The sequence below is a fragment of the Cynocephalus volans genome, chromosome 8 (genome assembly GCF_027409185.1).
Source record: "Cynocephalus volans isolate mCynVol1 chromosome 8, mCynVol1.pri, whole genome shotgun sequence".
Classification (NCBI taxonomy): domain Eukaryota; kingdom Metazoa; phylum Chordata; class Mammalia; order Dermoptera; family Cynocephalidae; genus Cynocephalus; species Cynocephalus volans.
The window spans coordinates 21229435-21332433 of record NC_084467.1 but is presented as its reverse complement, the minus strand read 5'-3'; the positions used below and the strand labels follow the sequence as shown (position 1 = coordinate 21332433).

The window sequence follows — 102999 nt, the reverse complement described above, 5'->3', positions numbered from 1 at the left end:
AGAGGGAGGGGAAGGAGTGGACTTTCTGAGGATGTCACTTGATATCCTGGGAAAGGACTAAAGAATGGGCTCAGGAAACAAGGTGGAGAAGGTCTCAGAGGTCTCAAATATTCTAATCGGGAGCTGCACATGCAAACACCCTGGGATCTGAGAAAAGGCAGGTGTGGCTGGGTCAGAGAGTGACAGCATGGGAGGCAAGGATAGGACCTTGCACTCCACAGTTAAGGTTTTGGTCTTTATACTAAGGGCAGTGGAAGGTCATTGAAGCCCCTGTGTTCTGACCTGTAAAATGGGGGCAGTGACCCCTGGATGAAATATGCCCGGGTGTGTAAATGCTCAGCAGAGGGTGGACTTCTGGGTGCATTTCCTGGGCCTGGCAACCAGAGGACAGTGGGGCCTTGGCACACACCCCAGACGCCTTCCCCACCTGTCCAGGAATCATCTCCTTGGCCCAGCCTGGAATCTGAGTATGGAGCTGGTTTGACTTGTGAAACCTGAAGTGGTCAGTGCCAAAAGGACCACAGTGTGGGAGCACACAGTCCATTCCTATATCTGTCCGTGTCCCAGCAGGAAACGGATGGTACTCTCAAAGGGATACTGAAGAGCCTTCAACAAAGGGATTATCTACAGAAGCGTGGCAGGGTTAAGGGAGCTTACCAGGGATGGGACCCAGCGGAGCTTATACTACAGGAGGCCATTACAACCCCTAGACCCGAAAGGGCAAGACGAGGGAGCTGTAGCTATGGGAGGGGGCTGCCCTGCTAGAGCTGTGGCCACAGGTAGCAGAACAGAGCCAGAGAGGGAGTGGGGAGTATTCTGACTTTGATCCTGATGGTGCCTCCCATTGGCCAAACCCAACTGGAAGGCAGAAGGGAAGGCAGCCTGAGTGACATGACTGAGCTCAGTCCAGCCTCCAGTGAGTGGAGGAGAGTGGATCACAGGGAAACAGGATGCCAAGCAGAGCCGCTCCTTTGCCCCTCAGCATCCTCTCTTATCCTTTAGATAAAAACCTTGTGTCCCTGTTGATTAATGGTTGCAGAATTGCTGTTTGGGGTGATGAGAAAATTTTGAAAATAGATTGGGGGATGGTTGCACAACAGTGTGATTGTACCAAATGCCACCGAAGTGTTTGCTTTTTTTTTTGAAACCCATGAAGTGTTCAGTTTTAAATGGTTAATTTTATGGGAATTTCACCTCAATTTTTATTTAATGGAAGAAAAAAAAAAAAAAAACCTTTGTCCCCAACAGGGGAAACAGCCTCATCAACACCATATCCTTGTCATGCTTTAGTGACCCTCACCTGGAGCCTAATTTAAAACATCAGTCATCGCCAGGGCTCTTTAGGTAAGTCAGTAGGGGCACAAACAACAACAATAGAAAACTACTACAGCCCCCACTTTTGCAGGTCACGGGGCCTAAGGTAGCAGTCCTGGCATCCCCCCCACACCCCACTTCCCTGATTTCCTCTTACCATCTGCCAGCACTTTGGCTGATTGGGGCTTTTGTCTGGTGGAGTGTCCTAAACCTTTATTTCTATACAGCTCAGCTTTTCACTGGTCTTGTTTGCTGGCTTGCCAGGTTTCCCCTTGACTGTCATTATTGGACATGGGAGAACTGAGAGCCACCCAGTGAATTTCCTGGATCCCAGTCGTAGTTTTCTTGCCCACCCTCATTGTGTAGCAGGAACTTATTTTCCTTCTGGTAACCCAAATTACTCACCCTGTCTGGTACAGTTGACCCCCTCTCTGGCTTCCGGTGAAGCCACATACAGAGCTCAAAATGACCGGGGAGAACACTATTTCAATGTAAAGGAACCATATCTGTGTTCCTGGAGAAAGTCCTCCTTTGGGCATTAAGGATTCCAGATCCACTGAACACAAAATTGAGGGGAGAGAAAGCAAAATTTTCTACAGTAGGTAATTTGGAATAATAAAGAAGCCACTCCCACGTCCACCCCTTGGTCACTGGACCTATGCATTTTATCTTTTTTTTTTTTTTTCCCAAAGATGACTGGTAAGGGGATCTTAACCCTTGACTTGGTGTTGTGAGCACCACGCTCAGCCAGTGAGCAAACCGGCCATCCGTATATGGGATCCGAACCCGGGGCCTTGGTGTTATCAGCACCGTACTCTCCCGAGTGAGCCACGGGCAGGCCCTGGACCTATGCATTTTAGCTATGAAGAGGTGGAGCCATATATTGGCCATTGATTTAAAGCATATGCTTCCCCCTACCTGTCACTAACCTAATTGCAGGTTGTTGTCTCCCAGCGGGGGCTCTGTAACGCTGTTCTATCCAGTCAGGTGCTTCTGGTGGCAGGGTGATTGTAATACCAGTGCAGTCCATGGGTGAGACCATGGTGTGTATCCTTCGCCATAGAGTGAGGGGACGTAGGCAAGGTGGGATAGCAGAGTGATGAATAAGACATTCCCTAAAGTCCATAAATGACGGTGCTGGCAGAAGCGTTGCAGGCAGGGAAGGAAAATCCATATCAGGAATACGTATTTATTACCATGAGGTAATAGGTAATTGCTCCCTTCATGAAGGAAGGGGTCCGTGTAATCAACCTGCCAATAGCAAGCTAGCTGGTCTCCAGAGGGCAGTGGTTCTCAAGTTTTTTTGTTTCAGGAGGCCTTTACACTCTTAGAAAAGATCAAGGATCCCAAAGGATTTTTGTTTATGTGGGTTATACCCATTGATTTTACTAGCTTATAAATTAAGACAGAGCTTTAAAATATTAATTTATTTAAAACATACTCATTACATGTTAAAATAAGTATAATATTTTTAATGAAAAGTTTTTCAAAACAAACATGAGTGGTATTATTTGACATTTTTGCAAGTCTCTTTAGAGTCTGGCTTGGAAAACAGCTAGATTCCCCTGTCTTCAGCGTTTGATCTGTTATACACTCCTGTAGACTCTGGAAAATTCCACCATACACTCGTGAAAGAATTGACAGTGAAAAGGCAAATAATGTCTTAGTACTGATAAGAAAATAGATTTGACCCCTTGGGGACCCCCAGGAAATGGTGCCATACAGGAAACAGCATGGTCTTTGTTGTTGGCAGCTTGGGCACTCAAAGCCAGTTGCCAGATCAGATTTAGGGAAGGAAATGTGTTGAGCCTCTGTGTATTAGTTTTTTGTAGCTGCTGTAACAAATTGCCACAAACTTAGTGCTTGAAACAACACAAATTTATTATCTTACAGTTCTGGAAGTCAGAAGTCTGAAATGGGTCTTACTGGGCTAAAATCAAGGTGTCAGCAAGTCTGCATGTCTTTCTGGAGGCTCCAAAGAAAATACGTTTTCTTGCCCTTTCCAGCTTCTAGGGGCCCCCTGCCATCTGCAAAACCAGCCTTGGCTGAGTCTTTTTCACTTCCCATCAGTCTGACACTGACTCTTCTGCCTCCCTCTTCTACATTTAAAGATCTCTATGATTACATTGGGCCCACCCAGATAATTTGGGATAATCTCCCTATTTTTAAGTTCAGGTGATTAGCAACCTTGATTCCATCTGCTATGTTAATTCACCGTTTTCATACAGCATGTGACATATTCACAGGTCCCAAGGATTAGAACATGGACATTTTGGGGGTGCTGTTCTTCTGCCTGCCACATCATACATAGCCATCCTGCCACCATGGCCACTATGTATGTGGGCCCATTGAGCAAGAACCAGGGTGACCAGGGAAAGAAGCTGACATCTACAGGATGCGTCATCTTGTCCACATGATTATCGACAGCCTCCTCCACAATGAATGTCCTTCCAGGGCATTTGCGTGGGTTAAAAATAGCTTCACCACCTAGGTCCATTTCAAGCAGTCCATCCATACATCTCTCCCTCAGACCTCATCACCTGCCTCTCAGTTTTGTGATTGCTAAGTCCCTGAACAGCCAGCTATCTTAACCACTGCTCCTGAATCAGTGTTGATCTGGACCTCAGGTCATCTCTCCTTCCATGCAAAGTGGATAATCCATATAGCCAGAGGTTCTGCCTGCTGAGAGCCTCTCCATCACTGTCCTTTAGGGACACTCAGTTACGGCCGTAATGCAGCAGTTGTCGTTTATGGTTGTGCTAACATACCATGCAGACTCATTTGGAAATTACGTCTGCTTTTTTCTGTGTTAACTGGTCATAGCAACTTGCCAGGTGTGGGATGGAGGAGAAGCAGTGAAGCAGTAAGGGTAGGCACCGTGGAACTTGGAACCACCTGCTTGTGCCACTTCCTTGTGCCTTCTGGACTTGTTCAGACCTGATCTCATATATGCTACTTAAAAATAGAATGCTACCATACATGTCCAAGTTTATGATTAGGTGGATCAGATAATATCCAGTTCTGTCTGCATGGGTCACTTGGTGTCCCACAGTCGGGTATTCTATCTCTACCATGCCCATTTGTGAGCCAGGGACTGTTTTTTAAATGCAGAATAGTTATTGGCAGAAGAGGGTGTGACTTATTCCAAAACCCTATGGCTCTGTAACTGTCCCGTGACTCTCCAATTGGAGTTTGTCCATACAGCATCTTCTTCTGCCACAGTCATTTCCAAGCTCATGTGACAGGGAAGCTTGCTGTGCAGCCTAGACCTGCTTCAGAGCCTTATCTTGCTGCAGGCCTCACTCAGAACTTAGTCTTAGGGGCAGGGGCCGGGCTGGGAAAAAACAAACTTATGGATTTTCCAGTACATGGGTAAAGTAACACAGCCAACTGAATGTGGTGTATGTTGCCTCAAAAATCCAGAGTCTCATCAAAGATTTTGCCTCTTGCTTTGTAGCTAGCAGTATGAGGAGCAGCAACTTGTCTCTCATTTTCGAGGTGATATCCTGACATGCCCCAGACCTCTGGATCCCCTACAAACTTCATTGACATGGCATGCCCCTGAATTTTTTTTTTTTTTTTCTTTTGGCAGCTGGCCAGTACAGGGATCAAACCCTTGACCTTGGAGTTATCAGCACCACATTGTAACCAACTGAGCTAACCAGCCAGCCTCTTGAATTTTTGTAGGATTTATCCCCCTTCCTTTGGCATACGTATGTTTTACTAAGAATCTGGATTGTTTCTAGTTTCCTGCTCACTGGGCCCAATTGCCATCATGTCATCAATGTAATGGAGAAGCATAATGTTCTGAACTGTGTCAAAATGATCAGTGACCCTTTGGACTATATTATAATAGACATTGGGAGAGTAGACAAAGCCCTGAGGTCCACTATTGTCCCTGCTACACGATGGTAAACTGTGTCTAATTATCTTTGTGTAGTGGGATAGAAGAGAAAGCATTTGGGGATCAAAGATGAACACCAGGCCAGGGGTTGTGCTGGTTGGTTCCAGTAAAAATTCCATGTCTGGGACCATGGCAGCAACTGGCATCGCACCTAAACAATGGCGTCAACCAGTTTGGCCCAATCTAAGCTTATGTTTTGTCTTCCTTAATCTACCACCCTAAGATGCTACCCAGACTCCTGCCAATACAAATTGGCAAGATTCTGCAACTCCTTTAGTGTTTAAACTGTCTCTGTCTGGAGTAGGCCTTGGACTTCCCCAACTGGGCTAAACTGGGAAATAATGAGAAGTGACGAGTGCATCCTGGGGAAAAGCGGGGTCTCCTTGTGAGACAACTGCCCAGAGTGAAGTCACTGAGAGGTTTTTATGCTAGGAAAGGCGAGTTTCCCCAGACTGAAGGCAGGAAGTGCTGCCTTCACCAACAGGAAGATTTGGATGGTTTGTTAAAGTTCTTTCCAAATGTCCCCATCCCATGTCTTGGGGTCCCATTCCTTCTTGACCAGTGCCCTTCCCTTTGCATAAGAGACCTGGTGGGGTTGTGCATTTCATCAGTTCTGCAACTCTGATCCTTACAGTCAGAGCCTGAGCTTGGTCTTCTGCCATATCTGCCCCGTGGCTGGCAGAGATCAAAAATTCCTTCAGAGTCGCCAGAGTCTTTCTGAATTTCCACCCTTGCATTGAGTGGGGAATTCAAGGCTTTCAACCTGTCCTTTTCCTTGTGTGTGTTTCTAGGGCACTCAGATGTAGAGTCAGAAGCCCCACACCACAGTCTTTGTCACTATTTCTTAGTGACTGTCGCTATTGTCACCAGAGTGACTAAGTGCCCTAGCCACTTGATCTCCCAACATCTTACCAGTCATCTCATGCCACCACTGGTCATAAAGTGAGCAATTGTGATGTCACCATGTCATAGATTAACACTGCCCATTACCCCTGTCAAGGAAGTTATTCATGCACCAATCAAGATGCGTGAGCAACCGAATCCCAGAATCCCCCCTCAGGATCTGTTTCCCAGTGCTATTACAGTAATTGTACCAATTATCGTAGCAGTCGGGGCCCGGGAGGAAACAGATGGCACACTCAAAGGGGTAACTGGGAAGGGTTTCATGAAGGTCTTACAGAGTGGTGGGCAGAGCCAAAGGCACCAAGAAAGGCTGGCAAAGCACTGGGGGGCCAGCAGCAGCAGGAAGCTCTTACTACCTGGGGAACAGGGAAAGGTCCTGGAACCTCGTGAGAGCTGTGACCTTGGGAAAGGTCAGCCTCCAGGGCCCAGCACAGAATGGAGAAAGGTGAAGAGGGACCTGGGCCAGCAATGAGAACATCTGGCATGACACCCACTTTACAGATACAGAAACTAAGGCTAAGCTGCTCCCATGCAATTCAGCAAATAGGCCACGAGCGCTTGCCATGTATGCGTGTGCATGTGTGCGTGCGTGTGTGTGTATGTTGTGGGGAGCGGAGGGGGCGGCACATGGCCCTGCCCCAGAAGAACCGGCAGGCTGCAGAGGCAGAAGGTCACACTCAGCCTCATTTCCTCAGGCCGTTCCTAATTTCTGCCGCCATCACAGGCCCAGTGAAAGGATCATGTGAGAGCCAGGAAAGCAATTTTCAGCCAAGGAATACTTTTTGAGGGCTCATTGTGTGTACACTCTGTGCTCAGGGAAGTAGCGGGGTGGAAGGCAGCACTTGTGGAGACTTGAAACCCACCCCCTTAGCCCCCAGGGTGTCCCAGGGAGGGACTTCAGGAAAGAAGACCAAGAGAATTGAGCTCAGGAGTTGGAGTTCAAGTCCAAGGGGGAAAGTCTGGGGCTGCAGAGAGAGCAAGGTGGCCTTGGTCATGCATCTCGGCTGTTTCTCCTTTCCTGCCCTAAGAGAAAGCACCTGACACCATGCTGCATCATGAGGGTCAGGGGTGGGGCAGAGGTGGCTCTGAAACCAGGTGGCAGGTAGAGAAGAATGTGTTCTCAGGTAGGCCGATGTGGGCTATGTCTGATGGGCTGGGCGTGTGCCCCAGAGGACACAATATCAGAGTCCCATTGACCAAACTCCCTGATTCAACAGCTCACCTGCCCTGGGTCCACTGGTGGCTTCCCAGACCCACCAGCCAGCCCCCCAAGGTCCCTTTTGCCTAGCCTGTTCCACTGGTTCTACTTGCTTTAGTGTCTGAATTTTAGCAGGAACAGTGTGATGCTACATGTGCATTGTTAGGTAACTTCTGTTCCGGGGCAGAGAGTGTCTTCTATCAGGGAACTCACACTGAGAGAGGTGAGGTGGTGGTCATCATCCCTCAGCCAGAAGTGCCACTACAAGAGCTTCAGCTTATTGTCCCATCACCCACAGAGGCTGTGATAGTTAACACAGTGAATATTAGAAAATGGTAAAAATGGTGTCCAGATATGTGGATTGGCTGGAATATCATGCAAACACTCCACTGCTCTTGCCTGAACAGGGTATAAAAATCCAGCTAAACCCACCACAGGGATTCAATCAGCCAAATCCAGAATGTGGGAATTCTACAGAAGCAATGATCTCATTTCTTCAAAAACTAAGTGTCAAGACCAAAATAAATAAATAGAGATTAAATGAAATTCAAGAAACATATCAACCAAATACAACCAATGCCTCTCGTTTGGATTTTGATTCAAACTAACCCACTATAAAAGACATTTATGGGGCAATCAGAAATTTAAAGACTGATATTAGGTAATATTAAGCAAGCACTGTTAATTTTTTTTCATGACAGTGCTACTGTGGTCATATTTTAAAGAGTCATTATCGTATAGAAATTCATACTGAAGTAGTGATTTATTTCCTAATGATATAAATAACTGGGATTTGCTTTAAAATAGCCCAGAATAATAGAGGGGAGAGAAGTTGTGGGGTACAGATGAAACACTGGCCATATGTTGACGTTTGTTGAAGCTGGGTGTTTGAGTTCATGGATGTTCCTCATATTGTTCTATTTTATTTATGATTGCAAATTTCTGTAATGAAACATTTTTAAAGAAAGAAAAAATTCAAAAGAAAAGTGCTTATTGGATTTGGCAAGAAGGGTATTGGTAACTTGACAAGAGAAATCTCAGTGGCTGGAAGCCAGACTGGAAGGGCTGAGGCGTGAGTGGGAGATGGAGATGGCAGGTCTAGACCCCCCTCGTCAGGTCGCTGTGTCACAGATGAGGGACTCGAGGCAGTAACAGGAGGAGGTGAGAGTCAAGGAGTGCTGTGGTAGGCAGAATCCTACCACGGTGCCCCAAATTCCTGCCTCTTGGTGCACACAGCTTGTATAACCTCAAGTTCAGGCAGAACCTGTGAGTGTGATGGGGTATTTCTGTGATGAGGTTACATTGTATGGCAAAGTGAATTCTGCAGATATAAGATCCCTAATTAGTTAACTTTGAGTAAATCAAAAGAGAGATTATCTTGGTGGGCCTGACCTAATCAGATGAGAAAGTAAAAGAGAGAGATTCTACTGCTGGCCTTGAAGGAGCAAACTGCCCTATTGTGAAGAGGGTCACATGGCAGGGAACAGCTGGTGGCCTGCAGGAGCTAAGAATGGTCTCCTATTGGCAGCCAGCAAGAAAGTGGGGACCTCAGCCCTACAGTTGCAGGGAACTGAATTCTGCCAACAACCAGTAAGCCTGGAAGATGATCCCAAGCCCCAGATGAGGTCACAGCCTTGACTACCTTGATTTCAACCTAGTGAGATACTGAGCAGAGGACACAGTGAAGACCTGCTAGACTCCTGACACACAGAAATGGTGACACGATAAATTTGGGTTGTTTTGAGGCACTAAATTTGTGGAACTGTATGACACAGCAATAGAAAACTAATACAGAAGTTAGTTTAGTTTTGTTCGTGGGGGGTAGATATCAGAGATGTTTGTAAGCTGTTGGGAAATGACCCAGTAAAGAAGGGAACACTTTGAGAAAGTAGGGCTGGCCGGTTAAGCTCACTTGGGAGAACATGGTGCTGGTAACACCAAAGTCAAGGGTTCGGATCCCTGTAATGGCCAAGTGCCAAAAGAAAAAAAAAAGTAAAAGGAATAGAGATTCCAAGTCAAGACACTCTTGACAGAAGAAAGGACAGCTTCTCCAAGGCAAGCAAAAGCAGATGGGTTTGCAGATTTAGTGGAGGAAAGATGAGGAAGTGTCTGTGTGATTGAAGGCTTTAATTTTTTCAATAAAGAATGAAGCAAGGTCACCAAATGAGAATGAATCTAGAAAGGGAGGTAGGAAATTTAAGGAAAGAGGAAAAAGAATTAATAGTCATTTTGAGAGGGAGAGGAGGAGAAGGTAATTGTGCTTACTAGAAAAACAGTAGGATTTTCCATATTGAGTCCATTTGATGTCTGAGAACAGTGAAACCAGTCAGCCCAGTTGCATGATTTTGTGAGTGATTTTCAGATACTTGAGTACAGACACCAAGAAAGATGGGTTTTGCCAGGCAAATAAGATGAAAGGTAAAAAAGATGAAAGAGGGCTAAGGAATTAGGGGTATTTGCAAGAATGTGATTATAAGGATGAAACTGTAGAATCCAGAAGAGACCCAAAGAGAAGTGAAGACTGGAGGAAGTCGATGAGAATGAGGGTCAGTGGACTGGACATCTTTATGAGATGAGAGCGTTATTAAATGTGTGTTAGTTAGGGAAGCGGCTAAGGTGCTGTAACAAAGACGTCCCAAAATATAGCAGCTTCACAGAGGTTGATTTTTTTCTCACGTAACAATGCTGAGAATAAGTGGCACAGATTGTTGAGGCCACCATGCATCCTGAAGTCAGTCAGTGACCAGGTCCCTTCCATCTTGTTGGTCCAACATCCCCTAAGGTGTTGTCCTCAACTTCATGGTCAAAGCATGGTCCATGTTTAGCCCAATGAAAGGAAGTGGGTATAAGGGAGAATGCACCTAAACTTTAAGACCGGTGCTTGCAGGTAACACAAATCACTTCTGCTCATATACATTGGCAATAAATTATCACATAGCCTCATCCAGCTGCAAGGGAAGCTGGGAAATGTAGTCTCCTAAGTAACTCAATAACTCTACTGGCAGCTAAATAATTCTACCATTAATACAGAAGGGGAGAGTAGATTTTGGTGGACATCCAGCAGCCTTTGCCACAGGAGGTATTTTAGCAGATGAGCATGATAATTGTCATATGTGATCCCATAATTTATTTAACAATTCCTTTTTTTTTAACATGTAAGTTGTTTTTATCTATTATAACTAGTTTGCCTATTAACATCATCGTACATGAGTCTTTGGGATTGCAGTTTCTGGTAAGCATCTTCCTGAAAAGAACTCATAAGCTAATAATGAGTAACCAGACAAAACCTAAGTGAAATGAGAGAGGTAATCCAAAGTCTAGAGCTGGTTTTCCATTATAGGGATCTGAACCCTTGACCTTGGTGTTACCAGCACCAGGTTCTCCCAAGTGAGCTAACTGGCCAGCCCTACTTTCTCAAAGTGTTCCTTTCTTTACTGGGTCATTTGCCAACCAAGTATGCAAGGGCTTCAGGTTGGATGGTCTCTCAAAGTTCAGGACTTAACCAAGAAGGTAAATCTGATGAAACCCCAAAGGGCCACTCCCTCAGTATAAGGGTGAACCAGAAGGAACCAATCTCCCACCCCCAGGTGACTACAAGGATATGCCATGGTGTCACAAAGAGCAGGAAGAAAAAAGTTATATCCCTGAGAAGTTGCACCCTGAGCTGTCCCTTATGCAGAACTGCATACCAAATTTGTATCACCTACCATGGCCTACAAATCTCCAAACTGTAAATTTAGTTTAAAATGATCCCTGGGCCAGCCCGTGGCTCACTCGGGAGACTGTAGTGCTGATAACACCAGGTCAGGGGTTAAGATCCCCTTACTGGTCATCTTTTTTTAAAAAAAAGAAAAAATAAAATAAATAAAATAAAACGATCTTGGTTTTGTAACGCCCCTAGCACCTGACAGAAACAAATGCAAATGCTCTCCAAAAGAGTGCACTGTCATCCTAAGCCTCAAAATTTCAACAAATCGTGTTTTTTTAAATGTGAACTGTTAACCACAAAACAAGTACCATGAGTGAAAAGGCAAAGATAGATAACTTGAAGTATATTAAAATTCAGAGATTCCATAAAGAGAAGGAAAGACCAGCCACACAATGGAATAATACTTGAACACTTAAAACTGATAAAGGAATCTTATCCTGAATATATGAGGGTACTTCAAAAAGTTCATAGAGGGCCGGCCTGTGGCTCACTCGGGAGAGTGTGGTGCTGATAGCGCCAAGGCCACGGGTTCGGATCCCATATAGGGATGGCCGGTTCGCTCACTGGGTGAGCGTGGTGCTGACAACACCAAGTCAAGGGTTAAGATCCCCTTACCGGTCATCTTTAAAAAAAAAAAAAAAAGTTCATAGAAAGATTCGTATTATCTTTAACTTTATTTTTCCATGCATTTTTTGAAGTTCCCTTGAACAAAGAACGCCTACAAATCAATAAGAAAAAGACAAACCCACCAATAGAAAAATGGACAAATAAATTTAGTACACACTTCACAAAAAAAAGGAAACCCAAATGGCCGGTAAACATATGGAAAGTGCTTAACTCCATAAATAATCAGGGACATGCAAAAACTATGATGAAACATCACTATACATACTCCAGTTAGGTAAAATTCAAAAGTCTGAGAAGACCAAGCAGAGACAAGGTTGTGGTGCAATGGGAGCTTTCATATACTGCTGCTGTGTATTAGTGCAACTACTTTGTGGAAAAGTTTGGCATTTTCTAGTAAAGTGGTATAAATACTCATGCCCTATGACCCAGCGACACCACTACTGGAAAAATACCCTGAGAAGGGTATGCAGTATGTACCAGGAGACAGGTACAAAAACATTCCCAGTAGAATTATTTATGTAGCCCCAAACTGGAAATAATCCAAATGCCTATCAATAGTAAAGTGGATAAATAAAAATTTTTTATAATCATTCTATGGAATATTAAATAGCAGTGAAAATAAACAACGTAGATTGATGTTATAAATCCAACACTGAGCAAAAGAAGCAAAATACAAGAGATATTCAGGAAACGATTCTATTTACATAAAACTCAAAAACAGAAAAATCTAAGTTATATTGTATAGGGATGGATAAACTGTAAAGAATCATAAAACTATAATGATAGGCAGAGTTTGTCATAAAAATACAAGAATGATTACTGTTAAGAGAAAAGGAGGGATGTGATTGAGCAGGAGGACATGGGGTTCCCTGTGCTGCTGGCAGTCTTCTGTTTCTTGAGTTGGGTGGTGAATACACAGATGTTTGTTTTTAAATTACACATTATACTATGCATTTATATTTAATGGACTTTTCTGTATAAATTATATTTTGCAATCAAGTTTTTAAATAGAAAGAAGATATCATGAATAGCTTCATGCCAATATATTTGAAAATTTAGGCAAAATGGACACGTTTCTAGAAAATTATTACTTCTTTCTTTTCTTTTTTTTTTTAAAGATGACCAGTAAGGGGATCTTAACCCTTGACTTGGTGTTGTCAGCACCACGCTCACCCAGTGAGCGAACCGGCCATCCCTATATAGGGATCCAAACCCGTGGCCTTGGTATTATCAGCACCACACTCTCCCGAGTGAGCTACAGGCTGGCCCCGAAAATTATTACTCTCTAAAAGAAAATTTTAAAAAATAAAATATCTGAATAGTTCTATAACTAGTCATGTTAGTTATCTAGTCTACATAACAAATTACCACAAACTTAGCAACTCAATAACATACATTTAATACCTCATGGTTTCTGTGGGTTAGGAGTCTGGACATGGCTTAGCTGGGTGCTGTGTCAAAGTCTCTCTCAAGACTGTGATTGCTGGCCAGGGCTCGGGTCTCATCTGAAGGTTTGACTGGGGAAGGATCCACTTCTGAGTTCACATAGTTGTTGGCAGAATCCAGTTCCTCAAGAGTGTGGGACTGTGGGCCTCAGTTCCTGGCTGGCTGTTGGCCAGAGGGTAGCCTCTTTTTCTTGCCACATGGACCAACACAGCCACTTGCTTCATCAAAGTGTGCAAGCCAAGAAGGCAATAGGCAGAGTCTGCTAGCAAGACAGAAGTTACAAGCTTAGGTAACCTAATCATGGAAGTGGCATTCTATCACATTTGCCATATTCTATTGGTTAGAAGCCAATCACTTGTCTCATGTCCCACCCACACTCAAGGGGAGGGGGTTATACAAAGAGTTGATATCAGCAAGTGGGGGTCACTGGAGACTGTCATAGAGTCTGCCCACCACGTGACTAAAGGAATTGAATCAGTTGTCAAGTATCTTCCCATAAAGCAAACTCTAGTCATGCCTGCTAAGTTCTACCAAGTATGAAAGTAACAATTCTCATTTTACAGAAATCTTTGTCCTTATTTCCAAGTATTACTTTAGAATAGGGAAATTAATAGGGCAAAGCTCTTGATAAATGCTGCTGAATTTTTTTCCAGGAGTGTTGTACTTATTTACACTCCTACTATTTTTCTATACCTAATTTTCCCAACATTTTGTTATGAGAAATTTCAAACATAACAGAGAAATTGAAATAACTGTGCAATGAGTGCACATATACTCACCACCTAGATTCTACAGTTGTTAATATTTTGTTATATTTGCTTTATCATAGATCTATCTATCTGTTAACGCATTTAGAATAAAAATTTTTTTTTAAGTTTACTAACTTTCTTTTTTTTTTAAAGATGACCGGTAAGGGGATCTCAACCCTTGACTTGGTGTTGTCAGCACCACACTCAGCCAGTGAACTAACCGGCCATCCCTATATGGGATCCGAACCTGTGGCCTTGGTGTTATCAGCACCACACTCTCCTGAGAGAGCCACAGGCCGGCCCTACTAACTTTTAAAATGTAGTATGTAGTAAAATATACATAACATAAAACTTACCATTTTAACCACTTTTAAGTTACAGTTCTGTGGCATTAAGTACATTTACATTACTGTACAACCATCACCACCTCCAGATCTTTTTCATCTTGCAAAACTGAGTCTCTGTACCCACTCAACAGTGTCAGTCTAGTCTCCCTACCCTCTGCCCTTGGCAGGGCTACTTTCAGTTTCTATGAAATTTGACTACTCTACGTACCCCATATCAATGAAATCATTTGTCCTTTCGTGACTGGCTTATTTCACTTAGCACCACGGTTTCAAGGTTCATCCATGTTGTGGCATGTGTCAGAATTTCCTTCCTTTTTAAGGTATTTCATTGTATGTGTAGATCACATTTTGTTTATCTATTCATCTGTCAATGGACGCTTAGGTTGCTTCTACCTTTTGGCTTTTGTGAATAATAATGCATTTTATTTTTAATGTAATTTGCAGATGTCAGTACATTTCATTCCTAAACACTTCAGCATGAATAGCATTGATTAGGGCTCAATATTTGTTTAGTTTTTTTTCTCTTTTGAGATAAAATTTAGACACAGTGAAACACATAGATCTTAAGTATTTCATTGGTTGAGTTTTACCCAGACCCTCATCAATACATAGAACATTTCCATCAGCCCAGAAATTCCCTCATGCTCCTTCCTAGCCAGTTCCCAGCCACCCTTGCCCCCAATCCTGAGGCTGCCACTGTTATGTTTTGTTTTGTTTTTACCACAGATTGGTCTTGCCTGTTCTAGAATTTCATTCAATAAGTGCTCTTTTGTGTCTGTCTTCTTTCACTCAGCCTAATGTTTTTGAGATTCATCCGTGTCTCTGCATGTATCGGTAGTCACCCCTATTTTATTGATGAGCAGTAATCTATTGTTTGAATACAATAGAATCCATTGTCCTGTTGGTGAACTCCTGGGCTGTTTCTTCTTTGCGGCTGTTGTGAATGAAGCTGCTAGGAACCTTATCCAAATCTTTTTGTGGAAATATGTTTTCATTTCTCTTTGGTAAATACCTGTAAGTAGAATTACCGGTCATGGAATACATGAATATTTAGTTTTATAAGAAACTGCCTGACCTTTTTCCAAAGTGGCTGAGCCATTTTATCTTTCCCACCAACACTGTATGTGAGTTCCACTTGCTCCACATGTAGCAGCCTGAACAGAAGTGACTCCATTTTGTTAAACCTTTAAAGAACTTGTTCTCTCCTGTAACCCAAACCACAGAGCCTGCGGCTAATTGCCAGAACACAATGACTCTTGCTGTCACATCATACGCAAATAATTAGAGAAAAATTATTAACCCAGATGGCCATTCTTTCTAGGTTACTAACCTGATCTTAATTGAGAATAACAGGAACAGAACCCATGGAGAACGAAGTATGACGCTGGTTAACTCCCACCTGCGAAGTTTCATTGATGCTTATCTGAAGCACTCAAGCATGTCTGCACGTCCTGGTTTGGTCACCATGAGTCAGCTTTCTACCACAGACCCCTATAAAACCCTTTAGCAAACCTGGAAGAGACAGAGATGGTCTTTGAGACATAAGTCTACCATGTCCCCAGGCTGCCGGCTTCCTGATTAAAGGCTACCTTTCCTTACACCAACACTTGTCTCTTGATTATTGGCTATAGAGCAGCGAGCAAATGGACCTTTGGGGTGTCAGCAACAACACCCTTGACAACACTTGGTGTTGGCAGTCTTCTCACTTTTAGCCATTTTGGTGGGACATCTCATTCAGTGACATCTCACTGTGGTTTTAATTTGCATTTCTTTGATGCTTAATGATGTTATGCTTATTGGCCATACACACGTCTTTCTTGGTGAAGTGTCTATTGAAATGTTTTGCTCATTTTAAGATTGGGTGCTTGTCTTTTTATTACTGAGTTTTAGAAGTTCTTTATAGAGTCTGTAAACAAGTCATTTGTCAAGATGTATGCTTTGTGGATATTTTCTTCCACTCTGTGGCTTGTCTATTCGTTTTCTTTTCTTTTTTTTTTTTTTGGTGGCTGGCCTGTACAGGGATCCAAATCCTTGACCTTGGTGTTATAACATTGTCTGTTTGTTTTCTTAATGATGACTTTTTTTTTTTTTGTCGTTTTTTCGTGACCGGCACTCAGCCAGTGAGTGCACCGGTCAGTCCTATATAGGATCCGAACCTGCGGCGGGAGCGTCGCCGCGCTGCCAGCGCAGCACTCTACCAAGTGCGCCACGGGCTCGGCCCTTAATGATGACTTTTGATGAGCAGAAGTTGTTTTCATTTTTGGTTCGTGGGGGGCATCTGGCCTGTATGGGGATCTGAACCCTGGACCTTGGTGTCATACACCACCCTCTAACCAACTGAGCTAATGGGCTGCCCTAACAGAAGTTTTAAATAACGATGAAGTCTAATTTACCATTTTTTAATAGTTATTGCTTCCTGTGTCCAGTCTAAGAAACCTTTCCCTACCTCTACATTGCCAAGCTTTTCTCCTGTTTTCTTCTAGAAGCTTTATGGTTTTAGTTCTACATTTAATTTTAATGACAACTCATAGAGTTAGATAATGTTTTTCCCCATGTATAGGGAAGAAAACTAAGGCCAAGTAACTTGCACACGGGCACACACACACTCCTGGTAAGTGACTGTGCTGGGACCGCAATCCAAGAAGTCAGACTCTCTACTTCCAACCAGGGAGTAGTGGTTTCTGGAGGAAAGGAGCCACACCAAACTATTCTCTAGGGCCAGTAGCCCTGTCCTTTCCTGAAGGAAGAGAGAGCTGGGTCCCAGGGACTGAAGAAGGAGGAAGGAGAGGCTGGAAGGACTCAGGGTCCCAGTTGACCCCAGGAGGAGCCTGGCTCCCACCTCCTCCCCAGGCTCCACCAAGGGGGCCCATCCTGTTGGTCCCCTAAGGGCCGTATTTCCCTCTGGTGCTACCTATTTTATGTTCCATTTGCTTTTAGCCAGCACCGCAGCTGGAGGACTTTGTTGTCATTGTTTTATTGAAACACAATTGACTGTACACATCTGTGGGGTACAGCGTTGAATATCAATATCTGTGTGCAATATGTGATGCTCAAATCACGCTAATCAGTATATTCAACCTTGCATATTGGAATCATTTTTTGTGACCCTTTACTATGTCTTGCTAACCCCCCTTTCCTCTCCCCCTTGGAGGAATTATTCACAAATCTTTGTTTTTGAAGAACCTAATCCCTTGGGTATAGTTTTGCCCATGGAGGGCGAACATCCTCCACTGACTTTTCCCACGGGGCATGGAGGACCAAGGAAGGTCTGAGACGGTCCCACTCACCCCGGGCTCTCTCCACATTCCTCCCTGTCTCTGCTTTACAGCAGCCTCCGTTTCCCTTTGATACTCAGGGGCAGCACCCTGGCCAACACCAGAATGCACCTTATTGTCTGTTGTCGCAGCGGAGGTGACTGTCTCAGCTTCCTCTTTTGATGGACCCAGTCCTCCACAGGGCACCGAGTATGTGGCGCTCCTACCTCCCCGCACTGGCGCAGAGACCCCTGGATTCCGACTCCAGGAGAAGTAGCATCGCATGTTGCTACTGGTTCAGAGCACATGCCACATCCTGCAGATCAGCAGGCCTCATAAGGTCAGATCAGCAGCACGCACCATAACCCAGCCCGCGCTGAGGTGTCCCACCATGCAGTAAGGCCACCTGGTCCTGGGTCATGGGTACAAAGAAAGACCAGTGAATCCTGTGGGCACTGGCCCGTTGTTGCAGGTCTTCACCGTCTTCACAGAAACACATGCTTCTGCGTGGGAGGCAAGGCTATGCAGGACACCCTACCAGTGGCATTCAGTAAGGTCCCCAGTGGAGGTGCAGAGGGAGGACGGGAAAGCAAACCCTACTCTACAATAAGGATCTACTGCAGGCGGACAAGTTGCTGCCCCTCTAAGAAGGAAGGGGTCAAGCTGTCACCAGGTGGCTGGCTAAGCCCCAAGAGCACAGGTTTGGCCACTCAGAGGTGGTGGTAGCCAGGCTGGCTTTGGTGAGGGGACATCCATACTATAGAGGCCACGCAGATCCCCATGCCTGCCTCCAAGGCCACTTTGCTCGTGGGTCCATTGATTAGGTTCTGGACTAGCTGTGGCTTATGGGAGACTCCCAGAACCCAGGATATCACAATGTAACAATTTGTCCTCCTCTTGGGAGGCAGATGGAATTAACAAACTGTGACTATTAAGCAAGTTACACCAGGAGATAAATTACACATATTGCAACAAGGGGAGAGAGAACATGTGATGTTTGCAAAATTCTTAAGGGAATTTGTCCTTGTCCTGGGGAAAAAAATGCTGGCTTCCTGTTTAACATTTCTATTAGAAAATTAAGGCTCTTCGTCCCTCAAATAAGGTAAAGTCATGCTGGGATGTCATCCCTGATGCTGCCTCAAATGAGGTAAAGTCACAACCTAGTTATGACCAGCTCTATCCCCAGGAATAATAGTCCAGTGTTGCTTAGCATTATTCAACCAGGATAATGCGACAGGAAAAAAAACCGTAAATGGTCTGTATCTCTTGTTTAAAATTTAAGTCTCATTGCAATTAGAAGTATCAAAGGTTGGGCCGGCCCGTGGCTCACTCGGTAGAGTGCGGTGCTGATAACACCAAGGCCCCGGGTTCGGATCCCATATATGGATGGCCGGTTCGCTCATTGGCTGAGCGTGGTGCTGACACCAAGTCAAGGGTTAAGATCCCCTTACCGGTCATCTTTAAAAAAAAAAAAAAAAAAAAAGTATCAAAGGTATGGCCTCGCTGTAGTTGGGATATCTTCTCAAATTTCGTCCAGGTCCTAAAAATGAGAAAGAGAAGATGGTGACACCTGTCAGAGCCTCCCTTCAAGGAGTGTCCTTTGGTGAACAGTCACTTGGGACAAGCGTTCTCTCTCAATCTGGGCCCATTCTGAAAGTCTGACCACATAGCACCTACCCAGCACCTTGTCACCCATCCTCAGTCTCCCTCCTTCCAAGGTCCTGACCTCAGGCCGCCTCTCCTTCCACACAAAATGGACCCCACACTGTTCTGCTGCAGGCCGGCCCTGGAAGGGGTTCTGCTCACCCTCGCCCATGGCGACAGGCAGCAGGGCCGCAGCTATCGATTTCTGGCTGGGGCTGGCTGCTTGGGGAACCATCTGTTCACAGGCTGCAGAGAGAGCTCAGAATTGTCTGAGAAATGACCTCCAAGGCTCATCCTGGGTTGCCTGGCAACTAGCAAGCTGGGACCAGTGGCTCCCTGTCCCTGAAGGAGGGGCGGCGCCTGAGCCATGGGCCCAGGTGAGGTGGGCAGAGAGGCTCCAGGGCTCCAGGCTGGCACTCCCCAACACAGCTGATGTTCATGAAGTTCAGACTGCTTGGCATCGGAAAACAAAAGTTCATCCCCACTCCATCAGCCCAAGGTCATTCCCATACCTGCCTATGAAAAGGGCGAACATGGAGGGGGACTGCGTCCCTCTGCTCCACGACGCCTCCAGCCTCAGATGGGGTCCCAGGCGCCTGTTAGCACTTCTGCCCATGAGTCCCAGCCTCAAGCATTCACCGAGCTCTTTGCATGACACAGGCTCAAGTCTCAAATCCTTGTCCAGCTGGTCCTAGGGACCTGTGTCTAAGGTGTGGGTGGAGGGAGGTCCAGCTGGGAAGCCTGAGAAGGGACGCTGGGGAATGAGCCACCGGCTCGGCAGCTTACCCGGGCTTCAGGACGCACCTGCGCTCAGTCCTCGCCCATGTGCACCCTCTTCCCTTGATGACAGATGCTGCTGGGCACACCTGACTTTGTGGCAAGGTCAGACAGCAGTCAGCTCTTGTCGTATGGTCCCCAAGTGCTTCGTGTCAGGTTTTAAGTCTCCCTCAGGGCTCACCAGCTTACCAAAGGCATGACCTGTTTCTCAAAAGAACAATAGTGGATTGCAGAAGAGGGCACAGCTTTGTGCCAAAATTCCAGCTTCTGAGCTGAGATTTGCCTCCTGTGGCTCATCCTGGGCTCCAGAGGAGCATCGCAGTGCGCCATGGACACTCGGGGGCCTCAGATGATTCCAGATTGCCGTGTGCGGCGGCAGTGCTGTGGAGGCTGCTGGTCATCCACATTATCCAGGACCCCCAGGGACAGAGCTGCCTCCTCAGGGAGGGCTGCTCAGCACCTGCCTTAGTGGATAGATGCAGATTACCTGAGGCCCTGGGCTCTTGACCCCTGCCCACAAGCCCTCCCTGCCTCCCCAAATCCCCTGAGGTCCACCTGCATTTAGTCCCACCCAGGAGATCAGAATGGACTCCTAATTGTTTTAAGACTTGCAAGAGGAAATAGAATGAAGCACAACCTTGAGTGTGCACCGGGATCCTCTGGGTGGGGAACTTGTTTAAAAAGAGAACTGCCCAGGTCCCACTCTGAAGAGTCAAACTCAGCAGAGCTGAGGTGGAAGCCTGGAATCTGCATTGTAAAGAAGCTCTTCTCTCGTGACTCTGATTCAGGTAGTCTGCCATCTACACTTTGAGAAAAACTGTAGAAATGCTGCAGAGTCTGGCAAGCTTGGGCACAAATCTAAGTTTTACTCCTGTAGCAGCTGGAACTTATTTCAGCTGTGAGTGATGGATACCTGAAATAACAGGAACCTAAATAAAATAGAAATTTATTTCTCTAATTTAAATGTCTAGGAATACAGGAGCACACCTGGGGTCCTACAGCAGGAGCCGAGGGGCAGCCCCCTCCACCCGGAAACAGGCAAGAAACGGACAATGCCTGGGGTTCTTAGGCAGGAGCCGAGGGCAGCATCCCCCATCGGGAAACAGGCCAGGAGCATGCCAAAAACACCATTTCCTCGCCATTGGCCCACCACAGCCACTGCTGATTCAAAAGTGGCTCGGCACCAGAGCAGTAGCCCCAGGACAGCGCAGGGGGCCCGCCAGACCCCAGACTGCAGTGAGGCAGGAAGAGTCACGGTGGAGACCAGAGGAGGAGGAGGACATCTCTCCTGAGCCCACTCCAGCACAGAGGAAGGAGCAACTGTTCTACCATGCCCCTGCTTTCTTTCTTTCTTTCTTTTTTGAAAGATGACCGGTAAGGGGATCTTAACCCTTGTCTTGGTGTTGTCAGCACCATGCTTTCCCGTGTGAGCCATGGGCCAGCCCTTTTATTTCTGATTTTAGTAATTTCTGTCTTCTGTCTTTTTTCTTGGTCAGTCTAGATAAAAGTTTGCAAATTTTGTTGATCTTTTTAAAGAATAAAAAAAAAAATCTATTAAGCAGTCTACAAAGCAGCATTGATGTAAATATTTTAATTAACATTAACATTACATAATTCATCTATGGTATAATAATCTTTATATATATTGTGTAACTTGTTAAATATGTAACGAGCATTCATTTCCTTTGACGGACTTTGTATGGGGGATTGAAATCAAGCTGAAAACATTTCTCAAAAAAAAAATCAGTGTAGTAAATAAATACATAAATAAATGTCTAGGAGGATGATCCAGGCTGGTGTGGTGATACCATAGTGATTTGGAACCTAGACTTTTTCTGTCTTGTTGTTCCTAAATCTTCCACATTCCGCCTTTGCCTCATGGTCCAAAATAGCTGCTTCAGCTCCAGCCATCATACCTACATCTTATCCAGCAGGAAAGAAGAAAGGGAAGGAGAAAGACACGATCCTTTCCTTTAAGGGAAATTCCTGGAAGTTGAACATACCACTTCTACTTATATGCCAGTTACTGTTCTAAGTACTTTATGTGTAACAGTGAATTTAATTCTTTCAACAGCCCCATGAGATAGGACCTACTATTCCTTGTTTGTCAGAATAGGGACACACATACACACCCCTAAACCACACAGATTGAAAGATAAGCTTTGACTGCTTACTCCCAAGTGATTCTGAGCTAGTTCTTTGCTGACCACAGGGAACGAGAAAATCATACTTAGTTCAGACCAGACATAATTTATCCCTCTGCCCCCCAGACCTGGGTATGTTGCCTCCAACACCTTGATAGAGTCAGGCCTCTGCCAGACAGGAGGAAGGGATACATGCTGGCCTGATGTCTATAAACCAGGTATCAGTAGGGGTATCCCATGAAAGAAGTCAGTTTCACTCAAACCCCATCCCATGCCCTGTGGTCATGTGAAGCCCTCTACACTCTTTGTACACTTTAGGCAGGGTTGTTCTCAGGGCACTTCTAGCTCTGGCTTCTTGCTCCTGCTAAATTCTCATGGCTGTGGGTGGAGTCTGGAGCTATAATTGTTGGGCTCCAGCACCTCCAGTGGGTCTACTGTGGGCACAGTGCCGGGCACATAGTATATGCTCAATAAACGCATGTCAAATAATTATAACCATCATTTAATAAGCACTTAGCATGAGCCAGGCACTGTGCTAAGAGCTTTATGTAGATTATACCATTTGACCCTGACAGCTGCCAAGATCTTTATTTTACTGATAAAAAAATTGAGACTCACTAAGGTTAGGTACCTGCCAAAATGTCTCACAGCTGGTAAGTGGCAGAGCTGGGATCTCAAGCCACAAATTTTTAACCACAATGCTCAGATGTCTACAGCCTTCAAATAGCCACCCCTCTCTACCCACAGGTGCTATGAGCCTGGCGTCCTGAGAAATGCAGAGCCTGTCTAGGCCAAGAAATGCAAAGCCTATCCAGGTTGAGGGTTCTGCAGTCTGACACCAACAGAAAAATAAGTTTTGGCGGGCTTCCAAGGATTCAAACAACTGCTGGGTACTCTCATACAGTCTCCTATTTCCTGCCCTCAGCTCTCCAGCACGCCTCCTTCTCCACCAGCAGTTCTGCCCAGCACATAATGAAGGCCACTTACACTGTGGAAGGAGTGGCGATGACAGGCCTTTCTTCCACAGGGGCATCAGGAGCAATTTCCAGAAAGGCTGCGTAGTACAGAGTTGAGAGGCTGGACCCCAGCCTGCCACTCTTCAGTTTCGTGGCCTTGGCCAGGCTAGTGGGGAGAAATGAGGTCATATGGGTCACATAAAGCACTTGGAAAGCAGTGACACACTGGCAGCACTCCAAGCGTTGTTATCGTGATGACGATTTCAGCTAAAGCTGGTTCCTGCAGGAGCCAACCACGCTGGGGAGGGCTGAGTTCTGTCTCCTCTTCTTTCTTCTGATAAATAGTAAAATTGCTTTCTAAAGAGCAAGCGATGCAAGGTCAATTACAGAAAATGTAAACATTCAGATTGTTTAAAAAATCACCTACAACCCACTTTCCAAAGATCATCTTTCTAGTCTTCTGTTGAATTAATACCAGAGTGATTTGGTGCGGTTTGTTTTTTCCCCAGGGATTTGTGGCTCTCCCACCTCATCAGCATCTGCCATTGAGTCACCCTGGTCCCAGTCACCAGACTCTGGGTTTGCCAAGGGAGTGATGTCTCGGAGACAAGGAGAAGAGGCTGAAGAACAGGCCGTGCAAGTGTGCCTGGCTTGTCCCCAACCACCTGGAGATTTTTTGAGTAGAGCATTTCAGTGACTTTTACAAGGTAAGTCAGAACTGCCACCCCCTTGCGTGACACCTTTTGACAGCTTCCCGTCGTGCTTAGGAAAAGGCCAAGATCTCTAGAGTGGCCTGCGATGCCCACACCCCATGGCCTGAATCCTGGCCTCCATCTATTAGCTGTATGACTTTGCACAAGTTCTTTAAATCTGACCGTGCCTCAGTTTCCTCATCTATAAAATGGCAACAACAGAATCTACCTCATAGGACTGTTACGAGGGTGAAATATGCTAAGCGAGGTGCTTGGAACAGCGCCTGGCATATGGACAGTCCTCAATAACTGTGAGCTGCTGCTCCTGTTATTCCTTTGTGCTGTCTTCCCGCTTGCTTTCTACCTAGGATGCAACCCCCACCGCAGCCCGGCTGCAGAGCCCCCACTTACAACCCGCTGCCGGCGTCCAAAGGCCAAAGGACAGAGCAAAGCTTCTCCTCAGATGTCTTTCTTGTTTTATGAGGGGAAACTTTCCAGGACCCCTTTCTGTTTCATTGACCAGAATGGGGTCCTACACCTGCCCCTAAATGAATAATTGGCAGGGAGGAATGGGAACGCCATAGCTGCACCGCCTGAGCAGTATTGGCATCTGTTCCCATAGGCTAGTGGTTCTCAAGCGCCAGCTGCAGGAGACTCACCTGAGGGTGTGTTACAAACACCGATTTCCAGGCCCCACCCCCAGAGGCTTGATTGAGTAGGTCTGAGGCGTGGTCAAGAATTTGCACAGCTCACAAGTTTCCAGAGGATGCTGAGGCTGCTGGTTCAAGAACCGCATTTTGAGAATCCCAGCATGGAAGTGGATTGAAGACGTAACCCAGCCTCCAACTGCGAGCTCCGCCCCTGGAGACCGGGACAAGGTGACCATACGAAGGCCTCCCAGATTTCTGCCAGCTCTCAGGGCTCCTGTTTTCATGGCCACTGTCCTGATTCTGCTGGTTTCTTGCAGCTGTTGCCTTTATTTCCGCCCTGGCATTGACCCAAATGAGGGACAAGGGCTGGAGAACATTTCTTCCTGCTTCCAGGGCAACCACCAGTAAAAGCCTGTTGTGTAAGGCAGACTTACTAAAGACACGGCACACATGGGAAGGTAGCAAGAGACATTGTCCTGCTCTTAAAAGCCCTGAGGTCATCCCACACCAGGTTCTCATGGCCCGTCACTCCCTCCCTTTCTCCTCTCCTCCCACACACCACTCCTTCCTCTCTCCCCTGGGCAACCAGAACAGCTCAGCTCGAGCCCTGACGCTGGCCAAACCCTCAATCAGAGGGACCAGAGCAGGAGACTTGTGGAAATCCCCCTGTGGGGAGCCTGTGCCTGAGGTCCTGAAGCTGAGCCCCCAGCCTGGGGCAAGGGGGTCCTCCTTGTCTGAGCAAACCCTCGTGCTTCCAAACACCCATATTCCTGGAAGTTGAGGCGGGGGTTGGGGCCAGGGCTGAACTCTGCCTCCTGGAGGGCTGAGGGCCTGGATGGGGGCTGGGTTTCCAGCTGGGGCTTCTGCAAAAGTAGAGTGGGGGGACCCCTCCCACTTCTCCTTCAGCTCTCAGAATTGCTCACAACAGGTTCCTAAGAGGGATCACTGAGGCTTTGAGCCTTAGAGGCAGAGAGCCTGCTGGGCAGGCAGGGTAATTCCTCAAGGTATCCAGGGGTAGGGACAGGGGTTTAGAAAACTCAAGAACAGTATCTTTCTAATGCAGTTTAATTTTACCTTTTCAGGTTCTGAGAAAGTGACCATGTCCTTCTCCATGAACTTCCCAAGGACTCAGGGGCTTTGACAGGGTGAGGACCCTCTCGGATGTCAGCTTATTCTGAAATTTGAATTTCCAATGCACCTAGAGAAGTCGGGGGGGGGGGGGGGGGTCCAATCATTGTTATTTATAACCACAGATTCCTTGTAAGGAGAGTAGATCCTACTTTGTTAAATAAAAGGCCCTTTTGTTCTGAGGCACCTTATTGGGTCTGGCCTGGCAAAGGCAGGCTGGTAGCAGTCTGGGAGGAGGAGGGGCTGGGGAGAGCCCCAATTGCTCAGTGTCACACCTGAGAACTGGGAGCCCCTGGGGCATCAAGGTGGCAGGCAAGGGCTGCAAGGAAGGAGGGAGGAGCCAGCAGATGGGGGTGGGGGGACAGGACAAGTGAGGAACTCCTGGTGTGAGTGAGGAACCAGCTTTTAAGACCAGGGATGTCCCCGTGCCACTTGCAGTCGTGAACTGAGCAGCTCTATAACTCTTCTAGACACCCACAAATTTTTGGTGGAATTCTACTTACAGAGCAGTCTGGTATTCGTGGTTTCATGGGAGAAGAAACAGGCTGCATCCTACGTTTGAGTCAATTCCAGGGCAGAAATAAAGGGAACAGCTGCTAGAACTCAGCAGAGGCAGGAAACCAGAGCCACACAATTGCAAGCCTGAGAAATTGCAGAAGTCTTGTGGAGAGTGAGGGATGGGGTCTGAGCAACCTTATTTTAATCCCAATGGGCTGGAGGACCCCAGCTTACCGTGGGTCCCACCATCACGGCAGACATTTGCCCCTGCTTCCTTGCTGAAAAAAAGCCTGCTTTGTTCAGGGGAGAGGGCAACGTACCCACCTCTCCCTGGTGGATGATGACTGGTCAAAGATAATTGTGTTTATTCCTGCTCCCCCTCTGCTGGTGGTTGGTTGGGGGGTGACCATGCTGTGGCCAATGAGACAGAAGGGGGAATCTGCTGGGGGCTTCTGGGAAGGATAAAAAGTAAATAAAAAGAGAGAGCTGTTTTAGGACAAGCCCTGCCCAGCCTTCCTTTCCTGGGGTGCTGCCTATGGCAACACAGCTGGGGTTAAAAGCTCTTCTCCGCCCCTGATTAGCTGGGTCTTGGTAAGCAGGTTACTTGACCTTTCTGCACCTCGTGTTCCTATCTGCAAAATAAATATAATAATTGTACCTTCCTCATAGGGTTGCTGCGGAGATCAAGGGAGTGAATCCACCCAAAATGTTTGGGTCTAACATGTGGCATATGGTAAGCACTCAATACATAATAGCTGTTACTATTTTTTGTTGTTATCTGTAGATATGATGGTTGGAGCCACTGTGGCCATCTTTCAGCCACAAAGAAAGGCTTGACACAGAAGATGGGAGGGCAGAAAGAAGAAAGGAATATTGATTCAAAAATGGTCTACCTCAAGACCTCTTAAGATAATAAAACTCCTAACTCTTTAGGCAGCTTTTCGTTGAGTATTCTGTTCCTTGCAGCCTAAAGCACCCTAATCAATTCATACATAAAAGCCTGATGCCTGTTATTGTTTAATACCTAATCTGTGGGACACTCATATTTACTGATAGGAATACTCACCCTGGAGACAGACCATGGCATTGACTGCCAGTTATTCTCAAATATGTAGTTTCTCCTCCTTTCATTAATAAAAAGATCTGCCATATTTCAGCTGGGCACATGCTGCCTGGCTAGAAGCTACATTTCTCAGTCTCCCTGGCAACTAGGTGAAGCCGTGTGCCCCCGTTTTGGGTGCCACTCTTGGATTCTGCCCTTAAAAGGATGGGGCACTCCTACCTCACTCTTCTCTTTTCTTTCTAGTAGGAAGAAAACAAGAGCTGGAGTACTCACCTTGGATCCAGAGATAGAAGAACCATTTTGAGTGTGGTCAGAGTTGCCCCACCAGCCCCAAACCACCTACCTCTTACCTCTTGCATACAAGAAAAATAAATGATCTTGTTTAAGCCACCGTATTTTGGGGTTGCTTCACTGCAGCGGATTTACATGACGCTCCAGACTATCAGATGGAAATAGAGGCCCCAAAATATTGTTCTGTGATCATCACTGTGACCCCATGTATCAATTAGGTGTTGCTGTGTAACAAGCCACCCAGCATTTAGGGCTTAAGACAGTAACGATTTGCTTTTTCTAATGACTCTATGAGTTAGCTGCCTTCTTCTGCTGATTTTTCCAGGGCTTACTTATGCTGCTAGATGAAGTAATGGCTACAGGCTGGGTTCAGCTGGGACGGGGGGGATGGTGAGGTCTTGCTCTCCGTGTGACGACAGCCCAGGCTAGGTTTCCTCACATGGTGATTTCTTGAGACTTCCAAGAGAGTAAGCTCCAAAGCACAAGCATTTATCAGGCCTCTGTGCCATGGCTGCTAATACCCAACTGGCCAAAGCAAGTCACATGGCCAAGCCCAGAGTCAACATGGGAGGGGCCTACACAAGGGCGTAGATACCAGGAGGCTTGATTCACTGGGTCATTTGAGTAACAATCAGCCTCATTCTATTATGCCCCATGAATTTTGGAAGCTCATTAAGGATAATTAGAAATCCTAGTGCCAGTGCTCATCAGGCCCATTTGCATAGGAGCTAATAACCCCCTACGATTAGAGACAATTGAAATTCATTCCCTTATTTGGTTATTCATCACCTAGCTTCAGAAAAACAGTTTCAGGTTGTTTACATAAATACAAAAGATTTTTAAATGATACAGTAAAATAAAAAATATGTGTTGAAGAGAATCAGAACAGAAGGCAAATGAAGGTAGGAAAAGAAGAAAAGATGGTACCAGGAGGAGGGTCAGAACAAAAGATGTGGGGCCGGCCCGTGGCTCACTCGGGAGAGTGCGGTGCTGATAACACCAAGGCCCCGGGTTCGGATCCCATATACGGATGGCCGGTTCGCTCACTGGCTGAGTGTGGTGCTGACAACACCAAGTCAAGGGTTAAGATCCCCTTACCGGTCATCTTTTAAAAAAAAATAAAAATAAAAATAAAAATAAAAATAAAATAAAAAATAAAAAATAAAATAAAAAAAAAAAAGAACAAAAGATGTGTTTTCCAGGGGCCAATGCTTCTTCTAGGAGAGGGACATGAGGTCAGTGAGGGCTGGGACAAGATCAAAGAGATGGTCAGGGGATGGTGGAGGGAAAGAAGGGTGAGGGTGTGGCTCCCCAGGGAGCTGTAGCACTTTGTGGGTCTTTGGGGAGCTGGGATGAGGCCACATCTGAGATACTCTAAGGTGGTGGTTCTCAACCTTTGCTGTGCATTAGGATCACCTGTGGAGCAGGTTTAAACACAGATTCTGAGGCCTAATACCTAGAACCTGTATTTGTAAAACATGTCCCAGGTAATTCGGAAGCAGGTGGAACTGAACTACAGCTCAAGTGCCTGTGACGTCCGTAAGTGGATGCCAGATTCTGGGAAGGGTATTCATGGGGAAAGAATAGGTGAGAGGAAACCTTCTTGAGTCCCAGGAAGATTCTAGAAAGGGGTGGGGGATGCAATGTGCTCTTGGAACTCCCTAATATCTCAGATACTTTATTTCTACACAGAATAAACCTCTTCCCTGAACAGCTCTTTCTTAGTAAATCTCTCAGCCCTCAGAAATATTAATCTGCTCCGAGACCTGCCCTCAGCCATACACTGCCAGGGCTAGGACTCCACCTTATCCCCAGCCAGTTGCTGACTGGACCAGGGGCAGGCACCTGACTCAAGCTGGGCCACTGAGATTCTCTCTGCCAGGAAATTGGAGCAGAGATAGGAGTCTTTTGTAGCAGGTTGGCTGTACTCCACAGAGGAGCCCATGAGTCCCCAGTTTTAAGGTCTACAGGACTGCTCTGGTCCCTGCACTCCCTGGATCTTCCCTTCAGCTTGCCTCCGTCCTGTGACACACTCTGGCAACCTTCCACTAAATTCCACTTTTGGCTGAGTTAGCTCTCATCACTAGCCTCCAAAAGAACCTTCGCTGCAGCAGGCTGGTGGAGGGAGATGGGAAGAGTCAGTGGGTCTGAGGTTGTCCCTGTTGTCTCACACCAAGCTGTCCCTTAGAAATGGGCCTGTCTCATTAGTTTTCTGAGGAAACTATGGAATGCCAAAGCCTGAGGCTGTTGTTGGAAGAGCCATGGCAGCTGTGGCACAAAGAAGTCTTTGTGCCACAGCTGGAACTCACTGCCAAGATGCAGGAAGTGCAGATCAGTGAGGGGGAAAGGAGGAAGGGAGCCATCGGGAAGGTTCTGGGCCTGCACAACACCATCCTCACCCCTCTTCACACAGAGTCCATCATGGAGTAAAAGAGATGCTTAAGGTTACTGAGACAGTTTTGGGAGGCAAGAAAACTACAGGGTATGAAGTTCATATCTCTGAAGATCCTGAAGGCTGGTGTGGTAGCCAGCCTCCAAGATGGCCCAGCAATGCCTGCCACCTACAGTTATGCCCTTGTGTGGTCTCTTCCCATGTCCAATAGGGCCAACCTGGGTGACCAATAGCATATGGCATGAGTGATGGTGTGTGATTTTCAAGACTAGGTCATAACGGACATTGGTGGCTTCAACCCACTTTCTTGAATCACTTCCTCTGGGGGAAGCCACCCGCCATGTTGTAAGGACGCACAAGCAGCCCTGCGGAGAAGCCAGTGAGGTGAGCAACTGAAGCTGCCTGCCATTGGCGGCACCAACTTGCCAACCACGTGAATGAACTGCCTGAGAGCAGATCCTCCAGCCCCAGGCAAGCCTTCAGGAGACGGTCATCCCAACTGACATTTTTATCACAACTTCCTGAGAGACCCTCAGTCAGAACCACCCAGCCAAGCTGCTCCTGGATTCCTGACCACAGAAGCTGGGTGAGAAAGCACATGTGCATTGTTTCAAGCTGCTAAGTGCTGGGGTAGTTTGTGCCCTAGCAATAGATAACTAAGACATCTGAGGACAAGGATGTGCTGCTGCACCTGGAATAACTCTGGAAAGCAGGCACAGATGGCATGGCAGGATAAGGCTGTGTGGCCCCAGTGTTCTCAATGGGACATCAGGCACCAAAGGCAACCATGCAGACTCTCCCACCTTCTCCTATATCGGGGAGAAGAGGAAGGGAAGCCCCTTTGGAAATTGAAAGAAGGAGCCCAAATCAACGGAAACAGCTGCAAACTGCCATATCCTTTTTGGGTATGACTGCTTCATCATGATGAGAGCCAAAAGAAGTTCACAATTCCTCAATATTCAAAATGCCAGGATTTCTGAGTGACCATCCTGTTGGTGGTAAGAGTCCTCCCTTTCTTCTCCTGAGGTAGTCCAAGGTCCCAGAGTATCTAACAGTCCAAAGGAAGACATCCTGGTTAGTGTTTCCCGGCAAAAGAAGAAATCAGAAAAATCTCATCTAGACCACTGAGGGTTCCAGCCTTCCCCAAACCAGAAGTTCCAGCAGTTTCTCAGAGCACATCTGAAGAAATGAAATATTGCCTTTGCAAAACACCCAGAGACCCGTCCTGACGGAATGACTGAGGGATGTTCCAATCTGTTAGTGCAAAGAAGTCGGTGCTACAAGCTGTCCTCCTGGGAGGCTCAGTCAGGCTGCATGATTCCCAGGAAAGAAAGGGAGACTCAAGGTTGTGCCAACACCGTGGAGACTTCTGGCCTGCCCAGGCTCACCATTTACCTGAGTCAGGGCCTCCGAGGGTCTCATGATTCTTCTCCCCCTGCCTGCCTTCTAATTCACCCCACCACCCACTTCGTTCCCACCAGATCTCTCTGACTGCAGGACCAAGGTGCTCAGAGACCAGGGCCTTCCCCCCAGGATCCACTTCCCAAGTCGTCACACTCTTCTCTCTCAGAGATTCTCCTTTGGGGAAATTCCTGAGAGGCTTGCCATCAGTACTATGGTGACCTCCATCCTGTTGCTGTCGTGGTCATGGGGTGGGCGTCAGGGACCCTCACCCTAATTCACTCCCCACCTCCCATGATGGGAGGAAAAGTTTTCTCCTCCCACGTTCCACAGTCCTGCACCCAGCATATAGACAAGGGCCAAGGAGCAGGGAAGCCGGCCTGATGCCCAGAGGGACAGATGCTTCCTCCGGTGGCCCCAGGCCACAGCCCCCACTGCCACTCTTGGAGTGCCCCAGCGTAGACCTCACTCCCATGATGGCCTCAGGACCCCACCTGCCCACCTCCATCCCCTGGGCTGGCTGCCCCTACCCCAGGGCAGGGTCTCAGCTGAGGAGGGAAGAGTGGTGACCCCAGAGCTCCTGGCCTGATGAGTTGGGGTGGGACTGAGTGTGCAGTTAGTCCCACTATGTTCTGGAGAGCTTTTCAGACCCTTGGGAAGGGCTGGGGAGGTGCTTTTTGTGCTGCAGGACTCTGTGAGTGTGAGCTTAGAGGAAGGCCAGGGAAATGCCAGGGCCCGCAGGGAGCATCCCAGCCATCCTCTGGCCACAGCAATGTCAGTGAAGCAAAGAGGGGTGGAGATGTGGCCTTCCCCACAGTCAGGACAGCCCCAGAAGAGGAAGAGGAGCAGCCTGCTTTCTCCCCTGTAAAATGGCAATAATAAGAACATGAAAGGAGATGATAGAAGTCAAGCCCTTCATTGAACCTCTGATGAGGTGAATTTTCCAGGAGCGGACACACTGGAGACAAGGCAGCGTGGGGGTGGGGCGGGGCGAGAGCACGAGGTAGCAGAATTCAGCCTCAGTGGAGCGAGTCTGGGACGTCCTCCCTCTGGGAGCAGCAAACCAGGCAGGCAAAGGCAAGGACTGCTTCTTGGACACACCGAAATCTCCGGCTGGAGAACCTCAGGCAGGTGATTTCTGGGCCTGAACACAAGTTTGTCAAATGGAAGAAGGACTGAATTAGTGAAGGACTGAATTCAGGGCTCCAGATGAGCTCACTCAAGAACTGGCTTTGTGATATCCTGAAATCATGAAATGTGACTCCTGGAGGCCAGCAAGTGTCAAAAATCAAGGCCCGCTCCCGAATTCCCCGTAGTGCAGCTGAGAATTTGCCTCAGCGCCACCTGCTGGCGGGCACTGACTGACCAGCTCCTGCTAGAGTTGCAAGTTTGACACCTGGATGCGGAACGGGATGACAGAAGGAGGGAGACCGGCCCCTCTCCACGTGACCTGCTCCCTCAGAAACAGCTGCTACCGATTTATCCTGCTCCTCCGAGAGCTGGTCAAGAAGATATAGCAAAGCCTTGGAAAAGGCAAAAGAGAGTCCTGGGTGTCTGTGAGTTTGGAGGAAAGCTGGGTGTCAGCTAGGTGACCTCCAATGATGATCTGATTCTTTAGGGGTGTGTACTTCTGGTTGTCTTTGATTTACTTTGTAACTGTAGGGATAGAGAGAACTTGCAGATAACAGATCACAATGCAGATGATTCTTGCCTATAGCAATGCAATTGATTCCTGTTCATAACCATGCAAAGGAATTTTGTCCAATACAGAAAATAAATACCTGTGAGCCAAATTCTCATTTGAACTAGTTTTAACATCTTGCTGATTCCTTGTCAATTAATGAGTCAAAGAAATCTCAGACATGTGCCCATTTTTTTATTTGTATGAGGGTCTTAATTTTGCCTTTTTGAAAATTATACTTGAGCAGGTCCTTGTTCCCTAAGGAATCCACAAAGTCTTTCACACGTTCCTACCCTTCCTGCCCCCAACCTGTTCAGGTGGGACCAGCAGCTGCGTCCTCTGGGTCCCCACTGTGCTCAGACCCAGCCTCCCCCTCCAGACTGCCAGCTCCTGAGGGCAGGGGCCAGGTCTGATCCTCGCTGGAACTGCAGAGCTTGGTAGATGCTATTGAATGAATTTATGAATATACTTCATCTGGACCACACCTCACTAGTGGTGATGGAGCCTGGTATATGGGAAGGGCGATTCATACCCGTGATCTAACACTTCTGACCCTCAGTTTCTGCATCTGTGAAATGAGGATAACATTTCCTATGTGCTCACATACAGATGGGAAGGAAGTCTTAAGTAACACGTGCATGTTTTCCATTTCCCTCTTTTAGTTTCTATTCCCACCTCCCACCCACCCCCAGAATACTAAGAACAGGAACTGGGTCATTTCCTCCGGCTCCCCACCCTGCAAAGCCCACTGAAAACGTTCAGTTAGGTCCCACTGCCTGGCTCATGGATGAGAAGAGGCGGGGGAGACGGCTTGAGGGGCAAGGAAGGGCCTGCTCAGGAGAAGACTTGGGCTCTGACACTGGGACGCTGAGAGGAAAGTGCGGGGGTTGGGTGCCTGAACACAGACAGGGAAACCCCAAGAGACAATCCAAAGGGAGAGAGAGGCTGGAAATGGCTGGATTTCAAGCAGATCCATGTCCCAGCCCCAGCTCCAACCATCCTAAGTCCCTACTCCCCTAAAGGGCTCTCGCTGCTGAGAATCCCATAAGTGGGATTCAGGTGCCACCTCGTGGCCATTCCTGGAACTACCTGTCCAGGCTGAGCAGAGACTCAAGGTTCACAGGCAGAGGGAGCCAGGCCAATCCTTCTCCAACTTTCCTGGCCTTCGCCCTCTTCAACTTCATCTTCTCCTTTCCGTTTATTGAGCTCTGACTGTATGCCAGGCTCTATGCTCAGCCCTTTACAGGCCTTTAGCACATTTGTTTCTTGGAACTGCTGTAAAAGGCAGGTAATAATACCATTACACAGATGGGGAAACTGAGGCAGAGAGAGACGAAGGAATTTTCCCAAGGCCACACAGCTAGGAAGTGGACCAGAATCGCTTTTCTGTACAGGAGAAGACAGTAAGGCAGCTGGTCTTAGCCATTTGGCCTTGAGGCCTTTTGGCTCTGATTCAAATATGGTTTTGGTGCTGACCGTGTGGGAGACGCTGCACTGAGCACTATCTCAGTCCTCGTTAATCCCCATCACAGCACTTATCACTGTTTGTATGGCCTGGTTTACTTAAGTGTCTATCTCCCACCCAAGACTGTGAGCTTCCTGACAGCAGGACCTTTTCTGTTTTCTTCACTGCTATGTCCCCAGAGCTCAAATGGATCTTAGAACACAGAATGGAGGGCTGGCCCGTGGCTCACTTGGGAGAATGCAGTGCTGATAACACCAAGGCCACGGGTTCGGATCCTACATAGGGATGGCCGGTTAGCTCACTTGGGAGAGCCTGGTGCTGATAACACCAAGGCCACGGGTTGAGATCCCCTTACCGGTCATCTTAAAAAAAAAAAAAAGACACAGAGAATGGGTGTTCAATACTGTATTAGTCTGTTTACGTTGCTTATAACAAAATAACTGAAACTAGGTGATTTATAAAGAAAAATGACATTTGTTGCCTACAGTTTCTGAGGCTGAAATGTCCAAAGTCCATCTGGTGGTGGCAACAGTGACCCAGGGGTCTCACATTGCAAGATGACAGAAGCAGAGAGAGCAAGAGAGAAAGAGGCAGACTCTCCTCTTCTTTTAAAGCCCTCAGAACCACGCCCCTGACCACCATTTTTAATCCATTCACTACTGCACAGTCCTACAATCCAATCACCTCTTTAAGACTCCATTTTTCAATTACCATAATAGGATTTCCCATCCTCTTAACAGTCAGAGTGGGGGCTAAGTTTCTAATACATAAAACTTATGGGACACAATTCAAGCTTCAGAGAGTTTTGGGGGGACATAATTCAATCCACTACAAATACACATTTGTGAATGAACTAATAAATCACCCAATGAATACAAGATTAAGAAGAGACTTGTCCCTGCTTTCAAGGTGCTCACAGTCTAGTGAGGAGGACAGATTGGTAAAGGACAGATGTGGTTCCTACCACAGCCCTACACCCCCATCTTCCCTCAGTGTTTTGCAAGAGAGAAGCACAGGAGCTTTGGGAGCCTGGAGGAGACACCTAACATGGCCCAGGGCCTTCCGGGCAGGCGTGCTGGAGAAGGACAACACAGCAGAGCTGAGATCTATAAAGAAAAGCAGGGGGAAGGCACTCCAGATAGAGGCCACAGCATGAGCAAGTGCCTGGAGAGGAGGACCTGCGTGACGGGCACTGGGAACTCCAGGCCTCGAGGAGGAACATAAAGGCGGTGAGATAGGTCTGCCGGGCATTTATCAAATGAGCCATAAGAAACAAATCTCTCCTTGACGATGCCTCAGACTCTTCATCCATGAGACGCGGACAGCATGAGGATGAGATGAGACGGGAAACATAAAGCTTGACCCAGGGCCCGGCACACTGGAACCTGTAAGGTCTCCCTGGTGGGTTACCCCTGCACTCCAGATGCACTTCAAGGGCATGGCCACCAGGGGCCAGTAGCAGGGTCCCATAGGCCACCGGGGAATGGCCTGAGGCTTGGAGCTGGAGGGGACCAGCTGGTTTAAATCACCTCTCAGATGGCAGCACCAGGAGACTCCTTGGAGTCCAGGCATTCAACCCCCAAGAGACAGTGGAGCTGCCTTGGCTGCCTCACAGCAGTTCAGCAAAGGATGCAGAGCACCTGTGATGCCTGGAGAACCGCGGGCCTCACACCGAGGGCGCCGACAGAGACCTTTGACATAAGCAGTAACTCATTCTTTCCTCCAGCAAATGTTTACTAAGCACCTACTATGCTCCAACTGGTAGAAGCACTGGGGACGCAGCAGACGATAAACCACTGTTGTGTGTGTGTGTGTATTGGCGTGTGTAGTGTATGAGATATTGAAAAGTTCCTCTAGGGAGAAAAATAAAACTGAAAAGGAGGAGAGAGAACGTGGGGATGGACTGCAATTTCAGAAAGGACGGTGTGGGAAGGCCTCCCTGAGAAGGGGCCTCTGAATAGAGACCAGAAGATGTGGTGGAGCAAGCCACAAGGATGTCTGAAGGAGGAGTATCCCAGGCAGCGGGGACAGGACGTGCAAAGGCCCTGAGGCAAGACTGTGCCTGCTTGTGGCTCCAGGGACAACGAAGGAGCCAGAGCGAGGGGGCTGAGTGGGGGGCGGCAGGGGAGGGAGGGGGCCAGATGGAGTAAGGTCCTGTAGGCCACTGGAGGATGTAATATGTAGTGACAGAGGGACACCATGGAGCACAGAACCGCTCATCAGGCAACTCTAAACTCGTGTCTCATTACCCGACCACACCTCCCGCAGTGCACTATGAATTAATATTTTCTATAAATCCTGTAATTATCTTGTGAATAGCACAATTATATTGTGTTGCATTTTGTCTGTGTTAAAAGCATTCATTTGTTAAATGTAAACATTAAAATGTACCATGTTTTCTGCAACTGTTTTTACTTTTTTATTTAATATACTGGAAGCCTTAAAATTGGAAGCAGCAGGGGATTTTCTTGACCTCCAAGAGGCCTGGGGGCAGGTCTACACTCACACTCCCTCACATACACACACTCCCACACTCACCCACAGTGCCCGGGGCTGGGAGGCAGAGGCCTGTTCCCCTGCCACCTCGGGGTGACCTCGGGTAGGTCACCACAGTGTCTTCCACTACCTTGGTCTCACCTCACCCAGCCCTTGACAGTTTACACTCATGGACCTTCACTATAAAATGGGCAAGTGTTAGCGTGTCCATTTCACAGACAGCTAAACTGTGGCTCTGAGAGGTGCCTGCTCAAAGCTGCTGAAGAAGAGCAGGGAGTCTGGAGGAGACAAGATAGGGATGGGGAAGATTCAAGAGGTGAAGAGAGGGGCAGGCGAGGGGCAGTGCCAACTCTCTGGTGGACTGTGACCTTGGACAGACCTGAGTTTGAATCCCAACCCCACCATTTATCTATCCTGGGCAAATCACTTAAGCTCTGTGAGCCTTCCCTACCTCCAAATTTTTACAATGGGAATAATGATAGCATTCACCTCGTGATTGTGTTGTGCAGATTAAACGAGGTAGTATGGGTGAAATGGCTATCCTTGTTATTATTAAATTGTTGCTTTTGGTCTTGCCAAGTCTCATGACCCTGGAGTCAGGGGTGGGGTGGGGTAGAGACCAGGCTGCTCAGATTCCACCGCGCCAGCCACACTCCTGACTTCCTCTGCCTGTGTAGATGGTAGTTATTCTACAATTATCATTGTTCAACCTTTCCGATGACTCCTGATTTATAGTTTACAAAGCGCTTTCATTCATTCATCCCTCCATTCATTCATTCAACACGTACTGAGTGCTTCCTGTATAAACCAGGCACAGTACTGGGCTCTGGGCCATACCCTGGTGAATAAGGCCCATGTTGTCCCTGCACCCAGAAAGCTTACAGACATCTAGTAGCTAATCACACACACAAATATATAGTTAGAAACCAGGTTAAGGGCTAGGAGACAAAAATATAGGGGGCCCAGGGCAGAGAATCACAAGGGGCCCCAATTTAATCTCCATAAACTTTCATAGCAGCAGCCAAGGGTAACTCTTGCCCCACTGCCTCGGGTGGAGATCCTGAATCTCAGGGCAGGTCAGGCACTTGTCCAACAGCACCAGTGAGGTGGGATGAAGGGACCAGAAGGCCAGCACGTAGGCTGACTCCTCCTTCTCCCAAGTGGGCCAAGGGGAAGGAGAGCTCTGCAAAAGCTTTCCCCTGCCCTGGAGTGAGACTTGTGGGAGCAGCCAGGGAAGAGCTCTCCTGAAGTCCCATGTCCCCCTCACGTCTCCTGTGTGTCTCCTGGGGGGTAAGGAAGCTGGCTCAGGCCCTAGGGGCCTGGAGGGCAGAATGTACTGTTCCTTCCCCGTGGGCACCAGGCTGGGCACCTGTGACTACCCTTTAGGTGTAGCTGTTCCAAGGTGGGGCTCCCTCTGGACTCCAGGGGGGTGGGCTGTGATGGGGGGAGGATCGCTCCCCTGGGGACCTGTGCCAGGTTGGCTCGGCAGTATGTCCACCTTGTGAGGAGAGTGGGCTGGAGGCTATGCTGGCTCTGAGTTGAGTCTGATGAGCTACTGTTCAGTCATTACCCAAGAGCCACCAGCCTGTGGGCTCTGTCTTGCCACTTGCACAACCCCTATCTCCCTTTTTTGTTTTGTTTTGTTTTCTTTTCTTGTTGGTGGCTGGCCAGTAAGGGGATCTGACCCCTTGACCTTGGTGTTATAACACCACGCTCTAACCAACTGAGCTACCCAGCCAGCCACCCTATCTCCTTTGATCCACACCCAAACCCTGGCAGGACAGGAAAGGCACTGGCATGGAGCTGGAAGACTAGGGTTGGAGTCCCCACGTGTGCCATATCTTTCATTCAGTCATTCAACAAACATTCACGAAGCGTCTACAGTGTACAGGGTAGTAGGCTAAATTCAGTGGGTAAAAACAGACCAGACAAAGTCCCTGCTCTCCTGAACAGAAAAGAAGACAGAAGGCGATCAAGCCATCACAGAAAACCCAGGGCTGCCATTCACAGGCGTCGTCCAGGCAGTGTCTCTCCCTCACGTCCCAACCAGCCCATGGACACACCTGTTGGCTCCGGCTTCTATATACCAAGTCCAGCCCCTTCTCGCCATTGACACTGCCTCTTACCCCACGCCATGGCCGTGGCCATCTCTTCCAGGACCATTGCACAGTCCTGTGAACTACAGTTCTCCACACCAGCCAGAGGGAGCTTCCTAAACACTCTCCCTCTGCACCCCCCATGGGCTTCCCTCTCAGACAAAATCCACACTCCTTCTGCTGACTCACGTGGCCCTGCCTGACCCGGCATCCTGTTACCTCCCCCACCTCATCTCCTGCTGCTCTGACGCTTGCTCGGTCCACCCTGTACATACCGGCCTCCTTGTATGTCAAGTTCTCGGGCACATTCCTGCCTCCGGGCCCTTTGCACTTGCTGTTCCCTCCCTCCATCCTAGATGTCCCTGTGGCTTCCCCTCACTTCACCCAGGCCTCAAATGCTACCATCGTAAAACAGCACCTTCCTTCCTGCTGTCCATCCACCTGCTTCATTTTCTTCCAGAACACCGAATATGACCTCCCATTCTATTATATATTTAATGGTTATTGTCTGTCTCCTCGTCCAGAGCAGGGATTCTTGTCTCTCTTGTTCACTGTTGTATCAGTGCCTAGAACACGCCTAGAACACACCCTGCCATGAGTTAAATGTGTCCCCCCATAGTTCATGTATTGAACTCCATTGTAACAGTGTTAAGAGGGAGGGAAATCCAATTATAGTATTTGAAAGGTGGGGCCTTCAAGAGGTGATTAGATTGTGAGGACTATGTCCTCATGAGGAAATCGATCCATTCATGGAGTAACGGGCATGGTTCTGACGGCTTTGTAAGGACAGCAAGTGATAAGGTTAGCTCTCTCTTGCTCAGCCCATTCTTGCCATTTGACACCCTGGTCACCCCAGGACCCTGTAGAGAGTCCCCACCCAGAAGAAGGCCCTCACCAGATGTGTCCCCTGGACCTCGGACTTCCCAGCCTCCAAAACTGTAAGAAATAAACCTCTTTTCTTTATACACAGCCCAATTTCAGATGTCCCCTTATAAGCAGCAGAAACAGACTAAGGCACAGCTAGTACGTAGGAGGTGCCCTACAAGTATGTGTTGGAGAAACGCATGGAGACAAGGACAGTGCACAGGGGCTACGAATGAGAAACACAGGAGGTCTACACGTGGCGTAACAGGAGGCTTCGCCTAATTGGTGGTGGGCAGAGGGTGGTTCAGAAATGTGTCCTTTGGGGGGACACATTTAACTCATGGCAAGATGTGCTCTGAGAAGCTGGGACGGCCCTTTAGCGTTGACCCAAACTGGGGCAAGGTGGCTGGGCCTTTGCACCTCCCCACTGACCAGTCATAAGCTGTCCCCTTGTCCCTGAGCTGAAGTCTGGAGGACGTGAGTGAGAACTGCAGGCCAGGGAGCGGTGTGTGGGAGGAAGGGAGGGACGGAGGGAGAGAGAGCCGAGCGGACAGCGAGGACCACTGGGGTCAGGAGCTCGGCTTAGCCCAGCGGGAGCCCTGCAGGCTTGGGCTGGGGAGCGGCCGGCCCCGCTTTGTGTCTCCTGAGGGTGCTCTGGCCGCCCTGTGGAGAAGGAGTGAGAAGAGGAGGAGAGGAGGGAGGAAAACCACATAGGTGCTTGGCCTCGGGTGGTGGCTGTGGAAATGGAGGGAGGAAGGAGGAGGCACTAGGTGGGACTCTTGGGCGTCCCCCATGGGTGCCAGGCCGGAGCCTCAGGGGCAGTCACATCTGAGCTCCAGGTCTCTGAAAGAGACTCAGAGATGGAGATTCTCATGCAGGAGGAGGCTTACTGGGGGCTGCTCTCAGGACCCCCCACCCCGGCAAGGGAACAAGATGTAGGAGAAGCTGTGGCAGAGGCCTCAGCCATCCCGCAGGCTTTGGGGCTGAAACACCCTCCAGGGGTGACACAACTGACGCAAGGAGGCCCGGCCTTTGAGCCTCCCTCTCGATCACTGAGAATCTCCCACCCCCTGTATTTGTGGGGGCTTCATGGTGTTTACAGATGTCCAGGAACCCACCCTGGCCAGCCTCAACTCCGGGTGCTACTCAGCCTGGTACACAGGGGCGCTCACGAAATGTCAGATGGCGAGAGAGAGTGTGGAGAGAGGAGAAAGGGACGAGTCTAGGGAGACTCGAGCTTTCTTTGTGGTTTGGGTCCCTGGCTAAGTCAGAGGCCACGTTAGGGAGGGGAGGTGCAGTGGACTTGGAACATGCCAAGGCTGTGGTGTCACCCACAGGCCACATGTCTAGTGACAGCTCCCCAAGGAGCCCCACCATGAAGGGGAAGAGGCAGAAGAAACCAAGAGAAGAGGAGAGGAGGAGGGGAGCCTGGAAAGCGGAGTTTCAGAGCCCGTGGAGCTGGCAGGGATGGCAGACACTAAGGAGGGAGCAGAGGAGATGAGGACCAGAAGAGGGGACGCAGAGAATGTGGCAGGGCCCAGATGAGGCATATGGAAGCTTGGTGGGGGCCTGGAGGCTCTATGAGGGCTTACAAGGTCCCTGGTGCAGTCGTGGAGGGGTGGGGGAAACCAGGCCCTCTGCACAGCAGCTGACAGCGTTGCCTGCCGCAAAGCTCTGCCCCACTTGAGTACGCACAGCCCCCCCATTCCGCCCTCTGGGAGCCGCGGGTCAAGTCCCCTCCCGCCTCCACCGCAGCTCCTGAGGTCCCTCTCAGGCATCCCAGCTGCGGAGGATCCACCCTGGAAACTGCTGCCTCAGCTCAGATTCAAGTCAGACAACAGGAAGGACTTCCCCTGCCTGGGAGGGATGGGAGGCCCTGGACAAGGTGAATGGGGGCATTTCCGTGCCAAGACAAGGGATCGGATACAGTGACTCCTAGAGTCCCCTTTCCAAATGCAGGACAAAAAGAGCCAAGTCTTTTCCAAGCTGGATGGGGCAGGGAGGGCAGGTTTTGAGGACAGGATAAGCGCTTGCTGCCAAAGATTGCCAAGGTTAAGAGCCCAGGCTCCGGCACTAGACTCCCTGTATTAAAATACCAGCTCCATCACTAACTAGCTGTATAACGTTGGGTAAAGTACTTAACCTCTCTGCCTCAGTTTCCTTGTCTATAAAATGGGAGCAATAGTAGTACCTACCTCATAGGGCTCTTAGGTTTGAATCAATGAGTTGAAATTTGTCAAGTGCTCAGAACAGCGCTGGCACAAAGTGAGCGCTATGTAAATGTTAGGTAAAAGAAAAGAAAGATGGCAGCAGCTTCCATTCAGGAGCGTCCTGGTCACTGGGCACTGTGCCAGGTTCTTTATTTGCGTTTCCTCTAATCTCCACATTACTCTATAAGGTATCTCTTCCAGTTCCTGTCTTACAGATGAAGAAACTGAGGCCCAAAGAGGTGGAGCCACTTGCCTAGGTTGACCTAGACTGACGCTACCAGTACTCTCGGCTATCACACTATATTGCTTTTCTCCACCGCAAAGGCAAACGTTGATGAGGCAAGGGGTGGACGCAATGGCCTCCTAGAGGCCCTCAAGTGTGGACCCTCAAGCCACACTCACAGCCACAGAGCCCTCTAGCATATAAACCATCCCAGCCTTGTCAGCACCTGGGGAAATCTCCCCCCAGTCGTGCAGGTAACTAGTAAACTCAGAGCCGCCACCATCTCATTAAGCAATTATCTCTGGGGGCACCAAGGTGAGGAAGTGACCTCACTGCCATCTTGACACCACCCTGCCGCTGGGGAGGGACATAATGGAGGTAATGACAGCAGTGGCGGTAGTGACATTGATGGTGATGCTGTCCAGTGATGGAAAAGGTGATGGTTCTGTTAGATCTCAGTGTTAGTGGAGGAGGTGGCAGGGCTGGTATGACTTGATGGTGGTGGCAGATCATAGCCATGATGCAAAGGTGACAGTGGTAGTGGTGATTGGCAGGGCAGACACTGTGGCTCTGTCAATCTCCTTGCACCCTCCTAGCTGAGGAGGTTGGACAATGACATTTTCCACCCCCTCAGTGTGTGCATGTGGAACAGGCTCCACCAGCCGGATTCACTCCAGCAAAGATGCAGAAGGTGAAGCGAGGCTCATGCTTTCTGCGCTTCAGTTTTCTCATTTATAAAACAGGGATAACGATAGGACAGTGCCTGGCATGTAATAAGCACTATGCAAGGTTGGTTGTTGTTATTACCATTTTATTATTGTTTATTATTTCTTGCCCACTTTTGGCTGTTTCTGCCAGCCAGCAAGGTCACAGTCACATGAGGTTTTTCTGCAGAAGCAATCCGGTGTCAGGTCTCTGGCATTTAGGTCTCCATCTTCCTGTTTGCCCAGAGGCAGTTGCAGTGGTGAAAGTGGCTTAAATCCAGCTTCCTGATCCCTGGATTGACGCTTCAGGGGTGTGTTCTTGAATTCACAGCTCCCATATTGCTCGTGGCTCTCTTGGTGGGTCAGTTCTGTATAGGTCTGGGAGTCATTCCTGGAGGCTTGGTTCATTCATTCAGCCTCTCTGACAATTGTGTAAATACCCGGTGCCCTGTGTTAACTCCTTCCTGCTAAAACACCAAGAGAGGTTTATTTCCTACATTGAACCTTGGCAGATACAGTTTGAGAGCCTGAGGATGGTTAAAGCTGTGGATGGTTGAGGTGGCAGAGATGGCGACATAGATGGCAATGGTGTCTGGTGAGGATTATGGGGATAGTCTGATGGTGTTTGATGTTGAGATTGATAGAGATGGAGATAATGACAATGTCTGTGGTGGAGGTAGGTGGCGATCAGAGTGTTGGGATACAATCACTAGAATCTGACTCTGGCTGACCTACAAAGAAAAGGAGGATCCAGACTCAGATATAAGAGCAGGAACCAAGAAAGTGACAACATTGGACAGACCAAGCCCACCGCCAGACACCAGACACCACTGTCACTATCACAGGCCACACTGACCACTGCTACCAAAGGCCACCTTTCTGAGTGAGCTCTTTCCTCCCCCATCTTTATGTTCCTCACTCCAAGCCCTGGGCCGTTCCTCCACTTGGCTGAGCCCAGGTTGTGTGCCATGTCCTACCTGCCAGGGAGTGGGAAGAGGGGTCTGTGGTCCCCTCCAGCTTCAGTAGCAGGCAATGGGGCCATACGTCCTTCAAGACTCACGCCGTGGGAGCTTCCCCCAGAGAAAGGGGGTTTGGACATAGGGCAGGCAAAAAATATCACAGGTGCACTCGGAGGCAGCCTGGAGGTTGTGAAGGAATGAAGAGGCTGAGAGGAGAGGCCGCCTCTTTATCCAAAACAAATCAGGGTTGGACCTCTCAACCCCGGCAAGACCCGAAGCCCCTGAGATCAACCAACAACTTCTGTTGCTGCCATCACAGGAGCCCCTGAGGGGCACTGGCCCGTCTTTCACATGCTGGTTCAAGTGCAGAGGGGACACCTTGTCCCTTCCCTTTATAGCCCGGTGGGAGCCGAAAGCAGGCCCGGACATTCCAACAAGACATTATCAATGGCCCAGCGGTGACAGAAGGGAAATACACACAGACACGTATTCATTCGCTACCAGGTACAGCAGGGAAGGAGGTCCCTGCATCAGGGAGCTTACCCTCTGGTGGGGAAGACAGCAAGACAAGTACCCTCAAGTGAACCGGGCAGCTGCGGGTGGAGACGGGTGCTGGGCGGGCTCTGTGGGGGTGAGGAGATGAGAGGAACCGGGGCCCCTGCAGAGCAAGAGCCTTAGAGCCAAGGCTGGGAGGGTGAGGAACCAGAGGTGCGGAGAACTGGGGACAACCGTGGGCTCAAAGTCCCTGAGGTAGAACAAGTTGGTGGTATTCACAGAACAGCAAAGTGGCCAGTTGTCACCGGAGCATAAGGAGCCGGGGTGGGAAGAGATGAGGTTAGAGTCAGCCGGGTGCAGAAGTGGCATTTTATTCCATCACTGGGAAGCCACTGAGGGTGTCTGTGGATAAGAGGAGGGACTCATCCTCAGGTGTGAGGCTGGAAGGAGAAGATGGCACAGTGCAGGAAGGACTCAAATCCGGGGATGGGGAGGGGAGGGCGACCCGCACACGAGGTTCCTGTCTCCACAGTGTGGCCTGAAGCCAGGTCGGTGCAGCACGGAGAGGGGGAGGGGAGAGAGCCAGGGGTGTTTCTGTTAGGTCATGTCAGGTTCCCAGTGTCCTGGGTAGAGCCAGGACACAGCCCTGAGAAACCCAGGCCCTAATTGGCCCTCATGCTCCTGGCCACCTTGAAGGACATAGGCTTGTCCTTGACTGGCCCTTCTCCTGTCACTGAGAAGAGACCAGTAACCGAAGCTCCAACCATCACAATCACAATGTCAACTACAGCCACAATCATAATCACCATCATCTTCACACCAACACGCATGAGGACAGGACAGGAAACCCTCAAGGGCACCATGACCCCCCCAGCCAGCAGGACCCCAGCTCCTTCCTGGGCCCTGTGGAAGGCGATGGGACTGTCGTGGAACAGACCAGTTGTGTGCCACAGCTGGCACCTACTTGCTTTCCAGAGCCGATTTGTGCATCTCTTCCCAACTCTGCATTCAGTGATGTTACATGGGTAGCTTGAAGTTGGCCATGGTGGAGGGCTTTTGGTGATTTTTTCCAGCTAGCCAATTGACCCGCATGGATACCTCTGAACAGAGCCCTAAGGACCATTAGAGAACCTGACCCCCCACGCGTCTAGCTGTCACTAGAAAGAGCTGGTTGTGGCACCACTTGCCTCTGCAAGCACCAGCGTCCAGAATAGGAGCAGTGAGAAGAGCTGGCCAGCCATGTCCCTAGAGTCCTGCTGGGCAAGCTGCACGGTGGTGGAATGTGGGTGAAGATGGAGGTTCACCTGCCCTCAAGACCCACCCACTGGTGAGCCAGTGATCCTGGGCCTTAGCTCAGGGACATCACCTTTACCCAGAGCCTGTGCTCCAGCCCAAGAGCCTAAGGCCTGTGGGCTCCAAGCCAGCTGCCTGACTCACCCTCCTGGAGTAGGAGTCCTGGCTGGGTCTGTCCTGGGAGGGAGCAAGGGTTGCTTCTCCCTGCTCCCTGATCCCAGGATGAGTCCTGACAAAGATCTCCACCAGGCCCAGACAGAGCCCACTTGTCCTGGGCTGCTCCCTGATGGGCCACAGAAAACACACTCTCACCTCCATCTGGGCCTGACACAGGACCCAGCTCAACCCTAGAATCATGACAAAACCTGGCCCTTGAGCCCAATAGGCAGTGGGGTTGGTTCAGCATCTCTCTCCTCTGCAGCCAGGTTGAACCTCCTGCCTGGGAAATAAAACAGTGAAAAACACCACCAAATTAAGATGCACTATCATGTCCTTCTTGTTTGATGACACATCTGTGTCTTAAGAAATAAAGCCTGAAGGCAAAGTGTATTTTCTGAGGCACTAGGTCCCCTCCCTCCCCTGCTGGGCTCCCTCTGATTTGAAGGATTCTTTCCGCCCTCCCTCCCTATTGTGCCCAGGCACGGGCCCCAGGTCCCCAGGCAGGAAAAGGAGCTGTGAAAGCCCCAGAAACTTCATCTGAGAGCCTAAGGAGAGGGAGCCAGGACCTTATCTGGCTTGTGAGCTTGGGCAGGACCCTTCCCCTCGCTGGGCCGCAGTTTCCCCATCTGCACCATGACAGATTTAGCCTTACAATTCTGATATCCAAAGTTAAGGATCCTGATGGAAATGGAGAGCCCCATTTTTAAGGGTTGGAAGGGTTGTACTTCCTGGATAATTCAGGTCCGGGAGACCCAGGAAGCTTCTCCTAAAACAGGCGTGGCATGCTGGATTCAAGTCCTGGAATGTCCTCTTAGCTCTGGTACTTTGTGCCAGTGACTTGGCCTCTCTGGGCCTCAGTTTTGTCATCTGTCAAATGGCAATAACACCAAGTCTGTGAGGATGAAACGCGATGGTGGTAAGAAAAGTGCTTTGTAAACCGTAGCGTGGAGTCCTCGTGGGAGGGAAGGGCAGTTGTTACTGTTGTTGTTAGGGCGTAATGTTTTGCCTTCCAGCCGAGGCCAGAGAGTGGATCAGGCTGGCCTAGTCCTCATGGGTGGGAGGCCTCCTGAGTCTGCCTGGGACCCATTGCCCCCGCCCTGCCCTACCTAAGCCTCCTGCCTGGAGGGAGGGCGCAGGGAACAGCTGGGTCATCTTGGGCTCCCCACTACAGGGGCCTATCACAGACCGAGGGCGAAGGGAACAAGGAAGCAATGAGAGTAAAGGAGGGGCAGGTGAATCAACGCCCCAGGGATTTACCGACCCAAGCTGGGGCGGGGAAGAGGGTGGGGCGGGGCACGCGGAGGCCCCGCCCCTCGGGCGTCCATTCCCGGGGCGGGGCCTCCCTCCCCCGCGGCCCATTGGGCAGGGCGGGCTCCTCCCGTGGGAACTGCTGTGTCGGCAGCGGGCGCCCAGCCACGTGCAGGCCGGGAATCAGGCTGGGCTGCAGGGCGTTCGCTTTCCCGGGCAGCGGTCGGGGCGGGCCCCACATGCAGCTGCCCCTCACTCGGGCCTGGGGCGTGGGCGGCTCCGGGCGGAGGGCTCCTCGGATCTGCAGCCGGGGTCATCTTTCTCCCGCCCGCCGAGTAGCGCTGGGGAACACCTGGGAGCCAGTTAGAAATGTAGACTATTGTGGTGCTGATAACACCAAGGCCATGGGTTCGGATCCCTACATAGGGATGGCCGGTTAGCTCACTGGCTGAGCGTGGTGCTGACAACACCAAGTCAAGGGTTAAGATCCCCTTACCGGTCATCTTTAAAAAAAAAAAAGAAAGAAAGAAAGAAAAAAATGCAGACTCTCAGGTCCCTGCACAGACTTGCTGACTCAGAATCTGCATTTTGACAGATCCCCGGGTGACTTTTAGGCACATTCAAATTTAAGAAGCGCTGTTCTACAAGAGTCTGCCTAAGTATAACAAAAAATTTAAAAATAAAAAAAGACATTATAAATTCCTTTTATTTCTTTTCATTTCAGTTAGGGCATTGATTTTTCTTTTTCTTTTTCTTTTTCTTTTTTTAAAATTAGGATTGTATAAATAGGACATATTATCTATGAATTGCATTCCATTTCAAGAAAGAGGCATTGCAAGATATTTGTTATAAAAGGGGTCCTGGAATCTGCTAGGGCTGAGAACCCAGTGATGAGCACCTACTCCTGTTTTGAGTCAGCAACGTCGGCCCTGAGGAGACAGAAATGGGAGTGTGGCAGCCCTTGAACCTGGGGAGCTTCCACTCTAGCAGGCGAGATGAGACAGAGACGCAAATCGTCCCCTTCCTGAGCCTCAGTTTCTTCGCCCACGAAATGGGCTTACTCACCAGCCATCTTCGCCGGCTTCCCCGTGGGGGTGGACGGGCTAAAGGAGCTCGTGGACAGGGAGGTCGCATCTCCCAGTGAGCAGCTGCAGCTTCTGGTGGCTCTCCCTTGTCATTCAGAGTCCAGCCTTCAGCCCTCCTGGTTCTCTCTCAGGGCCTTCCTCTCTTCCTCTCTTCCTCTCCTTCCTCTCTTCCTCAAGCGTCTCTTCACTCATTTCATGAATATTTATGAACAGCGACATGTTTCCAGGTGCTGGATTACACGGAAAACAAAAACAGACGAAACCCCTGCCCTCTTGGAGCTTCTGTTTGGAGGGGGAAACAGGCGATAAGTAAGAAGGTAAATACACAGCACAGTAGCAGGTGGTAGGTGCCACAGAACCAGTGACGCAGAGAGGAGGATCGCAGGCGTGGGGAGGGAGGCTGCCATTCTGACTGGGTAGTGATGGAAGGCCTCACTGAGAGAACAGGACACGCTGAGAAAAAGACCTGGAGGGATGAAGGAGAAGCCATGTGGGTATCAGGCGGATGAAAGAGAGGTCGCAGAGGCCCTGAGGTGGGAGTGTGCCTGGCATGTTTGAGGAACGGTTGGAGTGAGCAAGACTAACCCATGTTGGGACCTAAAACCACATAGGCTGTAGGCACATTTTGAAAAGACAGTTTTCTTGGCATGCATTTCTCTGAATTCCTTCTTTTCCCATGGTCATTTGGTAGTTTGAATCTTGGTTACGGGGCAAGATGACATTATTTACATGAATGTAAAGTTGTTTCCCAGGCAGCCTGAAGCTGCAGACTCGCAATGAGGCACGTAGTATCCAGCAGGACCCTGAGATAAGGATGGGAGCAGAAACCAGAGTCTTGGCAAGACATTGTGCCTGGCCCCTTGCACGTGCCCCTCCCTCCTGCTTTCACTTCCACGTTCCATTTGCTCAGCCTACTCTTTAAAAACCCCTCAGTAAATCTGAGTCTTTTGATGGCTTTAGTCTGGCCATTCTCCTACAGGTTTACCAGAGAGCTGGGTTAGCCTAACATCTCTCTTCAGGTAACCTGTGTTCTTGAATAAAAGCTGACTTCCATTTTCATCCACATTTACTTTTGGGTTGTTTGGTTTTTTCTTTCTTTATAATTTTTTCTTCGAGTGGTTTGTTTTTGAAAGCGGGCAGGCATCTGGACCTGTGCCTGGTATTAGAACAACAGGGAGGCTGGTGAGGCTGCAGCAGATGAGGGAGGGTGCAGGAGGGGAGTCACAGGTCACAGCCCTGTGGTGACTGGAAGGACCTGGCTTTTACTCCAAAGGGAGATGGAGGCATTGTAATGATGTGATCTGACCTGTGTTTTTAAAGGATCACTCTGGTTACTAGGTTGAAAACAGGCTGTTAGGAAACAAGCGTAACAGCAGGGAGGCTCTGAAAATCTTGGAGTGAGGACAGTGGCCAGGACCATGGAGGTGGCCTTAAGCTGGGAGTGGGGGGTGAGATGTGGTGCGATGCTGTCTGTCTTTGGAAGGCAGAGCCAACAGGACTTGCTGACAAATTGGAATGTGGGGTGTGACAGAAAAAAAAGTGAAAAATGGCCTCAGGTTTTTGGCCCAAGAACTGGAAGTTGCCGTTTTCTAGGGGAGGAACAATTCAGTTGGAGAATTCAGCTTTGGATGTGCAAACTTTGAGAAAACTATAAACATGCAAGTAGAGATGCTGAGTCAAATTAGATAAATGAACCTGGAGTTCCGGAGAGAGCTCTGGACTGGAATATACAAATTTGGGATTTGCCAGCACACAGATGGTATGTAAAGCTTGGGTCTGGATGAGATCACCGAAGGAATGTGTGTAGAGAGAAGAGACCAGGGAGTGAGTCCTGCCACATTTCACTGTTCAGAGGTTGATCGGGTAAAGGGGAAACCACTTAGCAGCAGGCAGTGAAATGAAAGGAAAAACAGGACAGTGAGATGTTTTAGAAGCCAAGGGAAGAAAGAATTTCAAGGAAGGAATGATCAGGTGTGTTACGGGTAATTTAAAGGTCAAGTAAAATATGAGGATTAAGAATAGACAATTAGGCTGGCCAGTAGCTCAGTTGATTAGAATGTAGCCTTATAACACTAAGGTCACAGGTTTGGATCCTCGTACCAGCCAACTGTCAAAAAAAAAAAAAAAAAAAAAAGAATAGACACTTGGTTCTTTCTGGGAACCCCTAGAGATGAAAAAAAAAGAAAGAAAGAATTAACAATTAGAATGGGAGAAAAAATTGCTAATCATATACTGATAAGGGACTTGTATCTAGAATGTTAAGAAATCTTACAACTCAGTAATAATAATAAATAGCACTATTAAAAGTGAGCACATGGGGGCTGGCCAGTTAGCTCAGTTGGTTAGAGCATGGTGTTGGTAACACCAAGGTCAAGGGTTCAGACTCCATACCAGCCAGCTGTCCCCCCCCCAAAAAATGTGCAAAGGATGTGAATAGACATTTCTCCAAAGATAAGCACATGAAAAGATACTCAATATTGTTAGCCATCAGGAAAATGCAAATCAAACCCACAATGAAGTACCACTTCACACCCATTAAGATGGCTATAATCAAAAGGGATAGGTAATAATAAGGGTTAGCAAGGATGTGGAGAAACTGGAACCTTCACACACTGCTAGTGAGAGTGTAAAATGGTGCAGCTGCTTTGGAAAACAATCTGGTGGTTCCTCAGATCGTTAAACACAAAGTTATCTTATGACCAGCAATTCCACTCCTGAGTATATATACCCAAGAGAAATGAAAACATATGTCATTTCTCCATTTGTCCACACAAATATTTGTACATGAATGTTCACAGCAACATTCTTCATAATAGCCCCAAAGTGGAAAGAACCCAAATGTCCATCAACTGATGAATGGATAAATAAAATGTAGTAGATCACATATCCACAGAACACTATCTGGAAATAAAGAAAAAATGAGGGCCGAGCCCGTGGCGCACTCGGTAGAGTGCTGCGCTGGGAGCGCGGCACCGCTCCCGCCGCGGGTTCGGATCCTATATAGGAATGACCCGTGCACTCACTGGCTGAGTGCCGGTCACGAAAAAAACGACAAAAAAAAAAAAAAGAAAAGAAAAAATGAAATACTGATACATGCTACAACATAGATGAACTTTGAAAACATGCCAAGTAAAAGAAGCCAGTCATAAAAGACTACATATTGTACAACTCCACTTACATGAGATGTCCAGAGTAGGCAAATCTACAGAAAGTAGATTAATAGTAGCCTGGGGCTGCGGGCTGAAGCCATTGGGGGGAAATGGGGAGTGACTGGCCACTGGGGTTCTTTTTGGGCTGATGGAAATGTTCTAGAATTGATTATGGTGCTGGTTGCACAAGTTTGTGAGTATGTTGGACAGAGCCGTCCTGAAGCCGTGTTGGGACCTAACACTACATGGGCTATAGGCAAATTTTAAGAGGAGACAGTTTTTTTCTTGGCATGCATTACTCCAAGTTCCTTCTTTTCTCATGGTTATTTGATATTTTGAACCTTGGTTATGAGGCAAGATGACATTATTTACATGAATGTAAAGTTGTTTTCCAGCCAGCCTGAAGCTGCAGACTTGCCAGGAGGCACATGTTATCCAGACCCTGAGATAACAGCCAAGACAGGAACAGAAACCAGTCAGAGCCTTGGTGAGACCTTGCACCTGGCTCCTAGCACGGAGCCCTCCTGCTTTTCATTTCCCACGTTCCATTCCCTCAGCCCCCTCTTTAAAAACTTCTCAGTAAACCTGAGTCTTTTGATGGTTTGAGCCTGCCCGTTCTCCTTCAGGTTTACTGGAGACATGGCTCAGCCTAACATCTCTCCTCAGGTGACCAGTATTCCTGAATAAAAGCTGACTTCCATTTTCACCAACATATGACCTTCGAGTGGTTAGTTTTTCAAAGAGGGCAGGCAGCCAGACTTGTGCCCGGTATCAAGTGTACTAAAAACCATTGAATTGTACACTTTTTTTTTTTTCAAAAGATGACCGGTAAGGGGATCTTAACCCTTGACTTGGTGTTGTGAGCACCACGCTCAGCCAGCGAGCCAACCGGCCATCCCTATATGGGATCCGAACCCGGGGCCTTGGTATTCTCAACACCGCACTCTCCCGAGTGAGCCACGGGCCGGCCCAAGAATTGTACACTTTAATGGGTAAATTGTATGTTATGTGAATTATATCTCAATAAAGCCATTACCAAAAAAATAAAATAAAATGAAAAAGAATTGATTAGATTTAGCAGTGTGAACATCACTGGTGATCTTGACAAAAAAATTTTCTATATAGAGAAATGGGGACAAAAAGGAGGGAGATAGGGGATCAAGAGAGTTTTTTTGGTCTTGTGTTTTTTGTTGCTGTTTTTGTTGTTTTGATTGCAAGAAATGATGCTTTTTAAATTTATTTATTTATTTATTGCCAGCCGGCCGGTACAGGGATCCAAACCCAAGAAATGGTGTTTTAATGCTGATTGGAATGATCCAGTCAGCAAGAGAGGAAAACTCGCTGGAGCGAAGTCCTTGGGCAGGTAAGAAGGCTGGATAGACCTGGCTTATAAACAGACAGGTAGCCTCAGAGAGGAGCAAGCGGGGTTCAACCACAGGAGCAGGAGGGGAGGCTGAAAATGAGACGCAGAGCCAGGTGAAGGGGTGGAGGAGGTGCTGAGAGCCCAAGGAAATCCTCTTCTCATTGCTTCTCTTTTCTTAATGAGGTAGGAAGCAAGGTCATCCGCTGAGAGGAGGATGGGAAAGGAGCTACTGGGGACTGAGAAGACAGGGGAAGATATGACATTGTCCTTATAGGAGAGAGTCCTACAAGACCAGGTTGTATGGCGGCATTGCCAGACAGCGCTGAGGGCCCCTTGGAGGATGGCTGCCATGAAGTTCAAGTGAGACCTGTCAGTAGGGCTGTGTCTTCTCTAGCTTCAGTCAGCCTGAGGGATTAACCAGGGTGTGGTTTTGCCGGGTGGATACAATTTAATGAGAGGAGCAAGGGGGTTGAGGGTGTATGCAAGGAAGCAATTATAGCACTGGTCCATGGAATCTAAGCTGGTTAAGGAGGAAAGTCAGCACATGAGGGACGCAAGGAACAGTGACAAAAAAGTGGGAGGATCACTGGATTGAATGTTCTGTTGGGAAAAGGAACTACAGGAGTTGGGGTTCTACTAAGAGAGAGCAGGAAAGACGAGAGGTGGTGCTGGGAAGATAGGATGCTTGATGTTGAGATTATACAGGGTAGGAATAGAATTATCTGTAATAACAAGGTTCATGGCCTTAGCCATGAGGACCTGAGGTAACGTGCAGACAAGAACTGTCGGAGGATGGGAGGGGTGCTCCTCCATAGGGGAGGATCACTGTGTTGATTGAACTAAGTCATCCTCAGAAGCAGGGGCTTGGGTAGGACAGTGGCCTAGGGTTTAGACAGGCCTGGGTTTGAAGTTCTTCTTTCCAACTATGGGGCCCTGCACAAATTACTTAGCTTCTCTGAGCATTAGTTTTCTCTGCTGCAAAGTGAGAGATCATTCCTGCATCATAAGATTATGTTCTGAAAATTTAATCAGAGACTGTGTGGAAAGCATCTACTGCAGTTCCAAGGCACAGAGGATGCTCAGTAATGTGGGCTGATAACATAGAGACACAGCAGTTCCAGAATGCTCTTGTCTGGGGTCCCAAAGCAGAGGACGGGGCAGTGTAGGGAGCAAGACTCTCCCCAGGACCCCTTCTCCTTTCCTATCACCTCAAATCATAGGAGGTAGGAATGGAAGAGGCTGACTCCTATTTCAGTCCCATTTTACAGAATAGGAAACTGAGGTCTAGATAGGGAAAGTGACTTACCTGTATCACTAAGACTCAATTATCATAGAGTAAGTTCCCTTTTAAAATCAAATGGAGTCAAGGGGCCGGCCCGTGGCTCACTTGGGAGAGTGCAGTGCTGATAACACCAAGGCCATGGGTTCGGATCCTATATAGGGATGGCTGGTTCCCTCAGTGGCTGAGCATGGTGCTGACAACACCAAGCCAAGGGTTAAGATCCCCTTGCCGGTCATCTTTAAAAAAAAATAAAAATAAAAATAAATCAAATCAAATGGAGTCATAATTAAGATGGGAAATTTGTACAAAGGTAGGTGTTATACTCATACTCATCTTTAAAAAAAAAAATTTTAAGGCCGGCCCGTGGCTCACTCGGTAGAGTGCGGTGCTGATAACACCAAGGCCACGGGTTCGGATCCTATATAGGGATGGCCGGTTTGCTCACTGGCTGAGCGTGGTGCTGACAACACCAAGCCAAGGGTTGAGATCCCCTTACCGGTCATCTTTTCAAAAAAAAAAAAAAAAAAAAAAAAAATTTTAAAAGACACCACTGGGTTTACCCCTGCTCTCTTCTCAGCTTCCTACATCCCCAAGTCATCCCCACCCCCATCACAGTCATGTTCAGGTCCTGTGATTGGGCAAACATTGAAACAATCAGTTTTGAGACTGGAAGTGTCAACAAAAGGGTGATTCACAGCAAATTTGCTAATTTCTCTTCCTGGCCCACACAGAAGGAGAGAGAAGAGATCTGAGTTTCCTTCCTTAGAAAACTTGATCAAGTGTGTAGGACAGGCACAGCACCAGTGGGCCCCTTGCATGGTTTCCACCCTAGCCAGTTCCCCTGGGGCAAGTCCCTCCTGCTTTCTGTACTCCAGTTTCCCAATCTATAAAGCGAGAAGAAGGTGAACAAAACGATTGCCAAGTGTCCTCCTGCTCAGGCCTTCAGGGTTCTGGGAATATGTGGCCTGGTACCTTCTCTGCTGCCAAGGACAAGCATGGGGAGATGGGACAGAAGTGGATCCATCAGACCCAGTGGAAATGTCACCTCATTAGGGAGGCACTCTGTGATCACACCATCTAAGGATGTACATTGCTATCTCTAGCTCTTTTTCTCTCTCTGGCTGTATCTCTCTCTCTCTCTCTCTTTTTTTTTTTTTGTCAGCTGGCAGGTACAGGGGTCCAATCCCTTGACTCTGGCTGTATCTCTCTCTCACACTCACACGTACACATTGTTCTCTCTCCCATGACCCTGTTTTGTTTTCCTACCACTATCTGAAATATCTTATTTGTTTACTTGACTATTGTCTTTCTACATTAGAAAGTTCTAGAAGAGCAGAGACCTTGTCTACCATATCTCAGGGCCTAGCCCAGCTCCTGATAGGTGCTCAGTATATAGACGCTGGCTGATGAATGAACAAATGATAGATCTTGTGGGTGGTGCCAGGGCTGTGCCAAGCATGACTGATCTGTGTAAACTCTTCTAACAGGAGCAGTTGAAAAATAGGACATGAGTCAGGAGACCTGGATTGAGTCCCATATTGCCAGTTAGTGGTTGTATGACCTTGGGCATATCACTTGACAGTTTCTTCATCTGTAAATTGGGGGTAATGATCCCACATTTTGAGATATATATTTTTTTCTTTCTTTTTTTGAAATCTTGACCTTGGTTGAGGTGTATTTTTAGAAATTAGAGGTCACGTACATATGTAAAGTGATCTGATGTAGAGTAGGTATTCAGTAAATGTTAATTGTTTTTTCCTTCCTCTTCTGGAGGTGGGCGTAGAAGACAGTGATGTAGTTGAACCTCAAGCTCTTTCATCAGAAGCCTCAGGGAGACCTTGTAGGTCAAGGGTTTGGAGATTGTGGACTCAGCCAAAGGAGATTTTTTATTTTTTCCTTATCTTTCAAGAGAAGGTAAAACAAAATAGGAAACCACTGCTCTGAAGACAATGGGAGGGACCTGCCCAAGATCACAAGGCCAAGCAGTGGAGCAAGCAGTGGGTCCCCTCCCAAAGGGCCAGAGGAAGCCCCTGATCCCACCAAAATGGAGGGAGGGGACAGGAATAGCATCTTGCCTGAGATGGCCCCCAGAGAGGAAGTGGCTGCTCTGGTCTGAGGGTCAAGATCCTGGGTTCTAGTCCAAGGTCTGTCAGAGTCAAGCTAGTGACCTTGGGATGTAGTTTTTAAGTCTTGGTTTCTCCTGTAAGTTGGGCATAATACCCTGTCTGCCTTACAGGAGAATGATACTTAATTTGATATATTGTTAACAGAATGATGTTTAAGAAAAAAATATTGTAGCGATGAATCAGATAGACTCAACTTCAGAATTTTTGCCATAGCACGTATATTTAAAATCAGGAAAAAGAGATTAATTTAAAAGTAACAATAACAATAAGCCTCCTCTAGGCTCTGTAAAGTGGGAGAAAAAAACATGTAAACATGCTATCTATCCTTCAGCCCCAGAAAGGCCCTAGGTCCGCGCAGGTGCAGTGGGCAAAACATGCTCCACAGATTCTATAGCCCTGCTTCAGGACAAGGGCCCGGACTCGCTTGCTGTGTGACACTGGGGGAATCACACCCCCTCTCTGAGCAGATTTCCCCTTTCCTACACTGGTACATGGACGCCGGCAGCGCTGTGGTTTGCAAGGGTCAATCAAGAGAGCGCTTTGGAAAGCATCGACCTCGGTATACAGGTGTACACGGTGTACACGGCGTGTTATCTTTCCTCGAAGACGGCCAGAGCAGGAGGATCGCTGTGTCAAGTTGAACACGTGGCGTGATCTCATTGGGCTTCTGAAAATAGCGATGTGCCAGTTGCTTTCGCAATTTCTTCCAGCACCAATCAAAAAAAAAGAAAAGAAAAAATTGGAATTTCTTAATTGTCTGACTCCGCTACAAACTCCACACAGACCTCTTCCCTCCCACCTGCCCCTGGAGGGCGCTGTCCCTTTAAGTCCGAGCCCTCCCGGGCCAATCACAGTGAACGAAAGTTTTTTAAGGACCAAAGGAGGGAATTCAGTGGGAGAAGGAAGTAGGGGCAGGGGCGTGCCTTCCAGCCAATCGGAATCTCCCTAGAGAGCAATGACTCACGTGCAAAGCTCCGCTGGCCAATGGCAGGGGCGTCGAGAGGCGGGGCGGCTCCCGCTGTATGACAGCTGCCCGGACCAATGGGCATGTCGCCCGCGGCCTATAAGAGTCTGCCGGGCCCTGGGCGACAGGCTCTGGGGTCGGTTGGTCGTCGCCGCCGGAGTGTGCCTTGGGTTTGCCTCGCCGTCGCTGCCGCCCCGTCCCTGCATCCGCGCCCCCGCCTTGGCCCGGTCCCAGTCGCTCTCCCTGCCCTCATCCCCTTCACCACCCCCCGGTTTCTGCCGTCGGGGCCCCGGGGCCGGGCGAATGATGCCGTCGGAGAGCGGAGCTGAGCGCCGGGACCCGGCGGCTGCGCAGGTGCGGACGGCTGCGGCCTCGGCGATGGCCACGGCCGCCCCGGCAGGCGGCGGCCCCGACCCGGAGGCCTCGTCGACTTCCTCCGGCCGGCACCTGAGCAGGCTGAGCTGGCCACAGGTGAAGCGGCTGGACGCGCTCCTGAGAGAGCCGATTCCCATTCACGGGCGCGGCAACTTCCCCACGCTGAGCGTGCAGCCCAGGCAGGTCGTGCAGGTGAGAGCGCGCTGGGCCGGGGGTGGGGGGCTCTACCCTGAGGCTTTCGTGGCTGGAAGGCACCCGGAGGCTGTTCGATTCGATGGACAGTTAGGGAAACTGAGGAACAGGGGCAGGGGCTGTAACAATTGCACCGCGCATTTATGGTAGACCAGACCTCTTCCTCTTGTGCCTAATAATCCTTCCCCACATGGCTGCTTCCCCTGGGGAGCCCTGATTCCCCCGCTGACCACTTGCCCAGTCCCTGGCTGGGGGAGGAAAGAAGAAAGGGGAGGGACTCAGAGGGGAGTCGAGGGGAGAACAGCCCCGCCTGCAAGGACAAAAGATGCCAGGCAGCCCCGGGTGGGTAAGTGTGCATGCTTGGGTCCAGAATAGCTTTTCCTCCCCAACCTGGTGTCCTGAACCTCACCCCCACCTTCCCTGTCCAGGGTTCTAGGGCCAGACTCTGTTCTTGTGCTCCCACAACCCTTGGCTCAAGAACCCCTGCCTAGGTGGAAAAGCCCAGAAATCCCTGCAGCGACTCCCTCCCACTCAGCTGGAGTTGTGACAGGAGATTAATAAAACACAAGGCCGTACTTCGTACCCCATTCCTGAAGGCAACATTGTCCAGTTTAGATGTTTCTCCCCCTCTCCAAGATTGGAAATGAAGGCCTCCAGGTCTCGGGCCCTAAGCCCCATCTCTCTGACAGCGGGAGAAGAGAATTCTGGAAGCTCCTCCTTCTTTCAGACTCCAACTCTTCCCTTTACCTGACTTCTCAACGACCCCCAAACTGCTCTTTCATCTGTAGAGCCCCTATGCTGTTCAGAGTATGGTAATTATTGTACCCATTTTAGAGCTAAGGAAGCTGAGGCCTCAAAAGGGGCAGTGAGCTTCCTAAGATTACCTATTGAGGTGAAAATCAAACCCAGGAGGTCTTGGGTCTTCATTGAGCAGGTTGCTACAGCTTCAAGGTTTTCCCATCCCTTCCGTAGCCCAGTTCCCAAGCTGAACTTCTAGGTCTAAGGGGTCCCTTGATAGAAGAAACCAGAAAATCCAGCGATTCCTTTGTATTCCTGCCAGCCAATGGACTTTCAATCTGGGGAGGCAGCCCTACAAGATAGGTGAAGCAGGCCATTCCCCTGCCTCCTGCTACCTTGGCTTCCAGCAGAGGGGGAAGGGTGCTTGCTGGGGGATTACCTCACCCTCCCTCCCAAGGATCTAGGAACGGCCTGCCGCCACAAGCGGGTGGGGGCAGATTCTCCCGGGCTGACTCACCCACAGCCTCAGTGGTGCTCTCTGAGGCATTCCTCAGCTGCTCTGCTCGATGTCATCTGGGAGATTAGGAAACCACTAGAGGCTTTTCTCCCCAGGACGTTCATGTCAACCCTGGGACCCCAGCTGCTGCACCTCCAGGACTGTGGCCCCAGGCATGGGGGGAGGGGAAAGTGGAGCCAGTGTGGCAGCTCTCTACACAGGCACAACGGGTGCTCTGGAGGGGAAGTCCTTGCCCTTGTCAGTATGGTCCACAATGCCTTTACTAGAGCTCTGTGCCAAGCCTGTTCAGGACACTAGGGGCACAGATGTGACTAGGACCCAGCCTCTGTGCCTTCATGTGCTCCCAGCCAGGTGGGGGAGACTACAGGTCAACAGCAGCTGACTTTACAATGTGATAGTAGTGCAGTGTCCTCCTAGACTAGGATCAGAGATTTCTCAGAACAGGGAGCTGTCAGCTATGGTGGGGAGGGGGTGGCAAAGATTTCAGAGCTCAACTGGGAGGTTGGACATTTGGGTTTAGGGCCTGGACTGTTGTCAGTTCCCTTCACTGGGCTCAGTGTTCCCATCCATTCAATGGGGATGGATTGAACTGCTCTCCAACACCCTTAATGATTACAAAATCTGAAGGGAACAGGTGGTTTCACCTGGCCCGTACAGCTACCTCCATGGGGAAGAAAGTCTCTCCTGGCAGGAATCCCCAGCTGGCAGCTTCAAAAGCTGTTGGGATGTGTGTGTGGGTGGGAGGAGGAAGGGAGGGTGTAGCTGGTTGATGCTTTTTGGGCTTCTCACCAGTGTTGAGTTGTCCCATGGCTCAAGACTTGGAACCTTTCTCCCTCTCCATTCCCACAAGGCTTCACCTACAGCAGCAATCTGTGCAACTACAGATGCTGTTCTTGCTTGTACCTGGTCTAAAGGGACCCACCCTCCTGTAGGAGGCCCCCCTGCCTGTAGCTCTTGGAGGCTCAGTTCTAATTAAGCTTAGCCACTTATTGGCTGTGTGAACTTGGAGAAGTCCTTTGCCTTCTCTTGGCTCAGGATTGAACTAGACAATCTGATCTCACCAGCTGCAGCCAAAGGGTCTGCGTGAGGCAGCTCTGGATATGTTTTGTAAGCCTGCTGGCTGACAGCGCCTATCAGTCTCCCCATAGGTCTCAGCAGCAGCCCTGGAGAAGAGTGGTTCTGGGGAGGGCCTTGGCACAAGAGAAGGGAGGGTGCAGTCACTGCCCCTCTATGGCTGGTAAGTCTGATTCAGGAGGCTCCAACCTGCCCTGAAGTCCTTGGGTGTGGCAGTATCTGGGGACTGCCTGCCAAACTGGCTGTAGTCACACCTGAGAAAGAGACAACAGCCTCTGGCTGGCTGACACAGCTGGCCTCATGGCCCTGACGCAGGGGATTTAACAAGGGTACTGCTACCTACTCACCAGACCAGATGCCATGCCCCGGGGTGGGTACCAGCCTGGGAGCAGAAGCCAGCACTGAATGAGGCTTAGTTAGATCTTATGGGACTTGGGGAGGGGGCTCATCTGCTCTGCGGGGTTGGTGGGGTCCTTGGACCAAAGTCTTTGGCTCACTTCTGTCCTTGGCCTACATGACCACAGCTGAAGGTGTGGGTTAGAAGTCCCACCGGCTATACTGCAACAATTGGCCCTGTCTGTCTGGCCAAGGCATCCTCCAACCCCCACCTTCCTGCTCCCCAACTACTCTGGCTCTGGGCTTCATTGATTTGAGAGTTGCCCTCACTTTGAAATTTTGAAAGGAAAGGAGGATTACAACACTAGTTTCTAGTCTCTGCACCTTCTGAACCCTGGGACTGTGATGAGGTAGAAAGAGGATGGGCTTTAGAAGTCAGCCATGCCTAGGTTTGAAGGCATGTCTGCATGACCTTGGACAGGTGACTTCACTCCTGTCAGCCTTGGTTTCCCCATTTATAACATGGAGATCATAGAGATCTTTTCCCCATAGATTCTGGTGAGAAGATCCTGTGCCTGGCACTCTCGAAGTGTCTAACCAATATACTCCTCCCCCACTCCACTCCTGTTCCCCCGTGTTCCCAATGGCCAGTTGCTTACCTTCCATTGCCATGACAATATCTTCCCCTGGTAAGTGTCCTCCTCCCGGAAGGCTTCCTGGAGGGAGCCGCCCGCCTCAGATTGCCCCACTGTGGCTTGCCTCCTCAGCACTTAGGTGCATTCTTTGCAGTAATTCCCTGGGAGGCAAGGAGGACAGCCCAGCCTGGTGCTGGGTGCTGACTTGGCAGCAAGGCGGGGTTGCAGAATCACTCAGGGCAAGAATGCTGCCTGGTCGCCTGCAGAACAGTGTGTGAAGTACTTGGGTTGCTGAGGAAACTGAATGTCAGACCCCAGCATCACTCTTCTCCCCACCTGGTGCCTCAGCCTAGGGAGATGCCTCTTGCTAAAGGAACAGGGTCAAGAAGACCTGTAGACTGACTTGTCGTGTGTCTCTGCCATCAGGCCTGGGGGTCCTCCATCTCTTTCCATTTGGCATGGGAGGCTTTCTGCATTCTTGACTCAGTGAAAAGGGCTCAGCTTATAATTTCTAGTCCTGACATCGCTGAATGGCTCCTCTGAGCCTTAGTAGTTTTCCCACCATAAGCCTCCTTTTCCTCATCTACAAAATGAGTGTAATATTTGCCTCATTGGATCCTTGTAAAAATGAATTAGGATGAGTGCATGATAGTCAACATGTGTGAACTTGAGATTCCAACTAACCTGGGTTCTTGTCTCAGCCTGGCTACTCTATGACCTTGGACATGTTTCTTACCCTCTCTGTGCCTCAGGTCCTCCGCTGTCAATTGGAATAATATTACTCAAAACGTATTATTGTGTAAGTTAGTATGGTAGTGAATGTGAACTGCTAACTATATTTCCAACATGTCTGAACAGTTACCACAGTGCCCGGCACAAAAGTGTTTTACTTGCAGTTTAGAAAGGTAGAATAGCTAGTGGCTAAGACATGGACTCCATCTTGGTTTAATTCCCAGCTCTGCATTCACCAGCTGTGTGACTTTGGGCCAGTTACTTGGCCCTTCTGTACTTCCATTTCACCATCTGTAAAGTGGGAATAAAAGTACCTATTTCATAGGGTTATTGTGAGGATTAAGTGAGTTTATATCTTAATGTCTAAAGTGCTTAGATCAGGACCTTTTGCTTAGTTAATGGTATGCATGTGTTGGCTGCTATTATTGCTGTTCTTTCGGTGTCATTCCTGCAAATGGGTCCTTCTTCAGATAAAGAAATCAAGGCTTAGAGAGTTAAATGGCTTTCCAAAGGCACAACAGCTGGTAAGTGGTCAGCAGTGGTTGATGTTACTGTAATGATTACATGGAAGTCCTTAGGGAACCCGGGGAGCCCAGGCTCCTGACACCTGTCCTGCCCTCCCCTCTGCAGGTGGTCCGCAGCAGCCTGGAGGAACAGGGACTACATGTGCACAGTGTGCGGCTGCATGGCTCGGCTGCCAGCCACGTGCTGCACCCTGAGAGTGGCCTGGGCTACAAGGACCTGGACCTGGTGTTCCAGATGGACCTGCGCAGCGAGGCATCCTTCCAGCTGACCAAGGCAGTGGTGCTGGCCTGCCTGCTGGACTTCCTGCCGGCCGGTGTGAGCCGGGCCAAGATCACACCACTGACACTGAAGGAGGCGTACGTGCAGAAGCTGGTGAAAGTGTGCACAGACACAGACCGCTGGAGCCTCATCTCACTGTCCAACAAGAGTGGCAAAAATGTAGAGCTCAAGTTTGTGGACTCGGTGAGGCGCCAGTTCGAGTTCAGCGTAGACTCCTTCCAGATCGTCCTGGACTCCCTGCTGCTCTTTGGCCAGTGCTCATCCACGCCCATGTCTGAGGCCTTCCACCCAACAGTGACAGGTGAGAGCCTGTACGGGGACTTCGCCGAGGCCTTGGAGCACCTGCGGCACCGTGTCATCGCCACGCGCAACCCTGAGGAGATCCGTGGTGGTGGCCTCCTCAAGTACTGCCACCTTCTGGTGCGGGGCTTCCGGCCGCGGCCCAGCACTGACGTGCGCGCCCTGCAACGCTACATGTGCTCCCGCTTCTTCATCGACTTTCCAGACCTGGTGGAGCAGCAGCGCACTCTGGAGCGCTACCTGGAGGCCCACTTCGGTGGAGCTGACGCAGCCCGCCGTTATGCCTGCCTGGTGACGCTGCACCGCGTGGTCAATGAGAGCACCGTGTGCCTCATGAACCATGAGCGCCGCCAGACACTGGACCTCATTGCCACACTGGCGCTCCAGGCGCTGGCTGAGCAAGGCCCGGCTGCCACTGCTGCCCTGGCCTGGCACCCTCCAGGCCCCGATGGGGTTGTGCCGGCCACTGTCAATTACTATGTGACCCCTGTGCAGCCTCTGCTGGCTCGGGCCCACTCCTATCCCACCTGGCTGCCTTGTAACTGACTCAGACCCTGGTCAAAAGGAACATGGCCTCACGGGGTAGGGTGGGGTCTCTAAGAGTATGTGGAGGACATGACCAGAGAGAGACAGGCAGCCTGTGCCAGATGGCCCAGCCCTGCTGCAGGGTTGGGCCTGTGATTGAACACTCCATACTTCCCCAAGTGAGGCTGCTGTGGGGCTTAAGACCAAACTGAGGTTCTTGGCAGGAGGACCCTTTGGTTATCGCACCACACTTCTGGACCAGCATGATTGTGGGGTGCAGGGGCCATTTTTCTTGGGGGTCGACTGCCTTCAAGAGACAAAACAAATTTGGGATAGTAGACTCAATGCCCAGCTCCTTGGGTTGATTTCCATGGCCCCGAAGGGGTCTTTTTTACTAGGGCCAGCCTATAGTGATTTCAGCAGCCTCCGAGGGCCTACAGCTCACACACTGACTAAATTATGGTATGTTTGGGGATTACTCACTTTGGGTTGGGCTGGGCCACTAACAAGGCCTGGTGGGCCAACCCAACTAATCACTTGGAGGGGGAAACTGAGGCATGCAGCAGATACCTGGGTTTGGGGAGGAATGGGTATAGCCTAGTCTCCTGAAATTCATATGCCAAGCTGCAAAACCTTCCTCTTGAGGGGTTGAGGTGTGCTGGACAGGAGCCAAACAGCCCGGGGTGGGACACATCCCATGCCCCTTCCAGCATGTCGCTCCCCTCCCTCATATAGTGAGGAGCCCTCCTGCCTGGGAGCTTGTTCTTTGAAAGGTGCTGAGTCCAAACTTGCCACGGCCTAGCCCAGTGCTCCCACCCCACTGGCTTGGTTACAGGGCTCTCACATGGGGGAGGGGAGCCATGTCCCCATCTCCTTCCTCATCCCTCTGGATCTGTTGCTATTTTGCACTCTTAACACCTGCCAATAAAGATTGTCTACACTGAGCCTAGTGCTGTGCTTTCTCCTGGGAGAAAGACGTCCCATGGCTGTGAGGACTGCGGCTGCCTCCCCCCATTCTGAGTCCAGCTTGTAGTATGAGATGGGACACTGGAGGTGTGTGAGACCTGGGCTGGCTGGGGGACTGCCCCTCCCCTCAGCACCAGCCCCAGCCTGACGACTGTACACTGGGAGCTCGTGTCTGCACGTGTGACCTGCACCTGCACATTGCCTCAGCGAGTCTTAGGACTCTTATTAAAGAGTAAACATTTCAGTGTTTTCTACCTGGAATCCTAATAGCCCTAGCCTCATACTCCAGTGTTCGGGGCTGCTTGACCCCAGCTCTGCCCACCCCATCTCTTCCAGGGAGCAGGTGGGGAACAAGCTGGGTGAATCTGGACTAGGGGTCCTTCAAGTAATGGCAGCCAAGGCTAGGGGACTTCTAGGCTTCTCCAGAGCCAGAGCCCAGGTGGGGCCTTACCTGGGAGAAGCTTCCTCCATTCTCTGGCTCCCTCCCTCAGCCCCATGTGCTGATGGGTATGCTCTGGCTCACTCTTAGCAGGTCCCCTGGAAGGGAGGGGCAGGGTCTTTCCTTTCCAAACCCAGTTGGGACCATGCCAAGCTGGGAGTGTCAGCCACAAGCACCCATGAAGCTCTTCCCCCAGGGCATTAGCCAGTCATGGGCCAGGACGCTGCCCACTGTTTACCCAGACTCTTTGATCCAGGGATTGCAAAGTCCTTACACATTTAGCCTCATTAGGGGCCTCTGAAGTGGTGACTTTGATGGTTCCAGCCAGGGTGGAAAAAACAAGGCTGCAGAGGAGGTCCCAGGTCACCAGGGTGAGTCCAACCACCTCACCCACTCTATGGGTCTTTGGTGGGTATCCCAGCCCCTTCTGCTGCCAGGCTCAAGATGGCAGGAAGGGCAGCCTCTTTGCTTGGTGACTGAAAACAGCTCCCCTCCCTCATCTTAGCTGTGTCCACCTAACTAGGGTCATGGGAGGGACTAAGTTTGTCCCACCTCCTGATTTGGCCCTTGAGCCTGGACATGAGGGGGATGCCCATAGTATAAACACAGCAGGCTGAGATTATTGGGGTTGAGAGAGGGGCTAACCTGGATGTGCTTGTCTTAGAGTGTGAGAAAGCCAGAAACTCACATGGTACACATGTGTATACCCTGCACTTAGCCCATCAGGGGTCAGATACCATTCTAGGTGTTGGGAATACATCAGCAAACAAAAGACAAAGATCCCTACCCTTGTGAAGAGTACATTCTAATGGGCTAGATAGAAAATAAATTACATGCTCTTAGGTCAGCAATGCATAAAAATATATATAGCAAGGTAAGGGATTGGAAGAGCTAAGTTTTGCAAATTGAAAAAAATCAGGTGCATGTCAATGACAGGTGACATTTGACTGAACAAAGACAAAGATGGTGTGAAGCAAGCTGGGGAAAGAGCGTTCCGGCCAGGGATTCTTGTCTGTGAATGTACACGTGCTCTGGCAGGTGTGTCTGAAGAAGCTCACATGCACCCGAGGGTGTCTGGCTGGCCTTGAGCTGGTGCATGTGCTTGCTGGTGCCAGTACACGCACATGCACAGGCGTGGGGAAGTGGGGCATGAGACAGTTCACAGTAACCGCTGCCATTTCTGGCATGCTTTTCTCTAGGCCAGGCACTATGCTAATTATCTCATTTCATCCTTGCAGCAATTCCATGAGAGAAGAATAAGTATTGTTTCCATTTTACAGACAAGGAAACTGAGGCCAGAGAGGTCAAAGAAGTTTGTCTGACTCCAGTCATTGCTGTTAACCCCTGCACCATCCTGCCCCTACACTGTGATTTCACATGGATGATCATACCGTATGTCTCCTGTACATGTATGTGACAGGGCATGTTTGGCATTGCTGTGACATTTGTGATTTTATGTATGACATAAATGGCAGTGTAGCAGTGTGCCAAGATGTACATTTTCTTGATATACATGTGACACTAGCCATGGCTTGTGACTGTAAGGGGCCCATGTTGGCACCAATGTACCTGTGGGTGTGTTTGGGAGTGGTGTAGTGTTTCCGGGTTTGAGAAAAACACTGACTCAGTGGCTGACATTTTTCCTCATGATGGACAATTCCTGCAGCCATCAGGCAGGAATCAGAGTCAGCAAAGGGAGGGCTGAGGGAAGAAAGCCCTGTCCTCCACCTTCCCACCCCACTGTGCTCTCCAAGCAACTATCCACCTGCCCCTTCAGGCCCAGTGGGTGGGAGAGTTGAGGAGGGGAAGAAGCATTGCTGTGGACTTTGGGGAATGGAAGATACACCCCAAGGCAGTTACATGAAATGCTCCGATCCACGCTCCACCTTCTCCCTGCTCCATGCCCTGCGGAGGCTGTCATCTGTGGACTACCATCAATGGCTCCCTTGTTCCCTCCCCAGGAGGCTGTCATGGTTGGCCACATCCCTCTACCAAAGGCCACTGCCTGCTCCTGTCAGGGGACCTCTCCACACAGCTGCCTCCCCTTTACCCCTCCAGGCCCCAGAGCTTGTAATGGCCCCTGAGAGCTGCTCCGTCCTTTGCTTGTTTCTTAAGTCCAGCCCTCGCCTTTGGAAATAATCCCTTTTTAAAACTCTTCCCAGGGCCGGCCTGTGGCTCACTTGGGAGAGCGTGGTGCTGACAACACCAAGTCAAGGGTTAAGATCCCCTTACCGGTCATCTTTTTTAAAAAAAACAAAAACAAAAACAAAAAACTCTTCCCAGTTTGAGTGTGCTCTGTCTCCTGCTGGGACCCTGAGTGACAGCTGGCCCACATGGTCACCAATACAGTCACACACAACCTCACAGGCCACCGCACTGCCATGTTCTCACAGGCATGCACAGCCTCCCTCAGTGTCACAGGGTCTCCCACGTGCATTCCCCACCCCGGAGCTTCCTCATCGCGTCCCTTAATGGGAAAGACATGCTGGGGATGGTCAGCTGTGAGCCAGGTCAAGGGAGAAATAAGTCTGCAAATCAGCAACAGGCCCAGATTGCCAAACGAAACTAAACAGAAGCTGCTCAAGGAACTGCCAACTTGAAGAGCCATGACAGAAACACACAAAGGAAAGGAGGCAAGGACACTTGCAAAGTAAACCTTAAAACCACACGTTTGCCTCACATTATTGGAATTTATTCTTCCTGAATGTATAAATCAGGGGACTGATTCAGTATGCATTCATTCTGCAGAATTCCACCAGTTCTGAGTTGTGTTGAATAAATGTGCTCTCCTTCCCTCTATTATCAAGATAGTCAATAAATGTTTCCTTTTTTCATTTAAAACCTTGCTTAGAAGTTTTATGTTCCTACCACCTCCTCCTGAGAAAGGTGTGTCCCTCCAGGAGCCAGCAGCTGATTGTCTTTCTGAGGGGCCACAGGCACCTCCCACAAGGGGAGAACAAGGACAGTGGATGAGGGAAACAGGGATTTCTCAGACCAACCTTTCCCCTCAAACAGGCCTCCTGGTGCTTCGAAGAAATGACGTCTCCCAAAATGGGGACCCCAGCTGCACCGTGACTTAAGAATAATGACTATATCTTTACAAGAAATCCTTTTCATTTTTACACTGGAAATGTTTGCTGCTTTCTTAAATAATCGGATTGCATCTCAGGGCCTGTAGTAACATCTCCAGCTGTACAGTGAAAGCCAAAGTCAAAGTGGCACAAATAAGAAATTAGTACCAGCAAGTTCCCTGGAGCCCAGCCCCTTGCTACTGTGAAGTGAAGGGATCCTGTGAGGAAGGCGCTGAGGTCGTGTGGGGTCAATTCTCAAAGTCTTCCTGAAGGAGGTGCCCAGAAAAGGAGCAGAATCCACGAGTCCAGATCCTTACAGCAGAGGCCCGGAGGATTTGGGAGGAGCTGGAAAGAATAATTCCAAGAGCTTTAATTACCTCTTTCCCACAGCCACCCAGCCCCACCCAAACCCTTCAATATCTTCCTCAAGAAGGGCCATCTACCCTCTGTGGAGAGAGGTGCAGGAGAATGTTACTGAACGGGGCTCATGGGGCTCCAGCCCTGCAAGGGGCAGGGGTTCCTGTGGGAAGCAGAGGTTCCCTCAAGCCTTTGTCCTTGGCTGGGATCCCCACTGGTCTGAGCAGCTGGAATGGAATGTTCCTGGAATGAAAAGCCTGCCCCCTCCTCCACCTCTCCCCTTATGGAGTTCCCCAGGGCCCAGTCCAGGGATTCCTGATATGGAGATGCTCTAGAGAAGCGAAGGCCCACGCTGCCTGGGGGTTCTGTCCTGGCAGCCTCTCCCGGCCTAAGCAGGTTGGCTCCATCATTTACAGATCTCCAATATGTGCTGGGTACTTAGTGTGACTTCTCATTTAACACTCAGAAGTTATTTCCTCCCTAGTTCTGCCCTAAAATACAAAACAAAAACAAACAGAAGAAACTAGCTCAGAAAAGAGAAGTCGTTGCCCCAGCTGACAAGTTCCAGGCCAGGACTAAATCCCAGGTCTGTCTAGTTCCACCTGGGGTCCTTTCTGCCCCACCATAGAGCATGTCACCTCCTCCTCTGCCATCCCAGGCTCTCTGCTCTCCTTGGCACCAAATGTTCCAACCCAGATCCGCAGGGAGAGGAGGCAGCCCTCCAAGGCAAGCCCCAGCCCCACCAGGGGCCCTGAGCATCCTTGGCCCACCCTCACCAGAAGACAGGTGTGCTGACTCAGCCTGACTCACCCCCCAGGGCCAGATGACCAGGCTGAGGTGTGCCCAGACTTTGGGAGTGGGGGAAGAGGGGCAACTTCTGCCAGCCCTTCAGCATCTCACAGCATCTCTCCCCAGAACCAAGGATCGGGAGGTCACTATGTCACTATTCACAGCCTTAGAAGTGAGAACCCAGAAATTCCCCCAAATGGAACCCTCACTAGCCTGATGAAAGAAATGCCACATAGCCTAATGTTTAAGGGACCCCCTACTTACAGGTTCTATGTCTTTGGGCAAGGCACCTGCCCTCCCTGACCCTCAGTTTCCTCATCAGTGAAAAGGGGGATAAAACCCCTTACTTTGCAGAGCGGTTGGGAGCACTGGAACAGATAATGGGTGTAAAGTGCTTAGCGCAGTGCCTGGCATACAGAAGGTGGTTACTATATTATTCCAGAACCAAGTGTTCCCTTCCCCCATCCCTCCTGGCCAGGATGCGGTCTAGGATTAATGGGGGAAGAAAGAGGTTGGGGATCTCCAAGCTTTCCCAAATGCCTTATCCGCCACTGGTCATAAAGCAGGGCGCCTCTCCAGCTCTGAGAAGCCTGAGCACCTAAGGTGTTCTCCAGCGACCCGGCGTCAGGGTCAGGGAAGGGGATCCTCCCAGACATGCCCACTGCAGGTTTGGAACACTTAGCTGCGACCTGTAGATTCAGCCTAATCTCTGGGAGTCCACTTTGATGGTCAGGTGGAAGGTGTTCTGATCAATTATCAGTAACAAACTTGTGAATAGTGAAATGACTCCAAGCTTTTACTCAGGCAGTGGTCACCAACAAGGCAACTTCTCTTTCCAGAAAGTCCTTCTTGATGGACCTTGCCCCTGAAGCCCTGTGCCCTTTTCAAGCAGCTCCCACCCCCCAGGAACCAGTGATGGGCACAACTCGGGCCTCCAACCCCGCACCTCCCAGTAAGCCATCACCGGAACCACAATCCTACCCTCACTGACCGCTAGACCCTTACAGCTCAAGGCCGAGGAAGCTTTGGGATGACTGGGAAGGGAACTCTTGGGGGCAGGGATACCGGGGACCCAACCTTCCAGGCCACACCCCCATGCCTCGCAAAGTAGCCCCACAGTGCCCTCTGGTGGCACCGCCCACATACGACTGGGGCCAGCCAAGAGGGAAAGGGCTTATCCAGGTGAATGGCAGACTAGAACTGAACTAGTCTTCCAGCTCCAGCCCCAGGCACCAGCCTGTTCCCCTCATTTGTCTTTGCTGAGATCCCAGATTCACTGGTGGCCACCAATGTCCTCAATGCACAGGTCCCCCAAGATCCCTGGACTCAGTCCAGTCCTCAGGGCTGGGGGCCATCAAGAAACTGTTCAGGAAATCACTGGGGGATGGGGGGTGTCAGCCTCCTGCCCAGAGGCTAGAGTAAATAGTGAATGCCTAAAAATAGCCCTCCAACAACACAAAATTTCCAGCCCCCAGGAGGTCCCCAGGAATAGTGACAGCCAGGGAAGGTTGCCTGGAGGAGGGCTGGGAGACATAAGCCTTTGAAAGCAAAGACCCTCTGACTCAGCTCTGCTTCCTGAGCCCCTGGACTGACTTGATATCAATGTTTGTTGACTGAGGAGAAAATGGAGCCAGACTGGGGAGCTTCTAGAGGGGGTTCTCTAGACATGGGTGGGAAGGTGACTATTGTTAGTTGGCTGAGGAGTAGTACTAACCAGGAGCTGGGATTCAAATCACCAAGCACTGTGTGTCCTGGCCAAGGCCCTTGGTGAGGAGCAGTGGGACATGTGGAAGTGGAGGGAGGGGACAGAGCTGTCTGAGACACCAGGATCAATCTCCATTTACCCCACACATACGCACATACACCACCTTCTCCAGCAAGTGACATCTCTAATTCTCTACCCACCCAGCCCACCTCCAAATCGGGACAAAGCTGATTACCAATAAATCCCAGAGAGAGGAAAAACTGTGATGGCACAGAGCACTTTACACCATTAGCTAAAAGCTTCTCTGGGCCAGGTGCCCCCTCCTGTGCAACCCAGAAAACACTCCTGGCTGCAGCCCAGCGCTGCGGCCTGAGCTCCCTAACTGTGTCACCTCCAGGAAGTCCCTGTCCTCTCTGGGCCTCTACACCCCAAATGACCTGAACGACATCGTAAGGTCCTCCCTGAGGTGGCCAGAGAATGCAAAGGCCCCCCACTGGTCCACAAGCTTTCTCAGGGACTCTGAGACCTCCTCCTGGACCTTCATTCTCCAGCTAAGAATGAGTTCAGGAAGGCCTGGCTGTTAGCTGAGAAACTAGCTGACAAGTTTGGTACCCTGGGAGAGGAAGAACTGATGGGGGAGAGTCAGGTGAGGGCCCCTTGGACTCAGCCTGGCAGAGCAGTGTATCCGATTCTCAGGATTCATAGGATTAGACCAGATATCTGGTCTATGACGTTATCATCCTCCCTCTTCGCCCCATTCTCAAACGCTGACATGAGGAGGGACTAAGGAAACTGTCCCAGAAAGGGGACAGAGTTGTTCTAGGTCACAGAGCAGACAGAGGCCAGAGGCCAGCTATCCCTATACCTTGCCCAGAACACTGTGGGAGGGGCACAAACAAGCGTGGGACGTGATTCTGCCCTTTGCTGGCATGTGACCTTGAGGAGTCTCTCTGCTCTGTAAAATGATGACTTTAAATTAGCTCCTGGGGGCTGGCCCGTGGCTCACTCGGGAGAGTGTGGTGCGGATAACACCAAGGCCATGGGTTAAGATCCCCTTACCGGTCATCTTTTAATAAATAAATAAATAAATAAATAAATTACCTCCTGGCTCCACCAGCAAAGGCAGTGCTCCCTTCTCTAGGTGCAATTTAAAAGAACAAAACACTTTCCATGATGTGGGAGAAAACAGACCTCTGCCCTGTGTTAACCTCACCACAGCCCTTCTGGGAGGTGATAATGTCCACTTCACACACTGACAAGTCAGTCTGCAGTTAACTCTGCTGGGGAACAGCAGAGCAGCAGCCGGGCCATTTGCAGCTGGGTAGGGACAGAGGGATGGGGGCCTGAAGGGCATCTGGACAGAAAGAGAAGCAGACCTTATTTCAAGTTTCGCCCTTTAAGGCCCCCTTTCTGGAAGCTGATGCTACACCTGCCCCCTTGGGGCCTGTTAAAGGGTATTACCTGTCCCTGTATCAACCAGCTGCCAAAAAAAAAAAAAAGAAGGGTGTCACCTGGCTCCATCCCTGGCAGAGCCATCTTAGAGACAGGTTGGTGGGGGCCTAAGTGAGGAGGTGCCAAACATGCCATCCTGGTACTGAGTCAGACCGTAGTCTTAGCAAAGCTGCATGAGGGCATGAGAAACCTGTCTCCTATAAGCAGAAGTGCCTAGGTGTAAATATGATGGGAACAAATCCTCAACCTCTCTGGGATTCCAGCTCCCCAAATGGAAAACAGGGGCTTAGAGGAGGAGAACTCAGTCGTACAGCCCTGTGCCAACCCCCATCCCATCCTGGGACCTCATTATTCTGCCCTCCCGAAGGTATGGAGCTGGGCGATGCCAGAAAGTAGCAGCCTCAAGGGCAAGACTTCTGACAGCCCCAAGAGACCCAGGAAAGGCAAGTGGAGGTGAGGGTAGGGAGTGCTGTATCAGTGAAGCCGGCTCCAACTGGTAAAAGTTTGCCACCAAACCCCTCCCGGATCTGAGCACCCCCAATTTGTCCAACACTGTAATGGGGACTTGGTACTACCACCTCACTTCCCGGGTGGTCTGGAAGAGGCGGCAACGGAAAACGGAAAGCTGTATCGGGGACCCAGCAGACGCCAGAAGCCCCAGGGGACGGAGGTCCTGGGCCCTGCACACACACCCCCTCCTCCGCCCCTCCAATGCACCAGCTGCTAGGACCGCACCTCAGCCTCCTTTACCGGGCCCCTGGCCCCCCGACTGTCTCTTCCTGCGGCCGGTCAGTCTGTCCATCCGCGTAGGTGACGCCGTCCATCCAGCCGGTGACCGCAATCCGTCGGTCGGCACCTCGGCGACGGCCTGTCCGGGGTGGCCGGGGGTCCGGGCGCTGAGGTCAGCGCTAGGGGGAGGCGGGGCCGCGGGGCGGGCTGCGGCGGAAGGGCGAGTCGGGTTCGGGGCCACGGCCGCGCCTCAGGCGCCCGGCGCCCCAGGGCACGCAGCCACCCAGGCCGAGCGCCGAGGCGAGCAGCGCGGGCGGGCGGCCGCGGCGGCCGCGGCGCGGCCCCTTCTTGAGGCGCGACCCGTGCGCCGCCAGGTAGAGCTCGGCCTGCGCCACGCCGCCGCTCAGGCGGCCCAGGCTCTCCGCGCGGTGCGCCAGGCGCAGCTCGGCGGCCAAGAAGACTCGGTGCAGCTGCAGCACCCGGCTCTCCAGCTCCGACACCAGGCGCCGGCGGCCCTCCACCTCCAGCAGCCGCCGCCGCGCCTCGGCCAGCTCCAGCGCGCGGCCCCCCGCCCCCGGCCCCGGCCCGGCCCCCGGCCCGGCCGCCGCGCCCGCGCTCCCGCTAGCGCCCTGGCGCCAGCGCTGCAGCTCCTGCCCCTCGGCCGCGCCCGCCGACGCCCGGACCGCCTCGGGCTGCGATGGGGCCTGAGCCGGGGTCGGGGTCAAGGCTGGAGTTGGGGGCGGGGACTGAGGGGACGGTAGGTGCTCCCGGGGTGGCGGCGGCGGCGGGGACCCGGGTTCTGCCGTCCCTTCTTGGGTCCCCGGGCCGCAGGCGCTGATGCGGCAGCCCGGCATCCCCCGCCCCTCGGCGGCCTGCGGCTGTCCGTCCGCTGGAAGGACGGACAGCGCACGCGAGGACACAGACGCGGCCACAGTCCCCCCGCCGGCGCCGCACCCGCCGCCCGTGCGTCTTATAGAGCACGGGGCGGAGCGGTGGGCAGCACAGCCAATCAGAGGCTGGCATGCCCTGACCCCGCCTCCTCCGCCGCGCTCGTTCACTTTCCCCAAACCCTTCAGATCCCTTCGCCCGGCTCTGCACTGCGAGGGCACCCAGTCCCCATCCACTTCTCCCCAAATTTGGGGTGGAAAGGGGGCCTCCCCTTCCCTGGTCTGGAGTCATTAGCTTTAGGAGCTGGTGCTTGGAAATCACAGAATCCAGTCTCCACCTGGGGGGCTTCGCCTGAGGTCCCCTTGTGCGACAGAGAGAGCCTGCACTAGAACTCAGGACACTTGACTCCTGGCGCAGTGCTCCTCCCCGTACCCCACGCTGCCCCTCGGCCGAGTCTGTTCTGCCTGCTCTCCTGGGCCACGGGCTCCCCCTCTTCCATCTCGCTGGGGCAATGGAGAGGTTAATGCAGAGGGGCGAATGGCGTCCGGGTGGGGTGGGGATCTGGCTTGGTTGGTTCCTTGCATAACAAATACCACAGCGCTGAATCCGCAAACCTTGGTGGACCCCTAGAGGAGCCTCAGCCCCCGCGGTGTACAAAGTTCTTTCCCCGTTCCTGCGCCTGTTTGCTCCTCCCAGCAGATGTCCACAAACCTGTTAGAGGGGGAAACTGAGATCCAGTGGCGCCTAACCCAAGGTCACATGGCAGGTTGGTGACTGAATCTGGACAGAAAGGCACTAGCTCAGCTATTCGTGCCCTCTGGGGACTCAGATACCTGGGTCTTCTCCCCATCGCGGAAGGACCGTCCTTATCTGGGATTTAGTCATCCTAACGAAGTGATAGGACTGAGCCCTGCCCACCTTCCCCGAAGCAGAAGTGACCCTGCCAAACGCCGGCCCAGACACCGTGGCCCTGCCTCAGTTTCCATCTGCTTGAAGGTGCCCTAGGCTTGGGAGGTGAAACGCTAAAGGTGTCGCCAGTGTGATACTGCCCCAGCCTGAAGAGGCGACTGATAACAGAGCGTCGCTAGCTTGATGAGGAGGAGGATAAGGGCAGGGACTCATCCCCTCCCCGTCCCCCATCTTCTCTAAGTGCTTTCAGGTGCCTTAGACTGAGTGACGGGGACTCGTGGGCGAGACAGCTTGGCTCCAGAGAGACAGCTCAGAAGGGGGCAGAGAGGAGGGAGGGTGGGTGAGCTGGCGCCAGGCTCAGTGAAGAGGAAGGAAGGAGCACTTGGGGGGAGGGTGCTCAGTGACCAGGAACAGTGGAGGCTCAGTGAGGGGACAGCGAAGGGCTCAGTGAGGGGGGAGGTCTCAGTGAGGGGAAGAAGAGCGGCTCCCTGAGTACGATGTGACTCAGCGAGCAGGGAGGAGTTTGTGGGTGCAAAGGTGCTGGAGGTGGCTCTCAGCGGGAGAAGGGAGGTTCGGTGAGGGACACCGGGACTTACTCAGGAAGTCAGAGGGGCTTAGTGAGGATGATGGAGTTACCAGGTTGCCCCCAGCAAAGAGAAATGTCCTGCTGAATGGAGACATCCCTTTGAATGGGCTCCTTTGTGTCATCCAACCTTGGGTCTCTCTCGTGCAGAAGCCCGCCATTCCCATTAGGGTGAGGAGACCGGCAGGTGTTTTGCCTCCATCAGGCAGATCACTGCTTCCAAATCCAAGAGGAATAAATCCAGGGGAACAAGACCAACACTTACCCTACCTCTCATGATTGGCCAGATCCAGAGAAACAGTCAAGACCTGAGTTCAGAACCCACACACGCTGCCCATCTGGGTGACCTTGGGCAAGTAATTTCTCTGAGTGGGAGGACGTGCTCAACACATTGAATGAATGAACTGAATGAATGAATGTTCTCCATCTCCTCACATCATCCCTGAGAGAGCGCGATCAGCAACCTTTTCTTCCAAATGAAAAACCAAAGTCCAGAGAAGTGAAAAGGTTTGCAAAAAGTCACTCAGCAGGTAAGTGGCCAAGCAAGGACTGAAACACAGGTCTGACCCATCCCAAAGTCACCCATCAGTGCCCTGTTATTCTCAGACAATATTCACCGTTTCTATCCTCTCTGGCATTTCCCACAAGTCATAGGTATATATGTATTTGTTTACTATTGAGTTACAAATAGTCTCTCCCATAGACTGGTTTTGTTTATCGCTAGAATGCCCTGAAGTTAAGTAGAGTGCTTGGCCCCATAAGGCACTCAATAAACGTTTTTTCTTTTTTTTTTTTGTGGCTGGCCAGTGTGGGGATCTAAACCCATGACCTTGGTGTTATAAGGCTACACTCTAACCAACTGAGCTAACTGGGCAGCTTCTCAATAATCATTTGTTTGAATTGAAAATTAACACAAAGGTAGGGCTTGCTGGGAATGGAGAAGTCCCCTTCTCCATTCATTCATTTATTCATTCTTTATTTCACTCATTCAACAATTTTATCATTAACTCCTCTGCTGGGCTGGATGCTGGAGGTACAGCAATGATCAGAACAACCTTTGCCCTCAGTGAGTCTAGGGGGGACACAGACAGGTGACAGCAGTTCCGTGAGGTTTCTCTTGGGATGGGGGAAGCACAGAGGCCATGGGAACACAGCACAGCCCTGAGCCCAGCTGGGTGGGGAGGGGTTCCTTCAGGAGGTGATATTTAAACTGAGACCAAAGTTAGAGATGCAGAGATGGTGGCGGGAAGGGAGAAGTATTCGGGATGGAAACAGCATGTGCAAAGGACCAGAGGTGAAAGAGGTTTGGCATCTGCTAGCTTTCTTGCCAGCTTCCTTAATTGGCTCCATACTCCCAGAGTGGACAAAAGCTGCAGCCAACCACATTAGTGCTCAGCCAGTCCTGCAAACACAACATTTGGAATGAGAAAATTTATTTTTAATCTATAATGATTATTGTGTTTTTCCGATCTTTATGTTATACATTCCTTTTGTAGAAAAGCAGGAAAATAGAGAAAATACTAAAATATAAAAAAAAAAATAGAGGGAGTTGGCTGGTTAGCTCAGTTGGTTAGAGCTGGTGCTGTTAACCCCAAGGTTAAAGGTTCAGATCCCTGTATCGGCCAGCCTCCCCTCCCCCCCCAAAAAAAAGAATAGAGAGAAAAGGGACCTGACATCAGAGAAACTTGTGTTTGAATCAGGGCTCAGTCTTTTCCTAGCTGTGCAACCCTGAGAAAGGCACTTTTCCTCTCTGAACTTCAGGTTCCTCATCTGAGAAACGGAACTACTAACATCTATGACATAGACAAGGACACCATCAGACGCAAGTTGGGCCCAAGATCTCACAAGCTGGTCACATCCATCTGACTCAAACCCTGCGGTTTGAGCCTGAGACCCTGAAAGAGAAGAGGAAGCCCAAGCAGGACCAGGTGCCAGAGTCCTGTGCAGTATATAGGTACCCCCTTCCAGGACAGCAGCCAGCAGAGAAAGCCTTGTGGAGGAGATGGTAAGTGTGCCTGTGACCCCCAGGCAGGATCCCCTCCATCAGCTGAGAGCAGGGTAGGACAGGGGGCCAAGGCTTGAGGAGTCCACTTGCATTCCAGCCTAGAAGATCGGAGGCCTCTGCTGTGAGATCCAACCCCTCCCTTTCAGTCTCTTCCTGGCAACCTGGCCTGGCACCCTCTAGGATGTGATCTCAGTTTAATAATTTAGCAGATGCAAACAAAGATAGCAGCTCTGAAAATAACCCAGTCAGGCCCCGGCCTCCATCTCCCCTTTCTCCGACAGTCTCCCCTGCCTTCCCCTCAAGGTCTCTGGTCGCCCTACATACCTGTCAGTCCCCTGCCCGCCACTGGACACCTAATTCAACATCTCCTCCTTCTCCCTCCTCCTCACCTCTTTCGCTTCATTCTCATATTGAGAGCTTTTACATCGATTAGAGCTTAAAGGAATCTTGTCCTAGAAGCCAGAAGATGAGTTTAATTCACCAAGTCTGAGCCTGTGTTCCTGCATTTATAAAATGAGGCCTCTGAATTCTTAAATGTGGCATGAACAAAATGTGTGTGGAGGGGGGGTGCAAGTGCTTGGACAGGGGACTGGATGTCTTCCCTAGGAAGGCACAACTGCAGTGTCAATGTCATTGCAGTCAACAGCACTACAATCTATCCTGCTGTTCCATCCAGAGACCTCAGGTTTTCTTTGTTTTTAGTTGTTCTTGTGATGAAAATTTTGCCCTAGTTATTATTCCTAGAAGAAAAAGCTGTGACATTTGTTTGCAATGGAGGTAGCAGGTTCCATGTGTTTTTGATGCTTCATCACATTTTTGACAAGTAGAAATTATACCCCTTCCCCCTTGAAGCATTGCTCAAATCAGCCCACCTTTAGGGTCTCAGTTTTCACATCCCTAAAATAGCCAGGTGTTAAAGGCTAAGTAGGATAAGGTAAGCTCCATAACGGCTGAGATGGCATCTGTTTTCACGCGTTCATTCAACAACGTAACTAAGCACCTACTATGCACCAGCCACTGAGCACGCAAGGTGCTAGGGGCAAGGCAGTAAATAAGAGAGGCACAGGACGGTTAGCTCAGCTGGTGTTATCAGCGTGGTGCTGATAACACCAAGGTCCAGGGTTTGATCCCCGTACCAGCCAGCCACTAAAACAAACAAACAAACAAACAAAATAAAACCCCCCAACTATGTGCATTTCTAATTTGCCAAGGTCCAGGGTTCGATCCCTGTTACTGGTAAGCCACACACGCACAAAAAATAGAGAGGCACAATCCATATTTCCACAAAGCTTATGTCTCAGAAATCAAAATAATCTAATCCCAATAAATGTGCCATGAAGGAATAATAAAACACCTGCTATTATTTCCTTAGTGCTTACTCTGTCCAGGTACTGATCCTATGAGGTACTATTATTAGCATAGCATTTTTTTTTTTTTTTAAAGACGACGGGTAAGGGGATCTTAACCCTTGACTTGGTGTTGTCAGCACCACGCTCAGCCAGTGAGCAAACCGGCCATCCCTATATGGGATCCGAACCCGGGGCCTTGGTGTTATCAGCACCGCACTCTCCTAAGTGAGCCACGGGCCGGTCCAGTATATCACATTTAACAGATGAGGAAACTGAAGGACAGAGAGGTGAACGGCTAAGGTCACGTGGTCAAGTAGCAGTGCAACTAGGATTCAACACCCAGGCAGTCTGTCTCCAGAGTGCTTCCCTAGAAATTATGAACAAGGAATAAGCTAGTGACATGAAAAGGGAGTTAGGGAGGGCTTCTCCTTAGGAGGTGACATTTAAGCTGAGACCTGAAAGATGAGCAGGAACCAGTCGTGTAGAATTGAGGAGAGACATTTCCCAGCAGAGAAAATAGCAAGTGCAAAGGCCCAGAGAGAGAAAGTTCCGTGTGCTCAGTGCCTAGTGAGCCAGCAGGAAAACGGGCAGGGCTAAGGTCAGAGACGCAGCCCGAGCGAGGATTTCAGATTTAACTCTAAGTGCAGGGGAAGTCTTTGAAAGGTTTAAATCTGGGATCAACATGATCTGATTTGTTTTTAAAAGATCATGCTGTTTGCTGTGTAGAGAATGGCCTGAAAGGCAGCAAGAGGGGAATGAGAGAGACCAGTTAGGAGATTACCGCAGTAATCCAGCTGAAAGGGGATGGTGCCAGGCGTAATGGCAAGGGGTGGGAGAGGGGATGGATTTGAGTTTCATCTAGAAATGAAGGAGAGGACTTGTGGATGGATTAGTGTGGGGGTGAGGAAATGCCCTCTGCGTTTGTGGATGCAGCAGCAGGTTGGATTGTAGGGCCCTTGCTGAGATGGGGAAGACTAAGGAAGGAACAAGTTTGGCAGAGAAATCAAGGCCCAGAGGGTTTTCCCCCCCTAAATAATAATTTCTTTATTACAAAAATAAGAACAAAATGGGTCTACAGTAATAGCCCATTATATCTTCTTATTCTTTCTTTCTTTTCTTTCTTTCTTTTTTCAATACACACAGTAGGCAAAGTTTATTATCAAGAAACTCTAATAGTAGGTTTTTTAAAAGAATGTTTTGGTTTTAGAATACTGAAAGATGACAGTTCACAGCAGGACATATAGTAAGTACGATATTAAAATATTAAATGCTATCTAAATTAAAAGACCATAATTCAAATTGCCAATTATAATCTCTGTGTCTTGATAGAAGCACCTGTAGTTTCCTTTTATGAAACTCACCCCATCTCCTCATGAAGAACCCTCACCACAAATTATTTAATTTACAGTAATCAGTGCTGAGTTTTTTTGTGCTTAAGCATGCTAGTCCAGAAAGCACAAAATCCTATTTACAGGGATTTTAAGTTTTCTTTAAAATGTATCTCAAGCATCTTTTAAAGTGCGAACTACAAATAGGCAGTATCCTTAAGGAAAAAGTCTTCTAAAAGAAGTATGAGATAGCTTTCCGATACTGTCAAAAATGTTTATACAACTAACCAAAGGAAACCGGCAGTACTCTGCTAACTCTGTGTTAGTGTAGCAGCCTCTTCCTTGGTAGTTGAGTTCTTAGCTCTTATTACACTACCAGCTGAACGTGTACTCCATTGCTTTAGATACAAGACTTTCATCTTTTTTTGGCATTTTTCTGTCAAAAATAACCTGATAGTCACTAGTAGAAGTTTTGTATGCTGTAGCAAGAGGCCTCGTGGTAGAAATCCTAGGAGTACTTCCAGGTCGTGTTGACGTACCTAAGGTTTTGTTTGGTGGTGTAAAGGGTAGAGATGGAGATGGTAAAGCACATCTGTAACTGTTTTGCATAACACTTTTATCAGTATGTGGTTTTACACCAATCATAATGGATTCGCCAAAAATTCTCCCATCTTTGCTTAAGGTTTTCCAGGCCTGCAGTTTAGACTGATAATGAATATGCATCCAATTTCCCATGTTAGACATCACATGTTTTAAGATATTCCCATATTGTGCAAATTATAATGATATATAGGAAGCAGATGCTTGAGGAAACCCAAACACAGTCACCCAAGTGTCATCGAGGTGATCTTCAGAAGTCAGAGAATCTCCTTGAGTATAAAAAGGATCCAAATGAGCAGGAGATAATGTCATCTTTCAGGGTTGACCAATATTTGTTGGACTAAACATACTTTTCCCTGTCCCAGGAGTAGTTGTCGTAACCCCGACAAGAGGACTCTGCATTACTGAAATGTTTGGCTGTCTTCTTGAAGTTAAAGGTGTTGACCCAAGTCCTGGGCTGGAACTGTCATCATATATACTTCTAACTGGTGGAGCTCCACTTTTATCTTTATGAACTGGTACAACTGGTTGTGGTGCTGACCTGCCTGCAAGGAAAGGTGATCTCACTTCCATGACTCCTACTGAAGGGCCACTAATCGATCGAGGTTGTGGAGTCACTGGAGCTGGCAAATCCCCCATTAAAAAATCCAAGTAAGAACTGGGCATTAACTCCTGGCTTTGGCAGATCTGAACCCAGCATGACTGGTTCAGACCCCAGCGTGGGTGCCTGGGGTTCCACGGCAAAGGCTGCCATCGTGGCTGCAACTACTCTTAATCTTGGGACCTTCCCAGTTTTCAAAAATGGCGGAAACTCTCTATATCTTCCTATTTTTTGTCCAACTAAGAAATAGTATACTTTGCAGGAGGTGTACATTCAGTTTCAAAGGTGGAGAGATTATTTGAAATAACTGGTATTAACGCAGAATTCAGATAACATGGTTTGAGGTACTGGGCATTGGAAAATGAACATCTAACTTGTAAAATCACGTTCATTATATATCAGTCTAATGTGGAAAGGCAAAATTCAATAAAAGAAATAATACAGAGAGGAAAAATATATTTCTGGTCTACACACATGGGGGATAGATAAACTTTCGGAAAGAATTTTATTTTGGACACCCGAGTTGGATATCCATGGTAGGCAGGCAGGTATATAGATGTCAGGAAGTCAGCATTGGAGACTCGGGGCTGGAGATTTAAATTTGGTGAGGTATCAAGGTACAGATGGTACTTAAAGCTGTGGAACAGGGCCAGCCCGTGGCTCACTCGGCAGAGTGCGGTGCTGATAACACCAAGGCCACGGGTTCGGATCCCATATAGGGATGGCCAGTTCGCTCACTGGGTGAGCCTGGTGCTGACAACACCAAGCCAAGGGTTAAGATCCCCTTACCGGTCCTCTTTTAAAAAAAAGAAGCCATGGAAGAGGATGAATGGCCTCTGGAGAGAGTGTGGATAGAGAAGTGATCAGAGGCCAGAGGCCGGAGGCATGAGCACATGCAGAGGTCAGAATGACGGGGAGGAACCAGGAGAGGTGCCTGAGCAGGAGGGGTCGGGATAAAGCAGGAAAGCAGGAAAGCGGACCGAATGACAAACTGAACGTGAGGAAGCAATCGTGCACCTGTAGACCACTCTTCTGTGAAGTTTTGTTTTGAAAGGAGCAGAGAAATGGGGTGGTCGCTGGCAAGAAGGTGAGGTCAGAGAGGTTTTGAAACTACTAGGAGCACCTTTATATGCTGATGGGACTGCTCCAGTAGAGAGGGAAATATTGCTGCCTGGCATGAAGGAATAACTTCAGGAGGAGTTTTTTTGTTTTTGTTTTTGTTTTTGGCAAGTCAGTATGGGGATTTGAACGCTCCCCTGATCTTGGTGTTGTCAGCACCACACTCGACCAGCTGAATTAACCTGCCAGCCCCGGGTGAGGGATTCTTAAGAAAGCAAGAGAGCCTGGCTCTCCAACAAGTTCATTCCTGCCACCAGCCCTGAGTAAACACTGTGTGCCAGACACTAGTCCCAGTGTGAGGATATAGCAGTGATCGAGACAGGCAAGGTCCTGCCTTCTGAACACTCTCAATCCAGAGGAAGAGAGGAAGGCCATGAAGAGTCAACACAAGTACGATCATTCATGCTATGAAGGAAGCCAACAGAGAGGTGCGGGAAGTCACCCAGAGTAACAGCAGACAGGGACATCAGGGACAGTGGGCAGCTGTGGTTTTTGCCATCCCATCATCCACTTGTTCTCCTTTTTGATAAAAGTTGGGGGAACCACCTCTCCTACATGCTCAGTGCATGTTTTCTGTGGGGCTGATCCCAGCCCATCTCCGGGAATGGGTTTGTGACCCTGGCCTGGCCAGTGAAACTCAATACTAAGACATTTACTGGGACTATTGGTTAAGAGAAATGCTCTGCCTGAGAATTGTTAACCAAATAAATTATAAACCCGGAGCCTCAGGCAGCCCTCTGGCTGCCACACAGAAGAGCTGCGTGAGGATGAGCCTACCCGGCAGGCAAGCCCAGAAACGAAGAGAATCCTGGTAAAGCCACTTGGAACACCTGATGCCAGCTGTACCTGAAGGTAGTGCTACCTTTGGACTTCTCGGTTAAGTGAGCCAATAAATTATCCAGTTTTTTCTTAAGCCATTTTGAGTTGGGTTTTCTGTCACTTATAAGTGAGCAAATCCTGATTGATGGAGAAGGTCTGACAGATGCAAAGGAGCCAGGCTGGGAAGTGCCAGGGAGGAGCAATCCAGGTGAAGGAGCAGGAAGTGCGAAGACTGCAAAAGAGAGTTTGGAGGATTTGGGGAACACGAAGCAGGTGAGTGAAGCAGGAACGTAATGAGCTGTGATGATGGAATGAGATGGGACAGAGCCACTGGGTGACAGTTTCATTTCCAGCAAAATGACAAAAGACTGGTGCAGAGAAACCCCTCCTCATATATAGCACTTAAAAAGTGATGAATAAAATTATCTTGTTTTATGAACTGACTAGAGACCAGAAATAATAAGAAAGGGCAGTTCCTATCGAGTAAATGAGCCTTGTAGCTGATGTTTGTCCAGAGGGCACCTGCTAAACCCTGAGACTTATACCAGTCAAAATATTTTATTTCGACTCACAATTAGACATTTTACAACAGAACTCAATACAGAATCAAAAGTTTCACAAGCAGTGGGCTGGCTGGTTAGCTTACTTGGGAGAGCATGGTGCTGATAACACCAAGGTCAAGGGTTCAGATCCCCATACCAGCCAGCTTCAAGGAAAAAAAATAGCTGGTTGAGATCCATTAAATGAGGGAATGCCAGGAGTTGCAGAGTGTTCTGTCTGGGGATTACAACCAAGTTGCAATCAAGTTGGGATCAGAAAACATTCAGAAGAAAGTGACCATTTTGGTCTCCAGCATTCTGTTGGATTTTTCTTTTCTAGCAAGTTCAATTTTGGACATGTTGAGTTTGAAATGCCTGTTAGATATTCAAGCAGAAATTTCGTGTGGGCAGTTGAATTTATGTGTCTGGAGCTCAGGAGAGAGGACTGGGCTGCAGATATGAATTTGGAATTATCTGCACATAGACAGCATTCAGCTGAATGAGATGACTGTGGATTTGAGAAGGCAAAGAAGAGGAAAGGACCAAAGTCTGTTAAGCAGCCAGTGAGAAGTAGCCCATGACCTTTGCCCTTTTCTTTCTACTTGCTCCATACTGCTGTCAGAAACTCAGATGTGGGGCTGGCCAGTTGGCTCAGTTGGTTAGAGGGCAGCCTTGCAACACCAAGGTCAAAGGCTTGGATCCCCATAACAGGCCAGCCACAAAAAAAAAAAAAAAAAAAAAAAAAAACAAGAAACTCAGATGTGGTGGATGCCATTGAGAACCCTAAAAACTAGGTCCTCACCCTAGGGATGGTAGAACAGTGAGCTGCTGTCCTAGGATTAGATTCCATCTGAGTCTAATTTCCACCCAATATTATAATAAATTGAGAAACTCCTGGCAAGATTGATCAAGAAAAAGAAAGGGAGGTGGCTCAAATAAACAATCTTAGCATTAAAGAAAGGGACATAACTACAGCTACAGTAGCAGAGATTTAAAAGATAATAGGAGACTATATACACAATTTTATGACAACAAATTTAAAACAGAGGTACAATAGACCAATTCCTGGAGAAGTAAAAATTTGTAGTATCAAAAAGTCAAGGACAGTATGAAAAATAAAAATTACAGAAAACACCACTTTAAAAACATAGACGTAAATGCCCTATACAAAATATTAGCAAACTAAATCTAGCAATATATTTATTTTTCTATTTTTTAATTTGAATTTTATTTTGTGGTGGCTGACTGGTAAGGGGATCTGAACCCTTGACCTTCGTGTGCTCAGCACAACGTTCTCCCAAGAGAGAGCAATATATTTAAATGATGATAAATAAATACATCATAGCCAAGTTGAGGTTATTCTAGAAAGTTCAATTCAATATTAGAAAATCTAATACTGTAATTAATTATATCAATATGTTAGAGAAGAAAAAAGAAGTAAACATTCAATTTATACAGAAAACACATCTGATAATTCAACAATCTTTTATGTTAAAAATTCTTAGCGTACTGGCCAGCCGCAAAAAAAAAAAAAAAAAAAATTCTTAGCAAACTGGGAAGCGCCCCCTCCTGGACATGAGGAGTATCCACATGCTGTATTTAGAATTCGGTAAAAAAAAAAAAAAAGTGTCTCTTTCCCCCCACTTATTTATTTATTCAATCATCTTCTGACTTTTAAAGAAATTAAAACATTTTTGTGGGTCCCTAAAAGTGTTGTGGGTCCTAGGTACTATCCTAGGTAGTACTGTGCCCAATGGATAAGTAAGGGCAGAAACAAAGGAACAACTAACGCCATTTTCAAAATAGTGTTTTTCTCTGGGAGGATGAGGAAAGGGGAGGCAGCAGGGGAGGGCCACGCAGAGGGCTTCAAAAGTCCTGGATGGCCCCATTGAACTATTGATGGGTGCCTGGATGTTTGCTGTATTTTTACTATTTAAGTGGTGCATATATTTTTATATAGATATATGTATATATACATATTATTTTATATGTATGTATACATACACACACATACATATATTCTTCTAAATGTATGAAACTATAAAAATGTCAAAATAAAGTGTGTAAGAGCCAGGTCCTGTAGAGCCTTGTAGGCCAGGGCCCACTGCAAACATGTACGTGCATGGTCAACATGCATGGAATAATTTACTGTCTGGTTCTGGGTCAGGTCCCTCTTGCTCACTCATGATGGCTCCAGCTCTGGCTGTCTGCCATCCCCCCACGACCCAGGAGTGGCTGGTGGAGGTTCTGGGATCCTTCCCCGGGCTCTCTGGCTCGACTGAGAGAAGTCTCCAGGCCCACGAGGGACTGCTGGGCCAGTCCCAGCTGCTCAGTTGTAGGGTACTGAGGGACAAGGACTCTACTAAGGGACACATCCCCAAACTCAGGGGCCAGAGGGACACATGACTTCGGGACAGACAACTGCCTGGGGCTTCTAGGGACCAGAGAGGAAGACTCCTTCCCCAACTCTTAGGTGGGGGTGGCAGTTCAGGCTCCCCAGTTCCAGGGCATGGAAGGATCTAGGCCCTGGGTTCAAGAGGACAAGTGGCATTCAGAAGGCTGGATCCCACATGGGATCTCCCAGATCACCAAAGACCCCATCAGGTCAGGGATCATTTGGTCTTGGAGCTGGGACCAAATGATCCCTAACCTGATGGGGTTAGGCAGACCAGGTGACCAGGGTGGCTTGGTGACCAGCCTGAAGGGCCTTGTCCCTCTCTGATTCTGAAAAACCTCTGGGCCTTGGTCCATCTTGAGGGCTATTGTGGGTTGAGAAAGCCCAACAGTAATGCAGACTAGATTTCCCACCAGCCAGGTGGAATGAGGGCTCTGAGAGGGTTTAAAAACACAAACAGACCGTCTCTTGCATACCTGAGTGTGTGCACCAGTATTCATACCCATTACACCTGCTTCTGCCTTTGTTCTCCCTTCTGTCTAGGACCCTCTAGGTCTGTCTCCACCTCCCTCCTCCTTCCTCCTATTCTGCCTGCCCCTCCTCAGCCTCCTTCCCTTGCCCCTGCCCCGCTTTTGCATTCACTGCCTCTGCCTCTGGGCCAGCTTCCAGCCCCACTATCAGGTTCCAGGGAAAAGAGGCTTTCGCTGTGAGCGCATCATATGCCAGGAGCGCGCCTCCATCCCCTTTCATCCCCCTCCTCCTGTACCTGAGGCAGAACACAGCAGCTGCCACCGCCGCACCCCGCCCCACGAAGGCTGGGAGGAAGCAACAGCAGGGCTCCAGCTGGGGTCAGATGTGACATGTGGGGCTGCCTTTCCCTTCCATGGGGCGGCAGAGCTCCAATATTATTGAGCTTCTGTGCTGGTGGCTCCACCAGGCAGAGTGCTGGGGACCCTCAGAACCAGCCTAGAAAAGTGGGACAAACTCAAGACCATTTAGGCGGAGGCTGAGCTAGACCAGGCTCTAAGCTCCCAGCCTCCCTCCTATCCCCTGACTTGAACCCCCAGGGCCAAACCTGGCAACCACCCCCTTCCCCACTTTATAGGGAACCCTGCCCAGACCAAGCCAGAGATACCCCATGATCTCCCTGGTCCTGATCTCTGCCCTCCATCCTTCATCCCTCTAGTCTGGGGTCCCTGAGATCAGACCTGTGTTTCTCCCACCCCCTCAGACAGGGGCCCCTGAGGGCTGGATTCCACAGGGGGGGACTGAGAGCAAGGCTGGGGTTCCCTCAGTTTGGATGCTCCTTGAGGACTAGTCTGAGTCTGCCGATCCCCAGGCCATATCACTATTTCCCTTTATGTCTTCTCACAGCATTCTGCTTACAGTGAGAAAAGACTGGGCTTCCTTAGGGGAGGTGGCACAAGTGCAGGGCAGAGGGAGGGGCAGCCCCGCATCAGCTCCTCCACTCCCACACCAGCTCGGGAGCAAGCCCCCTCCTCCCCTCCCCTACCTTCCCTGTGATTTGGATGAGAATTGGGCAGGGTGGAAAGAAACCTGGGATGTGAGGAATCAATCTGGATTGAGTTACTTCTCCACTTGAAGCCTCAGTTTGCTCATCCATAAAATGGGTAGAATGCTAGCTTCACATTATCTTCACACAGGCCACTTGTGGGTCTGTTTTTACCCCTTCACTGCTAGGGCTGGAAGGCAGATGGCTTCTCCCTGCTCCAGCTCTACCATCTTGTCTGACCCACAGCTCTTCAGTCTCCTAGCACTCCTCCATTGGGAAGCACTCCTGGAATCCCTCCCTTGGGGTCCCAAAGGTCCCAGGACAACTTTCCAGTGAAGCACTAAGCTGTCACCTTTCACATGTTGGCATCTCTAGGTATATGGTCTGTCTCCCCCACACACTGTGGGCTCCCCGAGGTCACTCATCGAGTCTTATTTCTCTGTGTGTGCCATGCTCAGCCTGGGGCAAGGCATGAAGTAGGAGCTCGGTGAAACTTCCTAGACCCCCCACCTTGATTACGACTCCCTCCCTATGCCCACCCCCAGCCACCCAGCCCCACCATACCTGCCAGGGACTCTGTGTCTCCACTGCTGCTGGCTCTCCCAAGCCCACTGTCCCCCTCAGTGTAGGCAAGAACGAATAAGTGGATTTCACCCATGTGAAACTAAAGCCCAGAGAGGCAGAATCACTGGCCCCAGCTCACAAAGTCACTAAATAGTATAGGCAGGACTTGAACCCAGCTCTATCTTGACACCACACAGAGGCCAGGTGAAGAAGCAGAGGTCCACTTTTGCCAGGGCCCACCACTTACTCGCTCTGTGACCATTCCCCTCCTGGCCTTATCAGTAAATTGAGGGGGCTGGATGAAGTTTCTTTCAGCACAAAGACTCTGGAAAATACTTCTCCTAGGGCTTGGAGCCAAATTCAGGGTCAAAGCAGTGGCCCCTGCCTCAACCTGACACAAGACGCTTCCTCTGCCAGCAGCTCCCTCCAGGCCCAGCAACTGGGCATATAGCACTAGCTAAAGCCAGGGAACCCCAGGAATTCCCCAGTTTCGGGTAAACCTGGGACCTCCCACTCAACAGCACAACCTAGGGTTCCAGAAGCCCCTACAGCCTAGCTCCTTAGAATTCCGGGGCTCCCACAGCACTTCCATCCACGGCCCAGAGCCCACTTCAGCTGCCCCTCACGCCCCAGGGTAACTCCCAGACTCCACTGGTTCTCCCTAGCCTCCAGGACACACCATCCTCTGGCCAATGAAGGAGAGGGGAGAGGCAACTCTGAATGGTCATTGGCTCACTGTCTGACCTGTACAGACAACCTGACCAATCAGAGGAGCTGAGACAAGCTCGGCTCACACATGCGGCCCCATCCTACACCCCTCGCACCCTTCCACACACTGGCTTCCCTTTCAGTTGGTTCCATTTCGTTTATTCCATTCAGAAGTCCAGGAAATTCTATCTGGGGAAAGAGGATACCCCTGGCAGGCAGGATTGGAGCTGATTACAAAGGGAATTCTCAGGGAAGAACCCCCTGGGATCTGAGACAACCCCCAAGGGCCCAGTTTCCAGGGTACCCAGAGGAGCCACTGCTAAGAGATCAGGATCTGAACCAGAATGAATTTGGGCTCAGCTGTGGGCTCTGCCACTTACTAGCTGCGTGACTTTGGGCAAGTGGCTTAAATCTCTGAGCTTCTGTTTTCTTAGCTATAAAATGGAGGTTTGGGATCTTTTCACTGAGTTATTGTGAGGAGTAAATGGAATGACACAGAACATACCTAACACGTAGTAGGTGGTCATGGTAGTCATTTGTTCTACCGCTTATCCTCAGAGACAGTGGTCTTGCCTTTGAGAGTCCTGGCCTCAGAATAGCTGGGGTTGGGGCAGATGGGGTTAAAATAAAATAGCTAACAAGTGCTGGTCTCTGTTGTAATCACCACATGAAACTATTACTACCTCCACTTTACAGACAAGGAGTCTGGGGCACAGAGAAGGCAATAACTTGGCCAAAGTTATACAGCTGGTTAAGTGGTAAAGCTGGGGCACAATTTCAGGCCCTCTGGCTCCAGAATTCACACTCTAAACCACTGTACTATCCTGCCTCCCATTAAAATCATTTTTGGATAAGAAATGCTGAGGTTCAAACAGGTCAAGTTCCTACCAGCTGAACAGAGGCTCATCTAGCATTCCAACTCAGATCCTGTGACTCTGAAGTTCTGGCAATTTCCACCGTTGTGTACTGCCTCCTGGTGCCCCTATGGAAGAAGCACACCAGAGGCAAGCAAGCAGACACCCTTGGAAGGGAGGAAGGGAGGCAGGCAGAGACTGCAGTCAGTGCCACACCACAGCCCACGTTTCCCTCACCCACCGCTCCTCCCAGCCCCCAAACTGCAGGTGTCTGAATGTCATCCATGTATACAATGGGATAGGTCTTGGTTATCTCTCAGATCCTCAAATTCAACAAGTCTAACACGAAATTTTCATTCTCACACCCCAAACTTGTCCTCCTCAGTCATCTCCGTCCATCCAGTAACACAAGCCAGAAACTCAGAGTCATCCTTGACATCCCCCTTCCCCCCAATCTGTCACCAGCCCAGGAGGCTGAATGGCCTGAGGAAGGTGGCCAGAAAAGTAAAAATTTAACAGAGCAGAGCAACAATGGTGAAAGTAGAGGATCAGGACAATGGCCTCAGGTCAAGGCTAAAAGGCAAAGCTGAGCTCAGGAGGCACTGGCTACAAAGGTAGGCCTGTAATCTGCAGAAAGAAGCCCAAAAACAACTTTGCAGGCTTGAAGGAAGGCACAGAAAGGAGCACTGTACAGCAAGCCAGAAGGATTGGGTTCCCACCCAGCTCCACTACCCATTCACAGCAGGCCCTGGGTAAAAGACTTAACCTTGATGGGCCTCAGTTTCCCAGTCTGTAAAATGAATATGACAATGCCTACTTCATAGAGCTTTTTTTTTTTTTTAAAGATGACCGGTAAGGGAATCTTAACCCTTGACTTGGTGTTGTCAGCACCACACTCTCCCAAATGAGCTAATCAGCCATCCCTATATAGGGATCCGAACCTAAGGCCTTGGTGTTACCAGCACCACACTCTTCCAAGTGAGCCATGGGCTGGCCCTCATAGGGCTTTTCTAAGAATCAAATAAAAATGTGTTTGTTTTGTAAACTGTTAAGGGAAGTGCACAGGAGAAGTGTGTTGTTATCTGGAAAATTCACTCCAATAGACTCTTTCCTTTGTCATGCTAAATAGTGTCATGGGTTTTGTTTTGTTTTTTAATTAATTAACTTTAATTGACTAATACAAATTATATACACAGTTTTGTTTGTTGTAAAATATTATATATAACATAAAATTTATTTTTGGCAGCTGGCTGGAACAGGGATCTGAACCCTTTACCGTGGTGTTATCAGCATCATGCTATCCCGAGTGAGCCACCAGCCAGCCCTAAACTTACATTTTTATTTTTCTTTCTTTTTTTTTTTTCTTTTCTTTAATTTTATTTTGTCGATATACAATGTGGTTGATTATTGTGACCCATTACCGAAAACCCCCTCCCTCCTCCCTCTCCCCCCTCCCACCCAACAATGTCCTTTCCGTTTGCTTGTCGTATCAACTTCAAGGAATTGTAGTTGTTATGTCTTCTTCCAATTTATTTATTTATTTTTAGCTCCCACCAACAAGTGAGAACATGTGGTATTTCTCTTTCTGTGCCTGACTTGTTTCACTTAATATAATTCTCTCAAGGTCCATCCATGTTGTTGCAAATGGCAGTATTTCATTCGTTTTTATAGCTGAGTAGTATTCCATTGTGTAGATATACCACATTTTCCGTATCCACTCATCCGATGATGGACATTTGCAGCCCTAAACCATTTCTAGTATAAACTCAGTGACATGAGTTACACTCACGATGTTTTGTAACCATCATCATCTCTACTTCCAAAACTATTTCATCTCCCCAAGCAGAAAATCTGCACCCATTAAGGAATAACTCTCCATTCTCCCCTCCTGGTAACCTCTAATCTTTCTGTCTCTACGAACTTGACTATTCTAAATATTTCATAAAAGTGGAAGCATACAACATTTACCTGTTTATGTCTGGCTTATTTCACTTAGCATAATGTCTTCAAGGTTCATCCATGTTGTGGCATGTGTCAGAACTTCATTCTTTTTATGTCTGAATAATATTCTGTTGTATGTATATGCCACATTTTGTTTATTTATTCATCTGTTGATGGACACTTCAGTTGTTTCCCCCTTTTGGTTATTGCGAATAATATTGCAGCAAACATTGACATAAAAGTATATGTTTGAGTCCCTGCTTTCAATTCTTTGGGGTATGTACCTAGCGTGTTGTTTGTTTTTTGTTTGTATTTTTGTTGTTTTTGGTGGCTGGCCAGTGAATTTCGTGTTCTCGTTCCCTTGATCTTTTCTCTTTTTTTTGATTGCTGGCCAGTATGGGGATCCAAACCCATGACCTTGGTGTTATAAGGCTGTGCTCCAACCAACTGAGTAATTGGCCAGCCAATCTTTTTGTTAATATTTTTTTCCACATATAGATTAGGCTGAACCGTATGAATTTGCCATTTAAAAAAAAATCAAAACAGGTCAAATAACAGAAATTTCATATGGTTTGACCTAATATTATGCCTACATGTTGTAGTTCTAGTTGTTTTTGAACTGTATAAAAAGGATCCCATTCCATATGTAATCTTTTGGAACTTGCCTTTTTTCACTCAATAATATATTAACACCATCCGTCTATGTCACTGTTTTTCTTCATTTTTCTTTCTTTTCTTTTCTTTTTTTTTAAAAGATGACCGGTAAGGGGATCTTAACCCTTGGCTTGGTGTTGTCAGCACCACGCTCAGCCAGTGAGCGAACCAGCCATCCCTATATAGGGATCCGAACCCGTGGCCTTGGTGTTATCAGCACCACACTCTCCCGAGTGAGCCACGGGCCGGCCCTGTTTTTCATTCATTTTTCTACTGCTGTATAATTAATTATTCATTGGAACGAATATGCCACATTTCTTTATCTCCTGTCAATGAACTTCGGGAGTTTTTGGTTTGGGGCCACCATGAACAATGTTTCCACTAACATCCTTGTATACATTCTCTGCTGATGCGTGTGTGCAAGAGCTTCCTGTGGCTGTGCCCTAGGAATGGACTTGCTGGGTCTTAGCGTACATACATGCTCAACTGTATGTGATATGACTCATTTTCTGAGCTCCAAATGAGAATACAATATCACTTGCCCCAGGAGGGAATGGGTAGGAGATGTGGAGGGAGGGACTGCCATGGAGCGTCTCTGGTGGAAACTGAACACCTATTGCCTAACTCACCCCAGTGATCTCTTCCTGTATTCTTTATCTCACTTTGCATCCATTATCTTTCTCAATCCTCCCAGTTGGAGAGCGGTACTATTATCTCCACAGATGAGGCTTCCAAAAGGAAAGTGCCAGGCCCCAAATCAGTTTCCCCTTTCTAATCTTCAGTTTCCTCATCTGTAAAATGGGAATGATAATACCTGACCCACCTCACAAATTAATGGAAGAATTAAATAATAATATGCAAATAAGGGGTTTAGTCTGGATCCTTGAGATGCTCTGTAAAAGTCACTCGTCATTGGCTCAATTGTTTAGTTACTAAGTTGTTATCAAGGGGAGCAGGAACCCAGGGTAGTCTGAGCCCTGACTTCTTGCTACCCAATGGTGTTGCCTCTTGCAGAGAGCTCCTTTGTGATCGTGGCCTGTTTTGGCCACCTCAACTGATTGGGATATGTCTTTCATGGCTGCACAGCCTGGCCCCCTCCTCCACCCTCCTATAGCCCCAGAACTGAGGTACCTGTCTTTACCTGCAGATTTCCCCAAACAGACAAGAAGATGAACTGACCAGCAGGCAGAAGACCCAGGCCCAGGCCCCCAGTTCTGCCTCAGGTTAAAGGAAGAAATTGGTGCCCAGTCATTTATTTATTTATTTTATTTTATTTTATTTTATTATTTTTTAAAGATGACCGGTAAGGGGATCTTAACCCTTGACTTGGTGTTGCCAGCACCACGCTCACCCAGTAAGCTAACTGGCCATCCCTATATAAGGTTCCGAACCAGTGGCCTTGGTGTTATCAGCACCACACTCTCCCAAGTGAGCCACGGGCCGGCCCTGAGCCCAGCCATTTATTCAGTGAAAAATATTTGTTAAGCACCTAATATGTGCTAGAGCCTGTGCTGAGCATGAGGAAAATAGGAGAACAAGACCAGACTCTGTTCTCAAGGTCAGAGGCTAAAAGAGGAGACAGAAGAGAAGAAATGTGATAAAGAAGTATAGTCCTCCTTGGTATCCACCAGGGATGGGGTCCAGGACTCCCACACCAAAATCCTCTAATGTTCAAGTCCCTTTTATTAGATGGAGTAGTATTTGCATGTCAACTTATACACATTCTTCAGTATACTTTAAGTCATTTCTAGATTACTTATAATACCTCATACAATGTAAATGCTATGTAAATAGTAGTTATACTGTGGTTGTGCTTTTTTAAATTTGTATTATATTTATTGTGGGGTTTTATTTTCAGTCTGCAGTTGGTTGAATCCCCCATCCGGAATCAGCAAATACGGAGGGCTGACGGTACAAAGAATTGTTCTATATAACAGAAAAACAGACAGGCTTTGGAGTCAGGGAAGGCTTCCCTGGAGACATGCCCTTGGAGCTGGAGCTTTGAGGCCTGGCAGGCGCTCTCCAGGCGCTTGGAGGCTGCTAGGACCACCAGCCCATTTAACAGAACAGCAGACTGAGCACCAGACCCTCCGTACGCCTCCACGCCAGGCCTCACCCGGACTAGTCCGGGCCAGCCAAGCGCCAGAGTTGGCCGCGGTGGCCACCCAGCGCCCGGGGGCGGGGCCTCGGTCCAGGTGCGCGGCGGCGGCGGCGGCGGCGCTTCGCGGAGGCAGGAAGTATGTCCCCAGCGGCGGCCCGTGCGGCGCTCCCGCGAGACGCTCACCTGCGCCCCAGGTGAGCGGCGAGGGGGGCGGGGGAGGGGCCGAGCCGGAGGCGGCTCACCTGGCGGGACAGGTAAGCCCCGCGCGGGCATGAGGGGACACGGACAGGGCTGCGCCAGTGTGGTGAGCCCCCCGAGGTTGTGCCCGGACTGGGGAGGGTCACGGGCCCGGTTCCTCGGGGGCCACCCTCCCACTTCCGGGGTGCGCGGGCCAGGCCGGCAGCGGCCTGAGCGGGCGCGAGGGCTGGGCGAGCAGAGTCGGGTGAGGGGGGCCGTGCTCGCCCCGAGGCTGCGCTGGCCGGGTGCGGGAGCGGCGCCGCCCGGGGACAGCGTCGGGAGGGGCAGGGGCCGCGCTCACCCCGAGGAAGGGCGTGGGGTCGGGGGAGGCTGCGTCCGCCGAGCGGAGGGCCCTTGCAGCTGGTGAGGGGGTGCTCGCCCCGAGGGCAGTGCTGGTGTAGGGGCTGTGCTAGTCCAGGGGGCGATGCCGGGGTCTGGTTCTCCTTCGCCCCGGCACTTGGTGCCCTCGGGTGCGGGGGGTTTGGGCCGCGCCTTTGGGGCAGGAGACCGGGGGTGCACGGATGCCCAGCGCCCGAGCCGACGGCTGTTTCGTTAGCAGGGCAGGGGTGTTCCTCGCGGCCGGGTGTGTGAGGTTTGGCACGGGAGTGGCGCAGAGGCTGGTGCGGCCGGTCTGGTTCTGGAGACTCTGGGAGGAGGGGACGGTACAGAGACAGACCCCTGAGAGTGCCTGTGTTCCCGGGGACTAAAGAGGAAGAGGGGAGCATCAATGAGAGGTCGGGAGAGGGCGGGCCGGGACAGTCTGACCCCAGGGAAGATCCCTGGGTGGCTTAGAGCACCCGGTGACCGAGCCCCTCCCAGATGCCCGGCACTTCGCTAAGCCTCCTGCAGGCAATATTTGTTTAAACGTCTCAGGGGCCCGTGAAGATACTAATCTTTCCTCTTTTTGAAGATGAGGAAATTGAGAATAGGAGTCTCGCCCCAGGCCACAACAGGGCCAGGGATCCTCCCCTCACTAAACCAAGTGACCTGTGTTCCTGGGATTTTAGAGGTGGCAGGCAGCAGCAGGGAGGGGGAGATATAGCCTGGCAGAAACCGGCAGAATTTGACTTCAGGAGGGTTTAGGGACTAGAGGGGAGAGGGACACTGAGGCCAGGCACTGTCCTTTTACCCATTCTTGCTCCCTTTCTCCCTTTCCCGCCCCCATTGGAGATGTATGGCACGGAGCAAAGTAAGTGGGCTCCAAGAGCTGCCTGACCGCAGTGCAAATCCTGCTCCATCCCTTTCCAGCCAGGTGTCACTTAACCTCTCTGAGCTTCAGATCACTGATCTGTAAAGTAGAATGTGTAGCACTTATTCACAGAGCAATTATGAGAGTTAAAACGGAAGTTCTCCTGGCTGGAGCCTGTTTCTGGCCCATTTATTGCTGTTTTTTCAGCATTTAGCACAGTGCTGGGCACATGGTTGGTGCTCAATGAATATTTGTTGGATGAATTTAATCAGTAGTAGCAAGTCCTAAAGCCTTGTAGATGGGGGAGGAGACAGTGACCCAGCCCATCATCAGTAATCTATTGATATTCTTAAAAACTCTCCTGAGGTACCTCAGAGCTCAGTGTGGTTGAACAATGTCCAGGCACCCACCCTTCTGATGAAGGCCAGAGCCTGGAAGATTCAGGGCTCCCAACGTGGGCCCTCCTTGGGCACAGGCTTGTCCATGGAGCTGGCAGCTGGCAGCTTTAACTGCCCCTTTCCTCCTGAGTAACAGATGGGATGGGGTATTGGATAAAAGTCTGGGGCCAGGCTGATTGGGTACGGATAGATGTATGGCTTTGGATAACTTATTTAACCTCTCTGTGCCTCAGTATAGTAATAATAATACTACAAAGAAGGTTGTGAAAATTAATTGGCTTCTTACAGCCAAAGCACTTAGAACAATGGAAGCTGTCAATAATCAACTCTTTCACTAGAATGGAAACTACTGAGGTTAGGGAATTTTGTCTGTTTTGCCACTGTATCCACAGAATTTAGAACAGCATCTGGCACACAGAAGGCTCTCAGTAAATATTTATTAATTGAGTGAATGAGTGTATCCATACCCAACCCCACATTGCTCAAACCAAGGCAATGATTTTTTAAACACTTACCTCTGGGTTGATAAGGGACTTTAAAGTCACTTATTACAATTTCATTTGGCACACTTTTGGAGATGGGACTTTACACACACACACACACACACACACACACACACTCTCTCTCTCTCTCTCTCTCTCTCTCTCTCTCTCTCTCTCTCTCTCAAGACTGCTCATCCCCATTTGGTCAGCCTAGAGCCTAAGGCCTTTTTCTTTCTACCCACTCGTCCTCGTTCTACCCTGAGGTCACACAGAATGTGTCAGTCCCCTGAAGCACCTACTGTACCAAATTCTGTTCCAGACACCGAGGCAGAAAGGAATAAGGCACAGTCCTTGTGCCTCTGGGTCATGGGTCATGGTCCTTGGGGAGATAGGCTTTTCCTCAGTGGGTACAAAGCTGACCCACCTAACAGCCCAGCAGAGAGAGATGGGCTTCCAGCTGACCAGGGGTCTGGAGGATCCTTCGAGAAGGAGTGCTGAGCAGGGCCAGGGGAGTGAGTTGGAGCGTTGTAGGAATAGAAAACAACTCCTGTATTCTCCTTATCCCCATTCACAAGTGGCTCACATTCCCTCCCCCCCCGCCCCCCACGTACCTTCTGGGTTTTTGATTGTTTGAAACATTTGAGATGAGGTTGCAGACATCATGCCCCTTTACCCCTAAGTGCTTCAGTGTATATTTCCTAAGAATAAGACCATTATCTTATATAACCATAGTAATCAAATTCAGGAAATTTAACATTGATATAATACTATTAAATAATATACAGTCTATTTTCAAACTTTACCAGTTATCCACATTATCCAGTTTCCAATTTTTCCTCCTGATCCAGGATCCAGTCCAAGATTACACTGCATTTAGTTGTCATGTCCCTCCGCTTGGGCCTGTCTGATGTTTCCTCATGATTATATTCAGGTTACGCATTTTTGGCAGGAATACTTCGTAAGTGGTGTTGTATCCTTCTTGGAGCATTGTATCAGGAGGTACATGATATGTTTGTTCCATTATTGGTGATACTAACTTTAATCATTTGATTAAAGTGGTATCTGCCAGGTTTCTCCAGATATTTTTTTTTTAACCTTTTCACTGGCTGCAGCAAGTTGAAGGGAATGGAATTGACCACAATTGGAGCCTTGACAGTATTTGGATGAGAGAGGATGGTAGCCCTGGCTAAGGAGGTGGTATTGATTTGCCCAAGGCACATAACCTATTAGGGTGAGAATTGGGACTAGAACACAGATATCCTGATGCCCAGCACCATGTTCCTCACACATCACCAGTTTAAGACCCCAGTACCATTAAATCAGAGATTAAAAAGATCAGGCAGGCTGGCCAATTAGCTCAATTGGTTAGAGCATGGTGCTGATAACACCAAGGTCCAGGGTTTGATCCCTGAACCAGCCAGCCGCCAAAGAAAAAGTCACTTAAAGGATAAGGGATCAGTGTCTCAGAAAATCTAGCCAAAGGAGAGTTACTGCCCAACAAACCCCTACATGTGATCAAGGACTCTTCCCATCTACAGCACTGCATAATCTTCCCTGACTCCCTCAGGCAGAATTATTGACTCCAATAATTCCTCATATATTCTCCATATTCCATTTTGTAAGCTTTTTAGCATGTTTTCCCTACAAAACCCTGTGTGAATCACGAGGAACAGGGTCTTCAGATCATTCATCTTTGGTTCTGCAGTATCCAGCACAAGGCCGGGCTCAATGTTTATGGAATGAATGGAGACTTAGCTCTGGGCTTCCTAGCAAACAAGTCAAAAGGGTAAAGAAGCTGCTCAGCTTTCTTGTCTAATCAAACAAAGCAAAATATTCCAACTCACATTCCAGGGAAAAAAAAAAAAAAAAAAAGGAAAAGAAGCAATACAGTGCTTGGTGTTAAACATTGCTAGGAGGGCAAATCTGAATCAGAATGAAATTTTTTTTTTTTTTTTTTTGTCTTTTTCGTTACCGGCAGTCAGCCAGTGAGTGCGCCGGCCATTCCTATATAGGATCCGAACCCGCGGCGGTCGCCGCGCTCCCAGCGCCGCACTCTCCCAAGTGTGCCACAGGCTCGGCTCGGCTCTCAGAATGAAATATTGTCAGGGGACAAGTTACATTCCCATGTCTGATTTGAAGGACAAGGGGAAAGAAAAGAAGGTGGTAATGATCAGGCAAGTCACAGGGAAAGGCATTTTTTGGGTAGTCTCAGAGGCTCTGTGCTGGGCTTACCAACAGCAGGAAGAAACTAGGGGAGACCATTTTTTAGAAAGTGAGATCCCAGGAGATCTTCCTTTTTTGTGACAATATACATAAAATTTATCACTTAACCTTTTTTATGTTGAAGCATAAGGTCCTGTGGCAGTATGTACATTCACATTGTTGTGCGACTATCACCAGCATCTATCTCCAGAACTTTTTCATCTTCCCCAGCTGAAATTCTGTACCCATTTATTTATTTATTTATTTTAATTTTTTTTTTTTTTTAAAAAGATGACCGGTAAGGGGATCTCAACCCTTGGCTTGGTGTTGTCAGCACCACGCTCAGCCAGTGAGCTAACCGGCCATCCCTATATAGGATCTGAACCCGTGGCCTTGGTGTTATCAGCACCGCACTCTACCGAGTGAGCCACGGGCCGGCCCTGTACCCATTTAATAATAACTCCATGTTCCCCTCTGCCCCCAACCCCTGGCAACCACCATTCTACTTTCTGTCTCTATGAATTTGACTATTCAAGATATTTCATATAAGTGGGACCATACAATATTTGTTCTTTTATATCTGGCTTATTTCTATTAGCATAACGTATTCAAGGTTCATCCATGTTGCATCATGTATCAGAATTTCATTTTTTTTTTTTTTTTTTTTTTAAGATGACTGGTAAGGGGGTCTTAACCCCTGACTTGGTGTTGTCAGCACCATGCTCACCCAGTGAGCTAACCGGCCATTCCTATATAGGGATCCAAACCCGTGGCCTTGGTGTTATCAGCACCACACTCTCCCGAGTGAGTCACAAGCGGGCAGGCCCCAGGATTTCATTCCTTTTTAAGGATGAATAATATTCCATTGTATGGATATACCTACCACATTTTGTTTAGTCACTCATCCATTGATGGACATTTGGGTTATTTCCACCTTCTAGCTACAGTGAACAATGTTGCTATGAACACTGGTGTACAAGTATCTTCAAGTTCTTGCTTTCAGTTCTTTTGGGTATATACCTAGAAGAGGAATTGCTGGGTCATGTGGTGATTCTGTTTAATTTTTTGAAGAATGGCCATACTGTTTTCCACAGCAGCTGCACCATTTTTCATTTCCACCAGCAATGTACGAGGGTTCCAATTTCTCCACATCCTTGTCGACAGTTGTTATTTTCTGTTGTTTTTTTTTGGGGGGGAAGGGGTGGGTGGGTAACTGGCTGGTACAGGAAACTGAACCCTTGACTTTGTGTTACAAGGCTGCACTCTAACCAGCCGTTGTTTTTTTTTATAATAGCCATCCCAATGGGTGTGAAGTCCCAGGAGATTTTGAAATCTAGGTTAGACCACAGAGAGAACTTCCTCTTTGGAGAAGGAGGGACACGATAGATGAGGGTTTATAGGCATACTTGGTTGGGCCCATTCACTTCTTGGGCTTCTCAAAAACCAGAAGTCAGAAGCTCCTCACTCAGGTCAGCCCAGGAGCTTGTCCCTGACCTCTGATCCTGACTCCTTCCTGGCCTCTCCCCTGCAGGTGTCTGGCTGCAGCAAACCATGCAATGAGCCATGCCCCGCCCTGGACACCCCCGCCCATCATCTGGGCCACCACGCTTGGGACCCTGGGAGCAGCCAACAGAACTATGTCTGGAGACATATGATGAACCACCCCAGCCCCCACCAAGCCACCGTACCCGTAAGCCAGACCCCAAGGACCCTGGTCACCGTGGGCCAGAGAGCATTACCTTCATCTCCGGCTCTGCAGAGCCAGCCGCCGAGCCCCCCACCTGCTGCCCACTCTGGCGACCCTGGGTGTGGGACTGGTGCCGGGCTGCCTTCTGTTTCCGCCGCTGCTGGGATTGCCTCCAGCGCTGTGGAGCCTGTGTGCGGGGCAGCAGCCCCTGCTTGTCTCCTGGGGACTCCACTGAGGGGGCTGCAGAGGCCAACTGGGCCAAAGAGCACAATGGAGTGCCCCCCAGCCCCGACCGTGCCCCCCCCAACCGGCGGGATGGCCAGCGGCTCAAGTCTGCCATGGGCAGCAGCTTCAGCTACCCTGACGTCAAGCTCAAAGGCATCCCCGTATATCCCTATCGCAGCTCCACCTCCCCAGCCCCCGACGCAGACTCCTGCTCCAAGGAGCCACTGGCCGAGCCCACACCCATGCGGCACAGCCTGCCCAGCACCCTTGCCAGCAGTCCCCGCGGCTCCGAGGAATACTACTCCTTCCATGAGTCGGACCTGGACCTGCCTGAGATGGGCAGCGGCTCCATGTCAAGCCGAGAGATTGATGTGCTCATCTTCAAGAAGCTGACAGAGCTGTTCAGCGTACACCAGATCGATGAGCTGGCCAAGTGCACATCAGACACTGTGTTCCTGGAGAAGACCAGTAAGATCTCGGACCTTATCAGCAGTATCACCCAGGACTACCACCTGGACGAGCAGGATGCTGAGGGCCGCCTGGTACGCGGCATCATTCGCATCAGTACCCGAAAGAGCCGTGCCCGCCCACAGACCTCCGAGGGGCGCTCAACTCGGGCTGTTGCCCCCACTGCTGCTGCCCCTGACAGTGGCCATGAGACCATGGTGGGGTCAGGGCTCAGCCAGGATGGTAGGTGGGGCCCCATGGGGCTAAGGGGCAGCGTAGGGCAGGCTCTAGCAAGAGAGGGTTGGACTGGGGTCTTTGGCCACTATGGGCCCAGCCCTCAGCCAGTCCTTGCTCTTCCTCCTCCTGTCTCTCAACTTCTTTGCATCCTCCCTCCCCAACTCCCGCCCTGGCCCTTCCCAGTAAGGTCTGAGAAAGGTTGAGAGGAACATGCAGACCCTGGGAGCTCTCTGGCTGTTGCTCCTATCTCCAGAAAGGAAAAAGTTCTCTTTCCATTTAACAAGCTCACCTAACAGGCTCCTTTTCTCCCCTGCTACCACCTGCCAGGGTAGCCTCCATGCCTAGCATGGTTAACAGGACCCAGGGACCCATATGAATTTGGACCTCTGATATGTCTTGGCCTAACCAAAACCCCATCCATCCACCACTGCATGTGCGTGTTCGTGCGTGCGCACACACATGCGCACAAGCACACTCTCTTATGTGTCTTCGTTTTAAGCATTATTTTTCTAGCCCTGGCCAGGGGTGAGCGGCCCCTCCTTCATTGGGCTAGGAGCAGAAGTGGGGGGTGGAGTTGAAAAGATGTGAAAATGACCACTGCCCCCATTGTGTTCCCTCCCTAGAACTGACAGTGCAGATCTCCCAGGAGACGACAGCAGATGCCATCGCCCGGAAGCTGAGGCCTTACGGAGCCCCAGGTGTGGTCCTGACCTGATGAGAGGAGTACAGAGGGTGGGGGTCTACCCTAGGGACCCCTCACATGCCTCTCTCCCAACTTCTGCCTGGAGTGAGTGAGGATGGCATTAGAAAGAGATGAGGGAGCAGCCACTGACCCATCCCTATTGCAAGCTGGCTTAAAGTGCGGCAGGTGCCCAGGACAGGAAAGCTGGAAATGATCGGACCCCAACCTCTGTGCCCAGGTCACTGGGAAGGAAGGTGGAGGGTGGGAGCCCATCCAGCCTGGTGCTGAAAAGGCACTGTGTGGTTTCTACTGTCTCCTTGCCCTTCACTACAACCCCATGAGAGTGGGGTCATTACCCTTCTACAGAGGGAGGCTGGGGCTCAGAGAGGTCAAGAGACTGAGTGGGTCACCCCGCCAGGATCACTGGCTTACGTCCCACTCTGCTGCTCCTCAGCAGGCTTCTCCTTGGCCGTGGGACCTGGATGAACTCCTTCCCCTCTCTGAGCCTGTTTCCTCCTCTCCCTTCCCCCCAGGGTACCCAGCCAGCCACGACTCGTCATTCCAGGGCACTGACACAGACTCGTCAGGGGCACCCCTGCTCCAGGTGTACTGCTAACCCACTGGGCCCAGCAGCCCTGACCTCTTCTGGGAGAAGCACAGCCTGCAGAATGAAGAGGAAGACCAGGACCTCCTCTTGGGGAGGCTGGGCCATGAGCCCATAACCAGTACCCACTCTGGCTCCTCCTGCCTTGGCTGACTGGTTCCTGGACCACGTGCATTTCACTGGGCCATGGTGTCCTCATCCCCTTGTATCCCCAGCTGGCCTGACCCCTGCCTGGGCCTGTTCCTTCCTTCCTATGGTGTTCAGGTGGTCTGATCGTGGAAAGCAAGGACTTGGGAATTATGTTCTGGGATTGAATCCTGACTCCACCCCCATAACATGCCACCCAAACCAAATCATGCAACGTCTTCCTCCCTGGGGGGATCCAACAACTAAAGAAGCTTATATTAAACATTGGGTTGAGGGGTGGGCTGAGCCTCTCTGTATGGAATTCTGT

General features: G+C 49.5%; 3 protein-coding genes and 1 pseudogene across 3 annotated transcripts; 2 read left to right on the top strand and 2 right to left on the bottom strand.

The window, feature by feature from the left end:
- Positions 1-57090: 57090 nt before the first annotated feature.
- Positions 57091-64121, top strand: TENT5B (terminal nucleotidyltransferase 5B). The gene is made up of 2 exons (XM_063105303.1): positions 57091-57516; positions 62179-64121. Exons 1-2 carry the CDS (start codon positions 57253-57255, stop codon positions 63196-63198), a joined length of 1284 nt encoding a protein of 427 aa, XP_062961373.1. The 5' UTR covers positions 57091-57252; the 3' UTR covers positions 63199-64121.
- A 3139-nt stretch (positions 64122-67260) lies between these two features.
- Positions 67261-73619, bottom strand: TRNP1 (TMF1 regulated nuclear protein 1). Its single transcript, XM_063106587.1, has 2 exons — positions 72692-73619; positions 67261-67998 (listed from the first exon to the last, which is right to left on the bottom strand). Exon 1 carries the CDS (start codon positions 73537-73539, stop codon positions 72865-72867), a length of 675 nt encoding a protein of 224 aa, XP_062962657.1. The 5' UTR covers positions 73540-73619; the 3' UTR covers positions 67261-67998; positions 72692-72864.
- Positions 73620-80119: 6500 nt separating this feature from the next.
- Positions 80120-81101, bottom strand: LOC134385203 (nucleoporin NUP35-like; annotated as a pseudogene).
- A 13267-nt stretch (positions 81102-94368) lies between these two features.
- KDF1 (keratinocyte differentiation factor 1) lies at positions 94369-102737 on the top strand. Its single transcript, XM_063107145.1, has 4 exons — positions 94369-94409; positions 100195-101265; positions 101883-101957; positions 102475-102737. Exons 2-4 carry the CDS (start codon positions 100227-100229, stop codon positions 102555-102557), a joined length of 1197 nt encoding a protein of 398 aa, XP_062963215.1. The 5' UTR covers positions 94369-94409; positions 100195-100226; the 3' UTR covers positions 102558-102737.
- The last annotated feature ends 262 nt before the right edge of the window (positions 102738-102999 follow it).

What these genes read in the sequence shown, in the direction of transcription:
- TENT5B (XM_063105303.1), top strand. Translation starts at nt 57,253, where the DNA reads ATGATGCCGTCGGAGAGCGGAGCTGAGCGCCGGGACCCGGCGGCTGCG. An exon ending in AGCCCAGGCAGGTCGTGCAG is followed by an intron (nt 57,517 to 62,178) that starts GTGAGAGCGCGC and finishes TCCCCTCTGCAG; the next exon opens with GTGGTCCGCAGCAGCCTGGA.
- TRNP1 (XM_063106587.1), bottom strand. Translation starts at nt 73,539, where the DNA reads ATGCCGGGCTGCCGCATCAGCGCCTGCGGCCCGGGGACCCAAGAAGGG.
- KDF1 (XM_063107145.1), top strand. Translation starts at nt 100,227, where the DNA reads ATGCCCCGCCCTGGACACCCCCGCCCATCATCTGGGCCACCACGCTTG. An exon ending in GTCAGGGCTCAGCCAGGATG is followed by an intron (nt 101,266 to 101,882) that starts GTAGGTGGGGCC and finishes TTCCCTCCCTAG; the next exon opens with AACTGACAGTGCAGATCTCC. An exon ending in GAGGCCTTACGGAGCCCCAG is followed by an intron (nt 101,958 to 102,474) that starts GTGTGGTCCTGA and finishes CCTTCCCCCCAG; the next exon opens with GGTACCCAGCCAGCCACGAC.